Source organism: Centroberyx affinis, unplaced genomic scaffold (assembly GCF_046629955.1).
Source record: "Centroberyx affinis isolate AG114_WGS23_722 - 3 ecotype Tasmania unplaced genomic scaffold, CSIRO-AGI_Caff_v1 ptg005303l_1, whole genome shotgun sequence".
NCBI classification, from domain to species: domain Eukaryota; kingdom Metazoa; phylum Chordata; class Actinopteri; order Beryciformes; family Berycidae; genus Centroberyx; species Centroberyx affinis.
Window position 1 is genome coordinate 2399 of NW_027282643.1, and position 144179 is coordinate 146577.

A 144179-nucleotide genomic window follows, 5' to 3' on the forward strand; every position below is an offset into this window, starting at 1 on the left:
GTGAGCCGACAGTGTCTGTGTAGGAGTCTAAGCCGTAACTTACACATCTGAAGACTTCTCAGTTTACAGTGCTGAGGCAGTTGCTGAGCTTAACCGCCTCTGGGGACCACCGGGAGATTGTGGGGGATTTCGGTGTGTGGATAGGATTGGCCACCTTTGACTTCTGTCTGTATGCTGTCACCATCTGAGTAAATCTATGGAATAAGCAGAAGAGATCCACTGTTTTCTCCTCATGTCCAGGGCAGCTGGCCGGTTCTTCATATTTGAGTCCTTTAAGTGATAAGATACAGTATTTATTTACAGTTGGGTGACCCAGTAATGACTTATGCTAATCTTCATCAAAAATGTCATGAAGTAATCCCAAGGCTGTTCTTCAAATATCAAGATTAGTGGTCTTTGCAGATACTGTTTTCAATGGGTTTGGGGAGTTCTGACATAATGGGTGTAGGGCCTACTGTATATTGGGTTATAACATTTAACTATAGCTTCTCTTCTGTCTAATTTGGGACTTCATCCCTCATAGTCTTAAATCTTATCCCTGTGGCTCTGTGCAAGTTTTACTTACAGTAACTGGAAATAATAGAGGATTATTAAGTTGTCAGTGGATGGACTCAACTCAAGTTATCACCTTAGCATATTTCACAGAAAAACCACAAGCCAGCATCCTTGCTTGGGTAATGCTATTGCTGCTATCAGTAACTTCAAGAATGTTTGTCTATCAATGCACATTTAATACGGCCAATAAAATCCCACATTGGACAAGATAACTAATTTCAAAGAGTGTGTGTGTGTGTGTGTGACTTAGATTAGTTTCTTCTAATGCCATTCAATTTCGTAAAAAAAAAAATATATTTTCAAATAATTAATTTACTTTCAGTCAAATGTTAAATCAATGGCTGATTCAACTTTGTTAATATGGACAGAATATTTAAAGACAGCCTGAACTGGTAATAAGTGAAGGGTGTATACTTTCCATGCCACTTGAGAAAAGTGGTTCAACTGGAATCTGGATAATTAATCAACCGAAATCAGTCCGCTCCCACAGCTCTCTGTTTCTTACCAATTACATTCCGGTGTAAACAACACTGGTTAGTGCCAGGAAATAAGAACCTAAATTGGTTCCCGGAACCCTGGCAAACCATGTAGTCATGTGTTTTTGGGTGGTGAAGTTTCCGAACACGTTTTTGTTGAACTCTAACAAAAAGTTGTGTTTGTCTTCATATCTGACCATGTATGGGAGGTATAGTGGCTGTTTTCATGTAGCTAAAACCACTTTCTTCCATTGAGAATATCTATATATGTAGGTAGGATTACTTTTTAAGGCCACAGCATTCATTCATTCATTTTCATTTGCAAAGCACTAAATAAATGATTAAAACCACACATATACAGTCTATATATATAGTCTATAAATATAGTCTGTATGAATTTTTGTGTTTTCAACAAAGAATGAATTGCAATTGTTTCTAAAACACTAGAAATGTGACATTTTGACAGACAAAATTAAACTTTGTATCACATTTGAAACCAATGTAGTGAATTGTGCTACCCACCTTTTAATTTGTGAAATAGTTTACACAACGTTTTAAGCTTTTGTACTTCACAAATTCAAAAATTCACAACATACATATGTAGGGGAGAGCGGGGGAAGTTGTCACGTTGTCTCAGTGACTCAGTTTCTGAAACGAAATATTTTAGAGCCAAAAGTCCAATTAAAAAAGTGTTTACTTTCTTAATAAGAGGTTATCTATGTTGAATACTACAGTCTAAGTCAAAACACTATAACATAAGAGCAATTTGTATACCTGAAAGCAAATAATGAATATGTATGTATATATATATCGTATATATATTATATAGTGTTTTTCTTCTCTTTTTTTCCATTCTTTTAAAAAAATCTAAATAATTATACATTGTGACACATAAAAGCAAGGGTCAGCTATAACCTGATAATAAATTTGAATGATTTAGTGAAGTTATGTACTCAGAGAAGGGACCTTTGTCAGGAATGCCTGGTTGGGGCATGTTGTCACATTAATTTTGGGGCATGTTCTCATAACTATCCAAATCCTTTTATTTTTTAAATTAGAAATAGCTTTACATTAATTATTTTCAGAATAAATTAGACTTTGGTACTTGCACCCACAAACCTTTGGCTTGTGTAGCAAGTGGCCTCTCTGCTGGATGCTGGACCACACTCACATACAGTCACAGATGCAGATTACTGTCTTCTGTGGCTAAGAAGCGATTTTACACAATAAACATCAAATTAAATGTGTATATATTACATGTACATTAATATATCATGCTGTTAGAAATTGTATCAGAATTTGTGTTTGTCTGTGCATCCCAGGATTGGTGAGGGAGGGATTATTTTACCTGGTGTGCGGTGGTATCATATCTCAGAAATAAGGCACTATTGAGAAATACTCCAATGAGTAAAAAGCATGACAACATGCCCTGCTCTCCCCTAAGTATTATCATGAAAATACGATCTTTCAAAAAAAAATAAAAGGTAAATGAATAGCCGTCTCAAATGATAGCTGTCTTTTTGGTTGTTCTCTCAGAGTAGCTCGTAGTTCATAGCTTTTTAGTTAATATTGCATTACTGAAGCCACTTGAGTATTTCAGCAGCCAAGCTGAATGTGAATATGTGGGGACAGTTTCATATCTAGATCAAAGGGAAGCATGAATAAAATTATTTTTAATGTTCAAATAACACAATTCCATCAAGAGGAGTGGACAATCGCCCTCCTTATCTATTTTACATAGGAGCACAAAAGTAGGATTTTATCCGTCTCATGAAAAAAGGACTATGGATTTGAATAAGTGCTCTTATTATAACTATCCTTGTTTTAACTGACGTCTCCCTGACACTCATTATTCTGGGTGGCTTTGTCACATGTGTGATGGACTGCTGCACACTACAGCCAAAGCAAACAACCAGGGCTGGGTCACATGACAGCTGGCATTATCAAGGTGGTGACACTGAAGTGGAATGCTGACAGGTATGTTCACGGTTTGACTGGCAAGTTGGCTGTCTCTTCACTGAATACTTACTTTACTGGATATTTTGAACATCACGAATCAACATTCATTGTTCTTCAACTGATGTGTTGATGTGCGTTGGTGTTGTGCTAAGGCTCTGCTAAAATATCAAATGTACGAAACAAATGTACGTATGTGCCTGGACCAAAACTGACAATGGCATGGGGCCAAATGTGTGTAACCCATGACATTTGCTGTTGCCTGTGCCAAAATACACAGGGAGTGGCTTTTTTCTCAAAAACACAAAACTTAAAGGGGTAAAACTGTTGCTTGACAGCAGAAGCCATCAAACCGCAGAACTAATTCACAAGTAGAGAAATCTGATATTTGCTTTTGTTGCTGTGACAATACAGCCCTTACAAAAAAGTCACATGTGAAAACCCACATGTGAATTCAAAGCACATGTGCTTTTTGGACACATGTTGGTTTTCATATGCGAACGCGTGGATTTTGCAATTTCCCACGTGAAAATGACATGTGAATTATGTCTTTGCATGTGAAATCAAGTGAGAAAAAATGTTCACATGTGGAAAAACTGTCACATGTGATGACAGAATACAACTTGAAAAAAAAGAGTCCACATATGAAAACTGATTTTGATATATGAACTGATATGTCTCCAACATGTGTCCAAAAAGCACATGTGCTTTGAATTCACATGTGGTGTTTCACATGTGACATGTGATGTTTTTGAGTTGTTTTTTCCAGGTTCCCCAGGTTTCTTTTTCAACTGCTTATCATGAGTCCATCTACTGTATATTCATGCAATAATAGCGTGACAGCTTTGTTATGACATTCCTCTGTGAGAGAAATGTCCACATTATGCAATCCTACATGTTATCTCTTTTTTTATTGTTGTTATTTTACTTTTTCCCTCTTAGTAGTTATTGTCTTTGGACAATATTGTCTTTTCTTTTGACTGTAAAAAACTTTGTAACTGTGTTTCGAAAAGTGCAATATAAATAAAGATCATTATTTATTTATTTTTTTTAATTGTTATTATTATTCATTTGTATGTATTCACACATATTTTGCTCCTAATCTGTCTTCCATCATCTCGTATCAGAGTGTGAGTTTACATTTTGGATGGGCCCTCAAAATAAAAAAAATTACTATATTTTATTTTGACCTGTCTGACAGTCAACCAATCACATCAGAATATAAACTGGTAAGAGTCGTGCTGAATTTACCTTCCCGTACCCATGTTGGCTGCTCCCAATTCACAAAACTAAAATGGTTGTCAGTTGAGAGCAGGGTCAGACATTTGAAGCTGGGTCTTACCCACCGAATAATGAATGACTCTGTTCTCAGTTACTTACAAAATTATTTTACACTAGTCAAGGAAAACCACCTTTTTGTACTCGGCAGCACAGACCTCCATTTGATAAGATTTTGTCTCTCAGACCCAAATCTGAGAATATTTTTATTGTTAGATATGATTTTGTCCAGAATTCCATGACTGTCTGTATTGTAGGTAGAGAGATAACAGAGAAACTATGATCAAAACAGTCATTCTTCTACATTCTCTAACTGTGTTAACTTCTTGTAAATTAAATAATGGTGAAGTTTAACAATTCACTAATTTGCTGCAGACCCCCTGGAACTTCCTCAAGGATGGTCCCCGGACCCCACGTTGAGAACCACTGTTTTAAGTGACTGAATGAATAAATGAATGAATATTTTATTCTCGTGTCTGGTCATTTACATGACCCATCCCTCGCGGAATTATTCAGACACATTAACTAACAACAAACCAAACATTCCGGTATGTTAACCCACCATCATCTAACAGCACAATACATAGATATCATCCAAAACATAAATATAAACATAAACATAAACAAAAACATAAACATCATCCAAACATAAACATAAACCTCCCACAAATAACGTGTCCAGGAGATATCCCACAATGGAGAAAAAAAACTGCAAATATACAAGCGTACAAACACAGCCCCGTAAGCACAAGACACAATACACAAATCCAAACGGGAAAAAAAATCTACATCAGTGCCAAACACTGTATATTTGATCCAGTTCATAAACCAATATAGTTTGCAATCCATATAGAATAGAGTATGAGGAATTTAGAGAGATATTCAGAGAATGCAAAAACATTACATTGTGACAGAAGTGAGTTAACATGCTTGTATCATCCACTCTGGAGTGCCTCTAATGCATAGTTGGGGAGAATTTTTTCAAATTTGCATTCCTTTGTTTAGAGTCTTTTATCATACGGTGTCCTCTGATAGTCATACTGCCAATAAGTTAGAGAGAACTGGGTGAAGCAAACAAAAGACAGGTGTGTGTGTGCGTGCCTGCAAGCTGCTGCACTGTACGCCACTGTGATTTTTGGTTATTGTAGGCTAGGCCACTGAATCTGTATCACGGTGAACTGACATCTGATAGCCAAGTCAGAAAATACCCGTGACTCATCTGCTGCACCCAGCCAAGCTGCAGGTGACACCGCTTTGGGGGGTACAGTGACACCCGTCGCCCTGGTTGTACCAGCACACCCTGTCCCACCGCAGCAATGCGGCTAGATTGCTAGATTGTTTTAGTTATACAAGCGTCTCTTAGAGGCAGAGCTGTGCTGGAGCCAAAAATAACTTTCATGGTTGAGTTAATAGTTTGTTGTAAGTCATCACTTGGTATCGGTACATTCCATTTTTTATGCACTGAGCTGACGATAAAACACTGATTGTGTTGTACATAAATTTGTGGTCCAACACATAAACGTTATGCTGCCTTCAAAGTGCTGTCAGAAATATCACAATCAGCCTCTTCACCACAATAGGGCCTGGTTAGTACTCATGTCCACAAAGCTATTCGGCTTAGACAACCAAGCCCTAGCCCATATAAAACTACAGTGCTGTGCAAAAGTCTTAGGCACATGTAAAAAAAAATCCATAAAACGAAGATACTTTCAAAAATAATTAAATGAACAATTTCTAAATATAAAAACATTTACTATAAAGAGCAGTACTGACACTAATGCAGAAAACAAAAAAAACATCTGCCTAAGACTTTTGCACAGTGCTGTATATATTATTGTGGGTGTTTTATTTTCTTTTTTAAAAACCGTCCAATTTATTTTGTTTCAGTTTTTCAATAGGCCTCGAATCTACTAGGCATTGTGGCATTTGTGGAATTTAGTAAGCCTTGACTGGCAGTCTTATTGCATAGATGGTGGGGAGCACATGCAGACTGTAAATCTACTGCTCATCTGTATCTCTTTTATTTTATAGCCTGTATAAATGTTTATAGTAGGCTAATTACTAACATATAACTCCCCTCCAGGGTCACTCATGAAATATCATGGGCCAAATTACATCCAGTGGTCCATCTACCTCCTCCACACAGCCACATCCTGCAGCAGATGAGTCCAGTCAGCTGCGTATTAGTGTTGCTCTTTTGATACCAAATAGTTGTATGCTATTGGAATGTATACACACAGCACTACAGTAACTGTAACTTACAGTAGTAACTGTGACTTGCCTACGTTTGCCTACGCGTTCATGTGAACAGACAAGCTATGTATGTTATGTAGTTATGGTACGTGTGTGTGTGTGTGTGTGTGTGTGTGTGTGTGTGTGTCTCACCTAGGGCAGCTAAAAGGCCAGAGCTGGGCCTGATTGTATATCTAATAGCAGACTATTAACACATTGCCATAGGTAATATGGTATCATGCCAGGCCATAGTAATAGTAATATTAATATTATTATTAATAAAAAATAAGTGCCATTTTTGATTGCAGCTCCCATCTCTGTAATTAAAGATAAACTATACTGCAATAGCATTAATAAAGCTAATTCTGTTGCTTATAATAGCAAAAAAACAAAAACAAAAAATAAAACACAAATATTGCTAACGGAAAGAAAAATGATACCCCACTGCCCTTTTTCTTGCATTTAGGTAGTTACTGTGTATGTGTATAAATACTTTTACACCATGGTCTGGGTGAATACTCGATTCTGATTGGCTGCATGGGAGTTAGGATATCAACTAAGTGACCTACTAAGTAGTTTCAGTGAAACTGTCTGTTTGCCGTTCTAAATTAATGCGCTGGCCATGTAGTATCAGCCTGTATCTTAAATGAGTAACCATAGCAACAGGGACGCAGTCAAAGCGGCCGACAGTACACATGGCCTATCATTTGTTCGTGAAAATCTTGATATTGATTTGGGGACAATTTGAGGACAATTTGGGGACTCCATGGAGGCCATTAATTCCTGATAATGGACACCTTGTCGGGCATTATCCCTTACATAATTCACTGCAACATTTTGCTAAAGTCTTATTTCACCATGAATCCAGAAAGGAGGGCGATATAAAGGTTTACCCCCTGTTGAAGCTCAGCTTTCAAACAACATCTCATTTTTTCCTATATGATCCTGACAGAGGCTATAGAGGTTTGTCTGGTTTCTCCTCATCTCATTGGCACTCCCAGGTGTGTCACAAACTAAGCTTTTACTGCACTGCATTGATTGATGCAAATGGAATCTTCTACCTTCCCAGAACATTGCATGCATACTTGGTTCAATGTCTTATTACTGATGCTCAGCGATGACTTGTATGCTCCACCCAACGTACACTTAGCCTCACCTTTAATTTCAATCTTCACTTTTCTCTGACACAGCAAGGGAAATAGACAGGTGAGCTCAATCCATTGTTCATCTATCTTATTCTTATATATATATATATATATATATATATATATATATATTTATATACATATCTTATCATCATCAAGCTAAAGGTCACCTTTAGCTAGTAATCATTGTGCTGAAATAAAATAAGCAGAACTGCAATGTCACATATACAGATATTTCTAAAAATATACAGAGAATTTTACTCTAAGACACCTTGAAAGAAACATAATGTCTTGGAGTGGAAGAGTTTGGAAGATATTTTGACTGTGTAGATTTTCTCATGTTCACATTGTATTGCCATAGTTGACTCAACAGAATGAGGGTTGTGATCAGTAATTTTGGTACAACCTGGATTTTTGGGATCACTTTATTACTTTGGTGATGGGTGAGTTAAAAAACAGTTTCTTTAAAACAGTGATTCTCAACCTTTTCCATATCAAGGACCCCTAATTTAGTCCACATTAGGCACAGACCTCCATCTTATGAGATTTTGTTTCTCAATCCCAAATCTGAACATATTTGTATTGCTAGATATGATTTTGTCCAGAATTCCATGACTATCTATATTGTAGGTAGAGAGATAACAGAGAAACTATGATCAAAATAGGCATTCTTCTGCATTCTTCTGCATTCTCTAATTGTTAACTTGTAAATGAAACAATGATGAAGTGTAATAGTTCATCAATTTGCTGTGGACCTCCTGGAACCTCCTCAAGGACACCTGGTGGTCCCCAGACCCCACATTGAGAACCACTGCTTTAAAACATCATATGCCGTTCTGACAAGACCTTTGACAAGACCATTTTTGAACTGAAAATTTACATTTTGTTAATTAATTACAACCTATATATTAAAGCTGAGTAATGAAATGTTATGAAATGAAAGTGATGCAGTTTAGCTAAAACTAAACAAGGGGGTGAGTACTTTTGCAAACTAGATTTTTCTGTATAAGAATTTTACACTTTCATGTACATTTCTAGAATTTTCTTTTCCCTTTGATTACTATGTCTATATCTCAGATAAAACATCCAAATAATTGTATTTCTAAATTACTTTATATTACAACAAAATATGCAAAAAAACATAGGGTGCGCACACTGCTGAGCATGATTGTATTCCCTTTTTCTGATATATCTATCTTCTAAAAGACTTTTAGCAGTTGAAGCAACAAAACAACTAAAGATCAATAGAGATTCGCAAATGTGGAGGTGAGCGGAGCCCCAGTCTTACAATGGGAGGCCCCAAGGCTTTAGCACAAGTCTTGTTACTCTCAACTATCGGTAAGTTTCCTCTCTTAATACACAACCACAAAGCTCAGAAGAGCACCATTCACTTTTTTACAACAGTTTATATCAGGTACTGTAGCATACAGTAACTGATAGACTGGACAGTTTATTCCTCTGAATCTGTAATAAAGTATCTTGTATATCAATAGAAAATGTCTGTCTGAGTCCAGTGCATATAGCAAATAAGCAATATTTTGAAAGCCATAGTTTTTAATATCTACCCAATTTCAAAATGGATATTTTTCTTTCATTCCTTCAGTATGTACATCAACACTGATCACTGCCACTGTAAGTCTATCTGCTTTTTTGTCACACTATATGTATAATGCTTAATCTTGTATGTGTCTTGTCTGCTCAAAATACTGATTAACTAACCAACATGGCTATATCTTTACATTTCAGAGCACAACAAGAAGTAAGGAAAACCTTAATCTTATCAAAAAATAGCATCACTTTCATAAGAACTAGTAACAATGAAATAAACTGAACAATGAAAAATAATTAAATTATGGAGTAATGAATTAAAGTGGTCACTCTCTGTAAATCTTCAACTTTGTTATTTTTAGGTCCAGGCTCACGGACCTATGAAAACAGGTCAGTATACAGATTAATACAATACTCAAGCCCCCATTTACACACTTACTCAGCAGGAATTCAACTGTTTATTTTAATGCTCAAAACAAAAATTAACACTTGTTCCATTTTAATTTCTTCTAAAAGAACAACAAACAATGCCACCGCTCCAAACACAACGTACCAGGGAACTTGCCGTCCAGTAAACCTGAAAGATGTCACTTCCACTGTAAGTTTTTCAGAATTCACTCAGTAACAGAAATGGTAGAATTTAAAAGCCTGGTGAACCTAATAACCTGTATGATTTTTGAAAGCCAGAAACAAGATCAGTGTTAAATGTGTTAAATGACACCCTCTTGTGTTCAGTTACCAAATTAACCCATACCTACTTTCAATTTCTCTCCAGATATCAGACGCTGTGGACACCCTGACTGGTAAACTATCTTGTGACAGGGGCAATGGCACAAGCTTGCCGCAAGACAAGTCCAGGATGTTGGAACAAAACCTCAGAAGGATTGTGGAGTCCACTTTAAATGTCTTCTTTAATTTGGTACAAAAGTTCTCAATATTTTCAAAGCATTTCCATTCAGTAATGATTCCTGTAATCCTTTAGGAATGCAATTACCTTACATTAAGTGTGAGAAATCAGCAGAAATCATACAATAACTGTTAAGTGTTCCTACAGCATCATAAATATACTGTCATGGCCACAAACTGATAACATATGATAAATACTTAACTGTTTTCATGAAACCACCAACATTTTGGGGCCTTTGGTGATTTGGGGCTGTGGGAGATGTACCTAAAATGCCTTGTTGGTAATCCATAATTAAGCATTACATCTATCTGATGTTCTCACATATTAATCAACAGAAAATGGTTGATGGCAAGTTGGCAACTTTGTTTTGAAACAGGGCACCAATCAATCTGAATCCAATGTTCTGGATATCTTTGGAGTCTTGGACAGCCTCAGTCTGGGTAACCACAGCGATCCACAGTTCATCAGATTGTGGTTCTCGATTAAGATGGCTCCTCTTCTACCCTATGTTGACAAAAACTTCCTCAGCCAGCTCAGCAGCCAGAACTTCAGCTGCAGTTCCTTCCAGGAATTGTAAGTGAATTCATTGTGTTTTACTGACCACAGCAATAAGACAGATCAAGTCGAAGTGCATATTATTACAGTAAAATCACAATGTTGCTTTGCAATAAATCGTATCGTTGATATAGCTAAAAGATAGATATCAACTAGATAAATAAATGTACATTCATGGTAAATGGTAAACATGCACTAGAGCTAACTCATTGGGCCATATTTTAATGAATAAAGGTGCAAGTGTAGGTGCTGGCACAAGTTCACGCAGTCTAGCTCACTTGGGCATGACCAACACATTTTGGGTAATTTCGTGAACAGCGGCACTGGCGCTGCAGTGGCGCACCCGTGGGCCAGTTATAAAAGGGGTTGGATTAGGAGGAATATATTATCAGTAGGTGATGGGGCTGGTGTCAATCATGGCCAATCAAATCAGCTCCTCTCATTCCCTTTAAAAGCACCCACCACGGTGCACTGACAGTTTCATAATGGAGAGGAGAGTTCAGACTGGCAAACCGATGTTCTTGTCTGGGACGTGCAGAATCACAAGGCGAATATACAGCACTTCAAATATGTAGCCAAGGGCAGATGATATGCCTTTTTAAGTTGAATTCACATTGCTGGAGATATTGAAATCCTTGTCACTAAGTTTTCTGTGTAATCATACACACCAACAGTTTTATGTTGAAAATATTGATTCACATAATAACCACATGCGCAGTTACACGTGCGCACAATAATGCAACTACTGCCAATATTGTAAGGCAATAGTCCGATTAAGCCATTTACATGATTGTATAAAATGACAACTCCCATAATAATCCCATTTAGTGAGAGTTTAGTGCCTATTTCGATTATCCAGAAAGAATTGTGGAAACTGTATTTTGTAATTGGATTTTTTTTTTTTTTTTTTAGCTAAAAAGCACTTTGTTTACTGTCCTGCCACTATCAATTACAGCCATGATTCTGCAATACCATATTAAGGTGTTTGCAATTGTTACACCTTAAGCAACGTGGTGTTTTTTGGATGAGGATATGTAGTGAGCATTGGTGGGAACAGACGGTCCTGAGGGAGTTCAGTGATGTACAGTGGAAAGAAAACTTTAGCATGGAGCTGTGTGAAATACTGAGTCTAATGACAGTCCAATGATAGTGACATCACCAGGATGTCGCTGTCCTTGCTCCTGTACCCCTGATGATGACAGTGGCAATTGCACTGTATGAACTGGGAAGCTGAGAGGAATATCGAGTTATAGAAAACCAGTTTGGCATGCACAAGGGCAAGATAAAGAAGTTGTCACATACTCACATACCTGTTCTGCCACCATCAGATTTTGATTGTGGGGATAGTTTATAAGAATAGTTACTTTATTGTATTGCAATGTACATGTTTTTTTTGTTGTTACTTTTTAGTTACTGTAAATCTATGTTTTTCAATTTGTGGTTCTGCTTGAAAGAATAATGAAACTATATTTTCAAGGATAAAAGGCATGAGTGATGAGCTGGTGACTGCAGTCAGAGTGGATAGAAGATTAATCTACACAGACTTCATTAAAGTCTACCTCTTCAGGAAGAATTCACCAGGTAAAAAGATAAAAACAAACAATGGGTTTAATCTGACAATGAAATTGGTTCATATGTTATTTAAAAGAAAGGACATGGTAAGTGAAGTAAAAAAGATGCATTAAAAAACAAAAAATCTTTTAATTCAATAAAAAGCTTTTGAGTATACATGCATGTCAGTCAGTCGTGAATAAAAAATGTCAGTAGGAGGGGAGCAGACACCAAACAGAATTCACAGTCATTGTTGGTATGAAAAGTAGAAACCTTAAATATTTAAATATTGCAATCGTAGCAAACATGATTATCTAAATTGTGTCATTGTTTCACATCTGAAACATTATAAAGACCCTGGATGCACGGCAAATGTGGAAGGAAGTGAAGAATGGCTGCTGACAAACTTTGGAGAATTTTCAAGCTTTGCAAGTCTTGAAGATCTGAAGAAAATAAACAACAATTTCTCTGCTGTGAGTAATGAACACGATCACGTTTTTCATATTAAATGCAACCATGATATGAATGATAATTGGTGTGTCAAATTCATGAATGATAAATTAAAATTAAGTCTCTCCATGTTACTTCAGACAGAAGTTGTGGAACACCTCTCACCAAATCAGAAAGCTGAGCTGATCCTGGATCCAGACAGTAGCGCTTTGGACAATGAGACCATTGTGAGGGATGTGTTCAGCAGCTTGACAGAGTCCCCTGATGAAGAGCAGCTCGATCAGTTTTTCGAGACTTTTGCAGGGCTCGCTATGCAGGTGAATGCTTAACTGTGGGATTGCTGGTCATGTTTTCCCATCAACTGGGTTGATATAAAGGCCATGTAAAGCTTCCCCCGGGGCTGAAGGACATTTGGAATAAGCCTCTTAGGGGGCCCAAATTGGGCCGACCTGTAATGATGAATTTCCAATATTCTCCTGGAATGACTTGATCCCTGGGATGTGTTGATTCCTACTGCTGATGCTCCGAAGCACAAAGATGTGCCACCAAGCTTAAACTCATTTCTGCCATGATCACCATAAAGGTAGCATGCCCTTCTGAAGTAAACCACAAATCATTTCGTTTACAGAGAAACATCACCATCATCCAAAATCCAGCCGTAAGAGACACCATCCTGAACCTGACCTTGACAGCTCTTGCTCCTGAATTCGACGACTTTGAGCCAAGAGACTTCCGGCGGTGGTTCCAGGTCAATCTGGTTGTTGTGATGGCCAGCTTCCGTCCTGGCAGTTTGGTTGTGATCCCCAGTAACATCAGCTGTAGATCCTACAATGCCATGTAAGAGATGATAATTTTGAAGTCCACAGACGCACACGGCGAGGCTGCATAACAGAACTGCCACTCCAGACAGACCGCAATAACATGTGTTGTCTTCCCTCAGATTCACTGGTCTTCAGCAAAGTTTGGAATCCCTGCCACCGCATCTCTCACAGGGTGTGAGATCAAGCATCGAGTCACTAACGGAGACATTCAGACGTACGTGGCAAACTGCACTCTTGACACATTTGTTCTGGAAAGCCAGTATCCACTACTCTAAAAATAGCTCTATTAACGCCATGGTTTCAATTTAATTTTCTCTCAAACAGGCTGCCCAAGGCCAGGATCTTTCTTGGTAAGTTGACTGTTATGGGTGTTTTTTGTTGGATGGCGCACGTATCAATCACAATGCAGGAGACACAAGTTAGGCATGGCAAAGTTGTTAAGGGGGCTGCGATAAGTTTGCGTAACCTTGTCTAATTTGTCACGAGACTTACAGTTGTGTTTTGCCTTTCTCCAGTGCAAAGAAACAGCGGTTGATGGTAAGTCAAAAGAAAATGGAGACGTCTGAAATTGGTCCAACAATTCTCAAACTTAAGCTACAACGTCTGAAACATTCATTTCTTTTTGTCTTTTGGCAGAGTACCGTGTCTGTGGTGGAGTCGACAGGTAGGCGCATCACTTTTTTGTTCAGAGTTGGGATAGGCAAAGGCGCTTTGAGCCATCCAACAGAGACAACAACAGCTTTCTTGTTAATGTTTCCTTCAGCTCACGACTTGAACAGTTCCTGTCTTCCGGCAATGCCTCTGGAGCCCTGTGCAATTTTACCATCACTGAGCACGCCTGTTCCTCGGTAAGCTTTGTTTCGTCTACGTTGAGAGTGTCCGTGAACCATTTGGCTCCTACTCCGGTATCTTGAGTTGATTTGCCTTAGACACACAGAAACCTCACTTTTTTCCCCCCGTATCATTTTGTTTTTCCAAGGCTGCCCGTCTCACACCCAGCAATGTGGTCACAGTGATGAAATGCTCTCTGGGGAGCCAAAGGACATATCCGGTAGAGGTCTGGAAGCTTTTCTTCCAAAGAGCAGCTTCTGTGCTAGACCGGGCTCTTCTGGAACATTCCACCATGGTAAACCCAATCCCATAATCTCAGAGAGCTGTTGTCTTCCTGTGTGAATTTTATGTCATACCAAAATGGTCTCTGCCATTCCAGGCCCCCAACAAGAGTGGCCCATCCCTGTCACATGCCCTTGAGGCACTCGGAGAGGTGAAAATCGCCAACTTCAGCCAGGCACAACTGCAGAATCAGAGCTTTGTCAGCAAGTGGTTCCAGGGGAAACTTCGTCCATTCTTGGCTGCTCCATCCCGCAACTTCCTGGTCTGTCTCAGCTCCAGGAACTTCAGCTGCCAGACCTACCGAATTGTGTAAGTAACGACGTGATACCTTGCGCCACTGTGGAAAAAAAGATGGCAGAGGTGCCTGCAGTTGTCAAATAGATTAGATCTCAAGGGTCATCTTTCACATTTCAGCATCCAGGCTCTCAGCAGCCAAATGGCATCCATGGACAGAGAAACACAGCGAGCAGTCTTCACTCACTTCATCTATCCATTCCTCGCAAGGAATGACTCATCAGGTAAAACCAGAGACTCGGGGCTCAACTCCGTAAACTCTTGATACCATGTGGCGGTGATATCCTGCCAACGTCTTTGCTTGTGTCTTCATTTCAGATCCTGGCTGTGTCTCAAACATCAGTGGTAGCAGGGAGTGGCTACAGACAAACTTTGGCAACTTCTCTGGTTTTGCAACCCTGCAGGATTTGCAAACCCTCAATCCAAACTTCTCCAGTGTAAGTGGCTGGTGTGATTGTAGTATTAGTGGCCCTCATTGAAAGGTCCACCTACGGTTTTGTGCTTACTGTCTTTGTTTCCTTTTGTAGGCAGATGCGTTGTCACTGCTTACCCCTACCCAGGTGGCACAGCTGACACTGAGCTCAGGGGCCTTGAATGACACAGACCTGATCGAAGTTGTGTTTGTGCGACTGGAGCAGGGTAACGCTCTGGAAAATGTGGATGAGTTCCTGAGGCAACTGACAGCAAATGGAGAGGTGGGCCACTCCTCCACTTTGGGAAAAAGGAAAATCCTGGGTTTTGAACTGAGCATAGTCAGCCGTGTACTCAGATATCTATGTACATGTCTCTCCATCAATTGTGGGGGACTCGAAGCAGGTTAAATGTTACTTTTCATCCTATTAGCATTTTTAATAGGCTGCTAGGAAAGAGTTGGTCTACTGGAAAGGTATCGATTGTGTCGAGTTCAAATCCTCTCATGTCGTGCTTTTGCAGGTCCCTGATATCCAGCCCGTTGTGAGAGATCTTGTAATGAATCGGACCTTCACCATCATCAGTCCCCATTTCCCGGGCTTTGAAAGACAAGACTGGTTTGCTTGGTTCCGAGTAATACTGATTCCTGTCCTCCCAAGTTTCAATCCAGTGATGCTCAAGAGCGCAACCTCAAACATCAACTGCACAAACTACCATGTCGTGTGAGTTGCATCGCACAGACGGACGACATTGCATGGCTCAGGTGTACAAAATGTGATTGAGGAACCGCTCATGAGTGTGTCTATTCACCATTTGCAGTGTGAGAGGGTTGGCCGAGGCTTCCCCTGCGACACCGTTGCGCAGGCAACGAGGGATCGCGGAAGTTCTGCTGGACTTCCTGAGGAGATCTGCCGACGTCATCAACACACCAGGTATGGCTGACAGAGTAGACTGTGCCACACAGCTGCTTATTTGGGCTTGCCCATTGACTTCAGACCATGGCAAAGTATGCTTAAATTGCTTAAAATGCTTGCTACTTTGTAGACATGCTAATGTCCATTTATATGTCTTAGCTTGCAGGCAGGGAATCCGCAGTGACGAAGAATGGATCGAAACCAACCTGGGGCCGTTTTCCGAACACGCAACCTACTCTGACCTGACATTCTTCAACATCTCTGGGGTAAATCATACGTTATGCTCACAGTCTTCCTTTCAAGCACAGCGCAATGTCCGTAACCTTTTCACGTCTGCTCGTAGGTGTAGATTTACCATTGTGAAAGAGAAAAAATGATTCATACTTTGTTCTTGTCATCAGGTGGCAGTTTTGGACTCCCTCTCACCAAATCAGAAAGCTGAGCTGATCCTGGATCCAGACAGTAGCGCTTTGGACAATGAGACCATTGTGAGGGATGTGTTCAGCAGCTTGACAGAGTCCCCTGATGAAGAGCAGCTCGATCAGTTTTTCGAGACTTTTGCAGGGCTCGCTATGCAGGTGAATGCTTAACTGTGGGATTGCTGGTCATGTTTTCCCATCAACTGGGTTGATATAAAGGCCATGTAAAGCTTCCCCCGGGGCTGAAGGACATTTGGAATAAGCCTCTTTGGGGGCCCAAATTGGGCCGACCTGTAATGATGAATTTCCAATATTCTCCTGGAATGACTTGATCCCTGGGATGTGTTGATTCCTACTGCTGATGCTCCGAAGCACAAAGATGTGCCACCAAGCTTAAACTCATTTCTGCCATGATCACCATAAAGGTAGCATGCCCTTCTGAAGTAAACCACAAATCATTTCGTTTACAGAGAAACATCACCATCATCCAAAATCCAGCCGTAAGAGACACCATCCTGAACCTGACCTTGACAGCTCTTGCTCCTGAATTCGACGACTTTGAGCCAAGAGACTTCCGGCGGTGGTTCCAGGTCAATCTGGTTGTTGTGATGGCCAGCTTCCGTCCTGGCAGTTTGGTTGTGATCCCCAGTAACATCAGCTGTAGATCCTACAATGCCATGTAAGAGATGATAATTTTGAAGTCCACAGACGCACACGGCGAGGCTGCATAACAGAACTGCCACTCCAGACAGACCGCAATAACATGTGTTGTCTTCCCTCAGATTCACTGGTCTTCAGCAAAGTTTGGAATCCCTGCCACCGCATCTCTCACAGGGTGTGAGATCAAGCATCGAGTCACTAACGGAGACATTCAGACGTACGTGGCAAACTGCACTCTTGACACATTTGTTCTGGAAAGCCAGTATCCACTACTCTAAAAATAGCTCTATTAACGCCATGGTTTCAATTTAATTTTCTCTCAAACAGGCTGCCCAAGGCCAGGATCTTTCTTGGTAAGTTGACTGTTATGGGTGTTTTTTGTTGGATGGCGCACTTATCAATCACAATGCAGGAGACACAAGTTAGGCATGGCAAAGTTGTTAAGGGGGCTGCGATAAGTTTGCGTAACCTTGTCTAATTTGTCACGAGACTTACAGTTGTGTTTTGCCTTTCTCCAGTGCAAAGAAACAGCGGTTGATGGTAAGTCAAAAGAAAATGGAGACGTCTGAAATTGGTCCAACAATTCTCAAACTTAAGCTACAACGTCTGAAACATTCATTTCTTTTTGTCTTTTGGCAGAGTACCGTGTCTGTGGTGGAGTCGACAGGTAGGCGCATCACTTTTTTGTTCAGAGTTGGGATAGGCAAAGGCGCTTTGAGCCATCCAACAGAGACAACAACAGCTTTCTTGTTAATGTTTCCTTCAGCTCACGACTTGAACAGTTCCTGTCTTCCGGCAATGCCTCTGGAGCCCTGTGCAATTTTACCATCACTGAGCACGCCTGTTCCTCGGTAAGCTTTGTTTCGTCTACGTTGAGAGTGTCCGTGAACCATTTGGCTCCTACTCCGGTATCTTGAGTTGATTTGCCTTAGACACACAGAAACCTCACTTTTTTCCCCCCGTATCATTTTGTTTTTCCAAGGCTGCCCGTCTCACACCCAGCAATGTGGTCACAGTGATGAAATGCTCTCTGGGGAGCCAAAGGACATATCCGGTAGAGGTCTGGAAGCTTTTCTTCCAAAGAGCAGCTTCTGTGCTAGACCGGGCTCTTCTGGAACATTCCACCATGGTAAACCCAATCCCATAATCTCAGAGAGCTGTTGTCTTCCTGTGTGAATTTTATGTCATACCAAAATGGTCTCTGCCATTCCAGGCCCCCAACAAGAGTGGCCCATCCCTGTCACATGCCCTTGAGGCACTCGGAGAGGTGAAAATCGCCAACTTCAGCCAGGCACAACTGCAGAATCAGAGCTTTGTCAGCAAGTGGTTCCAGGGGAAACTTCGTCCATTCTTGGCTGCTCCATCCCGCAACTTCCTGGTCTGTCTCAGCTCCAGGAACTTCAGCTGCCAGACCTACCGAATTGTGTAAGTAACGACGTGATACCTTGCGCCACTGTGGAAAAAAAGATGGCAGAGGTGCCTGCAGTTGTCAAATAGATTAGATCTCAAGGGTCATCTTTCACATTTCAGCATCCAGGCTCTCAGCAGCCAAATGGCATCCATGGACAGAGAAACACAGCGAGCAGTCTTCACTCACTTCATCTATCCATTCCTCGCAAGGAATGACTCATCAGGTAAAACCAGAGACTCGGGGCTCAACTCCGTAAACTCTTGATACCATGTGGCGGTGATATCCTGCCAACGTCTTTGCTTGTGTCTTCATTTCAGATCCTGGCTGTGTCTCAAACATCAGTGGTAGCAGGGAGTGGCTACAGACAAACTTTGGCAACTTCTCTGGTTTTGCAACCCTGCAGGATTTGCAAACCCTCAATCCAAACTTCTCCAGTGTAAGTGGCTGGTGTGATTGTAGTATTAGTGGCCCTCATTGAAAGGTCCACCTACGGTTTTGTGCTTACTGTCTTTGTTTCCTTTTGTAGGCAGATGCGTTGTCACTGCTTACCCCTACCCAGGTGGCACAGCTGACACTGAGCTCAGGGGCCTTGAATGACACAGACCTGATCGAAGTTGTGTTTGTGCGACTGGAGCAGGGTAACGCTCTGGAAAATGTGGATGAGTTCCTGAGGCAACTGACAGCAAATGGAGAGGTGGGCCACTCCTCCACTTTGGGAAAAAGGAAAATCCTGGGTTTTGAACTGAGCATAGTCAGCCGTGTACTCAGATATCTATGTACATGTCTCTCCATCAATTGTGGGGGACTCGAAGCAGGTTAAATGTTACTTTTCATCCTATTAGCATTTTTAATAGGCTGCTAGGAAAGAGTTGGTCTACTGGAAAGGTATCGATTGTGTCGAGTTCAAATCCTCTCATGTCGTGCTTTTGCAGGTCCCTGATATCCAGCCCGTTGTGAGAGATCTTGTAATGAATCGGACCTTCACCATCATCAGTCCCCATTTCCCGGGCTTTGAAAGACAAGACTGGTTTGCTTGGTTCCGAGTAATACTGATTCCTGTCCTCCCAAGTTTCAATCCAGTGATGCTCAAGAGCGCAACCTCAAACATCAACTGCACAAACTACCATGTCGTGTGAGTTGCATCGCACAGACGGACGACATTGCATGGCTCAGGTGTACAAAATGTGATTGAGGAACCGCTCATGAGTGTGTCTATTCACCATTTGCAGTGTGAGAGGGTTGGCCGAGGCTTCCCCTGCGACACCGTTGCGCAGGCAACGAGGGATCGCGGAAGTTCTGCTGGACTTCCTGAGGAGATCTGCCGACGTCATCAACACACCAGGTATGGCTGACAGAGTAGACTGTGCCACACAGCTGCTTATTTGGGCTTGCCCATTGACTTCAGACCATGGCAAAGTATGCTTAAATTGCTTAAAATGCTTGCTACTTTGTAGACATGCTAATGTCCATTTATATGTCTTAGCTTGCAGGCAGGGAATCCGCAGTGACGAAGAATGGATCGAAACCAACCTGGGGCCGTTTTCCGAACACGCAACCTACTCTGACCTGACATTCTTCAACATCTCTGGGGTAAATCATACGTTATGCTCACAGTCTTCCTTTCAAGCACAGCGCAATGTCCGTAACCTTTTCACGTCTGCTCGTAGGTGTAGATTTACCATTGTGAAAGAGAAAAAATGATTCATACTTTGTTCTTGTCATCAGGTGGCAGTTTTGGACTCCCTCTCACCAAATCAGAAAGCTGAGCTGATCCTGGATCCAGACAGTAGCGCTTTGGACAATGAGACCATTGTGAGGGATGTGTTCAGCAGCTTGACAGAGTCCCCTGATGAAGAGCAGCTCGATCAGTTTTTCGAGACTTTTGCAGGGCTCGCTATGCAGGTGAATGCTTAACTGTGGGATTGCTGGTCATGTTTTCCCATCAACTGGGTTGATATAAAGGCCATGTAAAGCTTCCCCCGGGGCTGAAGGACATTTGGAATAAGCCTCTTTGGGGGCCCAAATTGGGCCGACCTGTAATGATGAATTTCCAATATTCTCCTGGAATGACTTGATCCCTGGGATGTGTTGATTCCTACTGCTGATGCTCCGAAGCACAAAGATGTGCCACCAAGCTTAAACTCATTTCTGCCATGATCACCATAAAGGTAGCATGCCCTTCTGAAGTAAACCACAAATCATTTCGTTTACAGAGAAACATCACCATCATCCAAAATCCAGCCGTAAGAGACACCATCCTGAACCTGACCTTGACAGCTCTTGCTCCTGAATTCGACGACTTTGAGCCAAGAGACTTCCGGCGGTGGTTCCAGGTCAATCTGGTTGTTGTGATGGCCAGCTTCCGTCCTGGCAGTTTGGTTGTGATCCCCAGTAACATCAGCTGTAGATCCTACAATGCCATGTAAGAGATGATAATTTTGAAGTCCACAGACGCACACGGCGAGGCTGCATAACAGAACTGCCACTCCAGACAGACCGCAATAACATGTGTTGTCTTCCCTCAGATTCACTGGTCTTCAGCAAAGTTTGGAATCCCTGCCACCGCATCTCTCACAGGGTGTGAGATCAAGCATCGAGTCACTAACGGAGACATTCAGACGTACGTGGCAAACTGCACTCTTGACACATTTGTTCTGGAAAGCCAGTATCCACTACTCTAAAAATAGCTCTATTAACGCCATGGTTTCAATTTAATTTTCTCTCAAACAGGCTGCCCAAGGCCAGGATCTTTCTTGGTAAGTTGACTGTTATGGGTGTTTTTTGTTGGATGGCGCACTTATCAATCACAATGCAGGAGACACAAGTTAGGCATGGCAAAGTTGTTAAGGGGGCTGCGATAAGTTTGCGTAACCTTGTCTAATTTGTCACGAGACTTACAGTTGTGTTTTGCCTTTCTCCAGTGCAAAGAAACAGCGGTTGATGGTAAGTCAAAAGAAAATGGAGACGTCTGAAATTGGTCCAACAATTCTCAAACTTAAGCTACAACGTCTGAAACATTCATTTCTTTTTGTCTTTTGGCAGAGTACCGTGTCTGTGGTGGAGTCGACAGGTAGGCGCATCACTTTTTTGTTCAGAGTTGGGATAGGCAAAGGCGCTTTGAGCCATCCAACAGAGACAACAACAGCTTTCTTGTTAATGTTTCCTTCAGCTCACGACTTGAACAGTTCCTGTCTTCCGGCAATGCCTCTGGAGCCCTGTGCAATTTTACCATCACTGAGCACGCCTGTTCCTCGGTAAGCTTTGTTTCGTCTACGTTGAGAGTGTCCGTGAACCATTTGGCTCCTACTCCGGTATCTTGAGTTGATTTGCCTTAGACACACAGAAACCTCACTTTTTTCCCCCCGTATCATTTTGTTTTTCCAAGGCTGCCCGTCTCACACCCAGCAATGTGGTCACAGTGATGAAATGCTCTCTGGGGAGCCAAAGGACATATCCGGTAGAGGTCTGGAAGCTTTTCTTCCAAAGAGCAGCTTCTGTGCTAGACCGGGCTCTTCTGGAACATTCCACCATGGTAAACCCAATCCCATAATCTCAGAGAGCTGTTGTCTTCCTGTGTGAATTTTATGTCATACCAAAATGGTCTCTGCCATTCCAGGCCCCCAACAAGAGTGGCCCATCCCTGTCACATGCCCTTGAGGCACTCGGAGAGGTGAAAATCGCCAACTTCAGCCAGGCACAACTGCAGAATCAGAGCTTTGTCAGCAAGTGGTTCCAGGGGAAACTTCGTCCATTCTTGGCTGCTCCATCCCGCAACTTCCTGGTCTGTCTCAGCTCCAGGAACTTCAGCTGCCAGACCTACCGAATTGTGTAAGTAACGACGTGATACCTTGCGCCACTGTGGAAAAAAAGATGGCAGAGGTGCCTGCAGTTGTCAAATAGATTAGATCTCAAGGGTCATCTTTCACATTTCAGCATCCAGGCTCTCAGCAGCCAAATGGCATCCATGGACAGAGAAACACAGCGAGCAGTCTTCACTCACTTCATCTATCCATTCCTCGCAAGGAATGACTCATCAGGTAAAACCAGAGACTCGGGGCTCAACTCCGTAAACTCTTGATACCATGTGGCGGTGATATCCTGCCAACGTCTTTGCTTGTGTCTTCATTTCAGATCCTGGCTGTGTCTCAAACATCAGTGGTAGCAGGGAGTGGCTACAGACAAACTTTGGCAACTTCTCTGGTTTTGCAACCCTGCAGGATTTGCAAACCCTCAATCCAAACTTCTCCAGTGTAAGTGGCTGGTGTGATTGTAGTATTAGTGGCCCTCATTGAAAGGTCCACCTACGGTTTTGTGCTTACTGTCTTTGTTTCCTTTTGTAGGCAGATGCGTTGTCACTGCTTACCCCTACCCAGGTGGCACAGCTGACACTGAGCTCAGGGGCCTTGAATGACACAGACCTGATCGAAGTTGTGTTTGTGCGACTGGAGCAGGGTAACGCTCTGGAAAATGTGGATGAGTTCCTGAGGCAACTGACAGCAAATGGAGAGGTGGGCCACTCCTCCACTTTGGGAAAAAGGAAAATCCTGGGTTTTGAACTGAGCATAGTCAGCCGTGTACTCAGATATCTATGTACATGTCTCTCCATCAATTGTGGGGGACTCGAAGCAGGTTAAATGTTACTTTTCATCCTATTAGCATTTTTAATAGGCTGCTAGGAAAGAGTTGGTCTACTGGAAAGGTATCGATTGTGTCGAGTTCAAATCCTCTCATGTCGTGCTTTTGCAGGTCCCTGATATCCAGCCCGTTGTGAGAGATCTTGTAATGAATCGGACCTTCACCATCATCAGTCCCCATTTCCCGGGCTTTGAAAGACAAGACTGGTTTGCTTGGTTCCGAGTAATACTGATTCCTGTCCTCCCAAGTTTCAATCCAGTGATGCTCAAGAGCGCAACCTCAAACATCAACTGCACAAACTACCATGTCGTGTGAGTTGCATCGCACAGACGGACGACATTGCATGGCTCAGGTGTACAAAATGTGATTGAGGAACCGCTCATGAGTGTGTCTATTCACCATTTGCAGTGTGAGAGGGTTGGCCGAGGCTTCCCCTGCGACACCGTTGCGCAGGCAACGAGGGATCGCGGAAGTTCTGCTGGACTTCCTGAGGAGATCTGCCGACGTCATCAACACACCAGGTATGGCTGACAGAGTAGACTGTGCCACACAGCTGCTTATTTGGGCTTGCCCATTGACTTCAGACCATGGCAAAGTATGCTTAAATTGCTTAAAATGCTTGCTACTTTGTAGACATGCTAATGTCCATTTATATGTCTTAGCTTGCAGGCAGGGAATCCGCAGTGACGAAGAATGGATCGAAACCAACCTGGGGCCGTTTTCCGAACACGCAACCTACTCTGACCTGACATTCTTCAACATCTCTGGGGTAAATCATACGTTATGCTCACAGTCTTCCTTTCAAGCACAGCGCAATGTCCGTAACCTTTTCACGTCTGCTCGTAGGTGTAGATTTACCATTGTGAAAGAGAAAAAATGATTCATACTTTGTTCTTGTCATCAGGTGGCAGTTTTGGACTCCCTCTCACCAAATCAGAAAGCTGAGCTGATCCTGGATCCAGACAGTAGCGCTTTGGACAATGAGACCATTGTGAGGGATGTGTTCAGCAGCTTGACAGAGTCCCCTGATGAAGAGCAGCTCGATCAGTTTTTCGAGACTTTTGCAGGGCTCGCTATGCAGGTGAATGCTTAACTGTGGGATTGCTGGTCATGTTTTCCCATCAACTGGGTTGATATAAAGGCCATGTAAAGCTTCCCCCGGGGCTGAAGGACATTTGGAATAAGCCTCTTAGGGGGCCCAAATTGGGCCGACCTGTAATGATGAATTTCCAATATTCTCCTGGAATGACTTGATCCCTGGGATGTGTTGATTCCTACTGCTGATGCTCCGAAGCACAAAGATGTGCCACCAAGCTTAAACTCATTTCTGCCATGATCACCATAAAGGTAGCATGCCCTTCTGAAGTAAACCACAAATCATTTCGTTTACAGAGAAACATCACCATCATCCAAAATCCAGCCGTAAGAGACACCATCCTGAACCTGACCTTGACAGCTCTTGCTCCTGAATTCGACGACTTTGAGCCAAGAGACTTCCGGCGGTGGTTCCAGGTCAATCTGGTTGTTGTGATGGCCAGCTTCCGTCCTGGCAGTTTGGTTGTGATCCCCAGTAACATCAGCTGTAGATCCTACAATGCCATGTAAGAGATGATAATTTTGAAGTCCACAGACGCACACGGCGAGGCTGCATAACAGAACTGCCACTCCAGACAGACCGCAATAACATGTGTTGTCTTCCCTCAGATTCACTGGTCTTCAGCAAAGTTTGGAATCCCTGCCACCGCATCTCTCACAGGGTGTGAGATCAAGCATCGAGTCACTAACGGAGACATTCAGACGTACGTGGCAAACTGCACTCTTGACACATTTGTTCTGGAAAGCCAGTATCCACTACTCTAAAAATAGCTCTATTAACGCCATGGTTTCAATTTAATTTTCTCTCAAACAGGCTGCCCAAGGCCAGGATCTTTCTTGGTAAGTTGACTGTTATGGGTGTTTTTTGTTGGATGGCGCACTTATCAATCACAATGCAGGAGACACAAGTTAGGCATGGCAAAGTTGTTAAGGGGGCTGCGATAAGTTTGCGTAACCTTGTCTAATTTGTCACGAGACTTACAGTTGTGTTTTGCCTTTCTCCAGTGCAAAGAAACAGCGGTTGATGGTAAGTCAAAAGAAAATGGAGACGTCTGAAATTGGTCCAACAATTCTCAAACTTAAGCTACAACGTCTGAAACATTCATTTCTTTTTGTCTTTTGGCAGAGTACCGTGTCTGTGGTGGAGTCGACAGGTAGGCGCATCACTTTTTTGTTCAGAGTTGGGATAGGCAAAGGCGCTTTGAGCCATCCAACAGAGACAACAACAGCTTTCTTGTTAATGTTTCCTTCAGCTCACGACTTGAACAGTTCCTGTCTTCCGGCAATGCCTCTGGAGCCCTGTGCAATTTTACCATCACTGAGCACGCCTGTTCCTCGGTAAGCTTTGTTTCGTCTACGTTGAGAGTGTCCGTGAACCATTTGGCTCCTACTCCGGTATCTTGAGTTGATTTGCCTTAGACACACAGAAACCTCACTTTTTTCCCCCCGTATCATTTTGTTTTTCCAAGGCTGCCCGTCTCACACCCAGCAATGTGGTCACAGTGATGAAATGCTCTCTGGGGAGCCAAAGGACATATCCGGTAGAGGTCTGGAAGCTTTTCTTCCAAAGAGCAGCTTCTGTGCTAGACCGGGCTCTTCTGGAACATTCCACCATGGTAAACCCAATCCCATAATCTCAGAGAGCTGTTGTCTTCCTGTGTGAATTTTATGTCATACCAAAATGGTCTCTGCCATTCCAGGCCCCCAACAAGAGTGGCCCATCCCTGTCACATGCCCTTGAGGCACTCGGAGAGGTGAAAATCGCCAACTTCAGCCAGGCACAACTGCAGAATCAGAGCTTTGTCAGCAAGTGGTTCCAGGGGAAACTTCGTCCATTCTTGGCTGCTCCATCCCGCAACTTCCTGGTCTGTCTCAGCTCCAGGAACTTCAGCTGCCAGACCTACCGAATTGTGTAAGTAACGACGTGATACCTTGCGCCACTGTGGAAAAAAAGATGGCAGAGGTGCCTGCAGTTGTCAAATAGATTAGATCTCAAGGGTCATCTTTCACATTTCAGCATCCAGGCTCTCAGCAGCCAAATGGCATCCATGGACAGAGAAACACAGCGAGCAGTCTTCACTCACTTCATCTATCCATTCCTCGCAAGGAATGACTCATCAGGTAAAACCAGAGACTCGGGGCTCAACTCCGTAAACTCTTGATACCATGTGGCGGTGATATCCTGCCAACGTCTTTGCTTGTGTCTTCATTTCAGATCCTGGCTGTGTCTCAAACATCAGTGGTAGCAGGGAGTGGCTACAGACAAACTTTGGCAACTTCTCTGGTTTTGCAACCCTGCAGGATTTGCAAACCCTCAATCCAAACTTCTCCAGTGTAAGTGGCTGGTGTGATTGTAGTATTAGTGGCCCTCATTGAAAGGTCCACCTACGGTTTTGTGCTTACTGTCTTTGTTTCCTTTTGTAGGCAGATGCGTTGTCACTGCTTACCCCTACCCAGGTGGCACAGCTGACACTGAGCTCAGGGTCCTTGAATGACACAGACCTGATCGAAGTTGTGTTTGTGCGACTGGAGCAGGGTAACGCTCTGGAAAATGTGGATGAGTTCCTGAGGCAACTGACAGCAAATGGAGAGGTGGGCCACTCCTCCACTTTGGGAAAAAGGAAAATCCTGGGTTTTGAACTGAGCATAGTCAGCCGTGTACTCAGATATCTATGTACATGTCTCTCCATCAATTGTGGGGGACTCGAAGCAGGTTAAATGTTACTTTTCATCCTATTAGCATTTTTAATAGGCTGCTAGGAAAGAGTTGGTCTACTGGAAAGGTATCGATTGTGTCGAGTTCAAATCCTCTCATGTCGTGCTTTTGCAGGTCCCTGATATCCAGCCCGTTGTGAGAGATCTTGTAATGAATCGGACCTTCACCATCATCAGTCCCCATTTCCCGGGCTTTGAAAGACAAGACTGGTTTGCTTGGTTCCGAGTAATACTGATTCCTGTCCTCCCAAGTTTCAATCCAGTGATGCTCAAGAGCGCAACCTCAAACATCAACTGCACAAACTACCATGTCGTGTGAGTTGCATCGCACAGACGGACGACATTGCATGGCTCAGGTGTACAAAATGTGATTGAGGAACCGCTCATGAGTGTGTCTATTCACCATTTGCAGTGTGAGAGGGTTGGCCGAGGCTTCCCCTGCGACACCGTTGCGCAGGCAACGAGGGATCGCGGAAGTTCTGCTGGACTTCCTGAGGAGATCTGCCGACGTCATCAACACACCAGGTATGGCTGACAGAGTAGACTGTGCCACACAGCTGCTTATTTGGGCTTGCCCATTGACTTCAGACCATGGCAAAGTATGCTTAAATTGCTTAAAATGCTTGCTACTTTGTAGACATGCTAATGTCCATTTATATGTCTTAGCTTGCAGGCAGGGAATCCGCAGTGACGAAGAATGGATCGAAACCAACCTGGGGCCGTTTTCCGAACACGCAACCTACTCTGACCTGACATTCTTCAACATCTCTGGGGTAAATCATACGTTATGCTCACAGTCTTCCTTTCAAGCACAGCGCAATGTCCGTAACCTTTTCACGTCTGCTCGTAGGTGTAGATTTACCATTGTGAAAGAGAAAAAATGATTCATACTTTGTTCTTGTCATCAGGTGGCAGTTTTGGACTCCCTCTCACCAAATCAGAAAGCTGAGCTGATCCTGGATCCAGACAGTAGCGCTTTGGACAATGAGACCATTGTGAGGGATGTGTTCAGCAGCTTGACAGAGTCCCCTGATGAAGAGCAGCTCGATCAGTTTTTCGAGACTTTTGCAGGGCTCGCTATGCAGGTGAATGCTTAACTGTGGGATTGCTGGTCATGTTTTCCCATCAACTGGGTTGATATAAAGGCCATGTAAAGCTTCCCCCGGGGCTGAAGGACATTTGGAATAAGCCTCTTAGGGGGCCCAAATTGGGCCGACCTGTAATGATGAATTTCCAATATTCTCCTGGAATGACTTGATCCCTGGGATGTGTTGATTCCTACTGCTGATGCTCCGAAGCACAAAGATGTGCCACCAAGCTTAAACTCATTTCTGCCATGATCACCATAAAGGTAGCATGCCCTTCTGAAGTAAACCACAAATCATTTCGTTTACAGAGAAACATCACCATCATCCAAAATCCAGCCGTAAGAGACACCATCCTGAACCTGACCTTGACAGCTCTTGCTCCTGAATTCGACGACTTTGAGCCAAGAGACTTCCGGCGGTGGTTCCAGGGCAATCTGGTTGTTGTGATGGCCAGCTTCCGTCCTGGCAGTTTGGTTGTGATCCCCAGTAACATCAGCTGTAGATCCTACAATGCCATGTAAGAGATGATAATTTTGAAGTCCACAGACGCACACGGCGAGGCTGCATAACAGAACTGCCACTCCAGACAGACCGCAATAACATGTGTTGTCTTCCCTCAGATTCACTGGTCTTCAGCAAAGTTTGGAATCCCTGCCACCGCATCTCTCACAGGGTGTGAGATCAAGCATCGAGTCACTAACGGAGACATTCAGACGTACGTGGCAAACTGCACTCTTGACACATTTGTTCTGGAAAGCCAGTATCCACTACTCTAAAAATAGCTCTATTAACGCCATGGTTTCAATTTAATTTTCTCTCAAACAGGCTGCCCAAGGCCAGGATCTTTCTTGGTAAGTTGACTGTTATGGGTGTTTTTTGTTGGATGGCGCACTTATCAATCACAATGCAGGAGACACAAGTTAGGCATGGCAAAGTTGTTAAGGGGGCTGCGATAAGTTTGCGTAACCTTGTCTAATTTGTCACGAGACTTACAGTTGTGTTTTGCCTTTCTCCAGTGCAAAGAAACAGCGGTTGATGGTAAGTCAAAAGAAAATGGAGACGTCTGAAATTGGTCCAACAATTCTCAAACTTAAGCTACAACGTCTGAAACATTCATTTCTTTTTGTCTTTTGGCAGAGTACCGTGTCTGTGGTGGAGTCGACAGGTAGGCGCATCACTTTTTTGTTCAGAGTTGGGATAGGCAAAGGCGCTTTGAGCCATCCAACAGAGACAACAACAGCTTTCTTGTTAATGTTTCCTTCAGCTCACGACTTGAACAGTTCCTGTCTTCCGGCAATGCCTCTGGAGCCCTGTGCAATTTTACCATCACTGAGCACGCCTGTTCCTCGGTAAGCTTTGTTTCGTCTACGTTGAGAGTGTCCGTGAACCATTTGGCTCCTACTCCGGTATCTTGAGTTGATTTGCCTTAGACACACAGAAACCTCACTTTTTTCCCCCCGTATCATTTTGTTTTTCCAAGGCTGCCCGTCTCACACCCAGCAATGTGGTCACAGTGATGAAATGCTCTCTGGGGAGCCAAAGGACATATCCGGTAGAGGTCTGGAAGCTTTTCTTCCAAAGAGCAGCTTCTGTGCTAGACCGGGCTCTTCTGGAACATTCCACCATGGTAAACCCAATCCCATAATCTCAGAGAGCTGTTGTCTTCCTGTGTGAATTTTATGTCATACCAAAATGGTCTCTGCCATTCCAGGCCCCCAACAAGAGTGGCCCATCCCTGTCACATGCCCTTGAGGCACTCGGAGAGGTGAAAATCGCCAACTTCAGCCAGGCACAACTGCAGAATCAGAGCTTTGTCAGCAAGTGGTTCCAGGGGAAACTTCGTCCATTCTTGGCTGCTCCATCCCGCAACTTCCTGGTCTGTCTCAGCTCCAGGAACTTCAGCTGCCAGACCTACCGAATTGTGTAAGTAACGACGTGATACCTTGCGCCACTGTGGAAAAAAAGATGGCAGAGGTGCCTGCAGTTGTCAAATAGATTAGATCTCAAGGGTCATCTTTCACATTTCAGCATCCAGGCTCTCAGCAGCCAAATGGCATCCATGGACAGAGAAACACAGCGAGCAGTCTTCACTCACTTCATCTATCCATTCCTCGCAAGGAATGACTCATCAGGTAAAACCAGAGACTCGGGGCTCAACTCCGTAAACTCTTGATACCATGTGGCGGTGATATCCTGCCAACGTCTTTGCTTGTGTCTTCATTTCAGATCCTGGCTGTGTCTCAAACATCAGTGGTAGCAGGGAGTGGCTACAGACAAACTTTGGCAACTTCTCTGGTTTTGCAACCCTGCAGGATTTGCAAACCCTCAATCCAAACTTCTCCAGTGTAAGTGGCTGGTGTGATTGTAGTATTAGTGGCCCTCATTGAAAGGTCCACCTACGGTTTTGTGCTTACTGTCTTTGTTTCCTTTTGTAGGCAGATGCGTTGTCACTGCTTACCCCTACCCAGGTGGCACAGCTGACACTGAGCTCAGGGGCCTTGAATGACACAGACCTGATCGAAGTTGTGTTTGTGCGACTGGAGCAGGGTAACGCTCTGGAAAATGTGGATGAGTTCCTGAGGCAACTGACAGCAAATGGAGAGGTGGGCCACTCCTCCACTTTGGGAAAAAGGAAAATCCTGGGTTTTGAACTGAGCATAGTCAGCCGTGTACTCAGATATCTATGTACATGTCTCTCCATCAATTGTGGGGGACTCGAAGCAGCTTAAATGTTACTTTTCATCCTATTAGCATTTTTAATAGGCTGCTAGGAAAGAGTTGGTCTACTGGAAAGGTATCGATTGTGTCGAGTTCAAATCCTCTCATGTCGTGCTTTTGCAGGTCCCTGATATCCAGCCCGTTGTGAGAGATCTTGTAATGAATCGGACCTTCACCATCATCAGTCCCCATTTCCCGGGCTTTGAAAGACAAGACTGGTTTGCTTGGTTCCGAGTAATACTGATTCCTGTCCTCCCAAGTTTCAATCCAGTGATGCTCAAGAGCGCAACCTCAAACATCAACTGCACAAACTACCATGTCGTGTGAGTTGCATCGCACAGACGGACGACATTGCATGGCTCAGGTGTACAAAATGTGATTGAGGAACCGCTCATGAGTGTGTCTATTCACCATTTGCAGTGTGAGAGGGTTGGCCGAGGCTTCCCCTGCGACACCGTTGCGCAGGCAACGAGGGATCGCGGAAGTTCTGCTGGACTTCCTGAGGAGATCTGCCGACGTCATCAACACACCAGGTATGGCTGACAGAGTAGACTGTGCCACACAGCTGCTTATTTGGGCTTGCCCATTGACTTCAGACCATGGCAAAGTATGCTTAAATTGCTTAAAATGCTTGCTACTTTGTAGACATGCTAATGTCCATTTATATGTCTTAGCTTGCAGGCAGGGAATCCGCAGTGACGAAGAATGGATCGAAACCAACCTGGGGCCGTTTTCCGAACACGCAACCTACTCTGACCTGACATTCTTCAACATCTCTGGGGTAAATCATACGTTATGCTCACAGTCTTCCTTTCAAGCACAGCGCAATGTCCGTAACCTTTTCACGTCTGCTCGTAGGTGTAGATTTACCATTGTGAAAGAGAAAAAATGATTCATACTTTGTTCTTGTCATCAGGTGGCAGTTTTGGACTCCCTCTCACCAAATCAGAAAGCTGAGCTGATCCTGGATCCAGACAGTAGCGCTTTGGACAATGAGACCATTGTGAGGGATGTGTTCAGCAGCTTGACAGAGTCCCCTGATGAAGAGCAGCTCGATCAGTTTTTCGAGACTTTTGCAGGGCTCGCTATGCAGGTGAATGCTTAACTGTGGGATTGCTGGTCATGTTTTCCCATCAACTGGGTTGATATAAAGGCCATGTAAAGCTTCCCCCGGGGCTGAAGGACATTTGGAATAAGCCTCTTAGGGGGCCCAAATTGGGCCGACCTGTAATGATGAATTTCCAATATTCTCCTGGAATGACTTGATCCCTGGGATGTGTTGATTCCTACTGCTGATGCTCCGAAGCACAAAGATGTGCCACCAAGCTTAAACTCATTTCTGCCATGATCACCATAAAGGTAGCATGCCCTTCTGAAGTAAACCACAAATCATTTCGTTTACAGAGAAACATCACCATCATCCAAAATCCAGCCGTAAGAGACACCATCCTGAACCTGACCTTGACAGCTCTTGCTCCTGAATTCGACGACTTTGAGCCAAGAGACTTCCGGCGGTGGTTCCAGGTCAATCTGGTTGTTGTGATGGCCAGCTTCCGTCCTGGCAGTTTGGTTGTGATCCCCAGTAACATCAGCTGTAGATCCTACAATGCCATGTAAGAGATGATAATTTTGAAGTCCACAGACGCACACGGCGAGGCTGCATAACAGAACTGCCACTCCAGACAGACCGCAATAACATGTGTTGTCTTCCCTCAGATTCACTGGTCTTCAGCAAAGTTTGGAATCCCTGCCACCGCATCTCTCACAGGGTGTGAGATCAAGCATCGAGTCACTAACGGAGACATTCAGACGTACGTGGCAAACTGCACTCTTGACACATTTGTTCTGGAAAGCCAGTATCCACTACTCTAAAAATAGCTCTATTAACGCCATGGTTTCAATTTAATTTTCTCTCAAACAGGCTGCCCAAGGCCAGGATCTTTCTTGGTAAGTTGACTGTTATGGGTGTTTTTTGTTGGATGGCGCACTTATCAATCACAATGCAGGAGACACAAGTTAGGCATGGCAAAGTTGTTAAGGGGGCTGCGATAAGTTTGCGTAACCTTGTCTAATTTGTCACGAGACTTACAGTTGTGTTTTGCCTTTCTCCAGTGCAAAGAAACAGCGGTTGATGGTAAGTCAAAAGAAAATGGAGACGTCTGAAATTGGTCCAACAATTCTCAAACTTAAGCTACAACGTCTGAAACATTCATTTCTTTTTGTCTTTTGGCAGAGTACTGTGTCTGTGGTGGAGTCGACAGGTAGGCGCATCACTTTTTTGTTCAGAGTTGGGATAGGCAAAGGCGCTTTGAGCCATCCAACAGAGACAACAACAGCTTTCTTGTTAATGTTTCCTTCAGCTCACGACTTGAACAGTTCCTGTCTTCCGGCAATGCCTCTGGAGCCCTGTGCAATTTTACCATCACTGAGCACGCCTGTTCCTCGGTAAGCTTTGTTTCGTCTACGTTGAGAGTGTCCGTGAACCATTTGGCTCCTACTCCGGTATCTTGAGTTGATTTGCCTTAGACACACAGAAACCTCACTTTTTTCCCCCCGTATCATTTTGTTTTTCCAAGGCTGCCCGTCTCACACCCAGCAATGTGGTCACAGTGATGAAATGCTCTCTGGGGAGCCAAAGGACATATCCGGTAGAGGTCTGGAAGCTTTTCTTCCAAAGAGCAGCTTCTGTGCTAGACCGGGCTCTTCTGGAACATTCCACCATGGTAAACCCAATCCCATAATCTCAGAGAGCTGTTGTCTTCCTGTGTGAATTTTATGTCATACCAAAATGGTCTCTGCCATTCCAGGCCCCCAACAAGAGTGGCCCATCCCTGTCACATGCCCTTGAGGCACTCGGAGAGGTGAAAATCGCCAACTTCAGCCAGGCACAACTGCAGAATCAGAGCTTTGTCAGCAAGTGGTTCCAGGGGAAACTTCGTCCATTCTTGGCTGCTCCATCCCGCAACTTCCTGGTCTGTCTCAGCTCCAGGAACTTCAGCTGCCAGACCTACCGAATTGTGTAAGTAACGACGTGATACCTTGCGCCACTGTGGAAAAAAAGATGGCAGAGGTGCCTGCAGTTGTCAAATAGATTAGATCTCAAGGGTCATCTTTCACATTTCAGCATCCAGGCTCTCAGCAGCCAAATGGCATCCATGGACAGAGAAACACAGCGAGCAGTCTTCACTCACTTCATCTATCCATTCCTCGCAAGGAATGACTCATCAGGTAAAACCAGAGACTCGGGGCTCAACTCCGTAAACTCTTGATACCATGTGGCGGTGATATCCTGCCAACGTCTTTGCTTGTGTCTTCATTTCAGATCCTGGCTGTGTCTCAAACATCAGTGGTAGCAGGGAGTGGCTACAGACAAACTTTGGCAACTTCTCTGGTTTTGCAACCCTGCAGGATTTGCAAACCCTCAATCCAAACTTCTCCAGTGTAAGTGGCTGGTGTGATTGTAGTGTTAGTGGCCCTCATTGAAAGGTCCACCTACGGTTTTGTGCTTACTGTCTTTGTTTCCTTTTGTAGGCAGATGCGTTGTCACTGCTTACCCCTACCCAGGTGGCACAGCTGACACTGAGCTCAGGGGCCTTGAATGACACAGACCTGATCGAAGTTGTGTTTGTGCGACTGGAGCAGGGTAACGCTCTGGAAAATGTGGATGAGTTCCTGAGGCAACTGACAGCAAATGGAGAGGTGGGCCACTCCTCCACTTTGGGAAAAAGGAAAATCCTGGGTTTTGAACTGAGCATAGTCAGCCGTGTACTCAGATATCTATGTACATGTCTCTCCATCAATTGTGGGGGACTCGAAGCAGGTTAAATGTTACTTTTCATCCTATTAGCATTTTTAATAGGCTGCTAGGAAAGAGTTGGTCTACTGGAAAGGTATCGATTGTGTCGAGTTCAAATCCTCTCATGTCGTGCTTTTGCAGGTCCCTGATATCCAGCCCGTTGTGAGAGATCTTGTAATGAATCGGACCTTCACCATCATCAGTCCCCATTTCCCGGGCTTTGAAAGACAAGACTGGTTTGCTTGGTTCCGAGTAATACTGATTCCTGTCCTCCCAAGTTTCAATCCAGTGATGCTCAAGAGCGCAACCTCAAACATCAACTGCACAAACTACCATGTCGTGTGAGTTGCATCGCACAGACGGACGACATTGCATGGCTCAGGTGTACAAAATGTGATTGAGGAACCGCTCATGAGTGTGTCTATTCACCATTTGCAGTGTGAGAGGGTTGGCCGAGGCTTCCCCTGCGACACCGTTGCGCAGGCAACGAGGGATCGCGGAAGTTCTGCTGGACTTCCTGAGGAGATCTGCCGACGTCATCAACACACCAGGTATGGCTGACAGAGTAGACTGTGCCACACAGCTGCTTATTTGGGCTTGCCCATTGACTTCAGACCATGGCAAAGTATGCTTAAATTGCTTAAAATGCTTGCTACTTTGTAGACATGCTAATGTCCATTTATATGTCTTAGCTTGCAGGCAGGGAATCCGCAGTGACGAAGAATGGATCGAAACCAACCTGGGGCCGTTTTCCGAACACGCAACCTACTCTGACCTGACATTCTTCAACATCTCTGGGGTAAATCATACGTTATGCTCACAGTCTTCCTTTCAAGCACAGCGCAATGTCCGTAACCTTTTCACGTCTGCTCGTAGGTGTAGATTTACCATTGTGAAAGAGAAAAAATGATTCATACTTTGTTCTTGTCATCAGGTGGCAGTTTTGGACTCCCTCTCACCAAATCAGAAAGCTGAGCTGATCCTGGATCCAGACAGTAGCGCTTTGGACAATGAGACCATTGTGAGGGATGTGTTCAGCAGCTTGACAGAGTCCCCTGATGAAGAGCAGCTCGATCAGTTTTTCGAGACTTTTGCAGGGCTCGCTATGCAGGTGAATGCTTAACTGTGGGATTGCTGGTCATGTTTTCCCATCAACTGGGTTGATATAAAGGCCATGTAAAGCTTCCCCCGGGGCTGAAGGACATTTGGAATAAGCCTCTTAGGGGGCCCAAATTGGGCCGACCTGTAATGATGAATTTCCAATATTCTCCTGGAATGACTTGATCCCTGGGATGTGTTGATTCCTACTGCTGATGCTCCGAAGCACAAAGATGTGCCACCAAGCTTAAACTCATTTCTGCCATGATCACCATAAAGGTAGCATGCCCTTCTGAAGTAAACCACAAATCATTTCGTTTACAGAGAAACATCACCATCATCCAAAATCCAGCCGTAAGAGACACCATCCTGAACCTGACCTTGACAGCTCTTGCTCCTGAATTCGACGACTTTGAGCCAAGAGACTTCCGGCGGTGGTTCCAGGTCAATCTGGTTGTTGTGATGGCCAGCTTCCGTCCTGGCAGTTTGGTTGTGATCCCCAGTAACATCAGCTGTAGATCCTACAATGCCATGTAAGAGATGATAATTTTGAAGTCCACAGACGCACACGGCGAGGCTGCATAACAGAACTGCCACTCCAGACAGACTGCAATAACATGTGTTGTCTTCCCTCAGATTCACTGGTCTTCAGCAAAGTTTGGAATCCCTGCCACCGCATCTCTCACAGGGTGTGAGATCAAGCATCGAGTCACTAACGGAGACATTCAGACGTACGTGGCAAACTGCACTCTTGACACATTTGTTCTGGAAAGCCAGTATCCACTACTCTAAAAATAGCTCTATTAACGCCATGGTTTCAATTTAATTTTCTCTCAAACAGGCTGCCCAAGGCCAGGATCTTTCTTGGTAAGTTGACTGTTATGGGTGTTTTTTGTTGGATGGCGCACTTATCAATCACAATGCAGGAGACACAAGTTAGGCATGGCAAAGTTGTTAAGGGGGCTGCGATAAGTTTGCGTAACCTTGTCTAATTTGTCACGAGACTTACAGTTGTGTTTTGCCTTTCTCCAGTGCAAAGAAACAGCGGTTGATGGTAAGTCAAAAGAAAATGGAGACGTCTGAAATTGGTCCAACAATTCTCAAACTTAAGCTACAACGTCTGAAACATTCATTTCTTTTTGTCTTTTGGCAGAGTACCGTGTCTGTGGTGGAGTCGACAGGTAGGCGCATCACTTTTTTGTTCAGAGTTGGGATAGGCAAAGGCGCTTTGAGCCATCCAACAGAGACAACAACAGCTTTCTTGTTAATGTTTCCTTCAGCTCACGACTTGAACAGTTCCTGTCTTCCGGCAATGCCTCTGGAGCCCTGTGCAATTTTACCATCACTGAGCACGCCTGTTCCTCGGTAAGCTTTGTTTCGTCTACGTTGAGAGTGTCCGTGAACCATTTGGCTCCTACTCCGGTATCTTGAGTTGATTTGCCTTAGACACACAGAAACCTCACTTTTTTCCCCCCGTATCATTTTGTTTTTCCAAGGCTGCCCGTCTCACACCCAGCAATGTGGTCACAGTGATGAAATGCTCTCTGGGGAGCCAAAGGACATATCCGGTAGAGGTCTGGAAGCTTTTCTTCCAAAGAGCAGCTTCTGTGCTAGACCGGGCTCTTCTGGAACATTCCACCATGGTAAACCCAATCCCATAATCTCAGAGAGCTGTTGTCTTCCTGTGTGAATTTTATGTCATACCAAAATGGTCTCTGCCATTCCAGGCCCCCAACAAGAGTGGCCCATCCCTGTCACATGCCCTTGAGGCACTCGGAGAGGTGAAAATCGCCAACTTCAGCCAGGCACAACTGCAGAATCAGAGCTTTGTCAGCAAGTGGTTCCAGGGGAAACTTCGTCCATTCTTGGCTGCTCCATCCCGCAACTTCCTGGTCTGTCTCAGCTCCAGGAACTTCAGCTGCCAGACCTACCGAATTGTGTAAGTAACGACGTGATACCTTGCGCCACTGTGGAAAAAAAGATGGCAGAGGTGCCTGCAGTTGTCAAATAGATTAGATCTCAAGGGTCATCTTTCACATTTCAGCATCCAGGCTCTCAGCAGCCAAATGGCATCCATGGACAGAGAAACACAGCGAGCAGTCTTCACTCACTTCATCTATCCATTCCTCGCAAGGAATGACTCATCAGGTAAAACCAGAGACTCTGGGCTCAACTCCGTAAACTCTTGATACCATGTGGCGGTGATATCCTGCCAACGTCTTTGCTTGTGTCTTCATTTCAGATCCTGGCTGTGTCTCAAACATCAGTGGTAGCAGGGAGTGGCTACAGACAAACTTTGGCAACTTCTCTGGTTTTGCAACCCTGCAGGATTTGCAAACCCTCAATCCAAACTTCTCCAGTGTAAGTGGCTGGTGTGATTGTAGTATTAGTGGCCCTCATTGAAAGGTCCACCTACGGTTTTGTGCTTACTGTCTTTGTTTCCTTTTGTAGGCAGATGCGTTGTCACTGCTTACCCCTACCCAGGTGGCACAGCTGACACTGAGCTCAGGGGCCTTGAATGACACAGACCTGATCGAAGTTGTGTTTGTGCGACTGGAGCAGGGTAACGCTCTGGAAAATGTGGATGAGTTCCTGAGGCAACTGACAGCAAATGGAGAGGTGGGCCACTCCTCCACTTTAGGAAAAAGGAAAATCCTGGGTTTTGAACTGAGCATAGTCAGCCGTGTACTCAGATATCTATGTACATGTCTCTCCATCAATTGTGGGGGACTCGAAGCAGCTTAAATGTTACTTTTCATCCTATTAGCATTTTTAATAGGCTGCTAGGAAAGAGTTGGTCTACTGGAAAGGTATCGATTGTGTCGAGTTCAAATCCTCTCATGTCGTGCTTTTGCAGGTCCCTGATATCCAGCCCGTTGTGAGAGATCTTGTAATGAATCGGACCTTCACCATCATCAGTCCCCATTTCCCGGGCTTTGAAAGACAAGACTGGTTTGCTTGGTTCCGAGTAATACTGATTCCTGTCCTCCCAAGTTTCAATCCAGTGATGCTCAAGAGCGCAACCTCAAACATCAACTGCACAAACTACCATGTCGTGTGAGTTGCATCGCACAGACGGACGACATTGCATGGCTCAGGTGTACAAAATGTGATTGAGGAACCGCTCATGAGTGTGTCTATTCACCATTTGCAGTGTGAGAGGGTTGGCCGAGGCTTCCCCTGCGACACCGTTGCGCAGGCAACGAGGGATCGCGGAAGTTCTGCTGGACTTCCTGAGGAGATCTGCCGACGTCATCAACACACCAGGTATGGCTGACAGAGTAGACTGTGCCACACAGCTGCTTATTTGGGCTTGCCCATTGACTTCAGACCATGGCAAAGTATGCTTAAATTGCTTAAAATGCTTGCTACTTTGTAGACATGCTAATGTCCATTTATATGTCTTAGCTTGCAGGCAGGGAATCCGCAGTGACGAAGAATGGATCGAAACCAACCTGGGGCCGTTTTCCGAACACGCAACCTACTCTGACCTGACATTCTTCAACATCTCTGGGGTAAATCATACGTTATGCTCACAGTCTTCCTTTCAAGCACAGCGCAATGTCCGTAACCTTTTCACGTCTGCTCGTAGGTGTAGATTTACCATTGTGAAAGAGAAAAAATGATTCATACTTTGTTCTTGTCATCAGGTGGCAGTTTTGGACTCCCTCTCACCAAATCAGAAAGCTGAGCTGATCCTGGATCCAGACAGTAGCGCTTTGGACAATGAGACCATTGTGAGGGATGTGTTCAGCAGCTTGACAGAGTCCCCTGATGAAGAGCAGCTCGATCAGTTTTTCGAGACTTTTGCAGGGCTCGCTATGCAGGTGAATGCTTAACTGTGGGATTGCTGGTCATGTTTTCCCATCAACTGGGTTGATATAAAGGCCATGTAAAGCTTCCCCCGGGGCTGAAGGACATTTGGAATAAGCCTCTTAGGGGGCCCAAATTGGGCCGACCTGTAATGATGAATTTCCAATATTCTCCTGGAATGACTTGATCCCTGGGATGTGTTGATTCCTACTGCTGATGCTCCGAAGCACAAAGATGTGCCACCAAGCTTAAACTCATTTCTGCCATGATCACCATAAAGGTAGCATGCCCTTCTGAAGTAAACCACAAATCATTTCGTTTACAGAGAAACATCACCATCATCCAAAATCCAGCCGTAAGAGACACCATCCTGAACCTGACCTTGACAGCTCTTGCTCCTGAATTCGACGACTTTGAGCCAAGAGACTTCCGGCGGTGGTTCCAGGTCAATCTGGTTGTTGTGATGGCCAGCTTCCGTCCTGGCAGTTTGGTTGTGATCCCCAGTAACATCAGCTGTAGATCCTACAATGCCATGTAAGAGATGATAATTTTGAAGTCCACAGACGCACACGGCGAGGCTGCATAACAGAACTGCCACTCCAGACAGACCGCAATAACATGTGTTGTCTTCCCTCAGATTCACTGGTCTTCAGCAAAGTTTGGAATCCCTGCCACCGCATCTCTCACAGGGTGTGAGATCAAGCATCGAGTCACTAACGGAGACATTCAGACGTACGTGGCAAACTGCACTCTTGACACATTTGTTCTGGAAAGCCAGTATCCACTACTCTAAAAATAGCTCTATTAATGCCATGGTTTCAATTTAATTTTCTCTCAAACAGGCTGCCCAAGGCCAGGATCTTTCTTGGTAAGTTGACTGTTATGGGTGTTTTTTGTTGGATGGCGCACTTATCAATCACAATGCAGGAGACACAAGTTAGGCATGGCAAAGTTGTTAAGGGGGCTGCGATAAGTTTGCGTAACCTTGTCTAATTTGTCACGAGACTTACAGTTGTGTTTTGCCTTTCTCCAGTGCAAAGAAACAGCGGTTGATGGTAAGTCAAAAGAAAATGGAGACGTCTGAAATTGGTCCAACAATTCTCAAACTTAAGCTACAACGTCTGAAACATTCATTTCTTTTTGTCTTTTGGCAGAGTACCGTGTCTGTGGTGGAGTCGACAGGTAGGCGCATCACTTTTTTGTTCAGAGTTGGGATAGGCAAAGGCGCTTTGAGCCATCCAACAGAGACAACAACAGCTTTCTTGTTAATGTTTCCTTCAGCTCACGACTTGAACAGTTCCTGTCTTCCGGCAATGCCTCTGCAGCCCTGTGCAATTTTACCATCACTGAGCACGCCTGTTCCTCGGTAAGCTTTGTTTCGTCTACGTTGAGAGTGTCCGTGAACCATTTGGCTCCTACTCCGGTATCTTGAGTTGATTTGCCTTAGACACACAGAAACCTCACTTTTTTCCCCCCGTATCATTTTGTTTTTCCAAGGCTGCCCGTCTCACACCCAGCAATGTGGTCACAGTGATGAAATGCTCTCTGGGGAGCCAAAGGACATATCCGGTAGAGGTCTGGAAGCTTTTCTTCCAAAGAGCAGCTTCTGTGCTAGACCGGGCTCTTCTGGAACATTCCACCATGGTAAACCCAATCCCATAATCTCAGAGAGCTGTTGTCTTCCTGTGTGAATTTTATGTCATACCAAAATGGTCTCTGCCATTCCAGGCCCCCAACAAGAGTGGCCCATCCCTGTCATATGCCCTTGAGGCACTCGGAGAGGTGAAAATCGCCAACTTCAGCCAGGCACAACTGCAGAATCAGAGCTTTGTCAGCAAGTGGTTCCAGGGGAAACTTCGTCCATTCTTGGCTGCTCCATCCCGCAACTTCCTGGTCTGTCTCAGCTCCAGGAACTTCAGCTGCCAGACCTACCGAATTGTGTAAGTAACGACGTGATACCTTGCGCCACTGTGGAAAAAAGATGGCAGAGGTGCCTGCAGTTGTCAAATAGATTAGATCTCAAGGGTCATCTTTCACATTTCAGCATCCAGGCTCTCAGCAGCCAAATGGCATCCATGGACAGAGAAACACAGCGAGCAGTCTTCACTCACTTCATCTATCCATTCCTCGCAAGGAATGACTCATCAGGTAAAACCAGAGACTCGGGGCTCAACTCCGTAAACTCTTGATACCATGTGGCGGTGATATCCTGCCAACGTCTTTGCTTGTGTCTTCATTTCAGATCCTGGCTGTGTCTCAAACATCAGTGGTAGCAGGGAGTGGCTACAGACAAACTTTGGCAACTTCTCTGGTTTTGCAACCCTGCAGGATTTGCAAACCCTCAATCCAAACTTCTCCAGTGTAAGTGGCTGGTGTGATTGTAGTATTAGTGGCCCTCATTGAAAGGTCCACCTACGGTTTTGTGCTTACTGTCTTTGTTTCCTTTTGTAGGCAGATGCGTTGTCACTGCTTACCCCTACCCAGGTGGCACAGCTGACACTGAGCTCAGGGGCCTTGAATGACACAGACCTGATCGAAGTTGTGTTTGTGCGACTGGAGCAGGGTAACGCTCTGGAAAATGTGGATGAGTTCCTGAGGCAACTGACAGCAAATGGAGAGGTGGGCCACTCCTCCACTTTGGGAAAAAGGAAAATCCTGGGTTTTGAACTGAGCATAGTCAGCCGTGTACTCAGATATCTATGTACATGTCTCTCCATCAATTGTGGGGGACTCGAAGCAGGTTAAATGTTACTTTTCATCCTATTAGCATTTTTAATAGGCTGCTAGGAAAGAGTTGGTCTACTGGAAAGGTATCGATTGTGTCGAGTTCAAATCCTCTCATGTCGTGCTTTTGCAGGTCCCTGATATCCAGCCCGTTGTGAGAGATCTTGTAATGAATCGGACCTTCACCATCATCAGTCCCCATTTCCCGGGCTTTGAAAGACAAGACTGGTTTGCTTGGTTCCGAGTAATACTGATTCCTGTCCTCCCAAGTTTCAATCCAGTGATGCTCAAGAGCGCAACCTCAAACATCAACTGCACAAACTACCATGTCGTGTGAGTTGCATCGCACAGACGGACGACATTGCATGGCTCAGGTGTACAAAATGTGATTGAGGAACCGCTCATGAGTGTGTCTATTCACCATTTGCAGTGTGAGAGGGTTGGCCGAGGCTTCCCCTGCGACACCGTTGCGCAGGCAACGAGGGATCGCGGAAGTTCTGCTGGACTTCCTGAGGAGATCTGCCGACGTCATCAACACACCAGGTATGGCTGACAGAGTAGACTGTGCCACACAGCTGCTTATTTGGGCTTGCCCATTGACTTCAGACCATGGCAAAGTATGCTTAAATTGCTTAAAATGCTTGCTACTTTGTAGACATGCTAATGTCCATTTATATGTCTTAGCTTGCAGGCAGGGAATCCGCAGTGACGAAGAATGGATCGAAACCAACCTGGGGCCGTTTTCCGAACACGCAACCTACTCTGACCTGACATTCTTCAACATCTCTGGGGTAAATCATACGTTATGCTCACAGTCTTCCTTTCAAGCACAGCGCAATGTCCGTAACCTTTTCACGTCTGCTCGTAGGTGTAGATTTACCATTGTGAAAGAGAAAAAATGATTCATACTTTGTTCTTGTCATCAGGTGGCAGTTTTGGACTCCCTCTCACCAAATCAGAAAGCTGAGCTGATCCTGGATCCAGACAGTAGCGCTTTGGACAATGAGACCATTGTGAGGGATGTGTTCAGCAGCTTGACAGAGTCCCCTGATGAAGAGCAGCTCGATCAGTTTTTCGAGACTTTTGCAGGGCTCGCTATGCAGGTGAATGCTTAACTGTGGGATTGCTGGTCATGTTTTCCCATCAACTGGGTTGATATAAAGGCCATGTAAAGCTTCCCCCGGGGCTGAAGGACATTTGGAATAAGCCTCTTAGGGGGCCCAAATTGGGCCGACCTGTAATGATGAATTTCCAATATTCTCCTGGAATGACTTGATCCCTGGGATGTGTTGATTCCTACTGCTGATGCTCCGAAGCACAAAGATGTGCCACCAAGCTTAAACTCATTTCTGCCATGATCACCATAAAGGTAGCATGCCCTTCTGAAGTAAACCACAAATCATTTCGTTTACAGAGAAACATCACCATCATCCAAAATCCAGCCGTAAGAGACACCATCCTGAACCTGACCTTGACAGCTCTTGCTCCTGAATTCGACGACTTTGAGCCAAGAGACTTCCGGCGGTGGTTCCAGGTCAATCTGGTTGTTGTGATGGCCAGCTTCCGTCCTGGCAGTTTGGTTGTGATCCCCAGTAACATCAGCTGTAGATCCTACAATGCCATGTAAGAGATGATAATTTTGAAGTCCACAGACGCACACGGCGAGGCTGCATAACAGAACTGCCACTCCAGACAGACCGCAATAACATGTGTTGTCTTCCCTCAGATTCACTGGTCTTCAGCAAAGTTTGGAATCCCTGCCACCGCATCTCTCACAGGGTGTGAGATCAAGCATCGAGTCACTAACGGAGACATTCAGACGTACGTGGCAAACTGCACTCTTGACACATTTGTTCTGGAAAGCCAGTATCCACTACTCTAAAAATAGCTCTATTAACGCCATGGTTTCAATTTAATTTTCTCTCAAACAGGCTGCCCAAGGCCAGGATCTTTCTTGGTAAGTTGACTGTTATGGGTGTTTTTTGTTGGATGGCGCACTTATCAATCACAATGCAGGAGACACAAGTTAGGCATGGCAAAGTTGTTAAGGGGGCTGCGATAAGTTTGCGTAACCTTGTCTAATTTGTCACGAGACTTACAGTTGTGTTTTGCCTTTCTCCAGTGCAAAGAAACAGCGGTTGATGGTAAGTCAAAAGAAAATGGAGACGTCTGAAATTGGTCCAACAATTCTCAAACTTAAGCTACAACGTCTGAAACATTCATTTCTTTTTGTCTTTTGGCAGAGTACCGTGTCTGTGGTGGAGTCGACAGGTAGGCGCATCACTTTTTTGTTCAGAGTTGGGATAGGCAAAGGCGCTTTGAGCCATCCAACAGAGACAACAACAGCTTTCTTGTTAATGTTTCCTTCAGCTCACGACTTGAACAGTTCCTGTCTTCCGGCAATGCCTCTGGAGCCCTGTGCAATTTTACCATCACTGAGCACGCCTGTTCCTCGGTAAGCTTTGTTTCGTCTACGTTGAGAGTGTCCGTGAACCATTTGGCTCCTACTCCGGTATCTTGAGTTGATTTGCCTTAGACACACAGAAACCTCACTTTTTTCCCCCCGTATCATTTTGTTTTTCCAAGGCTGCCCGTCTCACACCCAGCAATGTGGTCACAGTGATGAAATGCTCTCTGGGGAGCCAAAGGACATATCCGGTAGAGGTCTGGAAGCTTTTCTTCCAAAGAGCAGCTTCTGTGCTAGACCGGGCTCTTCTGGAACATTCCACCATGGTAAACCCAATCCCATAATCTCAGAGAGCTGTTGTCTTCCTGTGTGAATTTTATGTCATACCAAAATGGTCTCTGCCATTCCAGGCCCCCAACAAGAGTGGCCCATCCCTGTCATATGCCCTTGAGGCACTCGGAGAGGTGAAAATCGCCAACTTCAGCCAGGCACAACTGCAGAATCAGAGCTTTGTCAGCAAGTGGTTCCAGGGGAAACTTCGTCCATTCTTGGCTGCTCCATCCCGCAACTTCCTGGTCTGTCTCAGCTCCAGGAACTTCAGCTGCCAGACCTACCGAATTGTGTAAGTAACGACGTGATACCTTGCGCCACTGTGGAAAAAAGATGGCAGAGGTGCCTGCAGTTGTCAAATAGATTAGATCTCAAGGGTCATCTTTCACATTTCAGCATCCAGGCTCTCAGCAGCCAAATGGCATCCATGGACAGAGAAACACAGCGAGCAGTCTTCACTCACTTCATCTATCCATTCCTCGCAAGGAATGACTCATCAGGTAAAACCAGAGACTCGGGGCTCAACTCCGTAAACTCTTGATACCATGTGGCGGTGATATCCTGCCAACGTCTTTGCTTGTGTCTTCATTTCAGATCCTGGCTGTGTCTCAAACATCAGTGGTAGCAGGGAGTGGCTACAGACAAACTTTGGCAACTTCTCTGGTTTTGCAACCCTGCAGGATTTGCAAACCCTCAATCCAAACTTCTCCAGTGTAAGTGGCTGGTGTGATTGTAGTATTAGTGGCCCTCATTGAAAGGTCCACCTACGGTTTTGTGCTTACTGTCTTTGTTTCCTTTTGTAGGCAGATGCGTTGTCACTGCTTACCCCTACCCAGGTGGCACAGCTGACACTGAGCTCAGGGGCCTTGAATGACACAGACCTGATCGAAGTTGTGTTTGTGCGACTGGAGCAGGGTAACGCTCTGGAAAATGTGGATGAGTTCCTGAGGCAACTGACAGCAAATGGAGAGGTGGGCCACTCCTCCACTTTGGGAAAAAGGAAAATCCTGGGTTTTGAACTGAGCATAGTCAGCCGTGTACTCAGATATCTATGTACATGTCTCTCCATCAATTGTGGGGGACTCGAAGCAGCTTAAATGTTACTTTTCATCCTATTAGCATTTTTAATAGGCTGCTAGGAAAGAGTTGGTCTACTGGAAAGGTATCGATTGTGTCGAGTTCAAATCCTCTCATGTCGTGCTTTTGCAGGTCCCTGATATCCAGCCCGTTGTGAGAGATCTTGTAATGAATCGGACCTTCACCATCATCAGTCCCCATTTCCCGGGCTTTGAAAGACAAGACTGGTTTGCTTGGTTCCGAGTAATACTGATTCCTGTCCTCCCAAGTTTCAATCCAGTGATGCTCAAGAGCGCAACCTCAAACATCAACTGCACAAACTACCATGTCGTGTGAGTTGCATCGCACAGACGGACGACATTGCATGGCTCAGGTGTACAAAATGTGATTGAGGAACCGCTCATGAGTGTGTCTATTCACCATTTGCAGTGTGAGAGGGTTGGCCGAGGCTTCCCCTGCGACACCGTTGCGCAGGCAACGAGGGATCGCGGAAGTTCTGCTGGACTTCCTGAGGAGATCTGCCGACGTCATCAACACACCAGGTATGGCTGACAGAGTAGACTGTGCCACACAGCTGCTTATTTGGGCTTGCCCATTGACTTCAGACCATGGCAAAGTATGCTTAAATTGCTTAAAATGCTTGCTACTTTGTAGACATGCTAATGTCCATTTATATGTCTTAGCTTGCAGGCAGGGAATCCGCAGTGACGAAGAATGGATCGAAACCAACCTGGGGCCGTTTTCCGAACACGCAACCTACTCTGACCTGACATTCTTCAACATCTCTGGGGTAAATCATACGTTATGCTCACAGTCTTCCTTTCAAGCACAGCGCAATGTCCGTAACCTTTTCACGTCTGCTCGTAGGTGTAGATTTACCATTGTGAAAGAGAAAAAATGATTCATACTTTGTTCTTGTCATCAGGTGGCAGTTTTGGACTCCCTCTCACCAAATCAGAAAGCTGAGCTGATCCTGGATCCAGACAGTAGCGCTTTGGACAATGAGACCATTGTGAGGGATGTGTTCAGCAGCTTGACAGAGTCCCCTGATGAAGAGCAGCTCGATCAGTTTTTCGAGACTTTTGCAGGGCTCGCTATGCAGGTGAATGCTTAACTGTGGGATTGCTGGTCATGTTTTCCCATCAACTGGGTTGATATAAAGGCCATGTAAAGCTTCCCCCGGGGCTGAAGGACATTTGGAATAAGCCTCTTAGGGGGCCCAAATTGGGCCGACCTGTAATGATGAATTTCCAATATTCTCCTGGAATGACTTGATCCCTGGGATGTGTTGATTCCTACTGCTGATGCTCCGAAGCACAAAGATGTGCCACCAAGCTTAAACTCATTTCTGCCATGATCACCATAAAGGTAGCATGCCCTTCTGAAGTAAACCACAAATCATTTCGTTTACAGAGAAACATCACCATCATCCAAAATCCAGCCGTAAGAGACACCATCCTGAACCTGACCTTGACAGCTCTTGCTCCTGAATTCGACGACTTTGAGCCAAGAGACTTCCGGCGGTGGTTCCAGGTCAATCTGGTTGTTGTGATGGCCAGCTTCCGTCCTGGCAGTTTGGTTGTGATCCCCAGTAACATCAGCTGTAGATCCTACAATGCCATGTAAGAGATGATAATTTTGAAGTCCACAGACGCACACGGCGAGGCTGCATAACAGAACTGCCACTCCAGACAGACCGCAATAACATGTGTTGTCTTCCCTCAGATTCACTGGTCTTCAGCAAAGTTTGGAATCCCTGCCACCGCATCTCTCACAGGGTGTGAGATCAAGCATCGAGTCACTAACGGAGACATTCAGACGTACGTGGCAAACTGCACTCTTGACACATTTGTTCTGGAAAGCCAGTATCCACTACTCTAAAAATAGCTCTATTAACGCCATGGTTTCAATTTAATTTTCTCTCAAACAGGCTGCCCAAGGCCAGGATCTTTCTTGGTAAGTTGACTGTTATGGGTGTTTTTTGTTGGATGGCGCACTTATCAATCACAATGCAGGAGACACAAGTTAGGCATGGCAAAGTTGTTAAGGGGGCTGCGATAAGTTTGCGTAACCTTGTCTAATTTGTCACGAGACTTACAGTTGTGTTTTGCCTTTCTCCAGTGCAAAGAAACAGCGGTTGATGGTAAGTCAAAAGAAAATGGAGACGTCTGAAATTGGTCCAACAATTCTCAAACTTAAGCTACAACGTCTGAAACATTCATTTCTTTTTGTCTTTTGGCAGAGTACCGTGTCTGTGGTGGAGTCGACAGGTAGGCGCATCACTTTTTTGTTCAGAGTTGGGATAGGCAAAGGCGCTTTGAGCCATCCAACAGAGACAACAACAGCTTTCTTGTTAATGTTTCCTTCAGCTCACGACTTGAACAGTTCCTGTCTTCCGGCAATGCCTCTGGAGCCCTGTGCAATTTTACCATCACTGAGCACGCCTGTTCCTCGGTAAGCTTTGTTTCGTCTACGTTGAGAGTGTCCGTGAACCATTTGGCTCCTACTCCGGTATCTTGAGTTGATTTGCCTTAGACACACAGAAACCTCACTTTTTTCCCCCCGTATCATTTTGTTTTTCCAAGGCTGCCCGTCTCACACCCAGCAATGTGGTCACAGTGATGAAATGCTCTCTGGGGAGCCAAAGGACATATCCGGTAGAGGTCTGGAAGCTTTTCTTCCAAAGAGCAGCTTCTGTGCTAGACCGGGCTCTTCTGGAACATTCCACCATGGTAAACCCAATCCCATAATCTCAGAGAGCTGTTGTCTTCCTGTGTGAATTTTATGTCATACCAAAATGGTCTCTGCCATTCCAGGCCCCCAACAAGAGTGGCCCATCCCTGTCACATGCCCTTGAGGCACTCGGAGAGGTGAAAATCGCCAACTTCAGCCAGGCACAACTGCAGAATCAGAGCTTTGTCAGCAAGTGGTTCCAGGGGAAACTTCGTCCATTCTTGGCTGCTCCATCCCGCAACTTCCTGGTCTGTCTCAGCTCCAGGAACTTCAGCTGCCAGACCTACCGAATTGTGTAAGTAACGACGTGATACCTTGCGCCACTGTGGAAAAAAAGATGGCAGAGGTGCCTGCAGTTGTCAAATAGATTAGATCTCAAGGGTCATCTTTCACATTTCAGCATCCAGGCTCTCAGCAGCCAAATGGCATCCATGGACAGAGAAACACAGCGAGCAGTCTTCACTCACTTCATCTATCCATTCCTCGCAAGGAATGACTCATCAGGTAAAACCAGAGACTCGGGGCTCAACTCCGTAAACTCTTGATACCATGTGGCGGTGATATCCTGCCAACGTCTTTGCTTGTGTCTTCATTTCAGATCCTGGCTGTGTCTCAAACATCAGTGGTAGCAGGGAGTGGCTACAGACAAACTTTGGCAACTTCTCTGGTTTTGCAACCCTGCAGGATTTGCAAACCCTCAATCCAAACTTCTCCAGTGTAAGTGGCTGGTGTGATTGTAGTATTAGTGGCCCTCATTGAAAGGTCCACCTACGGTTTTGTGCTTACTGTCTTTGTTTCCTTTTGTAGGCAGATGCGTTGTCACTGCTTACCCCTACCCAGGTGGCACAGCTGACACTGAGCTCAGGGGCCTTGAATGACACAGACCTGATCGAAGTTGTGTTTGTGCGACTGGAGCAGGGTAACGCTCTGGAAAATGTGGATGAGTTCCTGAGGCAACTGACAGCAAATGGAGAGGTGGGCCACTCCTCCACTTTGGGAAAAAGGAAAATCCTGGGTTTTGAACTGAGCATAGTCAGCCGTGTACTCAGATATCTATGTACATGTCTCTCCATCAATTGTGGGGGACTCGAAGCAGCTTAAATGTTACTTTTCATCCTATTAGCATTTTTAATAGGCTGCTAGGAAAGAGTTGGTCTACTGGAAAGGTATCGATTGTGTCGAGTTCAAATCCTCTCATGTCGTGCTTTTGCAGGTCCCTGATATCCAGCCCGTTGTGAGAGATCTTGTAATGAATCGGACCTTCACCATCATCAGTCCCCATTTCCCGGGCTTTGAAAGACAAGACTGGTTTGCTTGGTTCCGAGTAATACTGATTCCTGTCCTCCCAAGTTTCAATCCAGTGATGCTCAAGAGCGCAACCTCAAACATCAACTGCACAAACTACCATGTCGTGTGAGTTGCATCGCACAGACGGACGACATTGCATGGCTCAGGTGTACAAAATGTGATTGAGGAACCGCTCATGAGTGTGTCTATTCACCATTTGCAGTGTGAGAGGGTTGGCCGAGGCTTCCCCTGCGACACCGTTGCGCAGGCAACGAGGGATCGCGGAAGTTCTGCTGGACTTCCTGAGGAGATCTGCCGACGTCATCAACACACCAGGTATGGCTGACAGAGTAGACTGTGCCACACAGCTGCTTATTTGGGCTTGCCCATTGACTTCAGACCATGGCAAAGTATGCTTAAATTGCTTAAAATGCTTGCTACTTTGTAGACATGCTAATGTCCATTTATATGTCTTAGCTTGCAGGCAGGGAATCCGCAGTGACGAAGAATGGATCGAAACCAACCTGGGGCCGTTTTCCGAACACGCAACCTACTCTGACCTGACATTCTTCAACATCTCTGGGGTAAATCATACGTTATGCTCACAGTCTTCCTTTCAAGCACAGCGCAATGTCCGTAACCTTTTCACGTCTGCTCGTAGGTGTAGATTTACCATTGTGAAAGAGAAAAAATGATTCATACTTTGTTCTTGTCATCAGGTGGCAGTTTTGGACTCCCTCTCACCAAATCAGAAAGCTGAGCTGATCCTGGATCCAGACAGTAGCGCTTTGGACAATGAGACCATTGTGAGGGATGTGTTCAGCAGCTTGACAGAGTCCCCTGATGAAGAGCAGCTCGATCAGTTTTTCGAGACTTTTGCAGGGCTCGCTATGCAGGTGAATGCTTAACTGTGGGATTGCTGGTCATGTTTTCCCATCAACTGGGTTGATATAAAGGCCATGTAAAGCTTCCCCCGGGGCTGAAGGACATTTGGAATAAGCCTCTTAGGGGGCCCAAATTGGGCCGACCTGTAATGATGAATTTCCAATATTCTCCTGGAATGACTTGATCCCTGGGATGTGTTGATTCCTACTGCTGATGCTCCGAAGCACAAAGATGTGCCACCAAGCTTAAACTCATTTCTGCCATGATCACCATAAAGGTAGCATGCCCTTCTGAAGTAAACCACAAATCATTTCGTTTACAGAGAAACATCACCATCATCCAAAATCCAGCCGTAAGAGACACCATCCTGAACCTGACCTTGACAGCTCTTGCTCCTGAATTCGACGACTTTGAGCCAAGAGACTTCCGGCGGTGGTTCCAGGTCAATCTGGTTGTTGTGATGGCCAGCTTCCGTCCTGGCAGTTTGGTTGTGATCCCCAGTAACATCAGCTGTAGATCCTACAATGCCATGTAAGAGATGATAATTTTGAAGTCCACAGACGCACACGGCGAGGCTGCATAACAGAACTGCCACTCCAGACAGACCGCAATAACATGTGTTGTCTTCCCTCAGATTCACTGGTCTTCAGCAAAGTTTGGAATCCCTGCCACCGCATCTCTCACAGGGTGTGAGATCAAGCATCGAGTCACTAACGGAGACATTCAGACGTACGTGGCAAACTGCACTCTTGACACATTTGTTCTGGAAAGCCAGTATCCACTACTCTAAAAATAGCTCTATTAACGCCATGGTTTCAATTTAATTTTCTCTCAAACAGGCTGCCCAAGGCCAGGATCTTTCTTGGTAAGTTGACTGTTATGGGTGTTTTTTGTTGGATGGCGCACGTATCAATCACAATGCAGGAGACACAAGTTAGGCATGGCAAAGTTGTTAAGGGGGCTGCGATAAGTTTGCGTAACCTTGTCTAATTTGTCACGAGACTTACAGTTGTGTTTTGCCTTTCTCCAGTGCAAAGAAACAGCGGTTGATGGTAAGTCAAAAGAAAATGGAGACGTCTGAAATTGGTCCAACAATTCTCAAACTTAAGCTACAACGTCTGAAACATTCATTTCTTTTTGTCTTTTGGCAGAGTACCGTGTCTGTGGTGGAGTCGACAGGTAGGCGCATCACTTTTTTGTTCAGAGTTGGGATAGGCAAAGGCGCTTTGAGCCATCCAACAGAGACAACAACAGCTTTCTTGTTAATGTTTCCTTCAGCTCACGACTTGAACAGTTCCTGTCTTCCGGCAATGCCTCTGGAGCCCTGTGCAATTTTACCATCACTGAGCACGCCTGTTCCTCGGTAAGCTTTGTTTCGTCTACGTTGAGAGTGTCCGTGAACCATTTGGCTCCTACTCCGGTATCTTGAGTTGATTTGCCTTAGACACACAGAAACCTCACTTTTTTCCCCCCGTATCATTTTGTTTTTCCAAGGCTGCCCGTCTCACACCCAGCAATGTGGTCACAGTGATGAAATGCTCTCTGGGGAGCCAAAGGACATATCCGGTAGAGGTCTGGAAGCTTTTCTTCCAAAGAGCAGCTTCTGTGCTAGACCGGGCTCTTCTGGAACATTCCACCATGGTAAACCCAATCCCATAATCTCAGAGAGCTGTTGTCTTCCTGTGTGAATTTTATGTCATACCAAAATGGTCTCTGCCATTCCAGGCCCCCAACAAGAGTGGCCCATCCCTGTCACATGCCCTTGAGGCACTCGGAGAGGTGAAAATCGCCAACTTCAGCCAGGCACAACTGCAGAATCAGAGCTTTGTCAGCAAGTGGTTCCAGGGGAAACTTCGTCCATTCTTGGCTGCTCCATCCCGCAACTTCCTGGTCTGTCTCAGCTCCAGGAACTTCAGCTGCCAGACCTACCGAATTGTGTAAGTAACGACGTGATACCTTGCGCCACTGTGGAAAAAAAGATGGCAGAGGTGCCTGCAGTTGTCAAATAGATTAGATCTCAAGGGTCATCTTTCACATTTCAGCATCCAGGCTCTCAGCAGCCAAATGGCATCCATGGACAGAGAAACACAGCGAGCAGTCTTCACTCACTTCATCTATCCATTCCTCGCAAGGAATGACTCATCAGGTAAAACCAGAGACTCGGGGCTCAACTCCGTAAACTCTTGATACCATGTGGCGGTGATATCCTGCCAACGTCTTTGCTTGTGTCTTCATTTCAGATCCTGGCTGTGTCTCAAACATCAGTGGTAGCAGGGAGTGGCTACAGACAAACTTTGGCAACTTCTCTGGTTTTGCAACCCTGCAGGATTTGCAAACCCTCAATCCAAACTTCTCCAGTGTAAGTGGCTGGTGTGATTGTAGTATTAGTGGCCCTCATTGAAAGGTCCACCTACGGTTTTGTGCTTACTGTCTTTGTTTCCTTTTGTAGGCAGATGCGTTGTCACTGCTTACCCCTACCCAGGTGGCACAGCTGACACTGAGCTCAGGGGCCTTGAATGACACAGACCTGATCGAAGTTGTGTTTGTGCGACTGGAGCAGGGTAACGCTCTGGAAAATGTGGATGAGTTCCTGAGGCAACTGACAGCAAATGGAGAGGTGGGCCACTCCTCCACTTTGGGAAAAAGGAAAATCCTGGGTTTTGAACTGAGCATAGTCAGCCGTGTACTCAGATATCTATGTACATGTCTCTCCATCAATTGTGGGGGACTCGAAGCAGCTTAAATGTTACTTTTCATCCTATTAGCATTTTTAATAGGCTGCTAGGAAAGAGTTGGTCTACTGGAAAGGTATCGATTGTGTCGAGTTCAAATCCTCTCATGTCGTGCTTTTGCAGGTCCCTGATATCCAGCCCGTTGTGAGAGATCTTGTAATGAATCGGACCTTCACCATCATCAGTCCCCATTTCCCGGGCTTTGAAAGACAAGACTGGTTTGCTTGGTTCCGAGTAATACTGATTCCTGTCCTCCCAAGTTTCAATCCAGTGATGCTCAAGAGCGCAACCTCAAACATCAACTGCACAAACTACCATGTCGTGTGAGTTGCATCGCACAGACGGACGACATTGCATGGCTCAGGTGTACAAAATGTGATTGAGGAACCGCTCATGAGTGTGTCTATTCACCATTTGCAGTGTGAGAGGGTTGGCCGAGGCTTCCCCTGCGACACCGTTGCGCAGGCAACGAGGGATCGCGGAAGTTCTGCTGGACTTCCTGAGGAGATCTGCCGACGTCATCAACACACCAGGTATGGCTGACAGAGTAGACTGTGCCACACAGCTGCTTATTTGGGCTTGCCCATTGACTTCAGACCATGGCAAAGTATGCTTAAATTGCTTAAAATGCTTGCTACTTTGTAGACATGCTAATGTCCATTTATATGTCTTAGCTTGCAGGCAGGGAATCCGCAGTGACGAAGAATGGATCGAAACCAACCTGGGGCCGTTTTCCGAACACGCAACCTACTCTGACCTGACATTCTTCAACATCTCTGGGGTAAATCATACGTTATGCTCACAGTCTTCCTTTCAAGCACAGCGCAATGTCCGTAACCTTTTCACGTCTGCTCGTAGGTGTAGATTTACCATTGTGAAAGAGAAAAAATGATTCATACTTTGTTCTTGTCATCAGGTGGCAGTTTTGGACTCCCTCTCACCAAATCAGAAAGCTGAGCTGATCCTGGATCCAGACAGTAGCGCTTTGGACAATGAGACCATTGTGAGGGATGTGTTCAGCAGCTTGACAGAGTCCCCTGATGAAGAGCAGCTCGATCAGTTTTTCGAGACTTTTGCAGGGCTCGCTATGCAGGTGAATGCTTAACTGTGGGATTGCTGGTCATGTTTTCCCATCAACTGGGTTGATATAAAGGCCATGTAAAGCTTCCCCCGGGGCTGAAGGACATTTGGAATAAGCCTCTTTGGGGGCCCAAATTGGGCCGACCTGTAATGATGAATTTCCAATATTCTCCTGGAATGACTTGATCCCTGGGATGTGTTGATTCCTACTGCTGATGCTCCGAAGCACAAAGATGTGCCACCAAGCTTAAACTCATTTCTGCCATGATCACCATAAAGGTAGCATGCCCTTCTGAAGTAAACCACAAATCATTTCGTTTACAGAGAAACATCACCATCATCCAAAATCCAGCCGTAAGAGACACCATCCTGAACCTGACCTTGACAGCTCTTGCTCCTGAATTCGACGACTTTGAGCCAAGAGACTTCCGGCGGTGGTTCCAGGTCAATCTGGTTGTTGTGATGGCCAGCTTCCGTCCTGGCAGTTTGGTTGTGATCCCCAGTAACATCAGCTGTAGATCCTACAATGCCATGTAAGAGATGATAATTTTGAAGTCCACAGACGCACACGGCGAGGCTGCATAACAGAACTGCCACTCCAGACAGACCGCAATAACATGTGTTGTCTTCCCTCAGATTCACTGGTCTTCAGCAAAGTTTGGAATCCCTGCCACCGCATCTCTCACAGGGTGTGAGATCAAGCATCGAGTCACTAACGGAGACATTCAGACGTACGTGGCAAACTGCACTCTTGACACATTTGTTCTGGAAAGCCAGTATCCACTACTCTAAAAATAGCTCTATTAACGCCATGGTTTCAATTTAATTTTCTCTCAAACAGGCTGCCCAAGGCCAGGATCTTTCTTGGTAAGTTGACTGTTATGGGTGTTTTTTGTTGGATGGCGCACTTATCAATCACAATGCAGGAGACACAAGTTAGGCATGGCAAAGTTGTTAAGGGGGCTGCGATAAGTTTGCGTAACCTTGTCTAATTTGTCACGAGACTTACAGTTGTGTTTTGCCTTTCTCCAGTGCAAAGAAACAGCGGTTGATGGTAAGTCAAAAGAAAATGGAGACGTCTGAAATTGGTCCAACAATTCTCAAACTTAAGCTACAACGTCTGAAACATTCATTTCTTTTTGTCTTTTGGCAGAGTACCGTGTCTGTGGTGGAGTCGACAGGTAGGCGCATCACTTTTTTGTTCAGAGTTGGGATAGGCAAAGGCGCTTTGAGCCATCCAACAGAGACAACAACAGCTTTCTTGTTAATGTTTCCTTCAGCTCACGACTTGAACAGTTCCTGTCTTCCGGCAATGCCTCTGGAGCCCTGTGCAATTTTACCATCACTGAGCACGCCTGTTCCTCGGTAAGCTTTGTTTCGTCTACGTTGAGAGTGTCCGTGAACCATTTGGCTCCTACTCCGGTATCTTGAGTTGATTTGCCTTAGACACACAGAAACCTCACTTTTTTCCCCCCGTATCATTTTGTTTTTCCAAGGCTGCCCGTCTCACACCCAGCAATGTGGTCACAGTGATGAAATGCTCTCTGGGGAGCCAAAGGACATATCCGGTAGAGGTCTGGAAGCTTTTCTTCCAAAGAGCAGCTTCTGTGCTAGACCGGGCTCTTCTGGAACATTCCACCATGGTAAACCCAATCCCATAATCTCAGAGAGCTGTTGTCTTCCTGTGTGAATTTTATGTCATACCAAAATGGTCTCTGCCATTCCAGGCCCCCAACAAGAGTGGCCCATCCCTGTCACATGCCCTTGAGGCACTCGGAGAGGTGAAAATCGCCAACTTCAGCCAGGCACAACTGCAGAATCAGAGCTTTGTCAGCAAGTGGTTCCAGGGGAAACTTCGTCCATTCTTGGCTGCTCCATCCCGCAACTTCCTGGTCTGTCTCAGCTCCAGGAACTTCAGCTGCCAGACCTACCGAATTGTGTAAGTAACGACGTGATACCTTGCGCCACTGTGGAAAAAAAGATGGCAGAGGTGCCTGCAGTTGTCAAATAGATTAGATCTCAAGGGTCATCTTTCACATTTCAGCATCCAGGCTCTCAGCAGCCAAATGGCATCCATGGACAGAGAAACACAGCGAGCAGTCTTCACTCACTTCATCTATCCATTCCTCGCAAGGAATGACTCATCAGGTAAAACCAGAGACTCGGGGCTCAACTCCGTAAACTCTTGATACCATGTGGCGGTGATATCCTGCCAACGTCTTTGCTTGTGTCTTCATTTCAGATCCTGGCTGTGTCTCAAACATCAGTGGTAGCAGGGAGTGGCTACAGACAAACTTTGGCAACTTCTCTGGTTTTGCAACCCTGCAGGATTTGCAAACCCTCAATCCAAACTTCTCCAGTGTAAGTGGCTGGTGTGATTGTAGTATTAGTGGCCCTCATTGAAAGGTCCACCTACGGTTTTGTGCTTACTGTCTTTGTTTCCTTTTGTAGGCAGATGCGTTGTCACTGCTTACCCCTACCCAGGTGGCACAGCTGACACTGAGCTCAGGGGCCTTGAATGACACAGACCTGATCGAAGTTGTGTTTGTGCGACTGGAGCAGGGTAACGCTCTGGAAAATGTGGATGAGTTCCTGAGGCAACTGACAGCAAATGGAGAGGTGGGCCACTCCTCCACTTTGGGAAAAAGGAAAATCCTGGGTTTTGAACTGAGCATAGTCAGCCGTGTACTCAGATATCTATGTACATGTCTCTCCATCAATTGTGGGGGACTCGAAGCAGGTTAAATGTTACTTTTCATCCTATTAGCATTTTTAATAGGCTGCTAGGAAAGAGTTGGTCTACTGGAAAGGTATCGATTGTGTCGAGTTCAAATCCTCTCATGTCGTGCTTTTGCAGGTCCCTGATATCCAGCCCGTTGTGAGAGATCTTGTAATGAATCGGACCTTCACCATCATCAGTCCCCATTTCCCGGGCTTTGAAAGACAAGACTGGTTTGCTTGGTTCCGAGTAATACTGATTCCTGTCCTCCCAAGTTTCAATCCAGTGATGCTCAAGAGCGCAACCTCAAACATCAACTGCACAAACTACCATGTCGTGTGAGTTGCATCGCACAGACGGACGACATTGCATGGCTCAGGTGTACAAAATGTGATTGAGGAACCGCTCATGAGTGTGTCTATTCACCATTTGCAGTGTGAGAGGGTTGGCCGAGGCTTCCCCTGCGACACCGTTGCGCAGGCAACGAGGGATCGCGGAAGTTCTGCTGGACTTCCTGAGGAGATCTGCCGACGTCATCAACACACCAGGTATGGCTGACAGAGTAGACTGTGCCACACAGCTGCTTATTTGGGCTTGCCCATTGACTTCAGACCATGGCAAAGTATGCTTAAATTGCTTAAAATGCTTGCTACTTTGTAGACATGCTAATGTCCATTTATATGTCTTAGCTTGCAGGCAGGGAATCCGCAGTGACGAAGAATGGATCGAAACCAACCTGGGGCCGTTTTCCGAACACGCAACCTACTCTGACCTGACATTCTTCAACATCTCTGGGGTAAATCATACGTTATGCTCACAGTCTTCCTTTCAAGCACAGCGCAATGTCCGTAACCTTTTCACGTCTGCTCGTAGGTGTAGATTTACCATTGTGAAAGAGAAAAAATGATTCATACTTTGTTCTTGTCATCAGGTGGCAGTTTTGGACTCCCTCTCACCAAATCAGAAAGCTGAGCTGATCCTGGATCCAGACAGTAGCGCTTTGGACAATGAGACCATTGTGAGGGATGTGTTCAGCAGCTTGACAGAGTCCCCTGATGAAGAGCAGCTCGATCAGTTTTTCGAGACTTTTGCAGGGCTCGCTATGCAGGTGAATGCTTAACTGTGGGATTGCTGGTCATGTTTTCCCATCAACTGGGTTGATATAAAGGCCATGTAAAGCTTCCCCCGGGGCTGAAGGACATTTGGAATAAGCCTCTTTGGGGGCCCAAATTGGGCCGACCTGTAATGATGAATTTCCAATATTCTCCTGGAATGACTTGATCCCTGGGATGTGTTGATTCCTACTGCTGATGCTCCGAAGCACAAAGATGTGCCACCAAGCTTAAACTCATTTCTGCCATGATCACCATAAAGGTAGCATGCCCTTCTGAAGTAAACCACAAATCATTTCGTTTACAGAGAAACATCACCATCATCCAAAATCCAGCCGTAAGAGACACCATCCTGAACCTGACCTTGACAGCTCTTGCTCCTGAATTCGACGACTTTGAGCCAAGAGACTTCCGGCGGTGGTTCCAGGTCAATCTGGTTGTTGTGATGGCCAGCTTCCGTCCTGGCAGTTTGGTTGTGATCCCCAGTAACATCAGCTGTAGATCCTACAATGCCATGTAAGAGATGATAATTTTGAAGTCCACAGACGCACACGGCGAGGCTGCATAACAGAACTGCCACTCCAGACAGACCGCAATAACATGTGTTGTCTTCCCTCAGATTCACTGGTCTTCAGCAAAGTTTGGAATCCCTGCCACCGCATCTCTCACAGGGTGTGAGATCAAGCATCGAGTCACTAACGGAGACATTCAGACGTACGTGGCAAACTGCACTCTTGACACATTTGTTCTGGAAAGCCAGTATCCACTACTCTAAAAATAGCTCTATTAACGCCATGGTTTCAATTTAATTTTCTCTCAAACAGGCTGCCCAAGGCCAGGATCTTTCTTGGTAAGTTGACTGTTATGGGTGTTTTTTGTTGGATGGCGCACTTATCAATCACAATGCAGGAGACACAAGTTAGGCATGGCAAAGTTGTTAAGGGGGCTGCGATAAGTTTGCGTAACCTTGTCTAATTTGTCACGAGACTTACAGTTGTGTTTTGCCTTTCTCCAGTGCAAAGAAACAGCGGTTGATGGTAAGTCAAAAGAAAATGGAGACGTCTGAAATTGGTCCAACAATTCTCAAACTTAAGCTACAACGTCTGAAACATTCATTTCTTTTTGTCTTTTGGCAGAGTACCGTGTCTGTGGTGGAGTCGACAGGTAGGCGCATCACTTTTTTGTTCAGAGTTGGGATAGGCAAAGGCGCTTTGAGCCATCCAACAGAGACAACAACAGCTTTCTTGTTAATGTTTCCTTCAGCTCACGACTTGAACAGTTCCTGTCTTCCGGCAATGCCTCTGGAGCCCTGTGCAATTTTACCATCACTGAGCACGCCTGTTCCTCGGTAAGCTTTGTTTCGTCTACGTTGAGAGTGTCCGTGAACCATTTGGCTCCTACTCCGGTATCTTGAGTTGATTTGCCTTAGACACACAGAAACCTCACTTTTTTCCCCCCGTATCATTTTGTTTTTCCAAGGCTGCCCGTCTCACACCCAGCAATGTGGTCACAGTGATGAAATGCTCTCTGGGGAGCCAAAGGACATATCCGGTAGAGGTCTGGAAGCTTTTCTTCCAAAGAGCAGCTTCTGTGCTAGACCGGGCTCTTCTGGAACATTCCACCATGGTAAACCCAATCCCATAATCTCAGAGAGCTGTTGTCTTCCTGTGTGAATTTTATGTCATACCAAAATGGTCTCTGCCATTCCAGGCCCCCAACAAGAGTGGCCCATCCCTGTCACATGCCCTTGAGGCACTCGGAGAGGTGAAAATCGCCAACTTCAGCCAGGCACAACTGCAGAATCAGAGCTTTGTCAGCAAGTGGTTCCAGGGGAAACTTCGTCCATTCTTGGCTGCTCCATCCCGCAACTTCCTGGTCTGTCTCAGCTCCAGGAACTTCAGCTGCCAGACCTACCGAATTGTGTAAGTAACGACGTGATACCTTGCGCCACTGTGGAAAAAAAGATGGCAGAGGTGCCTGCAGTTGTCAAATAGATTAGATCTCAAGGGTCATCTTTCACATTTCAGCATCCAGGCTCTCAGCAGCCAAATGGCATCCATGGACAGAGAAACACAGCGAGCAGTCTTCACTCACTTCATCTATCCATTCCTCGCAAGGAATGACTCATCAGGTAAAACCAGAGACTCGGGGCTCAACTCCGTAAACTCTTGATACCATGTGGCGGTGATATCCTGCCAACGTCTTTGCTTGTGTCTTCATTTCAGATCCTGGCTGTGTCTCAAACATCAGTGGTAGCAGGGAGTGGCTACAGACAAACTTTGGCAACTTCTCTGGTTTTGCAACCCTGCAGGATTTGCAAACCCTCAATCCAAACTTCTCCAGTGTAAGTGGCTGGTGTGATTGTAGTATTAGTGGCCCTCATTGAAAGGTCCACCTACGGTTTTGTGCTTACTGTCTTTGTTTCCTTTTGTAGGCAGATGCGTTGTCACTGCTTACCCCTACCCAGGTGGCACAGCTGACACTGAGCTCAGGGGCCTTGAATGACACAGACCTGATCGAAGTTGTGTTTGTGCGACTGGAGCAGGGTAACGCTCTGGAAAATGTGGATGAGTTCCTGAGGCAACTGACAGCAAATGGAGAGGTGGGCCACTCCTCCACTTTGGGAAAAAGGAAAATCCTGGGTTTTGAACTGAGCATAGTCAGCCGTGTACTCAGATATCTATGTACATGTCTCTCCATCAATTGTGGGGGACTCGAAGCAGCTTAAATGTTACTTTTCATCCTATTAGCATTTTTAATAGGCTGCTAGGAAAGAGTTGGTCTACTGGAAAGGTATCGATTGTGTCGAGTTCAAATCCTCTCATGTCGTGCTTTTGCAGGTCCCTGATATCCAGCCCGTTGTGAGAGATCTTGTAATGAATCGGACCTTCACCATCATCAGTCCCCATTTCCCGGGCTTTGAAAGACAAGACTGGTTTGCTTGGTTCCGAGTAATACTGATTCCTGTCCTCCCAAGTTTCAATCCAGTGATGCTCAAGAGCGCAACCTCAAACATCAACTGCACAAACTACCATGTCGTGTGAGTTGCATCGCACAGACGGACGACATTGCATGGCTCAGGTGTACAAAATGTGATTGAGGAACCGCTCATGAGTGTGTCTATTCACCATTTGCAGTGTGAGAGGGTTGGCCGAGGCTTCCCCTGCGACACCGTTGCGCAGGCAACGAGGGATCGCGGAAGTTCTGCTGGACTTCCTGAGGAGATCTGCCGACGTCATCAACACACCAGGTATGGCTGACAGAGTAGACTGTGCCACACAGCTGCTTATTTGGGCTTGCCCATTGACTTCAGACCATGGCAAAGTATGCTTAAATTGCTTAAAATGCTTGCTACTTTGTAGACATGCTAATGTCCATTTATATGTCTTAGCTTGCAGGCAGGGAATCCGCAGTGACGAAGAATGGATCGAAACCAACCTGGGGCCGTTTTCCGAACACGCAACCTACTCTGACCTGACATTCTTCAACATCTCTGGGGTAAATCATACGTTATGCTCACAGTCTTCCTTTCAAGCACAGCGCAATGTCCGTAACCTTTTCACGTCTGCTCGTAGGTGTAGATTTACCATTGTGAAAGAGAAAAAATGATTCATACTTTGTTCTTGTCATCAGGTGGCAGTTTTGGACTCCCTCTCACCAAATCAGAAAGCTGAGCTGATCCTGGATCCAGACAGTAGCGCTTTGGACAATGAGACCATTGTGAGGGATGTGTTCAGCAGCTTGACAGAGTCCCCTGATGAAGAGCAGCTCGATCAGTTTTTCGAGACTTTTGCAGGGCTCGCTATGCAGGTGAATGCTTAACTGTGGGATTGCTGGTCATGTTTTCCCATCAACTGGGTTGATATAAAGGCCATGTAAAGCTTCCCCCGGGGCTGAAGGACATTTGGAATAAGCCTCTTAGGGGGCCCAAATTGGGCCGACCTGTAATGATGAATTTCCAATATTCTCCTGGAATGACTTGATCCCTGGGATGTGTTGATTCCTACTGCTGATGCTCCGAAGCACAAAGATGTGCCACCAAGCTTAAACTCATTTCTGCCATGATCACCATAAAGGTAGCATGCCCTTCTGAAGTAAACCACAAATCATTTCGTTTACAGAGAAACATCACCATCATCCAAAATCCAGCCGTAAGAGACACCATCCTGAACCTGACCTTGACAGCTCTTGCTCCTGAATTCGACGACTTTGAGCCAAGAGACTTCCGGCGGTGGTTCCAGGTCAATCTGGTTGTTGTGATGGCCAGCTTCCGTCCTGGCAGTTTGGTTGTGATCCCCAGTAACATCAGCTGTAGATCCTACAATGCCATGTAAGAGATGATAATTTTGAAGTCCACAGACGCACACGGCGAGGCTGCATAACAGAACTGCCACTCCAGACAGACCGCAATAACATGTGTTGTCTTCCCTCAGATTCACTGGTCTTCAGCAAAGTTTGGAATCCCTGCCACCGCATCTCTCACAGGGTGTGAGATCAAGCATCGAGTCACTAACGGAGACATTCAGACGTACGTGGCAAACTGCACTCTTGACACATTTGTTCTGGAAAGCCAGTATCCACTACTCTAAAAATAGCTCTATTAACGCCATGGTTTCAATTTAATTTTCTCTCAAACAGGCTGCCCAAGGCCAGGATCTTTCTTGGTAAGTTGACTGTTATGGGTGTTTTTTGTTGGATGGCGCACTTATCAATCACAATGCAGGAGACACAAGTTAGGCATGGCAAAGTTGTTAAGGGGGCTGCGATAAGTTTGCGTAACCTTGTCTAATTTGTCACGAGACTTACAGTTGTGTTTTGCCTTTCTCCAGTGCAAAGAAACAGCGGTTGATGGTAAGTCAAAAGAAAATGGAGACGTCTGAAATTGGTCCAACAATTCTCAAACTTAAGCTACAACGTCTGAAACATTCATTTCTTTTTGTCTTTTGGCAGAGTACCGTGTCTGTGGTGGAGTCGACAGGTAGGCGCATCACTTTTTTGTTCAGAGTTGGGATAGGCAAAGGCGCTTTGAGCCATCCAACAGAGACAACAACAGCTTTCTTGTTAATGTTTCCTTCAGCTCACGACTTGAACAGTTCCTGTCTTCCGGCAATGCCTCTGGAGCCCTGTGCAATTTTACCATCACTGAGCACGCCTGTTCCTCGGTAAGCTTTGTTTCGTCTACGTTGAGAGTGTCCGTGAACCATTTGGCTCCTACTCCGGTATCTTGAGTTGATTTGCCTTAGACACACAGAAACCTCACTTTTTTCCCCCCGTATCATTTTGTTTTTCCAAGGCTGCCCGTCTCACACCCAGCAATGTGGTCACAGTGATGAAATGCTCTCTGGGGAGCCAAAGGACATATCCGGTAGAGGTCTGGAAGCTTTTCTTCCAAAGAGCAGCTTCTGTGCTAGACCGGGCTCTTCTGGAACATTCCACCATGGTAAACCCAATCCCATAATCTCAGAGAGCTGTTGTCTTCCTGTGTGAATTTTATGTCATACCAAAATGGTCTCTGCCATTCCAGGCCCCCAACAAGAGTGGCCCATCCCTGTCATATGCCCTTGAGGCACTCGGAGAGGTGAAAATCGCCAACTTCAGCCAGGCACAACTGCAGAATCAGAGCTTTGTCAGCAAGTGGTTCCAGGGGAAACTTCGTCCATTCTTGGCTGCTCCATCCCGCAACTTCCTGGTCTGTCTCAGCTCCAGGAACTTCAGCTGCCAGACCTACCGAATTGTGTAAGTAACGACGTGATACCTTGCGCCACTGTGGAAAAAAGATGGCAGAGGTGCCTGCAGTTGTCAAATAGATTAGATCTCAAGGGTCATCTTTCACATTTCAGCATCCAGGCTCTCAGCAGCCAAATGGCATCCATGGACAGAGAAACACAGCGAGCAGTCTTCACTCACTTCATCTATCCATTCCTCGCAAGGAATGACTCATCAGGTAAAACCAGAGACTCGGGGCTCAACTCCGTAAACTCTTGATACCATGTGGCGGTGATATCCTGCCAACGTCTTTGCTTGTGTCTTCATTTCAGATCCTGGCTGTGTCTCAAACATCAGTGGTAGCAGGGAGTGGCTACAGACAAACTTTGGCAACTTCTCTGGTTTTGCAACCCTGCAGGATTTGCAAACCCTCAATCCAAACTTCTCCAGTGTAAGTGGCTGGTGTGATTGTAGTATTAGTGGCCCTCATTGAAAGGTCCACCTACGGTTTTGTGCTTACTGTCTTTGTTTCCTTTTGTAGGCAGATGCGTTGTCACTGCTTACCCCTACCCAGGTGGCACAGCTGACACTGAGCTCAGGGGCCTTGAATGACACAGACCTGATCGAAGTTGTGTTTGTGCGACTGGAGCAGGGTAACGCTCTGGAAAATGTGGATGAGTTCCTGAGGCAACTGACAGCAAATGGAGAGGTGGGCCACTCCTCCACTTTGGGAAAAAGGAAAATCCTGGGTTTTGAACTGAGCATAGTCAGCCGTGTACTCAGATATCTATGTACATGTCTCTCCATCAATTGTGGGGGACTCGAAGCAGCTTAAATGTTACTTTTCATCCTATTAGCATTTTTAATAGGCTGCTAGGAAAGAGTTGGTCTACTGGAAAGGTATCGATTGTGTCGAGTTCAAATCCTCTCATGTCGTGCTTTTGCAGGTCCCTGATATCCAGCCCGTTGTGAGAGATCTTGTAATGAATCGGACCTTCACCATCATCAGTCCCCATTTCCTGGGCTTTGAAAGACAAGACTGGTTTGCTTGGTTCCGAGTAATACTGATTCCTGTCCTCCCAAGTTTCAATCCAGTGATGCTCAAGAGCGCAACCTCAAACATCAACTGCACAAACTACCATGTCGTGTGAGTTGCATCGCACAGACGGACGACATTGCATGGCTCAGGTGTACAAAATGTGATTGAGGAACCGCTCATGAGTGTGTCTATTCACCATTTGCAGTGTGAGAGGGTTGGCCGAGGCTTCCCCTGCGACACCGTTGCGCAGGCAACGAGGGATCGCGGAAGTTCTGCTGGACTTCCTGAGGAGATCTGCCGACGTCATCAACACACCAGGTATGGCTGACAGAGTAGACTGTGCCACACAGCTGCTTATTTGGGCTTGCCCATTGACTTCAGACCATGGCAAAGTATGCTTAAATTGCTTAAAATGCTTGCTACTTTGTAGACATGCTAATGTCCATTTATATGTCTTAGCTTGCAGGCAGGGAATCCGCAGTGACGAAGAATGGATCGAAACCAACCTGGGGCCGTTTTCCGAACACGCAACCTACTCTGACCTGACATTCTTCAACATCTCTGGGGTAAATCATACGTTATGCTCACAGTCTTCCTTTCAAGCACAGCGCAATGTCCGTAACCTTTTCACGTCTGCTCGTAGGTGTAGATTTACCATTGTGAAAGAGAAAAAATGATTCATACTTTGTTCTTGTCATCAGGTGGCAGTTTTGGACTCCCTCTCACCAAATCAGAAAGCTGAGCTGATCCTGGATCCAGACAGTAGCGCTTTGGACAATGAGACCATTGTGAGGGATGTGTTCAGCAGCTTGACAGAGTCCCCTGATGAAGAGCAGCTCGATCAGTTTTTCGAGACTTTTGCAGGGCTCGCTATGCAGGTGAATGCTTAACTGTGGGATTGCTGGTCATGTTTTCCCATCAACTGGGTTGATATAAAGGCCATGTAAAGCTTCCCCCGGGGCTGAAGGACATTTGGAATAAGCCTCTTAGGGGGCCCAAATTGGGCCGACCTGTAATGATGAATTTCCAATATTCTCCTGGAATGACTTGATCCCTGGGATGTGTTGATTCCTACTGCTGATGCTCCGAAGCACAAAGATGTGCCACCAAGCTTAAACTCATTTCTGCCATGATCACCATAAAGGTAGCATGCCCTTCTGAAGTAAACCACAAATCATTTCGTTTACAGAGAAACATCACCATCATCCAAAATCCAGCCGTAAGAGACACCATCCTGAACCTGACCTTGACAGCTCTTGCTCCTGAATTCGACGACTTTGAGCCAAGAGACTTCCGGCGGTGGTTCCAGGTCAATCTGGTTGTTGTGATGGCCAGCTTCCGTCCTGGCAGTTTGGTTGTGATCCCCAGTAACATCAGCTGTAGATCCTACAATGCCATGTAAGAGATGATAATTTTGAAGTCCACAGACGCACACGGCGAGGCTGCATAACAGAACTGCCACTCCAGACAGACCGCAATAACATGTGTTGTCTTCCCTCAGATTCACTGGTCTTCAGCAAAGTTTGGAATCCCTGCCACCGCATCTCTCACAGGGTGTGAGATCAAGCATCGAGTCACTAACGGAGACATTCAGACGTACGTGGCAAACTGCACTCTTGACACATTTGTTCTGGAAAGCCAGTATCCACTACTCTAAAAATAGCTCTATTAACGCCATGGTTTCAATTTAATTTTCTCTCAAACAGGCTGCCCAAGGCCAGGATCTTTCTTGGTAAGTTGACTGTTATGGGTGTTTTTTGTTGGATGGCGCACTTATCAATCACAATGCAGGAGACACAAGTTAGGCATGGCAAAGTTGTTAAGGGGGCTGCGATAAGTTTGCGTAACCTTGTCTAATTTGTCACGAGACTTACAGTTGTGTTTTGCCTTTCTCCAGTGCAAAGAAACAGCGGTTGATGGTAAGTCAAAAGAAAATGGAGACGTCTGAAATTGGTCCAACAATTCTCAAACTTAAGCTACAACGTCTGAAACATTCATTTCTTTTTGTCTTTTGGCAGAGTACCGTGTCTGTGGTGGAGTCGACAGGTAGGCGCATCACTTTTTTGTTCAGAGTTGGGATAGGCAAAGGCGCTTTGAGCCATCCAACAGAGACAACAACAGCTTTCTTGTTAATGTTTCCTTCAGCTCACGACTTGAACAGTTCCTGTCTTCCGGCAATGCCTCTGGAGCCCTGTGCAATTTTACCATCACTGAGCACGCCTGTTCCTCGGTAAGCTTTGTTTCGTCTACGTTGAGAGTGTCCGTGAACCATTTGGCTCCTACTCCGATATCTTGAGTTGATTTGCCTTAGACACACAGAAACCTCACTTTTTTCCCCCCGTATCATTTTGTTTTTCCAAGGCTGCCCGTCTCACACCCAGCAATGTGGTCACAGTGATGAAATGCTCTCTGGGGAGCCAAAGGACATATCCGGTAGAGGTCTGGAAGCTTTTCTTCCAAAGAGCAGCTTCTGTGCTAGACCGGGCTCTTCTGGAACATTCCACCATGGTAAACCCAATCCCATAATCTCAGAGAGCTGTTGTCTTCCTGTGTGAATTTTATGTCATACCAAAATGGTCTCTGCCATTCCAGGCCCCCAACAAGAGTGGCCCATCCCTGTCATATGCCCTTGAGGCACTCGGAGAGGTGAAAATCGCCAACTTCAGCCAGGCACAACTGCAGAATCAGAGCTTTGTCAGCAAGTGGTTCCAGGGGAAACTTCGTCCATTCTTGGCTGCTCCATCCCGCAACTTCCTGGTCTGTCTCAGCTCCAGGAACTTCAGCTGCCAGACCTACCGAATTGTGTAAGTAACGACGTGATACCTTGCGCCACTGTGGAAAAAAGATGGCAGAGGTGCCTGCAGTTGTCAAATAGATTAGATCTCAAGGGTCATCTTTCACATTTCAGCATCCAGGCTCTCAGCAGCCAAATGGCATCCATGGACAGAGAAACACAGCGAGCAGTCTTCACTCACTTCATCTATCCATTCCTCGCAAGGAATGACTCATCAGGTAAAACCAGAGACTCGGGGCTCAACTCCGTAAACTCTTGATACCATGTGGCGGTGATATCCTGCCAACGTCTTTGCTTGTGTCTTCATTTCAGATCCTGGCTGTGTCTCAAACATCAGTGGTAGCAGGGAGTGGCTACAGACAAACTTTGGCAACTTCTCTGGTTTTGCAACCCTGCAGGATTTGCAAACCCTCAATCCAAACTTCTCCAGTGTAAGTGGCTGGTGTGATTGTAGTATTAGTGGCCCTCATTGAAAGGTCCACCTACGGTTTTGTGCTTACTGTCTTTGTTTCCTTTTGTAGGCAGATGCGTTGTCACTGCTTACCCCTACCCAGGTGGCACAGCTGACACTGAGCTCAGGGGCCTTGAATGACACAGACCTGATCGAAGTTGTGTTTGTGCGACTGGAGCAGGGTAACGCTCTGGAAAATGTGGATGAGTTCCTGAGGCAACTGACAGCAAATGGAGAGGTGGGCCACTCCTCCACTTTGGGAAAAAGGAAAATCCTGGGTTTTGAACTGAGCATAGTCAGCCGTGTACTCAGATATCTATGTACATGTCTCTCCATCAATTGTGGGGGACTCGAAGCAGCTTAAATGTTACTTTTCATCCTATTAGCATTTTTAATAGGCTGCTAGGAAAGAGTTGGTCTACTGGAAAGGTATCGATTGTGTCGAGTTCAAATCCTCTCATGTCGTGCTTTTGCAGGTCCCTGATATCCAGCCCGTTGTGAGAGATCTTGTAATGAATCGGACCTTCACCATCATCAGTCCCCATTTCCCGGGCTTTGAAAGACAAGACTGGTTTGCTTGGTTCCATGTAATACTGATTCCTGTCCTCCCAAGTTTCAGTCCAGTGATGCTCAGGAGCGCAACCTCAAACATCAACTGCACAAACTACCATGTCATGTGAGTATTGACAAGCATACTGCAAATTGACGAAATGTGGTTGCGTTTTCAAGCAAAATTTTATACTTTTCTCCAGCCCTTTCATCAACTTGCCTGCACACCCTTTCTTAGCTTTTAGAGGAGGTTGTAAAGGTTAACACTGTCAATACATTGTAAAGATGTTCTCGAGTTCAGTTTTGTATTGCTTTTGGCTCCTTATCTACACGTTTATAAAAACACCAACGATTGGTTTTCAGGTTTGTTTTCTTCAGCTCTTCGAAAGTATTTCAAACAAAGCTTTTTATTCTTTGTTGTTACATTTTTTTTTTCCTGAAATAAAATATAGTTACCATTAGGCTTGCAAATACTCTCTTTTTTTTTTTCACAAAAAATAGTTTATATATTATATGTTTCTGTTTTTCCAGTAATGGCTTCCAAATTTATTTTGATTTTGTGAGGAATCGAAAGGGGTGATTTTTTATTTTTTTTATTTCATACAGTTGACTGACAAATTACTTTCTACTAGTGTGGTAGTAGTAGTAGTACGTTGTTGTAACACCAAAGATGCGCCTGCATGCAGGGATAGGGCTGAAGGTAATTGCTTAATTATCCTTAAATTTTGGAGCTCGAAGTGCACACAACTCTCACCTTTATTATATTTTATTCATTTAGATAATTGGAAAGCAGAGAGAGAGACAGGGTAGGGGAGACATAGGTGAGAAAGATTCAAGGAATTCAATTTGGAGCATGGAGCATAGGTGTGGCTCCAGAGGTGGCAGCCTTAACCACTCGACTATCTGGGCACACAGTGGAAAATTAATTCCATGTACCATACTTCAGCCATATTATTCAGGAAAGATTAATGGCAGTAGATATAATGTAGATCCAGTTTGAAATAGACTTGAGGTCTTTTATTGCACTGAGATACTGAGATAAATGAGGGTCTAATGATATCAGTACATTTTGACAATAAGGAATTGGCTGCGCTTTCATACTCCAAGTTGCAGATTAGATGAACACATTACAAATTGAGTAAATCTCCACAAAACAGTCAACTAGTCCATATTATTCCCATTTGTTCACTATTATACCACCAGGTAAAACTAATATATTCAAATTGTTAACATTGCACTAAACTACTGCAGACATTCTAGGCAATCTAAATCTGTAATTCATTAAATTGAAGATGCGGTCAAATAGAGAGTAACATGTCTCCATCAGGCTACGCCATCATAGTGCCATCAGACAGGCAGAACCATTCATTAGCCATGTAGTATAAATGTGACAGGGTTGAGTGCGGGTGTGTCACTGGGATTATGAAGTGGGAATTAAGCCCATGTCACCTCCAGAAGGATCAACAGTGAGTTCTGTCATCCCAAAACCATCCTCCTCCACACCCGCTTAACACCAAGTACTGCTATCGTCACCTATGCTACCCTGTACCTACACTTATGATTATCCCTAGTTCCCAACATTCCCAACATTCACATATAGGTCCAACAAGAATAAGCAAATGAAATGGCTGACTCTCCTGGCTTAAAACAGCCCACTCAGCAGTTCAGAAACTGAATGGTATCAGCAAACCACTATAGCAAGAGCTAAATCAAGTCAAGTTTATTTATATAGCCCTTCATCACATGTCCCAAAGGACTTTACAAAGAACAAGCGTACCAAGATCTAACTAATCAACAATCAATCACAAAACAAAATGATGCAATACAGTATGCAAACAAAGTAAATTACAATGAAACGAAATTTAGCACGTTGAAAACACATTACAAGCCTAATAGCCTAGCCTAGCCTAATCTAACCAGGACCACCAACCTTAGACAGTCAGTGAAGATGAGGAAAAACTCCCAAGAAAGCTTTATTAGGAAAAAAAATGTAGGAAACCTTTGGCTGAGCGTTTAATAGGTGACGAGACAAAACAATCAAATGGGCAATAACATGGATAATGACAATAAGACATGAAGAAGGCAAATAAGACAAAGAGAAACATTATGAGGCAGAAAGACAGGACTTCAGTCAGCTAGGGCCAGCGCCCGCATCCACTACCAGGCAAGATCCCTGAAGGAGAGGAAAGACAAAAAGCAGGCCACACACACACACTCGCCATACTAATCATGACCCACACACTTGTAGCAGACATATTCAGCCACTTACATACTCATAGAGACAGCAGACAGTCAGTGTTTGATGATGCAGACAGACAGAGAGGCAGCCCTCGACTGGGTTTCCAACAGCCAGTTCCTAAATGAATGTGGTCTCTCTTCTCTGCTAAAGTAAGAAAAGAGACAGTGTCAGCCCCAGACTAGGCTTGTATGATAGTGAAAATATATAGGTGTTGAGTTTGGATTTGAAGAATTCTAAAGAATTAGCATCCCTAATTGCAAGAGGAAGTTGATTCCACAGATAGGAAGCTCAGTGGCAAAACATTCTGCTGCCTGCCGATTTCTTCTTGATCTTCAGGACGGGGACTGCCCATTGTTCCGACGGCCCGTTATTACAAAACCCCAATAGTCCAAAAAATGTCCACCCATTGCACCGAAAGCCCATTTGTCTGACAGCCCGTTATCCCGGAGGTGGTTGGGTTGAGGCATGGGATCACTGAGGTTAGGGTTAGAGCAAGCTTACGGTCAAGGCTGTCAGAAGCCACGGTTGTGGATGGAGCTAGGCATGGAGTTTTTGGACTATTGTCGTTTCGGGATAATGGGCCGTCAGAAGAATGGCACCCTTCAGGACAGTAAGCTAAACAGACTCCTGCGATCAGAGCGCACAAGAACAATGGCTGCTCACTCCAGCTGCCAAAGCTATACTATTATATGGTATATGATCCTGTCTTAGTCATAAAATAGATTTCCAGACTTTTGTATGCCTTATTCATGTTCTATTTAACTGATTAACTGTTCTTTTCAGCCAAAGCAATCATACTGCAAACAATTAGCTAGCATACGACAAACAACGCATGCTAGCATCCCACATAGAATCCAACATGACAAAATTCAAAGAAATTATCAAACATACTACTAACAAACAGTGCACCAGCAAGCATGCTAGTCAGACAAATGGTTCCTACACTGTCACACTTAAAGGTACTTAACTTTAGCGACTTTGTGCCCCAGTCAGTATGCTTTTTCCTCAGCCACAGCTCCCTAGCTCACTGGCTTCCATTGCTGTCTCAGACATAGCCTTCACTGTCTACTTTAAGCTCCGCCCATGAATGCTTTGTTCATGTAGTAGTGTTAGTAGTGGACTTTGCTACAAACCCTCAGCGTCCAACCACAGGGCATAGCTTAGGTTTCCAAACCCACTGCTCCACATATGCTGCCAACTTAATATGCCTAAGCATTTTCCTTTTATGTGCCTCATCCACTGCATCCTCCCATGGCACTGTAAGATCCACAAATCTGCTCTGCCTCAAGAAGTCTGGGCTTGAGGTACTGCTCACTATTTCCTGTGGGATTGTGAGCTGTTTTTCCAAATGTACGGCCATTTGCCGTTTTTGCATCTCTGCCTGCCTTTAGCAGGCCTGCCTTTGTACCTTTGAACTTCTCTGTTAGGCTAGATATAAATAATTCCAAGATCCATTTCCCATATAAACCTAGACTGCTTGGATACCCTGGGACTCTACCTTCGACTCTCTCTTCTCTAACTTTGATATAGGTATCTTATATATCTATATAGCTATATAGGTGAGGTAGGTGGGTACAGCCCTCCCCTGCAGCCTTTTGCCACCTTCCACCCACTTTAATACCATAATGATTACCTCCATTGCCATAGTGAAAGCTACATGACACAGCATGATATTTGGATTCATGATTAACCTTTAATTGTATTCATGAATACCCATGATACAGAGTTTGACTAACAGACAGATAACTATTACTCTACAAGCACCAACATGAATATTTACATGAAAGCTTAATTAGGTGATCTAACCTAGCTTTCTTGATTTGGGCAGCATTTAAGCAATGTAGTTCAAATTTGATAGAAAGCAAAATTTGAAATTGATGTTAGCTCTCTGTGCTGTGATGACATGAATACAAATTTGATGCCACTATCACATTCATAATTCCAGGGTCGATGGATTATCCAACACGTTCAACAGAATGACACCAGCCAGAAGAGAGGAAATGGCCCAAGTGCTACTGGCATATTTGAGGGAATCTGCGACTCAAATTAACACACCAGGTAGCGTACAGAAATGATAAAAACTCCAACTGAGACTATGTCTGAAAACGCATAACCTTCATGGGGAGTACTACTCAGTTTAAGAATTCATAAGTGTTCATGTGGTCTGGGACAGTCCCCTAAATAATTATGACCAAGAATAATTCTCCTATGGCCAAAGACCAGGCAGACAAAACCTGTGATGTAATCACGGAATCACTGGAATAAGGCCATTGTAAAGTAAAGTGTTACCAAATAAAGCTTATGTGGGCATAAAAACACAAACTAGCATTCTGTGGGTCCACAAAAGCAGTCTCCCATTCATTGTCTTTGGAGGAGCTACAGATTGTACGTCTTCATTACATCACAAGATTGAATAGTTCCCATGGACTCAGAGTGTGGCAGACAGTTGTCCATGTTCAAATATTGACTAAACTGTCCTAGACCTCAGGATTAACACATATGAATACTTAATTGTATTGGTATTACACTTTTAGGAAAGATGCTCTGCACGTGTCTTCAGTGTGATATGAAAACAACAATATAATTTCAGTGTATAATTTCACAAACAATTTTTCACTTTCATTTGGAAGTAAGTCTTATTAATCTTATAACCTTCTTCTCTCAGCCTGTAGGGGCGGGATTGACAGTGATGCTGAGTGGATTGCGGCCAACTTGGGTCCATTCTCTGTGCACACAACATACACGGATCTAACATTTTTTAACATCACTGGGGTAAAGCTTTTGTTAAATCTATCACAGTAGTTGTTGTAGTGATACATTTTTATTTTGGTGTTGGTATCCAAAAGAAATGAATATGTGAAAGATTTTAGAAGAATGAAAATGTTAAAATTGCTTTTTGTTCTAATTCCCTCTCTTAGGTGACAGTACTAGACTCTCTTTCACCAAACCAGAAAGCTGAGTTGATTCTCGAACCAAACAACTTGTCAAATGAAACTCTTGTGAGGCTCGTGTTCACACAACTCGTTGAGCCCTCAGATGTGGAAGAGCTTGGCTCTTTCTTTGACAAATTTGTTAGTGGTGCTGCAGAGGTGGGTATTTTTTAATCACATTAATCATATTACTTACTGTTTTTTCCTTCCCTTGAGCAAGACTACAAGAGGTTTGGACATATAGCATTATGCTGTTGTGTTCTTTCACCAAAATCTGTCCCCCAAACTTAAAAGCTATACTGTATGCATTCCTTTCGTTTATAAAACCAAAGGCACCCTGTAACAACACATTATGTAATAACACCGCATTATGTAATAACACCGCATTATGTAATAACTCGACAAAATGTAATAGATTTTCACTTCATTATGTAATAACACCCGCATTTTGTAATAATCTGCCGCATTTTGTAATATACAGCCTGAACGCGATATGTAATAAATTTCCCTGTATTTTGTAATAAATTATTACATATTGCGGTGGTTATTACAAAATACGGGAGTTGCACTTTTTTTTGATGAAAATGTAATAATACATTGCATTATGTAATAACCAACCAAAATGGATGTCTTCATTCATAAAAATCGTTATAACATTATAACAACAATGTTTTTTTTATGCATTCTAGCATGAATCATACTGACTCAAAATTCATTTTAAAAAGATACTATTAGTTCAGTAGATTAGTAGTATCTTTCATTGGTCAAAACTACATTAAGTGTCACTGTATTCCTTAGCTTAATAGAAACTGTACTTGAGGGTTCATAGAATTTAAGTAATTAAGTGAAAAACAATCACAGCATAAAGCCTAACAACACACTGATTTGCAGTGGATTTCTAATATACAAACAGTTCAGTTTTAACTTGCAAAAACAACTTATCAAGTAGCCACGATAGAAAGAACCATAGATGGTTATTACATAATGGACTGTATTATTACATTTTCATCATAAAAAAGTGCAACTCTCGCATTTTGTAATAACCACCGCAATATGTAATAATTTATTACAAAATGCGGGGAAATTTATTACATACTGCATTCAAGCTGTGTATTACAAAATGCAGCAGGTTATTACAAAATGCGGGTGTTATTACATAATGAAGTGAAAATTTATTACGTTTTGTAGAGTTATTACATAATGCAGTGTTATTACATAATGCGTTGTTACACACCCTCTCACAGAATGCTCTTTTTTTTTTACAGCAAAAGTTGACAAGCATTGACCCAGGCGTGCGAGACACCATCTTTAATCTGACACTGACGGCGCTTGCCCCACAACTATCCACCCTAGATGTTGAGGGATTCAGGCTGTGGTTCCAGGTCTACCTACCTCTGTTCCTCCCCAGCATTCAAGCAGGAACATTTGAGATTATCCCAAGAGATATCAGCTGTGGCTCCTATCAAGAAATGTGAGTGGCAACTCTGTTTTTCTCCATGTCATACTGATCTGAATTCTTTGTGGATAAGAATAATGTGAATGGAGGATGTTTTGTTTTCCTAACAGCGTCAAGGGGTGCGACAATGTTTTCACTGATCTCTCTGAGAGGCAGACCCGAGAGGTTTTTGCATTCACCAGGAATTATTTGGGGGACCAAACTTCCACAGGTAACTTGGATGATGACATATACATATATCTTATGTATGTAACTGTGTGTGTGAATGTGAATGTGCATAGATCCATATTGGTATGTTGGAAGATTCAATACGTTTTTGATTCTCAGGTTTCTCCTGTGTTGAGTCTGTGAATGACGACAGAGACTGGCTCACAAAGAACTTTGGCCAATTCCGTATCCGTGCCTCCTTCATAGACTTTGTGACCCTGAAGAACAACTTCAACGGAGTGAGTTATGAATTTGGTGATATTCAGTCATTTGCCTCATTGTACATATACTATATTCTCTCTGACCAAGAATCAGCATTGCAACACAAATTCTGGCATCTTCTTGACCATATTTTGTAACATAGCTCAGGCAAAATAGGCAAGAAATTTTGAGTTTCATTCTTCAGAATCATGTTTCACTTCCATTTGTCATACAATCATAAAACCATTGTTAAGTAAGGATTTACAGTTGCTTACTACAGCTCTTTTGATTCTGGTATCATTACAAAATTACATTGTAAGCTTGGAGATGATAAAAGCTTGAGTAAAGAGCTGGGCAGAGACGCTAGTAAGGAAGAGTCTTGATTTGACAGATGTTGTAGAGTGAAAACCTGCCAGATTGGGTTGTGTGTGTAATGTGGCCCTTGCATTACAGTTGGTTATCTAGAATCAGACTAAGGTTCTTGGTCACCTAGGCAGGAGTTTTCATGATGTTGTCAATGGTAATGGAGAGGTTTTGCAGATTTGCCTTGGAAAAAGAAAAAACTCACTCTTGTTGAGATTGTGTTTGAAATGGTGGGAAAATATCTAACTGCAAAGCTGCTGGCCTTCCTGGACTGCGGATGGGCTCCCTTATTGTATGATGAGTCTGAGTGTTCAGGCCTGAGGCCAAAATACAATATACCACCTGTGAGGGAGAACCTCTAACTGCACTGGCCAAAGTTTGTATCTAGTGACACCTAGCTTCCAATCAGAGGGAGTGACTAAGGCAATATCAAAGGAAGTTAACACACCAGGGAACTTTATTGCCCCACACAGCAGACAATGGCAGAGAGATGGATGGATGGATATAAAGGATGTGACATTTATGGTTCTGCAAATAGAGCATAGCAATACTAAATCTAACAGTAATAACAATGTTTAAAGGCCCGAATGAGCTGAAATGGCTGCTGGCTCACATTTCTGGGGTCGGGGAGGCCCGAATGAGCTGAAAAGACAGCAGGCTCACAAACTAACTCAAGACAGTGAGATTTGAGTGAGGAACAGTGAAATTGGCAGTGCCACACATTTCTGGGCCCGGGGAGGCCCGAATGAGCTGAAATGGCTGCTGGCTCACATTTCTGGGCCCGGGGAGGCCCGAATGAGCTGAAATGGCTGCTGGCTCACATTTCTGGGCCCGGGGAGGCCCGAATGAGCTGAAAAGACAGCAGGCTCACAAACTAACTCAAGACAGTGAGATTTGAGTGAGGAACAGTGAAATTGGCACACTCAACAATAGCAAACTACAATTAGTGACACTAACTTCCATTTCTGCACATTAATTACTATATAATAGCAGATACAAACACACACACACACACACACACACACATACTGTAGCATTTGGGAATTGCGTTACAGAATAAAATATGAAACTTGCAGGAAATTCAAACACATCATCACATTAGTGTCCAATTGCCATGCAGGTCTATGTTGTTTACATGGTAGTTGTTATGTGAATGTATAAGTGTGTGCAGGGAGAATCCTGAACACCACCACTAACAAGCCCAGTCACTAATGGGTATAAGTTGGCTAATTAGCGGACTGTGTAGCGCAGGAGCATTTTTCTATGCTTAACCTATGCATACCATTGTATGCAATAATTGGTTACACTTCCAATGTGAGTGATTCCTGACTGAAATGCTGTTGTCACCCTCAGGTGGAGGTTGCAGACCTCCTCACTCAGGTTCAGCTGGCCCAGCTGTCAACGATCCCCTCACAGCTGAAGGGGATGCAAGACGTGACAAAGATCATGACAGCCATCAGCCCCGCTGACTTTGGATCGTTCTTTGACATAGTCTCACCCGCCATTGAGGTACACATCTACTTGTCTATCACCTTTCTTTTGCCCAGTGATACTCATAGTACTGGTTGCACTCCCACCCTCGATAAAGCCAACAAGAGGCTTTAATCAGGAACAGTGTTGGGCTTGTTTCTCACAAAAAGTTATATATGACTCATTACTTGTTACTTGTTACTTGTTTCAAAAAAAATAAAATCCTCCTGAAAATCATGAAATTAGAACAAATAATTATTCTTAATCCCAACATAAAAACTTTTGTTGCATTTTCTAAAATTTGTAAAAGGAATACACCAAATTTTTCAGAGACTGTCTTGTTGGTCAACTTACCTGTTAAGTGATGAGAACATAGACACCAAAATCATCCATGTGTCCCCGGTAGATCATTTGCTCAGGCCCTGCTCAGACAGTAGTTTATCTAAACCACATACATTACATTCTATGTACATTTAAACAAATTCAATTAAGCCCAGCTCAAGAGGCCATTTATACAGTATATAATATGTCCATGCAACTGGCGACCCATAATAATAAAATACCACTTTTTTAACCTTTTAAACATGTGTGCATTCATAATTTTAAAATAAATATCAAATCCTAATTGATACTGTGTGTAATTCCTCCAGACCCACCCAGCTAACTACACAGAGGAGGTGAAGTCTGCCTTCCTCCAGGCGGTGTTTGATAGAGGGAATCTGGCCTCTCCAGCTATCAGTGACACAGAGTTCCTGTTGTGGCTTAGGGCTCGACTGAGCCCCCTCCTGATCAACCTCTCTCCCAGCCTGGTGACACCATTTTTCAACATTGCAAAGGACAGGAGCTGTAATAGCAGCCAAGAAATGTAAGAATTCTCTACCGTCAGACTGCAAAATTGCTATGGATTGTCACTGTTGATGAAAAGCTGATGGTAAAAAAAGAGGAACGATTATCTATGTGGAGCAAAGAAACTTGATTAGCGAACTGTTGTGATAACTTTTATATCAGCAAAAATTTAAGTTCTATAATTGTTTAGATTTAAATATTTCGTACATAATTAACTGATAGTTTTTGTATATTTTTTAAACAGCACAAAACTAATTTTCATCTGAATTTAGGGTTACAATATTGGACTCACTAAGCTCAACACTCAACAACAACGCACAAAGGGAGATCTACACAAATACCCTTCTCTTGCAGCAAGGTTTGTATCAGACATAGCCTTACCATGCATTGAGAGTTTGTAGTTGGGTAATTGTTGTAAAGTAATATTTCTTAAAACACAAATGAAAGCATCATTTATGTCTGACAATATATTTTTACAAAAAGAATGGAATTAAGTGTCATTTTCTTGTGTTTTGCACAGGTCCAACGCCCCTCAAGTGCTACACCGGTGGAAGCTTCTACATCTATCTGAGAAACACCTTCCTCAGTTTTGGCTTTCCAGACTTGTCCATGTTCACGTCTCTTCTGCCAGTGGCACGCCGCTCAGAGGTAATATGTGACGATACTCAAAGCCCACATTCACGCCTAGACTAATCTGAAGAGCAGAAATGATCTGCCCAAGTGCAGCAATTCAGTTCACTCCGATCTTTATTGTCTCCTAAGGGGAAATTTGGCTTGCAGACAGCGTTAACAGTTAAATGTGATGAAATAGTGTAAGTGTAGCAGCTTCAACCTCCTCCCTGGCCTATATGCAAGCTGTGACAGATCTAATATATCATCAGCTTGATAACGAATATATATTTTTATCGGTTTCTCAAACTTTTTCTTCGCTAGGGAAGTTAATGCCACGGGCCTGAGCACTAAGAGAACTAAGCACTCGCTGCAGCTGAAGTGATTACATAAAAATCAATTCATGATGCAGCTGAGTTTCTCAGCACAGGTCCTGTAACTTCCCACCAACATTACCTCGGCTCTTTGAAACTTTTGTCTGTTGGAATAACCGAGTGACTTCCTGCACACTGACGTCTATTTGAGGAAAAGCAGACATCTGCCTACGGATCTCATTAATAATTTCAGAATTGAACATAAATGAAAGCTACTCAGCTCTATGGCCAGTAGTGTGTCTGGGTTAAAACCTTCCAGGATTATCACCCTGTTGTTTGTCTTGCCAGAAGATCCTGTCATAGCTCTCATCCCTCCTCATGGAGACATCAGCTGCTGAGCTGAGCCTATGCAGTATTATCAGCAGTGTTCTTTTTACCCAATAACAGCTTTAACAATCCAGAAATCTTGTACTGCAATACGTCAGTCATGCTGTATCAAGATAGCCATAGTCATGTATGGACATTCTTTCATTGGTCATACAAAGGTTGAATGAACGAATGAATTAATGAGTAACACTTTACAATAAGGGTACATTAATTAAGGGTTAGTTAATGCTTAATAAGAATTAACTAACCCTTAATTAACAGTTAACTAATGTGTCTGGTAATCATTTACTAATGGTGTTCATGTTAACTAAGGTATTAATTTATACATTATTTAATAGTTTATAAAGATGACTATTAAATAATGTATAAATTAATACCTTAGTTAACATGAACACCACAAGTAAATGATTATCAGACACATTAGTTAACTGTTAATTAAAGGTTAGTTAATGCTTATTAAGCATTAACTAACCCTTAATTAATGTACCCTTATTGTAAAGTGTTACCAATGAGGGTTATGAATGAATGGTCCTCAAGTGCAATTTGTCGTGTAAAGTGAGCATAGTGCAAAAATGGGCACACAATAAAGGTGATTAGACAACAGAATAAATTAATATTAATAAGCAAAGCATTACAGCGGCACAATTTCCACCATCTCCCGTGAACTACTGTGAAATTGGATTGTACAATAAATTAGCTCAGGACAATTAAAAAGAACATTAATGATTATATATTGCACAACAGCTTTTCGATGTGTTGTACTAACAGTATTTGAATATTCAGACTTCTTCTGCATTTTGGATATGAATCATTATCAGTGAGCATTTTGGTTTTTTTTCTTTCAGCTCCTAAGTACCATCAGCACCTCGGAGCTGAGTCAGTTCCTCAGTCAACCCGATGTTATTGGCAACGACTCTGACATCTGCATCGTCTTCAACAACTACAACAACACTCCCGCTTTCCTAGAAACTGTATGTCCTTCTTCTGAATGTTCCAATAATCAGTGCATTATCTATGGCCACGAGATGCAGTTGCCTATGTTGACATTACAACTGCCACCTGGTGATCTCTGGAAGTGTCACCATACATATGCAATAGAATAATTCACAGCTCACATCTTTTATTTTGAATGCATGTGTGTGTCAACAGGAGGACGTGCCAAATGAGGTGAGGATGGTGACCCTCCCCTGTGTCTGGCCTCTCGCCCTGAGCAGCAGCAGCAGGTCAGACGTTGACGCCTGGTTTGACCTGCGGCTGAGCAGCTACCTAAGATTCCTCAACAAGAACCTCATCAGCTCCACCGATGTGCAGAATTCCACATGCGTTGCCTTCCAGAAACTGTAAGTCTCTTTCTGACAGTGTCAGATAGCCACATGATGACATGATGCAATATCACAGCTAGACTACTTGATATGCAATTTTGTGTTATTTTGCTTTCATTAGGGTCTCTGTTATGGGAACGAACTACACATTCAACAGCTCTGACTTTGGAGAGGGTGATATATACACCACCATTAAGACCTACTTGAGTGGCGGTAAGATGCATTTCCAAATGCAAATGTGCAAATGTGTGATGTATGATGTGTGATGTAGCAAGTGTGTGATGTATGATGTGCTCAAACCTGAGGCTGCATTAGACAATTTCTTACATTGGTGTCCCCAAATGGCAGGCCAAATTGTTTGAAATGTAAGGACTTCAAACCCAGAAAACATTTAGGGTGAAATCAGTAAACTGCTCATAGCATGCTCATGTTTAATGCTTTATACCAAAGATTTGTCACTTTGTGCACACTGTGCACAGAGATATTCCGACCATACCCATAACCATACCCACCAAAATGTGATCTGGGCAAATAGGGTGAATGTACGTTGTCACAGTTAGTGAGAGTGGGACGCTCTTCTCTGTTGCAGCCCTACTTTGTGATTTCGGCTGATAAGAAGGCTGGGTGTCTACATAAAAAATCTTGCCTAGTGCAGCTTTAAAAATTCTGAAAAAACTTTCTATCAAAAAGAAAGCACAGATTGTTTCAACCTCAACTCCACTGGTCTTTCAATATTTGAGGCATCATACATCATATGAGGACATAACAAATTGATTGTTAATGAATTGGCAATTGTTTGTTGACATATGTCTTGGTTTTCCCGGTTTCCATAAGGCTCTGGAGCCAGATGCTACAACGCCAGTGACGAAGAACTAAATTCTACCGCCTGGTTCGTCAATAACATCGGCAACTTTGTGACTTTCATCACTCTGGAGGATCTCAACACCTTTGTCTCCACCAGTGAAGTATGTCCGGATATCAGTGCTGTATATTTTAGATGTAGCTGGAATTCTACATATTCTTTTATTCTGGAGAGTTATGACTCAGAAAACAGGCACATTTTAAAAGTAATGTCACTGACCTTATTTCTTATTTCTTTCTTTATTTTGAAGTTCAACGTGTTCTTGGAGAACCAAGCCAACATTGAGCTCTTTAACAACACAGCCATTCCACAGAATGTAACCAACTACTACATCACACAGCTGTATACAAACAACCCCACTTTCAACCCTGTGATGTGAGTATCCATTTATTGCCAAACTGAAAACACCATAGGTATTTGTTGAGAAAATGTGTCATGGTTGCTTACGTCCATATATCATACATCTTATACAAATCATTTAGAGGATGCATGTTGGTCATATATATTTACTGAAAGGGTATAAAGATGTTTTCCTGAGTGAGAAAGAGGTGTCACTTTTCATCTAGGCTTCCTGGTTTCTTCCTGTGCCTTGGTGAGATCCCAAGTTCAGCATTCTCTTCTCTGGGTACTGCTAATGCCAAGCACATCTTGGACGAACTGAAGCAGTTCTGCAATGGAACAGAAGACCCTGAGGTACCAGCTCAGAATGAAACCAGATATGGTTGTAGATGGATCAGAATGATCAAAAAACACTCTTTTACCCTTTTACCCCCCTTCCACAGCAAAGTTGGGTGCTTTTGTCACAGCTTTGAACCTGGCAACACAATGTGGAAACTCAAACATCTAGCACTCGACTCAAGGCACTCAAGGCATTAACAAGTGTCTGGCTGAACTTTCTAGCTACATGTGCATTGGAGTTATTCTTAATCCCATTGTGGTCCTCCATAGGTATCTGCTGCTCTGGCATCCAACTTCCAGACCTTCTCAGCAGAGACGCTCCAGTCTCTGGGCAATTCCAGTACCGGTCTGACCACCAGCCAGATCTCCTCCATTTCCTCCACAGCGCTGGTTTCCTCCTTGTCCACCCTGGGCTCAGTCAGCAACTGGAACCAGGGCCAGGCCAGCACCATCATCCAGACCATCACTGCCGGAGGCTTCCAAGTGAGGACACTACCTCCTCGTATAATCACTATGGGACTATGGGTTCACTTAAGACCGATAATAAGTTCGTTTTTCTTTTCATGTAAATGACTAAAAAAAGTCGGTAACACTTTACAATAAGGGTCACTAAGTTAATGGTTAGTTCATTCTTAATAAGTATTAACTAACCCTTAATTAACAGTAAACTAATGTGTCTGGTAATCACTTACTAATTGTGTTCATGTTAACTAAGGTATTAATTTATACATAATTTAATAGTCATCTTTATAAACTATTAAATAATGTAAAAATTAATACCTTAGTTAACATGAACACCATTAGTAAATTACACATTAGTTAACTGTTAATTAAGGGTTAGTTAATGCTTATTAAGCATTAACTTATTTACTTGCTTATTAAGCATTAAGCAATGCTTATTAAGCATTAACTAACCCTTAACTTAGTGACCCTTATTGTAAAGTGTTAACAAAAAGTCCATATGCTGGGTAAGAAAATGGACATAAAATAAGGCTTCTCTGATACATCAATTTAAAAAAAAAACAAAAAACAGGGGAAATCCATACTCTCAAAAAGATATCTTGATTGATTTATTTTACGTTTTGAAAAAAAGAATATACAGTTTGGCAGGACAAAAATCAATAAATCAATCAAGATATCTTTTTGAGAGTGTGGATTTTTTCCCTTTTTTTTGGTTCTTTTTTTTCATGTGAAATATTCATTGCTACCAAGCAAGCAATGGTTCCATATTTGGTCCAGTGCAACTGACACACTGCATGGTTGATCAGTAATTTGATGTTTGATTTGATTAAATATAATTGTTCTTGAAGAAAGTACATTACATGGACCATTTCAGTGACTGCAGTTTTGATCAATGCAAATTTAATGAACAGATCAACAGTGCATCCTCCCTGATATCCCTCGGCTCCCTTGTTGGGGGTGTTCCTGCATCGACAATACAAAGCGTCCCAGCTGCTCAGCTACTCAGCACTTCCCAGAGCACCACCTTTGTTTCCAACATGCTGGCGAGCCCACAGATTATCCAACAGACCTACGTTAACAAGGTATGAAGTTAACATCTGTTTCTTTTATATTGTTTATTGAGACAGTGGGAAAGTAGCAGAAGTCATATTTTATTTATTTAAACTTTTTTTATCGAGGTAGTTCCATTGTTAAAAAAGGGATAGTTATCATAGATAGATAGAGATAATTCACATATTCTCTCATGGGCATTTTGAAATGATGTGTGACTCTGATGTTTTACTTGCTGCTGATTAATGGCTCACTGGGTTATATTAATAATAAAGATTGTATTGCCCTGAATTCCCTGCTAGATAATAACCATTGACCAAAGCCCAGCCACCGTGCTGCTGAACGTCCCTGATGCTCTGGCGAGCGAAATCCCACGATCCCTGCTGGTATTTTCTGAGCAGACTGTGGACGTGACTGTGATCAACAGGAAAACTTGGAACCAAGATCAGGTCTGCATGTGGTTTTACATGCACATTGTTGAACAATTAAATGAATAAATGCAATGTACAAAGAAAATGAAATTTCATTGAAGGTTTTACAAACTGTTTTTATATACCTCTATCATATCAAAAAAGGGTGACTCAGCCAATCCAGGCGACAGTACCTAAGCTGTTCTTGTTGTTACAATTATTCTGGGTACGGTTCTCAAAGCTAGTTTTGAGTTAGTAAATCATTGAGTCACTGGTATTGATCAACCACCCTATCAATGTAAAATTTGTACTTATTGCACCTTTAAGTCAAAGTCTGAATTGGCGCCCAGTCTGGCTTACTTACAGAATCAGATAAAAGCAATTTTAACAGGTTGACCACAACACTTAAAAACAATAGAACAATTCCAAGCACAAAGAATAAACAGTGGGAAATGTCTTTGCCAATCAGAACGGTAACAGAACGTCAGCTAAGCATTACTGAGACATAAACATTAATCACACTATAATGTATAAAAGTGTCTACCAAGGTTTCAAGGGACTACTGTATGTTATAGCTGACTTCAAATTGTTTTTTTTTATTCCCCCAGGCTGCCGTGTTCTTTGGCACAGTGGCGAACACGGCCTTCGAAACTGAGGAGTAAGTGAACCGTGAACCAGTCCCTTGATTTGGTATTGTTTTTTTTAAGGAACATCATTCAGGCTCTACTCCTACTTTTTCACTTTCTCTGTGTTTCTTCTATTCTGTCCCACAGGCTTTCCCCGTCTGTGCTGCAAGGCTTCACATGCACTTCAGTGCAGAGACTGACGACCCGCAGGATCCGGAGGCTGGTCCGTGCCTGCAGACCCAGGCGAGGCAGGGCCAAGGTGGTGCTGAAGGAGACACAGGTAAGATCAGTTTACCACAAATACTGACCAAACCACATATTCATTTCTCTTATGCTCTTTGTCATGTAAAACACCATAGTCATAAATTAAAAACACTTACTACTTGCTACAAAATTGATACTTTAACAGTAGACCAGCCCAGTTGAAAGTAGTTGAAAATGTGGAAATAATCCTATGACTAGATGACTTTTTGCTTTCTATTTATGAAAAAAAATATATATATATATATTAAAACGCATATTATTTTATCTTAGCAGGGCAACTGCAAAAAATCAAAACCCATATAATTTCCAAGGCAAATGCTTTTTCTACAGAGACACGCAAGCTCAGTTAAATGAAATGCACCGTGAAATGAAAACCGTTTTCTTCAGGTTATGGTGCAATCCAAACAACAGTAAAAAGGAGAGTACATGGACAGTACAAAACATAACAGTGCAATGCAATTTTAGCAGTAGTAGAATAAGTGACTGATGCAAAGTAATTCAAATACTCCAACATAAGCATAATAACAGTTTTCAGGCACTAATCACCTGAACTTGTGCAAATGATTCAAATCGGGCAACTCTGAATCAGAACCTTTGTTTTTGTCCACATGTTATTTCAACTGATTGTATCTTCTCATCATTTTCTACAGCTGACTTGCATGAACAATCTACTATCTGGTGGAAGCCTCTCCCAGAATTTCACAGACTATCCTGCAGACATGCTGCTCTACTTCAAGTGAGTCTTTCCCAATACAGTTTTGCTATTGTACCGCCCCAATAATGTGTCTAAATTCTCTAAAGTCTAAATTTGCTCATTGATTTTCCCCAACTGTATAATACGTCTTTGTGTCTTTATTTACAGCTACAACAACGTTGAGAGAGCCAATTGCAGGTCGTACTTCACTGCAGTGGGTGCTGCAGACTTCTCTGTGCTCTCTAGCGGGTTGAACATAGACTCACGTCTGTTGGACAATGCCAGGAGCTGCTTGGTGAGCAACTTTTAAATTATGGCTTACTTCAAAGGTGGGAAATAATACAACTAAAACAAACTAAAACTAAAACACAGTCCAAAGATGTGCAGGTCAGGTGAATGGAAGACTCTAAATTTCCCATAGGCATGAGTAATTTGTGTATAGTATGGTACATGATGTATATGCTCTAGATCAGTGGTTCTCAACGTGGGGTCTGGGGACCACCAGGGGTCCTTGAGGGCATCCCAGGGGGTCCCCAGCAAATTGATGAAGTGTTAAACTTCATTATTTCATTTACAAGAACAATTATAGAATGTAGGAAACTGACTATTTTGATCATAGTTTCACTGTTATTTCTCTGCCTACAATACAGATAGTCATGGAGTTCTGGACAAAATCATATCTAACAATACAAATATTCTCAGATTTGGGTCTGAGAGACAAAATCACATCAAATGGGGTCCGTGGCCCTAATGTGGACTAAATTAGGGGTACTTGATATGAAAAAGGTTGAGAACCACTGATCTAGATGATGTATGTATATGATGTAGTATATGATGTATAGCATGTATATGATGTAGTAAGTGATGTATATGAAGTATGTATATGATGTAGTATGTATATGTGTGTATATGTATATGATATAGTATGGTATATGATATGTATATGATGGTATGTAAAGCCCTTTGAGAACTGACTGTGATAAATACTAGACTAGATTAAAAAAAAATCTTCAAGGATCAATGCAGTATCACAAAATCCAATTTTTGTCTTCGTTTTACCCTCCTGCTATATTCCAACACTGAAGTTAAACAAGGGGAAACTGCAGCAATATAAAATACCATATTCTCAACTGTCTAGGGTATAAGTGGCGTGAATCTGAACAGAGACAATGTGGAGGTGCTGGGGAACATGGCCTGCTCTCTGCAAAGCTCATACATCGAGAGCTCTGATCCTCTCATCCTGGAGAAACTCAAGGCCTGCAAGGACTTCTCTGATAGCCAGGTGGCCGGCATGGAGACGCTGCTGCTGTCTGGGGCAACACCTTACGGGTACAGGAATTTAATTAAAATGTATTTTTAGTGCTCTTTAAAGGTGGTACATCTAGCATTCTATCACCAATAAGTCATTACCACGTTAATTGTGAGACATCGGTGTAATTATTGTAAACAAATGAGATCATTGCTAAGAAGATTGTCAGCCCCTACCAGCCTCTACACTGCATTTTACATTGTGTGCTATCAGGTCAGATGTGGTGGAAAATCTGCCCTAATGCTTTACAGCACAAAGGAATTTTGCTTTCTGGCACAAAATAGTACCCATTTTATTTTGCACTTAAAACACAGCTTTATTTATACTAATTGCATAACATTGCATAGCATTCATGCTGATGTTATCTTATCTGGTCAGAATGCATATTGGCTGTTATCAAGGACTGCTATCAGCTCTTATCCTTCTTCTTGCTCTTCAAAACAAACAACACCAGGGAGGGGAAGGGGGACAAGCACCAACATCCTCTTTGTGACAAGAAGCAATGGCTGATCTTTGGTGCCAGGTGATGTCACCACCTGTTGTACTCTATAGAAGGTGACATCTCCTGGCACCAAAGATCAGCCAATAGCAGATGGCAATTTCAGGAGCATGCTTTTTTACTATTAGATGTCAGGCTTTACACAGATTTGGACTTGGGGTTTAGTTACTAATAAATATTTTAAAAAACAGGATATAGTAATAGCATTTGCTGTGGTGTTTTGCATACTTTAAAGATGTGCGTGGAACAATTTCATGTAAATGGACGATTGAGAAGTCAAATAAGAAAAGCCTTGATGTTACTCTTCATGTCCTGTTTGTGGCGTCAAACTCCATCATGTCACACTCAGCTCTTACTGTCCTCTAAGTACGGCTGCATATGTCATCTTCTGTTTTCAGAAACACCAGCACCTGGAACCAGCAAACACTGCAAAACCTTGGGACCCTACCTCTGTACATGACTAGAAATTTCTGGGGCGTGTTCAAGAGGGTACGTGTTTTACTCTTGCCTGTTTGTTGACATAGAATGGAAATCCTTTTTACCAGCACTGTGCAAAAAAATTTGAAATTTTGGAATATTAGAATATTTAAAGATTTTCCACCATTACAGTATAACATTTTCCAGTGTTTCTGTGAATTTGCAGTGATTGTAAATGTACTATATAACATCACATATCTACATCCCCTTTTCTTGTAATGGTTTCAAACCAATTTCTGTTCTGTTTTTTGACAGGGGACAAAGAGGAGGTTCCTCAAGTCCTTTATGCCCCAACTGAGGAGAAACAGGACACAGAAGAGGAAGCTCAGGAGGTTGTTTTCACAGATCAACTCCATCAGGGTGACACGTGGAGCAGGTAATAGACACAGAGACGGAGAGGCATGGAGTGTTCATTATTACTTAGATAGGGGCTGCTGAGATAGTAAAAGACATGATATCTGTGCATTCTGAGCTGAAGGAGAAGTTGTTCAAATAAAGTGTTCATTGATATTCAGTATGAACACCTTGTATCTCCAAAATATGAACTTTGAGGAACTAAGAAGAAAAGCCTTGTTTTTAACTTGACCACTATGCATTTTTGAGTTTATCCAATGGTGTTTTGAAAGGGTTTCAAAAGCCCAAGGATTGTAGAATTTTCTCAGCCCATAGAGCAACATGCTTCAATGCTTCAGTTGGAAGGAGAAAAATTGGAGGAAGTTTTCACATGACAACAGCAATTTATCATAATCCCAGAGGACATTTGACTGGAATGAGATAATAGGACAAAAGTGAAACAAAATACAAGAAGCCAGTAAACAATATTACACACATCCATACATATAAGATATAAGATAAGATACATAGATTTGAGAGACATCTTTGTGTGACCCCAGTCCACGTTTGTGTAACCTTTTCTTTTCACCACGGGTCGATTCTTCACAAGGCTGCACCGTGGGCAACATCACCCAGGTGACGGTTAGCGACGGCTCCTTCCCCTTCGGCTACGATGCGACCCAGTTTGACCTCTGCCTGGACGTCCCCGTGCTGAGGGACAACCTCAACTCCATCTGTGAGAAAGTGGATGACAATGACTTCCAGAAAATCATTCTGCAGAAACTAAACCAGGTAAATGTTTTGTACAGTATTTGGAAGCTACAGACTGCGATTCAGTAGTACCAAAACCAAAAAAAACAGTCTATTAAGTCTATGTGATATTCATTCAGTATGGATTTGTCATACACAGAGTTCCCACTGGTCATTTCTGGAATTTCTGGAATATCGGGTAACACTTTACAATAAGGGTCACTAAGTTAAGGGTTAGTTAATGCTTAATAAGCATTAACTAACACTTAATTAACAGTTAACTAATGTGTAATTTACTAATGGTGTTCATGTTAACTAAGGTATTAATTTATACATTATTTAATAGTTTATAAAGATGACTATTAAATTATGTATAAATTAATACCTTAGTTAACATGAACACCATTAGTAAATGATTACCAGACACATTAGTTAACTGTTAATTAAGGGTTAGTTAATGCTTATTAAGCATTAACTAACCCTTAACTTAGTGACCCTTATTGTAAAGTGTTACCGAATATTGTGGAATTTTTGGGTGTATTCCAGACAAGGAAAGTCAGAGAATTTGATGAATTCTCTGAGGAGGTCAGGGGATATAAGGGAATTCTACAAATGGGTCACTTTACAGAAATATAACACAAATGTATTGCATTAGATGATGATTTTCAGCCCAACTGGAGTGGAAACCGGACTGTTCACCTCTTTGTAAAAACAACATCAACAAACTGGACAGGAATCAAATTTTTTGATCATGGATTTAGATATGGATAATCACAAAAAAGTCAGGAGAACATTTTACATCTGGGCCACTGTGGGAACCCTGCATCCATTTGCGTTACTTTTTGAAATGGACCCATATTTCTTTACTTTTCTACAGGCGTACCCATCAGGCGTCGCTGATGAGCAAGTCCAGGTGCTCGGCTCAGTGTCTCGCGTGGCGTCGCTTGACGATATCTCCAAGTGGAGCGTCACCAAAGTTGACACCCTGGCGGCGCTCATGGACACTAACGATGGATCGTGGGAGGCAGCAAAGGTATATTGCAGGGGGATTTGTAGAGCTAGAGAACCTCAGAAGAATTAAGAACCTAATATTCTGTAAGATATTCATATACATTTTCCCAGACGATGTGTTTTTGCTTACCTGTGGTGTTTTCTTTTGTGTTGTGTAGAGCAAGGCAATCATCACCAAGTATCTGAATACTGCCGGCAACTCCCTGGGCAGCACTGAGCTCAACAGCATTGGCTCTAATGTGTGTTCTCTAGACGTTAGTACACTGAAGAACATCACCCCAGACAGTATTAGGTATGTCAGACTATAAGCCCGAGGATGGCTCCACACTGCCACTGTGAGCTATAAAACAAAAGTATTTTTTTTCATGACTGACATTGAGTTAAGAGTCCTCACATCCTTTCTCCTTTCCCACCCTACTCACCCAGAAGGAAAGCCTTTCAACATGAAGGGCAGGATAAATAACAGATGATATATAGAAGACACTTCAAACTTACTATCCCGAGGGAAGTCGCTACATCTGCTGTACGTTTTCTTTGTTCTTGTACCTTGTCAGGAACGCCAACGCCCTGAATGTGGTGTCGTGTTCAGCTGAGCAGAAGAAGGTCCTGTATGAGATCGCGAACTCCTCCTTCAGCTCACAACGTACCAGTGCCACCCTCTATTACCAGTTAATCCGGACCTATCTAGGTAAGGATGAATTCTACTTGTCTTTCTCTCTCTGTCTCTCTCTCATAAAACTCCTCTGTAATTTTCTGTGTTGCTTTCTCCTCTTCTGCTAGGCGGTGCGCCCTTGCCGGACATAATAGCGCTGTCAACCCAGAACGTCAGTATGGACATTGCCACCTTCCAGAGTCTGGACTCCAATGTGATCGCTGTAAGCACACTTGTTGAGGAGTTGGTTATAAAATGGGTTTGGAATTTTGAAAAAATATCTAATTGCGATTATTTTGACTGATATTGCAATTGCGATATGATTTACGATAATTTTTACATCATTATTCTTATTTTCATTGAAAAACTTTGCGGGGATCTGTACCAAACAAAGATGTTTTCTTAAGTCTGTAAGATATTATGTGTAGGCCAGGACATCTCTGCAGCATGGCAATATTTAATTTAAAATGGTATTTTGACACACATGTCGCCTTTAACAAATATTGCGCCTCCTGCGATTTGAAAATTGCAGTAGGCCATATTGCGATTTCGATAAAATTTTGATTAATTGTTCAGCCCTAGTGTGGAGATACAATAACAGCCATCAATTCTGATGAGCTGAGGTGATGCCTCATTAAGACTTACCTTTTAACATTAGCATGTCAAAGGGATTTTGGGGATCTAAGAGGAGGTCAACAAGCTGTCAATTGCAGGGGTTGAATATAGTTATATCTTCTATTTCCGTGCAGGATTTTCAAAATCTAACAACACTGGTTTGTACAGAAAGAAGGTCTAGGAAAAGTCATGGAAGGACATTTTGAAAGCTCAGATATTTTCATTCTAAAATTCCAAACCGCTGTCAACTGACAATGGCTTGCCCTTTCTAGTGAGAGACTGACTCGAAAGCAAAGACATTTTCCTTTTGCTTTAGATTCCTTCCAGTACTTTCATTCTCCTTCTGCATCAAATTGTATGCCTTGTTGCTTCTTGCCCCAATGTTTTTAAAACCTCAGACCGATTCCCTCTTGTCCATTTAATTGAAAACCCATAGAATTTGACGGTGCTTAATGTGAGAGACCTCCTGGGAAGCAACCTGCAGGATCTGAAGACGTTTGAGAACGAGACGGTGGTTAATACCTGGGTGAACTTGCAGCTGCAGTCGGACCTCGACCTGCTTGGTCTGAACCTAACCACCACCAGAGTCACCCCGGTGAACAACACCACAGCCGGCCCCACCACAGCCGGCCCCACCACAGCCGGCCCCAGTACTGTGGCGCCTACAACAACACAGGGTAAAGATGCATGTCTTTTAATGGTGACTGTGAAGCCTCTTGCGCCCAGGAAAGGCATTGGCTAAAGGAATACACCAAGTTTTGAGAATGTTCATCATCAGTTTATGAATTCCGCGCCTTGCACTCATTTAGTCTAGACTTCGGGCAATTTCCCAAATACTTGGTGTATAGCAGTGGTTCTCACTGTGGGGTCCGGGGACCACCAGTGGTCCTTGAGGGGGTCCCTAGCAAATTGATGAATTATTAAACTTCACCATCATTTCATTTACAAGAAGTTAACACAACTAGAGAATGTAGAAGAATGACTGTTTTGATCATAGTTTCTCTGTTATCTCTCTACCTACAATACAGGCAGTCATGGAATTCTGGACAAAATCATATCTAACAATAAAAATATTCTCAGATTTGGGTCAGAGAGATAAAATCTCAACAAATGGGGGTCCGTGGCCTTAACTTGTAGTAAATTAGGGGTCCTTGATATGAAAAAGGTTGAGAATCACTGGTGTATAGGGTTAGCAAGATGTAATACTGTCCAATGTGCTCTAATATCTGTGATGAGATGGTACTTCAGTGATTACATTTACATGGATTGTTGACCTTATTCTAAAGAAGACATTGTTCCAATTAAGCTGTTTACATGTGTTGCTTATAGAACTATTCCATTCATATTCCTGTTTACAAGCTACAGAGCAAAGTCCGATTAACAGGACAAGGGAGAATAACTGGAGACATGGACAGTTTAAGCCTTTATTGAAGGTGCAAATAGACAAACGTTTCGATGCCCACAGCATGGTGACGGTTTCAGCCTCACCCCAGAAATGATGGGAATTATTTTTTGTTGTGTCAGTCATCTTTTTCCTCTGTGCTGTAAACAACACTTGAACTTGAACTTGAAGTTCGCAACCTCTGGAGCAAGCGTCGTCAAGCAGTTGGATTGCTGCTTCTGTCACAAAAAGCCACAATAGAGTCATTGCTCTTCAATAATGCGAAAAATCGGAATACTCCACATCTTAATGCGATTATTCTTACTCCGAATATGACCTTATTTGGGTTAAGGGAATCAGAAAATGCTGTTTACACATCAATTCCTTATTCAGACTATTGTCTTATCGGGTTCATATGGGATTATTGCTGTCCATGTAAACGTAGTCAAGTTAGATTTCTCTGAGATTTGAGTTGGAGCTATTTACACATGTTGCCCTACAAGCCAACTCTGATCCATTTTCATTCCCATCCACAGAAAGCACAACCACTAGCAGCTCAAGTTCAACAGTGAGCACTACAGGAACAACACAGGGTAAGCATCTACAATATACCGTTACTTTATAGTACACCAATTCACCCACTCTAGTTTATAATGCTTAATTGGCATTTTATGTGCATAATCCTATGCAAAGGGTTACAAAATATACTAAATGATTTCATGGTTTAGTTTTCTCTGTTTGCCAAGGAATGTGCCAAGAAAAATACAATAACCATTGCCTTTGTAAAAATGTAATTATTATAGTCTAAAAATTTGTTTTTGGCTCTTATTCTAGGTACCACAAGCAGGGGAGCAGAGCTGGCAAAACACCCAGCATCCATATTCCTGGCTGCTCTACTGACCGTTGTCCTGCAAATACTGCAATAAACAACCAAAATATCTTCAAAATCCTAATAATAGTCTACTCTCTAGTTTTAAGCAATAATCACACCTTGATTCAGATTCTTTAATTTTGTTGTGTCTGTTATTTATTCATGTTAAAACGTAACTATTTATCTCTTTACTTAGCACAACTATGTGCATGAACAATTGAAGGGCACAGCAACCTCTGTTCATCTGGGAATGTAAGCTTATTCTATGTATATTGTGAATTTCTCAAAGAAACTGTGTAAAAAATTACTCACAATCATGAAGACAAGCTAATGAATGTTAGAAATGACTATGTTTGTTGTGAATTTCTCAATGAAACTGCCAATAATTACTCACTAACATGAAGAGAAGCTAATGAATGTTACAAATGAAGGCATATTCCTCCAATTCTCTATATTATCTATTGTCAGAAGTAAAAAAAAAATATATATATATATATATTCCATTAATAAATATGTACTGCTGAATCTCTGGTGCTTGTTTTTATTTCTCATGGAGCAATAAAAATGTGATATGTACTATAATATCAAAGTGTAATATAGTGTCTGTACCACATCCAACAATACACCCATGGGGCTGGATAGTCTCCAACATACAACAATGCACACATGACTATTTAGCTATGAGTTAGGGAGGATTTAGAAAGTAGAATGAGGGCTTTGTTTGCTTGTTTGGTTTAGCTGAGTCTTTGATTTATTCAGAGCTAACTGTATCCTGCTGTATCCTTACATCCAGAAAATATTTCTTTCACTGAGGAAAAAAAAAAATGGTTTATGCCGTTTTACAGAATTATTCTGGGATTTAATGCTTACAATTACATCCTAGCTAAGGCTCAGGAAGATTTTCCCCATAAAGGGTTGAGGTGGGAGTGTGAGAAACTAATGATCATTGTATTTTAGATCAGGGGTTTACAAACTTTTTCATATCATGGAACCATAAATAGATCACAGACCCCATTTAATAAGATTTCAAATGTTGTCCTTGTCACGGTCCCAGCCTAGCCCTTGTGTTTTCCTGGTGTTTTCCTTCTACTCCCCGGTCCTGTCATCCTCCAGACACCCACCAGATGTCCTCGGACTTTCCCTCCTGCACACACATACCTGTCTTCCATCAGCCCATTAGCCCTGCTACTTTGTTCCCCCTTCACCTGTCTGCTTTCAGCCAATCAGCCTCCGGACTCTTTCCCAGTTAGTCCCAGTGTGTGAATATATTGTTTGTGTTTCCCTGGAGCAGTTGTCAGTTTATCTGTTGTGTTTCCTGCTTTGTTAGCAGCTCTGTTTCCCCGTGTTTTTCTGTTGACTTCCAAGACCTGCTCTGTTACCTGTATACCTGTGTTTCATGTTGTAAGTCCTTAGATTTGATCCCTGCCAGCCTTGGATTCTTTCTGTTTCCTTTGCCTGTCAGACAGTTTTAGTTTTTGCCCTTGGATTGGTTTTGTATTTTCCTAAATTGAGCTATTAAAGCTTTTTGCGTAACCCCAGTTCTCTGTCTGCCGGTTTTGCGTTTGGGTCCAGTCCCTGAGTTCTCCCCCTAACAGTCCTATGCAATCCCATCTAAGAAGATTTTGTTGTTGCATATGACTTGGTAAAGAATTATATGTAGGTGAGGTGATACCAACAGTGGTGGAAGAAGTACTCTGATCCTTTACTTAAGTAAAAGTACCAATACAGCAATGTAAAAATACTCCATTACAAGTAAAGTCCTGCATGAAAAATCCTACTTAAGTAAAAGTACATAAGTATTAGCAGCAAAATGTAGTTAAAGTAAAAGTAGTGGTTTGGTCCCTCTGACTGATATTTTATTATATATGACATCATTAGATTATTAATACTGAAGCATCAGTCTGTAAGCAGCATGTTACTGTTGTAGCTGCTGGAGGTGGAGCTAGTTTGAACAGTTAGCTAGTTTAGTCCAGTGGTTCCCAACCTAGGGCTCGGGCCCCTCCAAAGGGTCACCAGATAAATCTGAGGGGTTGTGAGATGATTGATGGGAGAGGAAACAAAGTTCTGATACACAAATCTGTTTTCAGTTTTTGGATCATTTGAACATTTATTGAAATGAAACCATGTGAGGTTTAGAGGGAAAAATAACTATTTGGTGGAGCTGTTAACAACTCATAGACATCTGAAATGTGAGACATCTGAAAAAGCCAAAAAGGTTGGAAACCACTGGTTTCATCTTTAACAATGTGTCGTATTTTAAAAGCTTGTTATATTATCCATTGTGTCAAATCTCCATCTGAAAAGTAACTAAAGCTGTCAAATAAATGTAGTGGAGTACAAAGTACAATATTTCCCTCTGAAATGTAGTGGAGTGGAAGTATAAAGTAGCATATAATGGAAATACTCAAGTAAAGTACAAGTATCTCAAAATTGTACTTAAGTACAGTACTTGAGTAAATGTACTTATTTACTTTCCACCACTGGATACCAATGGGGTGGAGGTTGACACCTGAGCAAAACAGTCATCCCTGTACATATCTCATTGTATAAAGGTATGTGGTAAGGTAATGATTCAGATGGCAATTGGTAGAAACTTAACTACATTTTTCACAGCTACTGAAAGTGAGAATGAAAAGCATGAAAAATACAGAAATATGGCCAATGTTCAGAATCTTTTTTTTTACAGTCTATGATCAGAACAAACACAGAAAGAGAAAGGCAGTGAAGCCCATTGCTTTCTTGTGTACTGTAGTTGGTGAAGCAATCCACTGTGAAATGCTTTGTGCATAATCTTGAGCTTCACAAATTCTGGATTCTTCAAAATGAATAAATTCCAGCCACCAGGACACAGCCATGGTGTCTGAGGAAAAGGAAACGGGCTTTTCGCCACCGTACCATGTTGCCACTCTGCCACTTTGAAAGCAATGAGACGGGTGGAGGAGGGATTGTTCCAAAATCTGTGATGGTTATTATTAGTTGGAATTTTTATGTTCGCCTACTAGTACACCATGAAGTAATCACTAAAAAATTGCTGTTTCATATGTTTTTGTTCTATTTATATATTTTTTTAATTTTTATACATATATACATATATATATATATCCTTTAACTAGCTATGACTTTCCTGATACAGGCCTGAAACTCTTTTTTGCAATTTGCTTCACACTTATGCACTGCTGCACTTCTTTTAAAATGTTGCATTTGACTTGATTTTATGCATTCTATGTACTCTATTTTTTTACTTTATTTTTTATTATTATTATTGTTCAGTTATTTTCCATTTTATGTTATGCATTCCTCATTTTTATCTTATTTTTACTATTATTATCAAGTGGGTTTTATTCTCCATCTTATTTTTCATTAATTATGGCATTCTATCCCTGTTTTTGTGCTCTTTCTATGTCTATTTTCATGTGAAGATGCATTCTATGTATTCTATTCTCATCTTTATCTTATTTTCACTATCATTATCAAGTTTTATGTGAAGCACTTGGTGCATGTAATTTCTTTGTTGTAAAATACTTTGAGCTGCATTTCTTGTATGAAAGGTGCTATACAAATAAAGTTTACTATAGAGATATAGATATGCAGATATATAAATACAATTCTATATACTTATTTTTTATTGCAATTTATGGAGAATTCATTTTTCATTTCAATACCCAGACATCCTGCAATGTGACATCAGTAAACTGCACACAGCACCGGCCGGCCTGTGATGCCTTACACCAGTGGTTCTCAACGTGGGGTCTGGGGACCACCAGGGGTCCTTGAAGGGGTTCCAGGAGGTCCCCAGCAAATTGATGAATTGTTAAACTTCACCATTATTTCATGTACAAGAAGTTAACACAATTAGAGAATGTAGAAGAATGACTGTTTTGAGCATAGTTTCACTGTTATCTCTCTACCTACAATACAGATAGTTATGGAATTCTGGACAAAATCCTATCTGACAATAAAAATATTCTCAGATTTTAGTCCGAGAGACAAAATCTCATCAAATGGGGGTCTGTTGCTCTAATATGTATTACATTTGGAGTCCTTGATATAAAAAAAAGGTTGAGAATCACTGCTTTATACCAAAGGATACCAAAGGGATTAGAGAGGAAAAAGATCTAACGTTGGTGAGTCCATCTTTCTCTGGACAGAGCGCTGCTCACTGCTGTTTAGGAGACAGTTTGGATTTCACTGGTAATTTTGATTCATCACTTCAATTTGATTCATCTTCCTGTAGGGGGAGAAGTGTCCACACTTGATGCAAGAATTTCATTTGGCCGTATAGAACAAATCTACACCGTCTCAGTTAGTGGAGATGGGTCTCTCTTGCAGCCCCAGTTTGTGAGTTAGAATGAAGACTGGTGTTTTTAAATAAAAACATTCATTTTCATCAGTGACTTGATGCATGATGATATGACATTATTGTTTTTTTAATATATTTTTTTACATTTTGTAGAATCCTGCAGGCATTTTCTATGGGCTGAAAGTAATCAATTGACAATGAAAAGTATTTGGATAAATTGTGTATATAGTAAACCACAGAGTAATAAGATATTCCCCCACATAATAATAAAACATCCAATGTAGTAACTTACTGTATCATTTAACGTGCTGAGATTCCCTCTACTCCAATCTAAATGTTACCTTGATAGATAAAACTATTGCAGACATTAATGGATATATTGTATAAAAACCAGTAATGATCATACCACATACTTTATCTGCAGAAAAAAGAACTCATACATTATTTTTGTTGGAAATTATGCAGTAATGAATAGATATACACTACCCTGTCATAACGAAGAACATATAATCATAAAAAATGTATTGAAGATATGTGTTATAGGATAGTTAATCTCATGAAGTTTTGATGTAACAGATATTGTTCACCATTCAAAGCTACAATACATTGTCAAAGCAAAGCAGAAAATGCTTTATTGTACAGTTTAGCTCCGTGTACAATATCTGCTCCTGTAACTGCAACTGCATTCTTCAGTCCATCTTGTCGGTCAGGTTATGTGTACATCGAAATATACATCCACTGGAAATAAAGAAGGAGATGGGTGATTAATGCATTTCAGCAGTACAGTATCTGCTTGACTGGCTCTGCAGGACTGGAGTAAGTTTTATTACCTCTGATTCTCGCAGAGACATGGTCATTCCGTCAGAGAGCTGTTTGAAGATTTCTGTTGGGAAAAATATCAATTGCGTTATTCGGGAAAAATAACAGAATGAAGGCAGGAAGGAATGGCAACGACTAGATGTGTCTGTTATATATTCATGTACAGGTGAAGGCTGTACTTTAGTGATTCCTGCTGCAAGGGACACAGAAGACTTGAATGGCGGATTCTTAAAGGTAAACCAGAAAAATGGGGAAATAACTGCAAATAAACTGCAAACAAAAGTTAGGTGCCCAACTTAAAGGTGCAAGTGAAAAAAGAAGGAGCAAATGTTTCAGCTACTAGATAAGTCACCAGTGCTCTTAAAGGTAACACACACTTTTTCTTAATATAGCGTTCACCAATCAGTGGTGAAGACAAACAAAAACATGATCTGTTTTGTGCTTGCATTTGGGACAATTTAGAGGGTTAAAGTAATAATCAGTTACAATTTCACTTAAGTAAATGTCCATTTTGCTGCTCTGTATCACTGATGGATATAAAACAATAGTGTTTCAACCTATATTCAGCTCATGAAAGCTTATATATTCGCTGTTCTGAACACCCGGTGTCTGGTAGCTCTTTCCTGGGAAAAATCCTCTGCTGCACAGGAAGTGATGCGTTTTACATTTCGCATTTGTTTGGAATAAATAGAAGAAGAAATGGGTAGTTAGCATGAGCAGCGATAGCCATCATGGCTGAACAGACAAAGAAAAGAGAAACTCAAACTTTATCCACAGAAAATCCAAGGAAAAAGACGTCACAGTACTGGACACACTGTTGGATTGACAGGTGATCTCTGGGAAGAGCAATGCAGAAACACCACATATGGCGCCAGTTTTTTTTTTTGTTTTTTTTTAAAAGCTCACGGATCACTTTTAAGATTAGATTTGCTGCAAAAAGCTATGAAATAATTAGTGGCAGCCTAGTAGACGATTGATTCAGAACCAGCAGAGAGGGGAATTATAGAATTCTTTTATTAGAAGAAAATAGCAATTTCATAGTGTTATCTACTGTCATCAGTTGTCCGATTGAACTTCACTTACTGCTCATGCAGTCCATGCGAAGGACCAGACTGATGAAGCTGTCCAGCGTCATGTTTCCAGTGGAGGCTCCGTAGCGCAGAGCCATCAAGTTCAGCATGTCATCGCTGACCCTCATCCCTGTCCAGCACACAGAACAAAGCTCATGGATTTTATTCATTCATTTCAGCCATATGAGACATTATACAATTCAAGCAAAAGCAAAGCAACATTTACCACTGAAACTGGGCCAGCAGCCATGTGAATAAACAGCTGGACTTGGATTCACTTTGTTTTCCAGCCAGGACTTATTATTATTTGGGTGAATTAAAGCAGTGGTTCTCAACGTGGGGTCCGGGGACCACCAGGGGTCCTTGAGGGGGTTCCAAGGGGTCCCCAACAATTTGATAAATTGTTAAACTTCAGCATTATTTAATTAGTTAACACAATTAGAGAATGTAGAAGAATGACAGTTTTGGTCATAGTTTCTCTGTTATCTCTCTACCTACAATACAGATAGTCATGGAATTCTGGACAAAATCATATCTGACAATAAAAATATTCTCAGATTTGGGTCCGAGAGACAAAATCTCATCAAATGGGGGTCTGTGGCTCTAATGTGGACTAAATTAGGGGTCCTTGATATGAAAATGGTTGAGAATCACTGAATTAAAGGATGTGAATTGTTGTCTCTAATCTGACAAAATTGTGACTTTGACAAACAAAAAGCAGAGGCTTGCCTCTTCACAAGCCTGAAATACTGGTCAGGTGTAATTTCTGTTGTTTAGTTTAGCTAGACAAGAGTGAAGCACCACTCTTATTACCCCTGAGGGGTTTGATTAAAAGGTCTGGAGCACAACAGTAAACGGCGCCCCACCTTTCTGTGCAACAAAAAGGTGGGGCGTGATAATTCCTGTCACCTGTTGAATCTTGTCTCCCACAACAAATGAAAATTCCCACACTTCAAATAACACCCGGGTTTCATAACATGGTTTGGCATCATAAAAATTGTTTGAAAAAGGTGGAAAACAATTTGAAACAGGAGTTTTTAGTCTAGTCTAGTCAATCGCAGTTTGAGAGCAAAGCCCTCTAGCGGGCGAAGCTCTCTGCCAGATATGCATATAGGCACCATTCCTCTCTCTCAAACTTGGAAATGGAAGAAAAGATTGTTTTACAAATTAAATTCAAACAGCCATGACTTCTAAACCCAGACACAAATGTTAGTTAGGTTTATCACCTTAACGTTTGAATAAAAAATAAATAAATTTTTAAAAAAAAGGTAAATTGAGTGAATATTCCCAAATCTAAAAAGGTATGTTATGCTTTGGAAAATAGTCAGTAGTAATGTAAAGTAGGGCATGCAGTGTGGTAAATGGGCTAAAACATGCAAACACACTGGTATGGTCCTTTAAGGTATTTACTGAAGACAATGTTTTTTGCTTTCCAACTGGTTTGGGGAAGAGTTTACTTTATCGAACGTGGCCGAACGCATGCTCTCTACTCAGAAAAAACTTCCCTCATCAATGACCGGGAGGTGCCAAAGAAGAATCTTCATTTCGAAATGGAGATTCTGTTCGAGAGAGATTATTGTGTAGTTGATAGTCTACCTGAAGCCATGATAGCATTCCTCAGCTCACTCAGTGACAAAGTTCCTGTTTGGGAAACATCGGTACTGAAGAAAATGTCCTGGTGAAAGAGAAGATTGTTAAAACTCAGGTCAACAACGCAAGAAAACACAAATCATGATCAGGGAAATCTAGACATAAATCTGGATGAACCTGCATGGCAGTACAGTCTTTGTCAAAGCAATGATAAAATCACGCTAGTCTTTTAAGCAAGTATTTTCTAATTGGTGTCTGTCATTAGAGGAAGCCACTAATCATTAGCATGAAATGTTCTAGCATGTTCTGCACCTTCAACTAGAATCATCCATTCACCTTGTATGCGCTGACTTTGTTCCACAGCCGAACAAATTCACCACTGTTCAGCTTGCCGGTGATTGATGTCTTTGAAGCCAAAAGTTAAGGTGTTCATCAAAGGTTTACATGTTGTTGCATGTTGGACCTAAAATCTAGTAATATGAGTTATATCAACAGATGGACTTGCAGTTTTCCCTGTTTCCCTCTAGTTATATGTTGTTTAGCAATTTAGCAGAAATGGAGAAACAAGGGCAAAAATATATCTTTCTTTCCAGTGGAATGAAGTTTCAGATTCTTGCTGCATATACAGTATGATGTAGTTGTGCCAAATCACATTGAATAGCTCATGCATGACAGGATACGTCCATCAGAGCAACCATGCTGTGACAGGCATCCAGGCTGAAGCCTCCAGCTTTCAAGTCCCCTGCGTGAAACAGAAAACTTACGTTTGCATCCACCCTGCAATGTATCTGTGTGACACCACATTAAAGTGAAGCTTATTTCTATTCAAATGTCTTATTAAGCTCTCATGCCATCTGTTTTTCAAATCCGTTTGTGTTCTCGTGTGGAGTTTGGCAGTCCGTACCTTGGAGGATGTTTTGATTCAGAAGCCTCTGGAGCTGCTCAGCATCCACCTCCTCATACTTGAAAAGAAATGAAAATAAGACAAGTTGACTTTAGGAAGCTTTCTGTCAGTGATATTGCCCCCAGAGCACAACAACGTCCTGTTCATGTAGCAGAGCGGCATTGCCACTGTGCAGTGATTGTTACCTGTAGGCTACACATTCTTTCTCACCACTGTCACTTTCTATGTAAACAGGGAATGTGATCTTTGATAGTTATTTTTGTATCATATTGTATTACTAATCCCATGTATAAACTAGCTGACTTGCATATCATTGAAGATTACTTACCATTTAGCTCTAGAGCTAGAAAATTCTATATCATGCTAATCACCTACTATCACTCAACATAGTGTATGCTAAAGTGTTAGCATGGAGCCTACTATCACTCTATATAGTGTATGCTAAAGTGTTAGCACGGACCTACTACCACTCTATAGTGTATGCTAAAGTGTTAGCTTGGAGCCTACTATCAGTCAACATAGTGTATGCTAAAGTGTTAGCATGGAGCCTACTATCACTCTATGGTGTACGCTAAAGTGTTAGCACGGACCTACTACCACTCTATAGTGTATGCTAAAGTGTTAGCTTGGAGCCTACTATCAGTCAACATAGTGTATGCTAAAGTGTTAGCATGGAGCCTACTATCACTCTATGGTGTATGCTAAAGTGTTAGCATGGAGCCTACTATCACTCAACATAGTGTATGCTAAAGTGTTAGCATGGAGCCTACTATCAGTCAACATAGTGTATGCTAAAGTGTTAGCATGGAGCCTACTATCACTCTATTGTGTATGCTAAAGTGTTAGCATAGAGCCTACAGTCACTCAACATAATGTATGCTAAAGTGTTAGCATGGAGCCTACAGTCACTCAACATAATGTATGCTAAAGTGTTAGCATGGGGCCTACAGTCACTCAACATAATGTATGCTAAAGTCTTAGAATGGAGTGTGCTATCTCTCAACATAGTATGGAACACTGGAGCCAACGATCTACCAGGGACAAATGGATGATTTTGGTGTCAGTTGACCAACAGGCTAATCTCCTAAAAACATGGTGTACTCCTTCAAGATCCTTACATGGGACGCCCAGCTTCAAGTCCCATCTGTCACAATCACGAATTGTAGGCTACACTATGAATAGCAGGCTGTGTATATTTGGGTTTGATAAGCATATCTCATGTTTCTGTGTTAACACAACACAAATAATTTTAGCTGTATTTATCCTCATGGAGCGGCAATTACTTTTTGGTCTCAAAGGTTCAAATACAACCAATACAAAAGACAATCACATCTATAAAGTGCAGTGCAATAATTAATATTCTGCAATATTAAAAGGATGTTCAGTCCAGATTTCAAACTGTTTTTAAATTTGTTGTTTGAGTTTCAAGTCTCCTAAGCTATATGTAATTTGGTGGACAAATAAAAAAAAGTGCCTTACAGTACCATGGATGCAAATATTGTTAATAAGGTGAGTGGGAATCAAACCCCTGGCTCTGGCAATGCACTTAAATTACAGTGAGACACAAAATACCTGGTCAGAGTATTGACGGAACAAGATTTTCTTATTTTCGTCGACGTCAGATCCATTCTCTGTCCTTTTGGGCTAGAAATTAAAAGAGCAAGAGACATTAAGCCCTTTAAGTTCTAATTAATAAATGCAAAATGCAATACTTGTTTCTCAGACAGAAAGTAACACAACAGCAATATCGAAATATTATCAACATTAACAATATTTTAAACCTTTTTTTCAACCTCCACTCTCTCATGGCTATGGTCGCCAGAATTCTCACTGAGGGGACAAAAAGACAAAAGACTTGGATTTAGACTTGCATGTTTTCAAATAATACACCAGTAACTTGTGTTTTTCTAAGCAGAGAATTTTTACGTCACTTGAAGTTTTCACATTCCTACTGTCTTTCTCATAGCTGCCATCCCCACACACATAACAACATTCAGACAAGCTGTGGGTGGAGAGACTGTGCCTACTGGACATGGGTCTCTCCCTTGCAGAGGATGGAGAGGATAAAGGAGGCCGTCTCGTTGGGCTTGAAGGTGGACGGCACAATCAGGTATTCCCCAGGCTTCAGCATGAAGAACTCCATGACCTCACGCGCATTCATGTATTTTTTCGTTTGGGCGACAGGCAGGTTTGTGTCGAAGAAAGACGCTGGGAACTTCCCCGTCAGCGTCTTGTACTGTAATAATAAGTGGATATTTCATTCCTATACAGTGTATACCCATCACCATAGCTACATAATGTAGCTGAGGGATGTGTACTGTGTAAAATGTGTAAAAAGCAATTGTTGAAAAGGTTTTGTAAAAAAAAATGTGACTTACTTTTTCAGTCACCTTGGAAGAAATGACAGAGAAAATTAGTTCATGTTGGGGGGGAAAAAAAGCAATTAGTTCAAATGCTTTTTCAAGTGAAATAACATGACTCAAAATGCAAACCAGACTCTGACCCGGACTCAAACCAGACTCGCTGGCCAACTGCTGTCTTACCTACAGATAGTTTGCATGGAAAGACTTTGACTGTCCCTTAACTGTGACCTTCTGCTTACTGTGACTGTCCACTCACTGGTCATAGTCTACGGTCCTTTCAAAAACGAGATAAGTTTGTGGGACTGATCAATTGTTTAATGTCTTTTTGCTGGTCATAGCCAAAGAGTCTCAAAAAGTTACAGCCTAATCTTAAAAAACGAATTCATCAAATTTAATACAATTTAATACACTTGCTTGGGAAGCCTAGCATAACAAAATGACGCAAGGGCAAACCACCTGATGCTCATACTCACCTATAAAATGGCCTATACCACATAACAGCAGCGTTAAAGGGTAATATTTACCTCATATACAGAGAAACCAATGTGGAGATTTTGGACCAGGCGTCTGTTTCTCTTGTCAGGCTTTTGCATGAGAGACACCAGCATGTTGTTTGCCCCCTGTTTCTCAGAACATTTTTCCAGTAAACTTTCAATCGAGACCCGAAACTGTGGGTTTGTCCAGAAGCTGTCTGAAAGGCAAAGAGGGAAAAAACAGCATTTTAACATTTCAGCAAGAGTAGGGTGAAGCCTGCAGCTCCAGCAGATCTCTCTGAAATTCTTCCATGTACTGTATAACATACAACGTAATGCAATAAGTGTGTTCAAAATGATGGGGTAGAATGTGACATGGGTGTTACCTGGCAACTGTGTATCTGTAACACCCTGCTGTATAACATATAACCTTGTGCAATATGGATATTCCATTCCTTTGGGTAGAACAGGACATTGCTGCAACATGGCAATTGTGTGTGCGGTGAGTGAATGTGAGAGTATATTCCAGAAATTGCTTAAGGAATTGTATTAATCAGTTTTGCATGCACAGTGGTCATGCTGGTATTGTGGGAGATAATGACTTTTAATTGCAGCTGTATTTATGCATTTTTATGGTTTTACTGTGTTGCTTTACTGTTAATGTGTTTAACTGTGTGCCTGTAACTGTTGTTTTGGACACTCGATGCAAGATAAGTTTCGGTGTAAAAGATTGCTAAAGTGGGGTCATTTTTTATCTTATCTTAACCACTGTTCAATGACCCTGGTGCTCTATTGTTGTTCTACTGCTCTGTTTTCATAAATGTTAAATATGAAGAACTGGTACACCCTGGCCTAGAATTCTCTGGTGCCTACAACTCTTTAGCTTATATAAATGGCTGTCTGTTCTTTGTCAAATTTAAAGCTGCACTAGGTAAATTTGCACTTTGGCGACCCCAAGTTGCAGGAAGTGTTTGAACGATCATGTGGCAAGACATCAGTGACTGTGCACTCCTGCAACCCCAAATTTAATTAAATAGTAACTAAACCCCAAACCCAAATCTGTGGTGAAGCCAGACACCTAATGGTGAAAAGTAGGATGCTGAACTGGCCGTCTGCTATTCGCTGGTCTTTGGTGCCATGTGATATCACCAACTGTTGTACTCTATCCCCTGGCACCAAAGACCAGCCAATAGCAGATGGCTAGTTCTGTAGCTGGTTTAGTTACTTTAAATTAAAATTCTTCTTTGTGGCTGGTAGGAGTAGAGATTGTGAAAAACAATATTTTCTCAGCAGGTTCAGCCATCATTGGTGAGTCCAGCTTTCTTTGATTGGAGCACTCACTCACTGCTGTTTAGGAGACACTTTCGTATTTTGCTCTTAAGTTTTGCATCAAGATGATTTCCCACAAGTGTCCATACCTGACACCTGAAATTAAATGGGTAAATAGGGTGAATCTATGGGTCACGATTAGTGGGGATGGGAGACTCCTCTCTGTTGCAGCCTTAATTTGTGATTCAGACTGATGAAATGGGTGTAATTTTTCACACAAAAATCTTACCTAGTGCAGCTTTAAAGTGTTTTCCAACAAATGGAATGAAAGTACAACAAATATACAACAAAATGCATGAGTCCTTGGTTTAAATTCAAGACCAGATATTCTGTAAGTACCACGATAATTCGTGCATCCTCCAGCAGTGGTCCCTGCAACCCATCTGCCGTCATAGAAGGAGGACTTCCAGTGGCAAGAGGAGTTGTCATCAAGGAAGTCGGGGCACAGAGAGCAGATGTCAAGGTCTGAATAGAACTGACAGAAGTCTTCCATGGTCATCCTATTGAACACATTGAACACATTGAACACACATTACTGCTTTTTCTCCTGAGCGCTGTGCTGAACAATTGTGAAATGCATCACGTCACATCATGATGCGATTCAATGCGAATGGGTGGGAGTCAGTGTGGCATTTAGCTATCTGAGGCCATGTCAGGAAGTGTTGATGACTGCCTCCGTGTCTGAACTGAATGTGCCTCTTGATGCCAAGTTCAACATGGCCAGGGGATATTGAGGTAAAACTTTATATTCTGTTTGTTTTTAAAGAGTATGCAAATTCTGACCCTTATAACTGAATACTATTAATAATATTTGCATTTGCCACACTGCAATGATTTCTCGATCTCCTGATCATGCAGTTAGAAACACTGTAACTGTATATCATCAGCATACTCCAAATGTTAACTATTTGATGCCAACTTTATTATTATAAACTAGTTCAGTGATTATTATTGATCAATTAATAGATACATATACCAATAAATATAGTGATTAATTAAAATGTTCATTAAATGTGTAAATAATTCCATCTCATAATTATGTTTTTAAACAATGAACAAATTGTACTGAATACTGAATTCATGAAATGATTCTAAAATGTAAAATTATTTTTATGTAGGTTGGACTTTGCATTATTTTGAGCTTGGCACACTGGCTGTATGAGGAAGGGTCTAAATAAAAACAATAATCTAAAAATAAAAAAGTGGCCCAAATATTAAATGTAAATAGAAAAGCATTAGATAAATAAATTGTAAGATGGAAAATGAATCGTTCATTTTCAATAGTTCTAAAAAGTTTTCAATGAAAACCTAGTGACTGAGACAATTAATTAGAGGGGTACACACCCTCCACTTACGCAAGCAAGGTGTTGTTGTTTTCTGTTTGTGTTTCCATAGTGCAGTAGCATTATGGGAAAGAAACCAAGGAACATTTTACAGTGTGTGGCCTTTTGAGACTTTTTTTTTAATGTATGTTCTGTTGTACTATAGCAGCCACATATATCGTGTGTGTGTGTGTGTGTGTGTGTGTGTGTGTGTTGGTTGGTGCAGAAAACATGTTGCACATTTGGGTCTGTTAGAAAGGTCTGTTAGGTTTAACTTCAGTTTAATTTCACCATGCTTACCAAAACTCGCCATCATCACCCACTGAAAGGCACATATTACGATCTTCAGGACTCACAGTTTGCCACAGAGGAGACCTTAGAAGGAATGTAAAGGAATGAATTAGAGAGGCAAAATGTCATTATCAAAATCATATGTTCTTAGCATTAAGAATAAAGTTACAGCACATGTCCTGGGGGTAAAACTGAAGTTGTTTTAACTTTCTCCTCATCAAGTATGCATATATCGTATTTACATGTGAAAATTATCTGGCTTGTCTGTTGGTGTGGAACCAATATTTTAAGCTGCCTGTAAGGCAAGAAGTCACACTGGAATATTAGGCTTTTGTAACATAGCAAAGGCATGGCAAAACCGGTTTTGGATGATAAGGAGGAGATTATCATGAGACAGCTAGGCTGGATTCTCATGGCCTTGTGCCAATATCCTTAACTCTTTCATGCAAGAATCTCAGGTAAAAGGTAAAAAGGTGGAAAACAAACAAGGGCTCCCATATTGGCCAAAATACTAAACAAAATAATGGGAAGAGGGAAACCATGTGTAATGCAGAAAGTAAGAATATTTATTTATTTAAACATGGGTTATAAAGCTGTGGAATGCTGACTTCGTGCACTCTTGGCAATGTGCTGCAAATCAGTATACTCTTCCTCAGGCAGCAATGGAGAGCTAACTACAGGGTGTCAACTTTATAGCTAAGGGGAAGAAACATATAATGTGTTTAGGCAAGAAGAAGAAATGTCAAGTGTTCTCTTCCTTTCTGCATTACACGTTTCCCTCCTTTCGTTATTATGAATTAGAAAAAAAATCATGTATTACTAATAAAGAGCTCATACAGAAAGAGACAAAGTGGAAACATCAATACAATATTTTGTTTCTTGTGGAAACATGTAGGCAGTACAAACATGGTCAAATGCAGTCTAAAGAAATGGGTGTGTATGTGACAGAGACATGGTCACTGAGAACTGAAGGCATCCTTTTGTGTCTTTTTAATAGACGCATGACAGAAGGATTTACAGCAGGACAGACTCACAGAGGATCATACAGCCAGCACTCCAATTACATTATAAGAAACTGTGCAACATGTTTAGGGACTGTGCCATGCATTTTTGTCAAAATGAATAATTTTGATGTTAGGAGTCTGCACTGTATTTTTTCGAATCTCAATATTTCATCATCTGCAAAAACGGAATCAGAGCAAGTGCTTCGTGAAACAATCATGGATTGGAAGAAGTTCTTACTGATCGCTCCAGTCCCCATTCCACTCTCCTTTGCCCCAGGGGTTCCACAAACGAACTAGATTGACTGCTTTCCCCCGGCTCATCATCTGACCAGAAATCAACATGCTATCATCAGTGGAGAAAGCATCATCTTGCTTGGAATAAATGGATCACCAAATCCAATTCGCTCAAGGCTAAATTAGATGTTGTCAAAGTCTTGTTTATGTCTTGTTTGTATGGGAAGATTTTGAGATTGACTTATTTTTCTTACACAGCTTTAACTGAATTTATCCATAATTTAGAGTCACTGATAAAGTAGAAATACACCTATAGTCTATACAGGCCTGCACAGGCTGTGCTTCAAGTGGAAGCTTAAAAAATTGAGCACAAGCTGCTGGGAATACAAAATTTTAGGATCATCATGAGAGAAATGTAATAGAAATTATACAACATCGACAATGCAAATATAGGTGTTTACCTGTTTGACACCAGTGACAGTGTAGGCATGGCCTCGCACCAATCCATTGGGTGCTACTGTGTTGGCAGATGTCTCCTACAAGACACAGATATGCATCGTTACTAGTTGACTAGGCGTGGGATTACACAAATAAAACATACAGAGACGGCTGGATCAGTCATTATACTGCAGTAGATTCTTATTTAACTCAACAAATCAACCACATAACCCCTAAAATTAAACTTTGCCATGCAGTTACGTGTGAAGAATTCATTAACTATAAAGAGTTGTAATGAGATGGCTTATCCAGGTCAATCAAAGAAACAGAGACTGAGTAGTTTGAGGAACCTTTACCCATAGTTCATTTTCAACCGGTCTATCTAGTTCTCTTGTGTAGCATAATATTTTTTTAACCACACAATATGTCAAGTTAACGACAGAGCCACATGTAATTATCTTTACCAAACCTCATACTTGGCAATGACGATGCAATCACACCCTTTAGTTATAAAATCATTTCTCAGAGGCAGAGCTGTTCTACAGTTCTAAACCTGCAATAAGTGATTTCAAACCGAATAACCAATCCTGAAATCCTTGTGTTGCTGTTTTCAACCCCCCCCCCAATTCCTGAAAAAAATTATTGTAATGGCGGAATCAAAAAAGCGAGCGAGTAAACTTGCTATCTACCTCTTCACTTGTCATTGTAGGACATGTAACCTTCAGCGGGAGAAAAATCTGGCAATACTTGTAACCGATGACACTTCTCCGTAGGTGCATGTAGCTTAGCTACTAGCCTTTATGTACAGTTTGTCCTTAGGGGCTTCCGTAGTCCAGTAGTTTTACTGTGCTTTATTTACAAATGTGTTGCGATTTCTGTCACCTTCTAGTGGTCGGAAAATCGCTTATTGCAGTTTTAAACTTCAATGGGCGGAGCCAAACAACCACAGTTTTCAAGCCAAAGACTGAAAAAGGAAAGACAGTAAGAGAGGAGGTAATATTATGAAGCCTAGAACTCTTGACTGAAGAAAATATATAGCCATACTAAGTTATCTAGGTTAACTAGTTAGCCTAGCTGATCTTCCAACTTCAAACTAGCCATACTAGCATATAGCTATCTAGGTGAGCTAGGTAAGCTAGCTGCTGACCTTCTAAGATCATGAATGAATGAAAAAAAGAAGTCATTGCCATTTATGTTTTATTTATATTTTGACCAGAATTCCTTCTTTGCTATACAAGTTTGCCAGTTAGCTAACTTGCACTCTTAAAAACTGGTTCTTTCACTCCGCCCATTGAGGTTTAACTCAACCAATGAGGTAATTTCTGCCTCCAGAGCACAGGCTTGTCTCACAAAACAAATGTAACATAGTCAAGGTACCTTTGTGATAGCTGCCTTTACAAAACCTAACAATGTCAACCCTGGATTACCAGTCTCACAAAGGTAGTTATCAAGTTACCCTGTCAACTCCAATCCGCCAATCCAGCTATGACTGTGTTTTGTAACAAATAGCCAATCACATGCAACATGGACAGATCCAGACCAATACGAGATAATATGAGATAAGATGAAACTATTGATCCCAGTGGGGAAATTAGGTTGTTGCAGCAGCAAAGGTAATATGATTCAGCAGGGAAAAGAAAATATCATATAAGCACACAACTAGAATCTAAAAAGAAACAGTAAAAATGGTAGAAAATAATAAAATAATCAAACAATAAAAAGCCATATACAAGAAATAATTGTGGGGTATATAGGCATACATGCATAAGTAAAAAGGCTTATCTCTGCCCCATCATTAAGATACAGTGGAAATACTTCTTGCTACAATATTGTGTCATCACACTGAGGCTTTAAAAAGAGTTTCTTTTCACAAAGTCCGCCTCATATTCCCCAGGGCTGCAGTGATTAGCATATGAGTCAATGAGTTAATCATTCTTGGGAATCCTATAAAAGAACTGGTAACACTTTACAATAAGGGTCACTAACTTAAGGGTTATTAAGCATTAACTAACCCTTAACTTAGTGACCCTTATTGTAAAGTGTTACCAAAGAATTTCAGCGCACTTAATATAGAGCAGTACATTTCATTCACTATTGATAACTACAGTTAACTAATGTAAGCTACCTGCTATTGGATAGAATCTATCTTTTATAGCCAGAGTGGGTACATGGCCTGGAAACACTATAAACATTATTTTATCTCTGATCTAATAAGTGTTATAACTCTGATATAATAAATCATTGTGGAAGACAAAGTTCTACTGGCCTATAAACACCGTTGCCCTGTGTAAACTGTCAATTCAATAGTACACAGTTAGTGCACAGTTAGTTAACAGTTAGTGTACAGTTCTTTTTATCACTTGTCACTTTCATTGAATGCAATGTTTCTGTTCAGATCGGGTTTGGAGATGAAATTGTTGCAAAAGTCCTGAAGGAGAGCTGATGTCATTTTTTCAGAGAGCTGATTGGTGAGGAGGCGGGCTTTTTCTAAGTTTTGATCCAATAGCCTGAACATAACCTGCTCCGGACCAGATGAGCTGTGCAGCCTCAGTTACTATGGTGATCTACTCCGCTATGAAGTGAACCACCTTTGTGAGACCGAAAAGCCAGAGTTAAGCCCAAAGTTAGCTCACTAAACCACTAATCTTGTTTCATGAGACAGGCTCTGCCTTTGAGAAATGTTTGTATAATTAAAACTTCAATTTGTTTTTTTCTTGAAGTGACATACAGTATGTGTGGGATGTTTACGCTTACCCCCTGAGGTGTGCCACACCCCATCAATGATTTGGATTGGGCAGCTCTGTACATGAGCTGCCACAGGTTTGGAGGGGAATCTGCCAACTGGATGCACATATGAACACCACCGGTGAAGTCCACCAAAGCCTCTGAGGGAGTTCCAGCACTCATGTCTGAGTAGGAACCACACACCCTGACAGAAGTGAATATGATAAGACTTTGATAGGCGCTTCAAAAACAACAGATTTCATGCATGTATTTTATAAGTTATGCAGAGAAAACACCTTTGTGACTGAGACAGAGGAGAATGCTGTATTTCTCCATTCATCCTATGCTGGCAAGATGCCGGCATACTTCCTAATTATCACTTCTCTATGTGGTTTATGTTACTACTTGGATCACATACTTGGCATAGGCCTTCTCCAGCAAAGCAGGCCAGAACTCATTTGGGGTTTTGGAGTGAACGAAGATAAGTCTGCCATCAATTGTCGGTAGCTTGTCATCAATGAGAACATCCACCCACCTTCCAAATCTCCAGAACTGAATAATGAAGGAAGGAGAGAATATGAAGAGTTTCATTCTATAAGCACCATTTAAAAGAACTCTTTTAAAATGATTGTTAGCATGAAGGTGAAGCATGATATGGGTTCATGACTTCAGTCACTGTAAGGCATTTGCTTACAATAATTACTCTGTTTTTGAAATATTGACCAATGAATTTGTTTTGGTTGGTTGATATACAGTGTTTTGGAATGAAACCTTTCATGTTATCTTGAGGCTTTCAGGAATGCAGTCCTTTCCAATAGTTTTTGTTGATGGTATTACAATAAATCCTTTTAATTTCAATATACTATATTCAGTTCTAGCCTCAGTCATACAAGTTGTGCTGTGACTGCTTACCTTGAAGTGGAACAACCCGCAGTACTTCTCATCAAATGATTGCTCAAGTGGCACAACCTGCTCAAGGATGTGATTCTGGAACGTCAGAGCTCCGATTGAGGCAAGAAACCAGCAATTTCCTGAAGAAAAATGTTCATTGTGTCAGAAAGGTATACAGTAATATGTGGGCATGCCAGTAAAGTGTGTATAGATTCTTATTAATGAGGCAATTCCCCTACCAACTATCCCTTGACCAAAGTCAAACCTGGAGACGCCGTCGACTATGAAGGATGGGTTTGGAACAATTTTCTGAAACAGAGGGAGAGCTGATAAGAAAAGAGAGATTTCTGAAGGTTTAACGGTAAAAATCCAACTTTCACATATTGTCAGTAAATAATAATGTCATGCTAAGCTTTGTCAGGTTTGCTTTTTGGCCGTTGCTGTTCATCTTAAAATCGGAAACCCTGAGAGTTCGCGGACATCTGTTCACTCTCGTTGAGAGTGATTTGGGATCTCTACGGGTGAATCTTTAAATGTAGCCACCATCACACTTACCCCTGGTCTCACCCACTTCACTCTGGCGAAGTCGGAAGGGGTCAGTAACCCCTGTCCGATGGAGTTTCTGTCCGGGGGGAACATGTCGTCGATGTACCTTACCCCTCGGGCAAGGCAGTACTGCTTCAGCTGTTGGAAGTCTTGGTTGAAGAACCTCTCGGGGTTGGCGAGGCTCCCGTAGCCGTTCTTCTTGTGACGAGCCTCCATGATGTTCAGACACACACCGGGAGGAGGCATCGCTGCAGTGTGTGGGTTCTGTTCAAGGAAAGGGGCAACATGAACGGTCATGTGATTTTGCTTTCAAGTTTGATGAATGAATGAATGGCGAATGTTGAAGCAATACAGTAGCATTGGTCACCTTTATCACTTTCAAATAGTTCTTTTCAAATCAAATTCTGGCATTTTGGCATTTAGTATATATGACATACTGGGGACAGGCATCCCTTCTTTAGACTCAGTAGGCTTCATGATACCTAAATTCATATGATGCCTTTATACCTCAAGGTGGTCCTCATTTCTCCAAAGTGAGATGGGATATTACATATGACATTATTTCTGTTAGTGTTTGAGATGAATGCCCAAATCTATCAAGACCCAGCTGGATCTGATGGGTTTATGTCAGGTTGGGTCAAGCTGAATTTCTCACTTCACTGCGCAGGTTTAGTTCAGAATCTGGTTGAAAAATAAAATACAGTAACAGCAAAAATAGTGTTCGCTGGGCTTTGTTCAGGCTATTTGAAGCCCGGCACTGGTTCAGGTTCGTACAAAAGCTTTTTGGGTTCAGGTCAGTTCTGCCCCACTCCCACCTGCATGTTGTGCTGGCAGCAAATTTACACTGGAGGGGCAATGATCTCTAATCTTTCTAATCTGAAAAACTAGTCACAGCTATACTGTGATTTGGAATAATCTAGTCAATTATTATTAGTAGTAGTAGTAGCAGTAGGCTTCTAGTATTATTCTTGTCGTTATTATCATTATTATTATTGTCATTATTATTATTATTATATTATTATTATTATTATTATTATTATATCATTATTATTATTATTATTATTATTACTGGTAGTAGTATTCATATTATTGTTATTACTATTATTATTCCTATTATTATTGGTGCAGGCAGTGGTGGTGTTTACAAAGAAGGATATAATCTAGTCTACTAAGATGATATATATATATATATATATATATATATATATATATATATAAGTATAAATACTCTTGGTAACACTTTATAATAACCATCATTAATAAATGGTAAATTGATAGTTAATTAAACTTTAGTTAATAGTTATTTTACTGTTAACAAACAATGAAATTATCATTAATAATGTTTACTAATTATTAGTAATGCTATAATTTATGTTATTTTATCATTAGTTTGTGTAATATAAAATCATTTGTTTATAAATGATATATTGTACCATAGCTGATAAGAGACGGTAAAAAGCTATGATACAATATATAATTTATAAACAAATGATTTTATATTACACAAGCGAATGATAAAATAACATAAATTATAGCATTACTAATAATTAGTAAACATTATTAATGATTGTTGATTGTTTGTTAACAGTAAAATAACTATTAACTAAAGTTTAATTAACTATCAATTTGCCATTTATTAATGATGGTTATTATAAAGTGTTACCATACTCTTTATAAGTGATTTTTCTCAAAATATCTGGTCAGTAGCCTACAGTAATTGCCAAGATCTTCGACCCAATTCAAGCCGCATATCCCAAATAATGAATTGTAAAATAACAAGTACGATTTCTTGAACCAGTTAAGCACCACAGGTTCAAGTCTAGACAACTCTTCCATATCAGCGACCTCTGGTTTAACCTAATGATAAAAAAGATAATAAAGGCGATCATATAGTTTATCGTTCAGATACGTTCAGATCAGGACAAAAATCTACTGCTATTATTATCACATAAAGTCACCGAGCTCTCTTTCTGCCAGGCCTACATTTCGAGAGGAATTTGGAAGTTTTATGCCATGAAATGGTTTAAATACCTAGTTATGTAAACGTCCGAAGAAAAAACCAGAGCTATAATTTGGCTTATGATGAGATATGCATACAACATATTTTAAATTGCGAAAACGCATGCGCTCTATCCAAGGTAACCAAAATAATAAATAGTAGGCTATTACTCTGAGTTGCATGGTTCCCTACAGCAAAATTGCGAAGTCTGAATCAGCCTGCTGATGAAGAGCTTACCTCACCGGCTTGAGAGAGAGAAAGTGGGAATAACGAGGAGTCCTTCAGTAGGCTGGAGGCAGAGGCTGTGCGTCGGTGTTATATCCTGCTTCAAACACCTGAGGCTGCTGACGTCGCCAAGGTGTGCTTTCAAGCCATTTCCAAGTTATGATAATTTATCCAGGCACAAACTCCGCCTGCATTTGGCGCAATTTGTCTCCAGATGAAGCCGAGTGCGTTATTATCCTTGATTAGACACTACATGTAGTGAATGATAGATAGATAGATAGATAGATAGATAGATAGATAGATAGATAGATAGATAGATAGATAACATATAAGTAATATGAAATATAGAGGAAAATATAATAAGGACACAAGAAAGAGACTTAAAGGTCAGTTTCCACCGCTGTAACCTGTAATCTACAATTTAACTGCAAACCATCCCACTCTGGACTGCCTGGGCTTGCTTGTGGGTTTAACTTCAATGATTTGCTAAGAGTACACACTGTGACAGCTTTGGCAGCATGCAGTAAAAAGTCACAATTGGCCTTGTTATCGAGTCCTTTCCAGTGAACCCATTTAGCAGGGATAGGCTGCCTTGGAATTGGCATAATAGGCCAATTACTTGTTCCTTGTTTATTAAACCAAGTTGCACAACTTCAAATGCATAAAATGACTATTAGTATACTGTATATAGGGTTGGGAAGAAAGCTTTTTGTTTGTTTGTTTGTTTGTTTGAGAGAAAGAAAGAAAGAAAGAAAGAAAGAAAGAAAGAAAGAAAGAAAGAAAGAAATTAACACACTACACACCATTTCTTACCACCTTGTACATTGGTATAATTTGTTTCTACCCAAGTGAGTATATCCGATTGACTATTCCCAGTGTGTAACAAGGTAAACTCAGTAGAATATCACTGAAATTAAGCAGGCTATTCAGATGTTCATTACCAGTGTTAATTTGTTTGTACAAATGAGACATTAATGCCATTTTCCATCATGAAAGGAAAGCATGACAAGCCTGTGCCAACCTCTTAATGAGATATCACACTGATGAACAGTGAAAATCAAAATGGCAAAGACATAAAAAAGATATTTTAACAGACAGTAGAGGGAGATTTTCTGGTATTTTCTTGTGTGAAATATTGCTTAATTGCATGTAAAAGGTCAAGACAATTCTCTTAATTAATGCTACATTTAATAACTACAAAAAAAGTTAATTAAATGTGTCAATTAATAATTGCATTTCATTATTCTGTCTTTAAGTTACTGAATTTATAAATTGATTTGTAAAATCATTTTAAAAAGGCATTTAAATTTCACTTTTTACTTTTCCATTTACTCCATCTCCATTCATTTGTCTAGCTTCAGCATTTACACTTTCTGCTTGGGCCACACTTGATTAAATTAGACAACATATATAGTAGAATAGAATAGAATAGAACCCCTATCCTCATATTCTATAAGGATATTGAACAATATCTGAACACTATACTATACTCTTCCAATAAGAAACATGTGAAATTACATATTTTTCATTCCCTCAAGCTCTTGTTGTAATTATGTTACATACCACTGGCTGTGTTGTAGGCTATGCATTCTAGGTAGGGCTGGGTATCGGTACTCGATACCTTTAAGGTATCGACCAAAATAACCCAGTACCAAGTAGTATCGAAACTTCTCCAGTCAAACGATACCTGCATTCGATACCTTTTGTACACAGATCTAAAAAAAAAAAATACTATTTGTATGGTTTTGCTTGCAGCCAATCACCGCAAGCGTTCTTCGATTTAATGCGACATGTGATTGGCCCACTACTGCAGCAGCTACAGCCCATACAGTCTGTGGTGGTGAAGTCGAGCGCGGTGTGTGTGACGGAGTTGGCAGTTCAGCGTGCCGAGATGCCACCAAAACGTAAAAAAAAAAAGGTATCGAATGAAGTACTCTATTGGTATCGGTATCACTTTAAGGGTACTGGTATTGGTACTGGTATAGTAATTTTTTAAACGATACCCAGCCCTAATTCTAGGTATACTGGTGTTTTTGTATTTTTCTTTTCTAATTATGATTTGACATCCTTTTGGATGAGGCGGGTCAAGGAACTGTTTGGGTGAGGATAACTTGGTTCAAATTGTCAATAATAACTACATAAACTCAACAACTGCCATACCTAATTTTTCAACAATGTAAGATGTAGTCATCAGGAGCTAAATTCAGGTCAGTTAGTCATCAGACACAAACTCAGGTTTCTCCCCACATTTTCCATAGGGAGAACGAAATAAAAACATAATTTTGATTATTGTGGATTGTTTTCGTATCACTGGCTTTTCAAATGGTAATTTGAATGAATGGAAACTTCAATGAATGGAAGTAGCCTGCGCAAAGTAAATTAGGCCTACCTAGTTGTGTCTTAATGAACGGAGATCACGCTTGTTTGTAATAGCTCAAACCACAAGCGTCCATTATACAAGGCTTGTAGAATAAATGTATTAGACTCAATAGCAATAAACCGCTAAGCAGATCAATTGGCAGAGAAATCCATGTAGCTGGTGCAGCAACAAAGGAAAGTGAAAATATACCCCAACCAGTATTCCTGACTTAAGTCTCTTCCCTGAGCGCATAGCTTCACTAAACCATTAAAATTTGTTATCAGGTTATAGCCAGGGACAGGTTGACCCTTGTTTTTATGTATCAAAATCTATAATTATTTTGATCACTTTTTAAGAAAAAAATGAGAAGAAAATCACAATACACAGCAAGACACACAACACAACAAGATTTTAATTATTTACTTTCAGGTAGGCTATCAAAAACCTAACAACGTAAAAAAGTGCCCTAAAATGTTAAGTTTCAGAAATAAAGCCACTGAGACAACTTACCCATGTGACAACTAGATCTGCTCTCCCCTGTTTTACCATAGCTTGTTACCATATCTATCCACTTCTAGCTATTGCATTAGTGAAATAAAATGAACCTCAATTTTTGCTAGCAAATTTCAAATAGTAGCAGCTAACGTAAGCTAGATAGCAAAGTTGGAAAATGGCATCCATTTTCTCTTGACTTGCCTCTAGCTGTTCATCTATTGTAGACATGATGGGCTATTTAGTCTTTGAGGCAAAACAATTACTGAAATATGCATGTTAAGTTAAAATAATGAAAACAAATTATTTCCTAGTCTGGCCTTAAAGGAAGGACAAGTAGTGAGCTAGGACTTCATGACGGTGTGGTAAAAATAATTTTCTACAAATCATGTCTGTTCTTTATTGTATCAGTATGTAATTGCTAAAATTGAGTAAAAGTTGTATTAGAGTAAAAATGTTACTTTAATTGAACTTGCACTTGGCTGTGATTTTTTCATACAACTGCTATCAACTCCTATTGTCCTTTCAAGTGTTGTCATCATTTCGTGGCCATTTTTTTTGGCCTATGGATTTTTGGATCCTGTTTGCCAATCATTCTCTTCTTAAAATTGGTAAAATGATTTAAGTAAAAATGACATATGACGAAGTTATTACATATTTTGACATGTTACTGAATTTTTAAAAAATATTTTGAAATATTTTGCTTACAACCATGGTGCCGAAGTTACATTATCCTTGTATAAGAAAGCCACAAAATGCTGGAATGCTAAGCTAAGTATCGTTAGTGAGTTTGGTTTTTTTTCATTGCAGCTTCAAAACTCATCAGAATCCACCTTGAACCCTTGAAAGAAAACATAGTCAATATTTGAGTTGGACGTAGTTAAAGGTAATTATTTTACACACCTTTTCATTTTCATGTTAGACTGAATGGGTGCGGGATCTGGAATCCCTTATTGGGCCGAAAAACATTTGATTTGATTTGATTTGATTTGATTTGATTTGATTTGATTTGATTGACTTTATTGTCCACCTCAGTGGAAATTTGTCTTTGGCTTCTCCCAAAGTACAACAAGAGTACATACATTACGCAGAGCACAACACGCCATTAAAACATACAAATATACAGCATACAATAGTGCAAATGGGCAGGTAGCAGCAAATAGGTTATATAAATAATACCAGAGAGCAAATCTTATAAAATTCAAGTGTTCCCTGATACAGTCATTCTGTGTTCAATATATGGCATAGGGAATAAAAGACTTCACGTTTGTGAGGATAATAATCCTCTTTTATATTAAAACTGACTGATTTATTGATTTACACCTGGGACACCAGGTGAATGCAAGTAACTGCAATTAACTAGCTGGTAGTATAGAAAACAAGTAGTAGTCTGATGAACTAGGAAGCCAGAGAGCTGAAATCACTTTCAAATGAACTTTTAGGGCCAAATTAACGTTATTGACTCAAATGCACTTGTGGGACACACAATCAATTGTACACAATCTCTACTTGTTACTATGCAGCATTCATAAAAAATACTGTTTTGGAAAACACAAGAAAAACAAAAACAGCCAGTTGCCCATTTACTAATTGTTCATTCAAGTCCAGACTATACTCTGCCTTTACTGCACACAAAAGTAGCTGTCACCATTCAACATCTGAAAACTGGTGACAGCTAATTTCAGACCATAAAAATCAAACCACTACAATGACGAACAAGGTAATGAATGTTTTGTGGAGATCAGCCTGAGCCTCAGGCAGACTCAGTTCAGCATAGACTTGCATCCTTATCTCTGTGAATGCAAACAATCTTGCAGGTGTCACAGTCTGCTACATAAAGAAATAGTTGATGGATTTGATTTACTGATTCAATGATTTACTTCAGGTCTAGTATTAAATGTCAAGACAGTGGTGCTTTATGCTGCAGAGGATCTAAGTACACATTCATTGGCAGGGTTTCAAGAATCTTTTGATATGGATTTGCAGGCTTTGCTTGGCAGGCTCTGAAGACATATAGATATATGAAGTGAGAACAAAATGTTCATGGTGGGAAAAGAGACTGACCTTGAAACAGATGAGCTTCCCTTCACAATTGCACAGGATTCTCTTTGTGACCTGTTGGAAAGAATTGTATCTATGGAACTGATTTATGCTTGACAGATTTAATTTCCAAGAAGTATTTTACATTGGATGAATGAATGAATGAATGAATGAATGAATGAATGAATGAATGAATGAATACTTCCTTGCCCTACAAATTTGCTGATTGAACTGATCATTCTCAGAAAATATCACCTACTTTCAGGACAAAAGGCTCAATTGGTGGAAATAGACCTGAAAACTGCACACTTTTGAGGTTGCTTCCATTTTTGACTGGCAATTCAATTCCAGGAGATGATAACACTTGGGCCATATACTTTTCTAAACGGTTAACAGAATACTCCCATCTACCTGAGGTGTCCCGCCCACAAAACTGTCCATCAGCTACCGTCTTTGACTGAGCAATACGTTTTTATTGACATCGAAATGTACCCATAACCCTGTGTGAGTCAAACGGCATAAACCAAAAGTGAAAGCAGTAAGATGTTTGCATGCCACAGTAACCAGTTTAATATGGGAGAAAGCCAGTCATCATAACCAGGTTTCTCATGATCGGAATATGAGCTTCACCAGGTTATTCTATTTGAACTGTTTTTATTTGGATTTTCAATAATAGAGGATGGTGGTCACAATATACACAATAAAGACATAGTGGCATGACCTTCACGTGTGACCATACAACCAAAACATACCAAAACATACTCCAAAACATCTACAGAAAACAGATACTGAATAACACATAACAGGCAATAATAAGTAACTTAAAATGTAAATTAAACAAATAAAATAAAACAAAATAACTTATGGTTGTCATATCTTGTTGAACTTCTGCGAGGAGCCACGTGTGGTATACTTCTCCAGCTTGAGGTGAGACATGACATCCCTAACCCATTGTGTGTGAGATGGGGGTGTTGATTTCCATTTAAGGAGGATGAGGCGTCAGGCTAGGAGAGATGAGAAGGCTATAGCCTCTGATTAGGAGTCAGGAAACGATACACTTTCCGGGGCAGTCCTGAAAATGCCAGTAATAGGGTCTAGAGTGATATCTTTTCCACACGTGAGAGAACGTCCTAAAAATGGAGGACCAAAATGACCCCAGTGCCGGGCATGACCAAAACATATGGAAAGGAGTGGCAGGGGCCTGATGGCATCTCACACCAGTTATGTCATTTTTACACGAGAATTTGGGGTAATAATTGATAATAATCTCACAATTTACTGTAATATAAAGATAAGCAATAAAAATGAAAGTAAGTGACAGCACTTCCACCGTTTTTGTAGAATGACCCAAGATCGTTTTCTCAGCTACAGTGGTAAGCAAAACATTATGATGTCACAGTGAAGTTGACCTTTGAACTTTTGGATATAAAATGTCATCACTTCATCATTTTATCCTATTAGACATTTGTGTGAAATTTTGTCATAATTAGCGTATGAATTCTTGAGTTATGGCAAAAAATGTCTTTTGTGAGGTCACAGTGACCTTGACCTTTGACCTTTGACCACTAAATTCGAATCAGTTCATCCTTGAGTGCAAGTGGACGTTTGTGCCAGATGTAATGAAATTCCCTCCAGGCGTTCCTGAGATATCGCGTTCATGAGAATGGGACGGAAGTGAGGTCACAGTGACCTTGACCTTTGACCTTTTACCACCAAAATCTAATCAGTTCATCCTTGAGTCCAAGTGGACGTTTGTGCCAAATCTGAAGAAATTCCCTCAAGGCGTTCCTGAGATATCGCGTTCATGAGAATGGGACGGACGGACATACGGACGGACAACCCGAAAACATAAAAGATATTATCCGGCCATGAAATCCGGCCACCGCCAGCGCGGAGGCATGATAGATTACTAAAATTTGAAACATTTGGTGTATAGGTAGGTATAAGTAGATATAAGTAAATATATGGGTATATGTATAAACAAATTTGTTACATATATATGTATATATAAACACCATGTTTTATAAAGATGTTAATATGTATACGGTATGAAATACAATAGAAAAATTATGAAAATGTAAACATAATTATAACAATGTGTGAAACTGAGGAAGGAGATATGTGAATTTACAACAATATACATGCAAATGTGCATCATATTCACAATAAAAAGACTACAGAAGGCCATACATACTGTATGTACAGAAAGCGTTGTGGCATTATACAGAATCAGAATCAGAATCAGAATCAAGTTTATTGCCAAGTAAGTTTTCACAGTACAAGGAATTTGCTTTGGTATGGAGGTGCATACAATAAACATAAACGTGGAGAAAAATAATAAAATAAAATAAAATACAAATAATAATAATAATAATAATAAAATAAAAATATAATACAAATATAATAAGAAATATAAAAATATGTACAAATGTATATGTGCAATATAACTGTTATGGGTATGTGACTATAGACTATAGAACACACTTTACTGATACCGAGAGCAAATGTGCAGAATGTGGCATTTTGGATATCAGCGTTAACTTAGATAACTGATGTATGTACTGCATACTCTTTCTACATTGGTAATAAATATTTTGTTGTACAAATGGTATAAGTAAACTTCTGTCACCACCATGCACACAGAACTCACTCAGCACAATTGGCACAATATACACTTGTAATTTGGTTGAGGAACTAGATAAGCCAGTTGGAGAGTTAGTGACACTGTAACAGGAATACTTGTACAATATTCTGATTGCATAACTGCAACTAATGCTATAATTACTGTAGAAAATGCAGTGCTTACGTGCCTAAGGGGTTCATGTGAACATAATTACACAGCTTCACATAATAGTTCAAAGTGGCAATCAATAACAGCACTTCACAGAAAGTGGACACTACAGTACAGCACTGCAGTTGAACTACAGTAAATTGTAGTTCAACTGCATTTTCAATGGACTTTGGAGGCAAAGTATGCCAGAAGTAACAAAGTAACTATAACTATAGTAACTATACTCAGTAACTATATTACTGAGTTGGAGTATTCGAATGGATTATATTTTCATACATTACTGCAGTGTGAGGAAAAATGATTTTGAACCTTTTGGTGACTAAGTGAACGTGTTGTACAGTATGGATTCATAAACAGGAGAGGTTGCACAATTTGCATAATATTCAGTCTCCAGGTCATTTGAAATGATAGTACTACTGCAATTATGTTGGCTGTTCAAAGCATTTCTACATTAAGACTTAACATGTTTGATGCAGTGGTTCTCATCCCTTGTGATGAAGGCAAACCAGGAGTGTCATGGAGAAGGTTCAAGTGTACCTTGAGGTTTTGCTCAAATACTAAATTGCTGCAAAACAAAAATATTACATCTACTTAATGAAAATTATATATGATGACCTCATGACCATACTTCTTCCTCCAAGTTAATACAAAGCTTACTTTGATTTTTGCCAACTCTCTTGTGTGGCTGCACTGCCTTGGTAGATAAAAGGCTGAGCACCAGTGGTTTGCTGTTATTATTTGTGTATGGTTTGTAAGCATTTATTATGGATTTTTTTATCATGGAGGGAACATTCTCCACACCCACCCACCTACACACAAACACACACACCACATATACATGCATGTTTCCACATGTACAATCTCCCATCTATTTTTCTCATCCTCAACATCATGTAGCATTGTGTGTGTACTTAGTTCTTACCTGTGATTTTTCCTGTGGTTGATAATTCATATTAGAAGTGGCATGGTCGCATACACTTACGCACCCATGTTACGGCAAGGTAACTTTACTATATAGGTTGAAAGAACAGATGAAGAATGGTATTCTTTGTTTTCACTAGCATCAGGAAGTTGAAATAGGAGATGAGCACAGATCATTTAAAGTTCATATTGTAATGCAGCCAAGTAACTTGCTTTTTAAAGCTGAAGTGCCGTGTTATTTGAAATGAGAACAAGTAAAAAAAAAAAAAAAGGGTCTAAGTTATCATTATAGCTTTGAATTATTGTACTCCTGCTAAAGGGCATCAAAATGAGATGCACAGTTTAACAACATAGAGAAAATTGCTAAAATTGTACCACAGTTATTGTATCAATTAAAATTATAATTCGGAAGAGCATGGAGACAAATCATCAGTGTATTGTGTCCAAATACTTGAGCTCGCTCTTTTTTTTTGTAAGTATTAAGTATTGAAGTTAATTGGCTTCCTTACTGCACCCTTGTGGCTTCAAACTCCTTTTATGTAACTGAGGTTTTATCTGGCACCTTTTCACCTCCCACAGAATATTCTCCTGACATTGAGTGACAACAGAGAAATTATATCTAAAGGTCAAACCTGCTTGTTCATGTACAGGCTTACTATGTGCGAACCGCTGAGTGAACAACTCGCAGAAAAAAATAGACTCCCATGTGATGTGACACTCCACTGTATGCAAATCAGTGGGAGAGCTGTATGTACTTGCCTCTAGTGGACTTACTGAAAGCCTGCGGGAGAGAGACATGAGAACTGGTTGCATAACACAGGCCTCCACTCACAATTTATCAGAAAACTCTAGAGCAGTGGTTCTCAACGTGGGGTCCGGGCACCACCAGGGGTCCTTGAGCGGGTTCCAGGGGGTCCCCAGCAAATTGATGAATTGTTAAACTTCAGCAATAGTCCATTTACAAGAAGTTAGGGGATGTAGAAGAATGACTATTTTGATCATAGTTTCACTGTTATCTCTCTACAATAGAGATACTTATGGGATTCTGGACAAAATCATATCTAACAATAAAAATATTCTCAGATTTGGGTCCAAGAGACAAAATCTCATCAAATGGGGGTCCGTGGGTCTAATGTGGACTAAATTAGGGGTCCTTGATATGAAAAAGGTTGAGAATAGAGCAGTGGTTCTCAATCCTGGTCCTCAGGACCCGGAGTCCTGCTGGTTTTCATTCTAGCCATCTAATCAGGGATTGATTTACACCTGGGACACCAGCTGAACGCAATTAACTGCAATTAACTCCCTGGTAGGATAGAAAATTAGCAGTACTCTGTCCTGAGGACCAGGATTGAGAACCGCTGCTCTAGAGTATGGCTGCGTGAATGCCATTGCTCATTCAGGTTACTACCAAAATAAAGGAAACCCTTGTGTAGGCACGATATTATCCCGATAATCATCAAAATATGCTTAAAACTCTTACAATGGCACTAAAACATACTGGAATCACTTTACCTTACATTTTGTTAAGAGACAAATATTTTTATTGCATCATAGGACACATATCTTTTTTTTGTGAACATCCTTTTTAGTGAAGAACAAACAAGGACAGATTCAGACTCTCGCCAACACCCAGCAGGTAATCACAATGAGAGAAAAAAATCCATTAATAAAAAGAATCTACCTATCAACCTGAAATCCAAGCATTCACATGGTTCAATTAGTTATGTGTTGTAAATGCACAGTTAATGAATAACTTGTTTTGTTTTCAGATCACACAGACAGAGGACAGCAAGGACAGCAGAATGAATGCAAAAAAAACCCCAATCAAACAATCTTATAAGGTAATCATAAATTATAAGATCCACCTGCATAAAGGATAAATAAATAAATAAAAAATAGCAACATTGTGTGAGTCTGTTCTTTAAATAAGGAAATAATAAATCAGGAAATCAATAGGACTGTACGTTAGACAGCTTTTTCAAGTGTCTCGTGAGGATATTCACGCTTATGTGAGGATATTCACGATTATCCCGATAATGGAAATTCACCAAGATGAAATGTGTGCTCTCTTAGATAATTCAGAATGTATAAAAGGTGCTGAGCAGAGCCAGCTGCCTGTGTGAAGTGGTAAACAGGCAGGACAGCACAGGCACTTGTTTACCAACCAGGTGAAAAAAAAAAGCTGATTAGTGAGGACCTGTGTGTCAAAACAAGTCTATAGTGTACAAGTTGGTGATTATGTTTTGATATCGGGTGCATCTTCCTGGTATGGCTTCAGTCCCAACTCCTTAGAGGCTGAGGTAAATGCCAGCAAATACAAAGCAGTTCTGAGTGATCACATCCATCCAAAGGTGAATCATTTCTTTCTCAATAGGGGAATCTTCCAGGATCCCAATGTCTCCATCCACAGACCATCCAGTGGTAGGTAGACCCCTGAATGTTTGATGAGCGTGACAATGATAAACCATAAACCATGGTCGTCCCAGTCACCATATCTCAACCCCATTGAGCACTAATGGGAAATTCTGGAGCAGCATCTGAGACAGCCAAAATTTCTTGCCAAAGAATGGTGTTGCATCCCTCTGTTAGAGTTCCAGACATTTGTGAAATCTATGCCAAGGCACAGTAAACCTGTTCTGGTGCCTTATGGTGGCCTCATGAAGACATATGTTGGTGTAACACATGCAAACATATCTCACATTTCTTGAATGATGGGAATGTGTGGTACAATTACACAAAAACATCCAGAACAGCATGTCTCAAGTACTGGATGCCTTGGGGAGGAAGCCTATAGGTTTTTGACAACAGGATGATACTCCAGGGCTTTTCACTGGGCTGATGACATAGGGCTTAACTCGTACAATGCCTTAAAGGGACAATTCACCCACAACTGAAAGTTCTGTCATTATCTACTCACTCTCACGCCAGTTGAAACACAACTGTTATTCCACATAACAAACAGGAAGGTTGCCAGCATGACTCCATAGCAGCCTTCTCCAAAACAACTGAAGTCAGTAGGGTCCGGTTCTTTAGAGTTCAAAAAAGTACTTTTATAGTCATTTTTCTGTTGCTGTTTTTTGGAACTCTAAAGAACTGCTACTGCTGCTTACCTCTCAAAAGACTGACCAATCAGAAGTCTCTTTCACGTCTCCAGCTTGTACAAAATGCGGCTTCTAGGTATTTTAACTGGTACAAAATAGACAAAATGACAACACTTAAATTCTGGCATCTCTTCACTGGTTACCTGTTTAGGTTTAGAACTGTTTTTAAGATTTGACTGGTCATTTTTAAAGCATGATTAGGTCTGGTTACAATTACTAAAGCCTATCACAGATCTTTCAACCCCCTATGAGCCAGTGTGCAGCCTCAGATCCTCGTTCTAAAGTCTAGGCTGAAGACTAAAGGACACCAGGCTTTTGGCTCTGAACCACCTGCCTGAGGAGCTTAGACTAGCAGAATCACTATCATCAATTAAATCTTAAACTTATCAGACTTGCTTTAATGTGATGTGTAATGTGATGTGTGTAATGCGTCTTTTATCCTATTTGTTGTTGGGTCCCTTCGTCTTTTACTTGTTTGGAATTATTTTCTGAGTGTTAACTTTGCTTTTATTTGATTGCTAAAGCTAACCATAGCCTTGACGCCATTCTTTTTGCCTTGCAATTTCATTTGCACTGGCACAATCTGATGCTTGTGAATATTCCCATGAACACACTGTATAACCACCCATAATGCCTCTAACAATGCCCCAGGTCAAACAAGGCAGTAGTGGACTGAGGCCTGAGAGCAAGTTGAATCCACCAGAGCCTGGAGTGTGTACTGGTGTACTGCACATGTACTGGAATACACTATGTCCCAGCAGGAGCGGAGACCTACTTCCATCAGCGGATACTAGTTGTGCAAGTCCCTGTGCAAGTAGGGCTTGCTGCCTTTCAGTGTTAAAAAGGCCCTTTGTGTGGGACATCTACTGCACAGCCATAACGTCTCTTTTCCTTTTGTCCTCCAGACTATCAGATTTCAATCATGTGCCATCGTGACACAGGAGTCTACAGGTTTTCATTCCAACTAAACTCTACAGCAGCACGAGTTCAACCAGAGAGGAGGGATTAATCTGTGAAATCAGCCGCTGTGGTGTTCGGTTGGAATGAAAGCCTGCATGGGTCATGCTGGCACATGATTGAAACCCACTGCTCCAGGGTAGGGGGTTGTTTTGTCCCAGGAGGTGGGAGGGGTGGGCCGCCCAGTGCTCTACATCCAGCAAAAGTCTTCACAGCGGAAAACTAAGCTCACTATTGGAATGCAGAAAAGATCTTCGCCCTCCTTTGGGCGCCAGTTCCCCCTCTGTTTAGATCAAGCCGCGCTGCATTGCCAGACAGAGGCAACACTTTACTGGAATTGTTAATGCATCAAGCTTTGGTCATAATGCATATGAGGCATCATAAGCATAAGTACAAAGGGTATTTTCATCACATCATAATCACAACAGAAAATGTCATATTATAATGCATTAGGAATCCGGTATGACACAGTTATCCGGCTGTTTATTTTGGTCATAATGTATTATGAACCATTATAAGAACATAATAATCACATCAGAAAATGTCACAATGTATTATGAATCTAGGATGAGGTTGTTACAAGTCATGTATTGAAGGGAATGGGGAAATGCATTTTTGATGTCATCACACGTCATCAAAAAAAAAGTGAAAATAATTTTGTGCTATTATTTACCAGACTTTGACTTCTGTGTATTCCCAAGATTTATTGGCAGATTACAGCAAGTGAAAGGCTCATTTAGCAGTATCGGTAATACAAAAAAGAAGGGATCAGTACTGTGTATACTATACCTTTGTAGAGCACATATTATTGTGTGTACCTAGTCTATATGGTGTATATCAGCCTAAATCCAGTTTAAAAGGAAATAACCAGTTATGAAGGTTATGGTAATTCCACAGGGGCAAGGCTTTCTTTTATTGTCCAGTTACACAAAGTCCCAGAGAAAATTAGAAGCTTTTTCTTGATAATACACTGATGCATGCATTGTGACCATTCAGCAGAGATTAATCTTATAATACCAAACTTATGCAAACCTTTAAGAATGCCCCTAGTGCCATGAAATTAGAGGAAAAGTATGTCTCACAAGTTACTTTTCCGAGTGTCTCTGGAGGTTTAATAAACCCTGTCCAAGTGGGTAAAGCCATGAACAATTACAATGTAAGAAAAAAAAGAAAAGTATTGCCTTAGTATACACGTAATCTTGGACCATTGCTAATATCAACCTTTAATACCTACAAGAATGTTCATTAAATGTATTTGTAATAGAGAACGTGTAGCCTAATTCTTTAGGAATTCTTCTGTTAAACTCCATTCTAAACCAAAGACAACTACAATGAAATTGTAGAAAGGAGTAACAATGTTTTTTAAGTAATTCAGGTAATTGCTGCTTGTTGTTTTTTTTACCCACTGCCATTTTGTAAAATCAAAGGTATTAGATTTGATCGGCATCTGCATCTTTTTTCCCCCCTGTTCTTTTGGCATAGTTTTGTTTTGAACAGGGTAATGTATGCTGATTCCTCATTAATTTAATGTCTTGTCCAAAAAATTCAAACAAGGATAAACTGACAAGTCAAAGAAAAATGACAACCCAGCAAGAAACTTGCACATCACTGAATTTGGCCAGCAGATGGCAGTGAAGGACTAAACGTTATTGGTTTCCATTACAATGGAACAGACACAGCTGGATCTTCCATGATTATACATGGAACACATGGATCCATATCTTCCTCTCAGCAAACAACATCATTGATCCAACACATTTAATGATAACTTTATGATTGATCCAGTATGATAGTGGATGACAAAAACTCCAAGTTTGACTGGTTATTTTTAGAATGTTGTGGTTAAAACACAAAAAACTGCAGTTCAGGCCCTGTTGCTGATTGAGGATATATAGATATGCGTATATATTAATTATAAATGCTTATAAAGATATAGATGTTGTACATTTACCAATTACTGTGTGAAAAGAAAGAGTGTGGGTTTGTAAGAACACTGATGTATATTCATAAAGTTATGAACACTGCCGTGCTTATATTCACAGCCATTGGCATCTAGGACAGTATTTATCCAGTGATCCAGCCCCTACATCTCATTTGACTCAAAGCTTAAAAATCCTTCTCTAACTCGTCTGCTTCTCTTTATCTACGTCTCCTTCTTTGTGATTAGTATACTTATTGATTTTTTCACTTTCACTGAAACTTTACAAGATCACATACCAATATTATGTGGAATCTTATGTTGACAGGTATTTGCTATTAAATATCCAGAGTTGACATCGAAGAGAATCTCTGTCCATAGGGATTCAGGCTACTCAGACACGCTGCTCTCTGGTGGTACGGGAGTATCTCTAAATTCACTTTACAGTATATGAACCCTGTCCAACTTTGGATGTATTCAATTTCTTGACTGAAGATTCATAACTTTTAATCAGTTGCAATCATTTCTACTCCTTGTGCTCTGGGTGGCCAAGTGGCTCTCTCAGATTGAGCAAACCTTTCTAATGGGTGCATAAAGGCTAACAGCTAAGCTAAACATACCTACGGAGAAGTGTCGCCGGTTAATTGTCTCACTTTGCCAGAACTTTCTCCTGCAGAAGGTCACATGTCCCACAATGACAAGTGAAGAGGTAGCTAGCAAGTTTACTAGTTTAACAAGTTTACTCGCTCGCTTCATCGATTCTGCCATTACCAGAATTTTGTTCTGGAATGGGAGGGGGAGAGCGCTGCATTTAAACAGCGAGGGAGGAGACAAGCTAGTTTTAAAAAAATTAAAAACTGCTGAGTGGAGCGGGAGGCACGAGATACAATTCGTTCCCTCGATTTCCTCTTTACGTGCGCACAAATTGCCAAAACGTGCCCTCAAAATAGTGATATCATGCTCTCAATATATAATACATGCGCTCTTCACGAGCTTATAAAGAGTCAGTGCACATACTGGTGATTATGTTTAAATGTGGCCTGTCCTGGGTGTGTTGCAGCCACCTGATTGTGTTTACATGGCCTGAAGGTTAAGTGGCTAAATATGTTGCAATATTTGGGGGATATACCTATTCAGTGTAAACAGACAATGGATATTAACATACCAAATCCTTACTAGGCCTATCTGCAATACCTAAAAGGTACCTTTTAAGTTGCATTTTTTCCTAAAATACACAGTTTAACGAAATCGAGGGAATGAATTGTATCTCGTGCGCACAAATGGACTAAAACGTGCGCATGTTACAGTAAATCGTGGACTGGATGTAACTTTTTTTCTCTCCCAGTGGCCACTCCCGGGCTCTGTAGGGAGGAGCTTCGAGTTGGTGCGGATTTTGACAACAAGCTTTAGAAAAGAGGTGAAAACAGCAACACAGCTGCTGCTGTGTGGATATTGGTTTATATCATTACGTCTCAATGAAATCTCCACATAGCACACATTAGTTTTAAGATTGGTTATAGGGTCCGAAAGATCACTTTGCACAGAATCAATACCTGGTTACTCTTGTTACTAACAATGACCAGCAACACTAGCCGTCCTTCCAGACTTTACAGTGCTATCAGTCAAGGTAAATAGAGTTGCCACTCCTTTGTAAAGTGATCTGTTGTTGGTGATGTGTACATAAAAATATATGAATATCTAATTTAAAAAAAAAAGATGTTGATTAACTTATCTTTTGTGGCAATACGTAACGCTAGCAAGTCAGTCTAACCGGTTAACGTGACAGCAAATATTAGGCTTCTACTGTAATTTGCTTAACATTATTTACATGCTATTGCTAGCCTAATGGCACTGTCTGTGATCTTACCATAAAAAGAGAATGGAAAGCCACACACTCATCATCTGCTTCCATGGATACAATTTTATTTTGAACCAATTTTGTTTTGGCACACAGTGCCTTTGTCAGTGTGTGTGATCTTAACCTGAAATGCCGACCTGGATCTCTTCTTATGCTGTGCACCCATTTATGATGGATGAAGGGATCTTTGGTCAAGCGATGAAAACCATTGCCTCTACAGGATTCTTGAGGCTGACCAACATGCAAAGCAGCCTACATACTTCAGCAGTATTGCAGAGAGGAGCTGACTGTAGACATTGCCATGCCATGCCTGATGACCACTAGGGGTCAGAGAGGTTAACCGCACACACACACACACACACAGTCCCACAGAAACAAACAACCCCCCCAACTCCTTAGGTTTAAATCTTCCTGCACCTCACCATCCATCAAATGCTTGCTTTATATTTTGTCATGGGCTTAGAAAATTGGGATACTGTATTTGTGTATGACACAGATAGCCTACAACAAGATATGAGAGATGGAGAGACAGAAACAAAATGCTCCTCCTCCTCTCCCAAAAAAAGGATGGAGGTATGACATCCCAATCTAAACCACAGCTGAGCAACTGATGTCAGCATTGTCAGCTCCCGTGAAACCTCTCCTGGCAACCTTTTAAAGGTGATGTTGTGTGTGTGTGTGTGCATGCAATATCATGGAACTCTAAAGAACAGGTCCCCATTGATTTCAGTTGTTTTGGAGAAGGCTGCTACCAAGTTGTGCTGGCAACCTCCCTGTGTGTTATATGGACTAACAAATTTCACCTGTGTTTCATTTGGCATGAGGGTGAGTGGATGATGACAGAATTTTCATTTTTGGGTGAACTATTCCTTTAACGACCACTACTATCAGCTTTTCATCAGTGTTTGCCAGTGCTTCACCGTTCCCACCATGTCAAATGGCATCAAAACTGGAAGGAAAGCCTGCCTTTTGCTGTATTTGATTGGCTGCCTGGCCCAAGGGTGACACTGACAAGCGGTGCAACTCCGCTCCTTGCGCTGAAAAGTTGAAAAATATTTTAACTTTTATACGCGCCTGAAAAACGCGCCCGTACCATAGGTAAACAATGGTTTTGCTGGGGACACGTTTCTAGCGACGCTTCTCGGTGTGATCGCCCCCTACCTCTGTACCTACGTATTTGCAAGCAGGTGCCTCCTACACCGAACCTGTTGACTTTTGGTTGAACTGCCTTGAGCTGTCTTTTTGGCCTTTGGAAACTGATTTCATTCAGTTTTGCTGGCTTTGCCTCTCTACTCGACTGTTTCCAAATACATTCTCCTGACGTGCAAGCTGGCCTGTCAGTTGTCCCCATCCTGACATAAAGCTCCACCTTAAAGTATAGCTGCAGCAAGATACTTTTCTGCAAATAAACAAATATCAATGAAACTGATCTTCATGTAATCATTAACTTTATACAGGGGGTGTTCAAAATAACCTATAACCTATTTTGTACACCTCCTATAAGTCACAAATACAAACGACAGAAAAACTGACTTGCTAGCTAATATTTAATAGCACATACCACCCAGCGATGCAAGTACAGTTTGCTGTTAGGATATAGTGGTTCGCTCTGTCAGTGATAACCCATACTTTGCACATGCTGGACTTATGTCGCTGGCTGGGGAGCATGTCAGAAGAACACACACAAAATCCATCAGCTATATCCTTATATTTTATATCCTTAATGTGGCCACAAGACTTATAAGCCTTTAGTTTTTCTTTAGTGTACACACTCCACCATATATAAGTAGAAATGTCAGGCCATTCAATGCTAGGCCAGCGGGTCACATCATCTACCCATTCAGTCAGTGTATACGAATCAGGTCATTTTATCCCGTTACTTAGCGTTAATTTGTTCAGATAACCCTCACAGTCCTTTGGATCAAGTGACAACACATACTCCAAAAGATCGTTCACTGTTGTTCACCGTTTTCCGAAACGTAAATAACGTAGATACAGCTAGCCTTGTTCAAGATGACTAATGACCTCGGAAAGGACAAGCCTGGATTTGAAACTACAACCTTCCACATGAGAGGCTGATACTTTACTTACTGCGCCAACCGCCTGTTACAGGTTTACTGAGGAGAAACTAACTAAAGTATTGTGATACTGCAGCCTATGATTGACAGTGCTAATCACTTTATAGAACTCTCCATTAACAAATACATCACTACTAAATCACATGGGCCAGAAAACTGCTGCTGCGCTGCTCTCTGTGGTTTCTGGCCACACCCCAATCAGTGATGACAAATCAGGTAACGTTACTTTGCCATTGACAGATGATGTCAAACACCTGTTTTGAGTTTTATGTGATTTACACTGTCTCAAACGAAAGGCAGGTGCTTGCTGTCTAGCGAGGCAGTATCCTTTGGAGGCAGTGTTTATGTATGAAGTTACCTGTAAAGAAGTCTGGATTAAGATGGACTTCCAAGGCAGCATCATGTCGCCAAAATACCGACAGTCGACGTCCGTCAGTTACAACGGTTATACTATCACCTGTTGGTCATTCGGAGTAACTGCTTTTTTTTTTTTAACCGTGATTTTTCAGTTTCATTAGACACAAAGTAGGATTATTTGTTGTTGTAGTAGTATGCTAGTTGTAGCAGTAGTAGTAATAACAGTAGTAACTGTTGAATAGTAGTAATAACGGTGGTAGTAGTAGTAGCAGTAGGCCTACACAAAATGGAAAATAGAAAAATGATAACAGCACTAATAAATCACATAGTTCAGGAGTTTGAGGAAGACTATGCGGCCCAACAAAGGTCTGCGCGGGTGTGATGGCTGAGACTAGCAGCTGGCTATTTGGCTAAGGTAAGGTTATTATTATTATTATTATCCTATTTTCAGATACAGTATATTACTACTACTACTCAGATACAGGATGCTATTCAGTTTAAATTTAGTTTTTATAGAAATTTAATACAATAGCTAGTGTTAATACAACCTCAATAGTGGATAGTATTACAGAACATTTATTAACTTAAGTAATATCCAAGAACTACAAATAAATATTTGACATGCAATTCAAAGGACACATCATCAGCCACTACTAGGTTTACTTTTCATAACCATTTCATTGCTTAGGCTGCAATATTTTTGCCTGAATAGAATTTTAAATTTAGGACTTTCACTTGAGTTATACTGCCATTAATAGGCTATTTCTACTTTCACTAAAAACATTTCAAGTACTTTTCTGCTATTAAATAATCAACATTTTTTTATAATGATTTTTGTAATTTATTTGAACACAGACAATAACTACAATAACTAAACTATACACACAAATGTTATTCCCAGCAGGATGAGAGGCTGATTGTCTACTCCCAGCTGAACAGGTCAGTGCCTGTCTCTTTTTTGAGGACGGTGACACTCGACCTGACTTGGTAGGGCAACCATCAGGGCCCTCCTCCAGCTCCACCACCAGAAGCGGCACCATGGGTGAGTTCCAACTGTGGAGGTGCTGGTTTTCCTGTTCTGGTTGGCGAGTGGGACCTCCTACCGGGTGGTGTCCAGGGTATTCCACAATTCACCAGGTTGTTCAACGAGTGGCAGTGGCTCTGCAAAACTTGACTCCACTAGTCATCCGGGTCCCGAACACCGTGGAGGAGCAGAGGGAGGTGGGGGATGGTTTTGGGAGTCTGGCTGGGCATTCAGCTTTCCAGAAGTCGATGGGTGCAATCAATGGGTGTCACATCCGCAACTCCCTGGGTTTCATGGCTTCATGGCTTTTTTTCTCTCGCCATTTTTAGGCAGCCACAGTGACCCAGCAGGAACCAACAGGTGCAATGAACTCAGCAACCTTCTGATGGAGGATGCAGGAGCAGAGGGGAGAAGGAGGACCAAGAGGAAGGCCAGCTCTGAGAAGAGCCAAGAGGAGGCCAGGAAGAGGATGAGGGGAACGACCCAAAGCCCTCGATTAGAGTTGAAGGAGGAGGTTAAAGTAGGAAGAACTTCACCTGCGTCCTGCCAGGACCACAGCGGCACCTCCAGTGGCTCTTCATCCCATAACAACACAGCCACATCTGCCTCAGTCAACAATGGCAAAACTAACAGCAGAGGTCAGATGAGACAGATAGAAAGAGACAGATGGTGTGAAAGAGAATTACAGAAACATTGGTGTGTGTGTGTGTGCAACCCATTTCTAGGGGCCAGTTGAGGGTTAAGATTAGAATTGGGATTAAACTGGGGTTAGGATTAGGCGTTATGAATGGGGAATTAATGCAATCAATGGAAGATCCTCACAAGTATAGTAAACAAATATATGTGTGTGTAGACAAATTTAAGGTCAGGTATGAGGAGCTGGAACTGCTGGGCGAAGGATCGGTCTGTAGTGGCTACCGCAAAATGGACTGTTTGCCTGTAAGGCTTACACACACACACCTCACAAATTTACCATTCACTATATGCTGTGTAGGCGCTAAGCCAAGTATTTGTGTTTCTGTCCTGTAGGTTGCTATAAAACATATTCCCAAGATAAATGTGGTTCTACATGCAAATGTTGAGTGATGTATTTGTTATTTCTGTTTAAATTATCACTATAATTTGAATGTTTAACTGACATTAATAAGCAACATAGGTTGCCTATTTTAATATTGAATATAAGGGGAACACATGCATACACGAACTGTCAAACTTGACAGCTGCTCGGGGATTTTTGGAAGTATTTACAACTGAGGAGTAGTATAGGATCTATTTTTGGAATAAACAGAAAGGAAGAAGAGAATATGATCCAGAATTTTTTTAATTCTCCTAGTGAAATTTTATAAGAAATCTTTGAAGAACCAGAGCAGAGTATGTGAAAATTTGAGACTGATTTGGCAAAGGGATTTAGATAGTGAGATCAAGGAGGAGGTATGGCAGGACATTGTCTCAAATATAGGTTGGGCCACGAGGGATGTAAGAAATAAATTTACTCACTATAAGATTATTCACCTTATTCCGCCCCGCCCACTTTTAATAGTTCACCTCTTCCGCATTTTGTCATCCCACTTCCGCTAAACTGTCACTGTCAACAGCCGGTCAACTTTCGGTAGCTAGCTAGTCAAAAGAATTATACATCATTACGGAGCTAGAATCTAAAATGACAACAACATCAAATGTGTCATGGGAGCAGACAGAAAACAATATAAAAAGGTCGGATGGTCTCATATTGTCCCATCCGTCGTCAGTTATAACGTGGGTGGACGATATGAAGAAGTGGCCAGAGGTAACTTACGGTGACATATTTAATTATTTCGTCCTGTCTCAAGGAGTTGATGGCGCGGCTATGCGAAATTATAAAAGTACCGAAGCCTACCAGTATTTACACAGCGGGAAAGTGGGGCGTGTACTGTTACACACAGAGGGCGATTTCATCTTTTTGAAGGCAGATGTGAACCCCAGCCAGTCGAGCTGCCCGACCCACTCGGCGTGGGTGCTAGTTACCAACCTGGGATCTGTGGAGACTACTGGATGTTCATGCATCGTTGGCTTGGGAAGGTCATGCAGTCACGCAGCCTCAATATTGTGGAAGGTAAGACTCATACCTATCACGCACATTATTATTATTATTATTATTATTATTATTATCATCATCATTATTATTATGTATATTGTACTTAAAGTTTCATGATAATTCATATCTTGTAAAGTTCGTTTGTGTTGTTAACATAAGTATATAAACATAAGTATATTAACATGTGTTTGTTGACATATACACAGCTGCTGAACTGATGACATCTGTAGGCTAAGTATCTTGTCAAATCTCTTAATGGTACAGTGGAGCAAGGTAAGTGAATGGAGTCCAGGTAAGTATATGCAAAAGGTAAGGTAAAGGTAAAGGTAAGGTACGGTAGGTAAACATTACGTGTAATATTAAGTCAAATCACTCTTTATCACCTGATATGAGAAATATGCAAAAGGTAGGTAAACATCAAGTGTAATATTAATGATTATATGATTTTGGATAAAGACAACTGTGAAAGTTTTGAATTATTGTCTTTTATCTTTTGAGTATATAAACTCATCCACTTGTCACTCATCATATGTCATACACTTACCTGCACTATTTATGCTCTCACATACCAATACATATTTATACTACTGTCCATACTGTATATATCTGACCTAAGTGTATTCATATCTATACTACTGTCTATACTGTATATATCTTGTCCATAGTGTATAGACTGTATTCATATCATACCTCCAGCTGTTTATTCTGTATATGTCTACTAGTAGCATTACTTGTACTTACACCTGCACTATATATTTTATACTTATGCTTATACCTGCAGTGCTTACTGTAACTGCTGCACATGCTCATACTGTATATATCTCATATACAGTCTCTATATCTCTCAGTTCATCCTGTTTCTTAGTATATTCACTTCACACTGTACAGTCTGTCAATACTGTTCATACTGTATATATCTTAGCGTATTCATATCTACCCCTCACTGTTATTTATATATTACCTCTATACATATGTACATACTCTGCACTTTACTGCTTTTTGCACTTCTGGTCAGATGCTAAACTGCATTTCATTGTCTCAGTACTTGTACTCTGTGCAAGGACAATAAAGTTGAATCTAAATATCTAATAATCTAAATATGTTTGGTCTCAGGTCGAAAATGCAGTGTCCAGTGGGCTTACTGGCATTGCCTGCACCGATGAGCAGCAGCTCTGGAATGTGGGGACCCAGAGGAACCTTGCCCCGAAGCGGTTGATGAACATCACCTTTTCCCACCACCGAGCCACTGATATGCTGCTGACACCCGAGATAAGGCCCATCCATGTACCTCTGCCTCCCACTCCTACATTTTACACCCAGGATTAGCTGAGAGAGGGTCTCAAACATCTTAAACTGCCTGTGTCAAGCCTTCTGCACAAATGTCTGAATGCTGCACAGGGACAGGAGCCAGAATAGCCTGCATCCTCACCACATGCTGACCACGATGGCACCAACATCTGCCAGAGGTGTATGTTGTTTTACGACACTTTTGTGGCCATTGCTCCCAACAAATGTACAGCATTGGAGCATGTAACCCTCGAGCAGAGTGCCTGTCACTTGTGGCATGACTCTCGTAAGGTAAGAATCACTACGAGCACAGCAAAGAAGGTCCCCATCAGAGGCAACCCTCAAAACTACATCAGAGAGCACCTCTACCCCAGGTTCCATGGGAATGCGGCAACTCACCATGGTACAGAAAGCGAGGCATCGGCCTCCCAGTGGCTACAGGCTTGTGGGTATGCAGTCAGCCGCAGAGGCACAGTCGTGTGTGCAAGTGAGCCCTGGCTGTCAGCAAGCCCTGATGGAGTTTTGAACTCGGAGGAACTGCTGGAGATCAAATGTCCTCTCCTTAAGAGTAATGAGTCTCTGGAGGACCTGATCAGAAGCCAGAGGTACAACGTGAAGATGGTGGAGGGGACGCCTCAGCTGCAGCCAAATGGTCCACGGGGCTTCTACATGCAAGTGCAGCTTGGCATGTTCTGCACAGGGCTGAGGGCCTGTAAGCTGCTCATCTGGGCTCCATCACAGCACGTTTTGCTACAAGTCCCATACAATGAGCAATTCTGTGCCAAGAGTGTAGCTAGACTTAAAGCCTTTTATTTTAAGTATATGCTCCCTCATGTGTCAGATGAGTTTCAGGCAGGCCACCTGTTGTTTTCCGGAAGACACTTGCAGCTTTGTAAAGAGTGAATATTTGTTGTCACCTCCTGAACTGTCTCTTTTCTCTCTCAGGGGTCAACAGGCAAGAACAGGCATCTCATTTCAACATATTGTTGTGCCCTGTTTCCCCTGCCCCCTTGTGTCTGTCTACATGTATGTATGTTTGTATGTATGTATGTATGTATGTATGTGTGTATGTGTATTACGTCCCCCCCTCCCCTCTGTGTCTTGTCATATGTCAATCAATGTTTGATGTTTTTTTGACTGGGGCGGGAATAAGTAGGACTTAGGATAGGATAATAGGTAACCATTTTAAATCAGTTGTGATGAGAGTTGAACAAGAGATACGTTTGTGATGCGTTTTTTAGTAAATGTTAGTTGTATAATATGTTGTAAGAAGGGAAGTGTGTTTTCGGTAGCCTCCTACCAACCTTCATGTACAGATCACTATTAAATTCTTATTATACTGTATGTAATAAACCAAGATGGAATTAATTTGCAAACTTGTTGACATGACTTATTTCTTCAAATCACAAGAGTTTATTCCTCTAAATCACAAGGGTAATCAACAGAGCTCACATTGTATAGGTTTGTAAAAAAAACAAAACTATTTCCAAACAGGTAACATCTTGTCACATTGTACAGATTGTAAAAAAAGAACCATTTCCAAACAGGTATATATCTTGTCACATTGTATAAGTTGTAGAAAAGAACTATTTCTAAACAGGTAATATCTTGTCACATTGTATAGGTTTGAAAAAAATAACTATTTACACTAGCAAAAACACACCAACATGTATGGACAGAAGTGGAGCGCGCCTTAACGGCAAATTTACACTGTTATTAATCTTCTACATCAGAAATGATATCACCACGAAGGTTACACAGGGCTGCACAAATTCTCAAAATTTTGTCAATTTTAGGGGCGAGGTTAATTGGAACTGTTTGAGAAATGATTTTGAAGTTTTTCAGCCGGCATATGACCCGCTCAACATGGACCCGTACATTGGCGATGCGCCTAGTGTTGGTGGTGTCTTCTTCAGAGAGTTGCATGCCTCTCTTGGTGAACGCTGGAATGACAAATTTCACCTTCCTTTCATAGAGGAGATCTTTGATGGTGAAGCCTCTGTCGGCCATGACTTCATCACCTGGACGGAGGTATTCCAGGAACCCTGGATTTGCAGTTATGAATTTATCACTACACCTTCCTCCATATGCTGGTGAGATGAACATGATCAGTCCACATGGTGCAATTGAGACAAGGTATTTGATGGTATTCTGGCCGTAGTAATGGCTGTAGGACTCACCTCTCGAGTCAAGGTTACGTGGCTTTTGAAGGGGTGTCTCTGAACAGTCGATCACACACGTTGTGTTTGGGTAATGTTCTCTGAAACACTGAGGCATTGTTGCCTGGATTGTCTCTCTGGGAAGCCATGGTAGGTAACACCTAAATTTCTCCTCCATGAGGTCAAGCCAGCACAAAATCATCTTACTTACAACAGATTGAGAGACGCCAAACCTTTCAGCAAGGTCTCCCTGCATTAAATTCAGACGCAGCTTCATCAGGGTCATCAGGAGCTGATCCCAGGGGTGTAGCTGGAAGCTGTTGTTGTACTCTTTGGTAAGGTCCTCGGCTACGGAATGGAATGCATCCAATGACAACCCTGTGTAGAGCTGACAAAGGTGGTTGTTCCTCAGCAGAGTTATGTACAACGCAGCCGGCACAACGCACTGTGTTCCCATATCAGATGTAGGGGGCCTCAGGTGGAGTGGTGTTTTTGTAGTGTAGTTGTGGTCAGAGACAGATGGATCCTCCCATTGTGTTTCTGCATCACAGTGCGTAGGCATGTTGACGTGGTCATCCTCACAGTTCTCCACTGTATCGCTGACGGCCGTTGATGTATCTGTGGAAATAATATAAACCATAAATATATTTTCACAGTAGGACTTCAACCAAGTGGTCCCACTAGTCAAGTGAGTGTTTTTTAAGGTCCATCATCATAAGAATTAATATATTATAGGATGGCAACCACAATTATGCAAAACAGTGTGAGAGAGATGAATGCAAAAAAGGAGACAATATACACACACAATATTGTAATCACCAAGACGAAGGTCAATATCAATATCTGAGTGAGAGACACTTAACGTTACTGATCGTGAAATGTATTCAGAGCACGGATTTCACCTGCGTTAGCTAACAAGCAATTGAATATAGCTAGCTAGCTTACCTGTATCTGACAACCTCCTCATCACCCGACGTGACTTCTTTAACGGAGCATCGTAGCCGAGCCATTTCTCGGGGTAAGGGTGTTCATCCGTCGGCTTCCCGTCCACGAAATGGTAAGAGCACACATATGGGCGCTTCGGTGGGTGCTTCAAGTTTAGCGCCTTCAGCCATAGCCTCAAGTGCTCCTCACCTTTAGGGGGTGGGTGCAGGTTGTAAAATGCCCCACAACACTCCGACCTCCTCACTTTATGGTCGTAACACTGTTGTTGTAATTGCTCTCTCCTCTTTATCCAATTATTATGGCACCCCCTAACTGCACATAATACACTTGACATCGTTTTCGTTTGTCGTCGGCTAGCTAGCGCTCTCTCAGCCGGAAGTGAGATGACAAAAACGAACGCGATGACGTCACCCTTGTTGTCGTGGAAAATAAGGTGAATACATAGGTACTACTTCACACCACTCAAACTCTTTAAAATGGGCCTGGTACAAGATATAAATGCTGGAAATGTCAGAATTGGGCACATTTTTGCATGCCATGTCAGGGTTCCCATGCGTCCTAGAAAACCTGGAAATTTAGAGGCTAGTTTTCCAGTCATGGAAACACCTGGAAATTGATTAAACTGACCAAATATCCTGGAAATAATCTGTTGTCCTGGAAAATCTTAATTGTATTTTAGCCCCTCACTCAGATCGCCTATGTAAACCTAGGTGCGTATTTTGTTTGAAA

General features: G+C 42.0%; 3 protein-coding genes and 1 long non-coding RNA gene across 4 annotated transcripts; 3 read left to right on the forward strand and 1 right to left on the reverse strand.

Moving 5' to 3' along the window:
* The first annotated feature begins 12823 nt into the window (after positions 1 to 12823).
* Positions 12824 to 13689, forward strand: LOC139667109 (uncharacterized). The gene is made up of 3 exons (XR_011696929.1): positions 12824 to 12970; positions 13282 to 13490; positions 13594 to 13689. It is a non-coding gene; the product is annotated as an uncharacterized lncRNA (long non-coding RNA).
* Positions 13690 to 13877: 188 nt separating this feature from the next.
* On the forward strand, positions 13878 to 28238 carry LOC139667113 (uncharacterized). The gene is made up of 52 exons (XM_071546521.1): positions 13878 to 13892; positions 13990 to 14011; positions 14111 to 14138; positions 14238 to 14322; positions 14454 to 14600; positions 14685 to 14896; positions 15002 to 15105; positions 15200 to 15318; positions 15409 to 15576; positions 15815 to 16014; positions 16112 to 16224; positions 16366 to 16472; positions 16608 to 16784; positions 17096 to 17304; positions 17408 to 17502; positions 17925 to 17952; positions 18052 to 18136; positions 18268 to 18414; positions 18499 to 18710; positions 18816 to 18919; positions 19014 to 19132; positions 19223 to 19390; positions 19629 to 19828; positions 19926 to 20038; positions 20180 to 20286; positions 20422 to 20598; positions 20910 to 21118; positions 21222 to 21316; positions 21739 to 21766; positions 21866 to 21950; positions 22082 to 22228; positions 22313 to 22524; positions 22630 to 22733; positions 22828 to 22946; positions 23037 to 23204; positions 23443 to 23642; positions 23740 to 23852; positions 23994 to 24100; positions 24236 to 24412; positions 24724 to 24932; positions 25036 to 25130; positions 25553 to 25580; positions 25680 to 25764; positions 25896 to 26042; positions 26127 to 26338; positions 26444 to 26547; positions 26642 to 26760; positions 26851 to 27018; positions 27257 to 27456; positions 27554 to 27666; positions 27808 to 27914; positions 28050 to 28238. Exons 1-52 carry the CDS (start codon positions 13878 to 13880, stop codon positions 28236 to 28238), a joined length of 6801 nt encoding a protein of 2266 aa, XP_071402622.1.
* An 895-nt stretch (positions 28239 to 29133) lies between these two features.
* On the forward strand, positions 29134 to 95084 carry LOC139667110 (uncharacterized). The gene is made up of 174 exons (XM_071546518.1): positions 29134 to 29148; positions 29246 to 29267; positions 29367 to 29394; positions 29494 to 29578; positions 29710 to 29856; positions 29941 to 30152; positions 30258 to 30361; positions 30456 to 30574; positions 30665 to 30832; positions 31071 to 31270; positions 31368 to 31480; positions 31622 to 31728; positions 31864 to 32040; positions 32352 to 32560; positions 32664 to 32758; positions 33181 to 33208; positions 33308 to 33392; positions 33524 to 33670; positions 33755 to 33966; positions 34072 to 34175; positions 34270 to 34388; positions 34479 to 34646; positions 34885 to 35084; positions 35182 to 35294; positions 35436 to 35542; positions 35678 to 35854; positions 36166 to 36374; positions 36478 to 36572; positions 36995 to 37022; positions 37122 to 37206; positions 37338 to 37484; positions 37569 to 37780; positions 37886 to 37989; positions 38084 to 38202; positions 38293 to 38460; positions 38699 to 38898; positions 38996 to 39108; positions 39250 to 39356; positions 39492 to 39668; positions 39980 to 40188; positions 40292 to 40386; positions 40809 to 40836; positions 40936 to 41020; positions 41152 to 41298; positions 41383 to 41594; positions 41699 to 41802; positions 41897 to 42015; positions 42106 to 42273; positions 42512 to 42711; positions 42809 to 42921; positions 43063 to 43169; positions 43305 to 43481; positions 43793 to 44001; positions 44105 to 44199; positions 44622 to 44649; positions 44749 to 44833; positions 44965 to 45111; positions 45196 to 45407; positions 45512 to 45615; positions 45710 to 45828; positions 45919 to 46086; positions 46325 to 46524; positions 46622 to 46734; positions 46876 to 46982; positions 47118 to 47294; positions 47606 to 47814; positions 47918 to 48012; positions 48435 to 48462; positions 48562 to 48646; positions 48778 to 48924; positions 49009 to 49220; positions 49326 to 49429; positions 49524 to 49642; positions 49733 to 49900; positions 50139 to 50338; positions 50436 to 50548; positions 50690 to 50796; positions 50932 to 51108; positions 51420 to 51628; positions 51732 to 51826; positions 52249 to 52276; positions 52376 to 52460; positions 52592 to 52738; positions 52823 to 53034; positions 53140 to 53243; positions 53338 to 53456; positions 53547 to 53714; positions 53953 to 54152; positions 54250 to 54362; positions 54504 to 54610; positions 54746 to 54922; positions 55234 to 55442; positions 55546 to 55640; positions 56063 to 56090; positions 56190 to 56274; positions 56406 to 56552; positions 56637 to 56848; positions 56954 to 57057; positions 57152 to 57270; positions 57361 to 57528; positions 57767 to 57966; positions 58064 to 58176; positions 58318 to 58424; positions 58560 to 58736; positions 59048 to 59256; positions 59360 to 59454; positions 59877 to 59904; positions 60004 to 60088; positions 60220 to 60366; positions 60451 to 60662; positions 60768 to 60871; positions 60966 to 61084; positions 61175 to 61342; positions 61581 to 61780; positions 61878 to 61990; positions 62132 to 62238; positions 62374 to 62550; positions 62862 to 63070; positions 63174 to 63268; positions 63691 to 63718; positions 63818 to 63902; positions 64034 to 64180; positions 64265 to 64476; positions 64581 to 64684; positions 64779 to 64897; positions 64988 to 65155; positions 65394 to 65593; positions 65691 to 65803; positions 65945 to 66051; positions 66187 to 66363; positions 66675 to 66883; positions 66987 to 67081; positions 67504 to 67531; positions 67631 to 67715; positions 67847 to 67993; positions 68078 to 68289; positions 68394 to 68497; positions 68592 to 68710; positions 68801 to 68968; positions 69207 to 69406; positions 73464 to 73576; positions 74184 to 74290; positions 74437 to 74607; positions 75714 to 75919; positions 76015 to 76115; positions 76232 to 76350; positions 78029 to 78184; positions 78796 to 79010; positions 79264 to 79349; positions 79512 to 79639; positions 81147 to 81272; positions 81451 to 81641; positions 81745 to 81836; positions 82458 to 82588; positions 82736 to 82860; positions 83052 to 83178; positions 83434 to 83646; positions 84537 to 84707; positions 84978 to 85124; positions 85694 to 85743; positions 85859 to 85991; positions 86626 to 86711; positions 86838 to 86964; positions 87808 to 87998; positions 88876 to 88966; positions 89210 to 89330; positions 89898 to 90079; positions 90915 to 91070; positions 91207 to 91340; positions 91603 to 91736; positions 91829 to 91923; positions 92752 to 92992; positions 94233 to 94289; positions 94531 to 95084. The coding sequence occupies exons 1-174, from the start codon at positions 29134 to 29136 to the stop codon at positions 94620 to 94622; spliced, it is 23355 nt and encodes a 7784-aa protein (XP_071402619.1). The 3' UTR covers positions 94623 to 95084.
* A 3169-nt stretch (positions 95085 to 98253) lies between these two features.
* LOC139667112 (calpain-1 catalytic subunit-like) lies at positions 98254 to 117214 on the reverse strand. Its single transcript, XM_071546520.1, has 22 exons — positions 117102 to 117214; positions 114875 to 115129; positions 114559 to 114628; positions 114341 to 114459; positions 113847 to 113980; positions 113459 to 113633; positions 110728 to 110802; positions 110271 to 110356; positions 109038 to 109112; positions 107755 to 107915; positions 106138 to 106304; positions 105629 to 105640; positions 105278 to 105486; positions 105032 to 105080; positions 104823 to 104894; positions 103251 to 103308; positions 103027 to 103088; positions 102683 to 102751; positions 102353 to 102431; positions 100770 to 100886; positions 99698 to 99750; positions 98254 to 99605 (listed from the first exon to the last, which is right to left on the reverse strand). Exons 2-22 carry the CDS (start codon positions 115109 to 115111, stop codon positions 99579 to 99581), a joined length of 2106 nt encoding a protein of 701 aa, XP_071402621.1. The 5' UTR covers positions 115112 to 115129; positions 117102 to 117214; the 3' UTR covers positions 98254 to 99578.
* Between the last annotated feature and the right edge of the window lie 26965 nt (positions 117215 to 144179).

Excerpts from the sequence above, each read along its gene's own strand:
- LOC139667113 (XM_071546521.1), top strand. Across the intron at positions 16,473-16,607 it reads CATTCTTCAACATCTCTGGG|GTGGCAGTTTTGGACTCCCT; the intron begins GTAAATCATACG and ends TCTTGTCATCAG. Across the intron at positions 17,503-17,924 it reads ACTAACGGAGACATTCAGAC|AGTACCGTGTCTGTGGTGGA; the intron begins GTACGTGGCAAA and ends GTCTTTTGGCAG.
- LOC139667112 (XM_071546520.1), bottom strand. The coding sequence starts at position 115,111 with ATGCCTCCTCCCGGTGTGTGTCTGAACATCATGGAGGCTCGTCACAAG. Across the intron at positions 114,460-114,558 it reads CTTTGGTCAAGGGATAGTTG|GAAATTGCTGGTTTCTTGCC; the intron begins GTAGGGGAATTG and ends ATTTTTCTTCAG. Across the intron at positions 110,803-113,458 it reads GGTGTGGCACACCTCAGGGG|GAGACATCTGCCAACACAGT; the intron begins GTAAGCGTAAAC and ends TGTGTCTTGTAG.
- LOC139667110 (XM_071546518.1), top strand. Across the intron at positions 48,013-48,434 it reads ACTAACGGAGACATTCAGAC|AGTACCGTGTCTGTGGTGGA; the intron begins GTACGTGGCAAA and ends GTCTTTTGGCAG. Across the intron at positions 61,085-61,174 it reads TCAATCCAAACTTCTCCAGT|GCAGATGCGTTGTCACTGCT; the intron begins GTAAGTGGCTGG and ends TTCCTTTTGTAG.